The 144,179-nt window shown below is 41.6% G+C and overlaps 1 protein-coding gene across 1 annotated transcript; it reads right to left on the bottom strand.

The window, feature by feature from the left end:
* Nucleotides 1-48,080: 48,080 nt before the first annotated feature.
* Nucleotides 48,081-122,840, bottom strand: LOC126249325 (uncharacterized). The gene is made up of 4 exons (XM_049950980.1): nt 122,783-122,840; nt 59,210-59,303; nt 48,273-48,513; nt 48,081-48,182 (listed from the first exon to the last, which is right to left on the bottom strand). Exons 1-4 carry the CDS (start codon nt 122,838-122,840, stop codon nt 48,081-48,083), a joined length of 495 nt encoding a protein of 164 aa, XP_049806937.1.
* Nucleotides 122,841-144,179: the final 21,339 nt, after the last annotated feature.

Below are 144,179 nucleotides of genomic sequence, written 5' to 3'. Positions count from 1 at the left end.
CTGCTGTGAGCTCACTGTCTTCCTGCATGAGTCAGGAGCCCTGTTCTTGGTGCCTCCTTCAAGTTAGATCCTCCACCATCTCGTTGCAATGGTATGTGGTACGCCATACCGTCTGCCAGCTTCTCTGATGGAACATCGTCCTTCTTCAATGAGAGCGACGACTCTATCTCGAATAGACCTCTGTCACTGAGTCATTACGGCAGACAGCCTGATGTGTATTTCTGATTGCCGCTCATATACTGATGCTAGGAGAGGAGGTAAACATATTTACGTCAAATGGAGCGGCAGAGGCAGAGGCAAGCGGCGCAGCTGTGATGGCTCGTCCCGGGCTGATGGCCACCAACGCCACCGCCAGCTCGCTCACTTCGGTCTCGCCTCAGCCAGCCTGGCTGGCCTGTAGCTCGCGAGCCGGGGCTAGTATGGACCAGGGCCGCAAGACGAAGATCACCCCTTGAAGGATCAAAAGTTACACCTAACCTACACAAGTCTGTAGTATAAACTAACGCAGCTACAACTATTTTGCTATAACATGTGCAGGCACACCTACAGTTCATGATTCATTCAAATATATGACGAACAATACGTTCAAAAATACATTCATTTTAAACATAGCAACTACAAAATATTTCACCTACCTAGCAATAGCATGACGCAGGAAACGATTCTCTCATGTAAGCGCTCTGCATTAGATGTAGCCTTAATAAAACTTGTATTCAGCCACGACAACTAAGCGGAATGTAAAAGTAAACAGGTTTGGCGGCAGCTTATCCAAATAATAGTATATACGTATTATATAATACACGTTGTGTGCACTTATAACATGTACTTAGTGTCTCTGAAACAATAATTGCTGCACGACGGAAATTACTTTCTGCTGAGGCACTTCATTTACATCTCAATGATACACGACTACTAGAGAACAATGCTCTTTACGGCAGTCATTCTACTTGTAAATTAACACCGGGATGTCGCAGATATTAGGCAACACGTTATTACGGATGAGAAAGGCCTTAAGGTTTGAAAGTAAACATGCTACTCCTAGATACTACTGGATAAGCATTTGATTACTAACGTGTCTTCATAACCATGTGTGCGGCGTTGGACTCTCAGTCAGCATAAACGTTTTCGTCGCCTTATTTCTAGTTAAACGTGCGCACATCTCTCAAATGGTGGACCAACATTGGACATTTTTCGTCTGTTCCTGGTTAGACGACGGCGGTAAGCGTTGGGTTCATATCCCGGTCAGGCAATACAACTTCAGTCGTCATTTAAGGTTCCAACAGCACTACTGGTGACAAACTATGATATCTACGTTCTGATTTTACGTACTAATTCAACAACCTATTTAGGTACTGTGTTCGCATCCTTGTCACCGTCATTGCATGATGGCATTTCAAGTTTAAACATGTGCATCCTTTGTTCCTTGACAATGCAACAATATACAACGTCTTTCGATGTTAATTACCAAGAAGGTAATTGTCATATTAAGGTTCCTGGTTTCGTACAAACATTATCGTCATTTACGTTCAAGTTGAGAATTGATAACTGATACTGGTGCAAACGTCAATATTTGACGTCTATTTCTGCCTTGTGATCGAGTCTCGATAAGGCACAAAGCTTTGCTTGCTTAACAATGGCTTTACGTTCTGGGTTTGTATCCGTATCCTGAACGAAAAAGTTGGTCATGTGAAAATGGTTCAAATGGCTCTGAGCACTATGGGACTTAACATCTGATGTCATCAGTCCCAAGGAACTTAGAACTACTTAAACCTAACTAACCTAAAGACATCACAAACATCAATGCCCTAGGCAGGATTAGAACCTGCTTCCGTAGCGGTCACGCGGTTCGAGACTGAAAGGCCTAGAAACGCTCGACCACACCGGCCGGCTTGGTCATGTCATTTAAAGTACAACTTTGTGTACAAGTAACTGTTGATGAGTAATGTGAACAATGATATTGCTTGTGATTCGCTGTTAATGTTGGGATTTCCGTAGAGTGCTTGCCGCTGTTAATCACGTTTTCTTTTAACTGCTTAGTGTTACATAAGGTTGATGCGAAACCACACTCTGTTGAACGTTGAACGACGTTCAGCATGTGTTGACAGCAAATAACTTGTTTCCAATTGCGATACAACTTTACAAATCCATTTACTGTATCAAATATTTAATTGCGCCTAAGGATTACTGAACGATATATGTGAAAAAATTTGTTGTCCCATAAAGTTTGAAATGTCACTTATTGTAATTAAGTTTAGTTTAAAAACGATAAGGACAGTCTGATATCTTCTGTACTATCGTGGTGTTACTTACATCTGAACGGACTGTCATAAATACCGGTGTTCTCTAGTAGTCCCCAGCGATACCCATTGTGTATCTTACAACGACTCTGCTGTGGAGGGTTGCGACGATGTGCAACACAGATATGCTATGTTGGTTGCATACATTACGGTGCAGCCTGCACATTGGAATTCAGGCGTTACCCACTTTTGTTGTGTCGTCACACTGCTCCTTTTATGAAAGCTGAACAGATTTCGCGATCACCTTGCGTTATGTCAGTAACTTCCTTTCGAAAGAAAGATATCTCAGAATATGTTTAATAAGAGGTTTGTGGTTTTCAGTTTGTGTATGTGTGATGAAAGCTGTAGTTCCAATATTTTCCGGTCTTTCGAACGTTATCCTTGTTTTCGAATTTTGTGTGTTGTTGAACGTTTTGTGTTTATCGCCGACGTACGTTACTGTCACCCTTTCGTTTGGAAAATCTTTCTTCATTAGTTTGTGAAGCACACAATAGTTCTTAGTTATGGCGTTCAGTTCTTTGTGAGTATGTTATCACTCTTTAAGATGGAAAAGAAAGAAACTGAAAAATCCTAATAATTTTGTCCACCGGTAAAAATTGTTGCCTATTATGGACGGAAGACCCACGTGGCCCAGTCATCTCTTCGATCAACCCTCTACATTTCCTAGAAGGTCCCTTCGCTTTACTCAGACTGTTAACCAGAAACAAAGTTTTGCTTGAAGCAACATTCGTGAGTTTCCTTTTCTGTTGAGACGGATATTTGTTTTCTACTTAGAGACGTATATACTGTGCTACTTTGCATTTCATTTTGCTTATATCTCCTACCTTGTATGCTTCAGTTCGACACAGTTCCACTTATTTAATGACAAGAATTCTGAACAAATTTAATGGTATCACCATGGAAATACACTCTCTACAGTCGAACAAAGCTGTGGAAATGAGAATTTGTTTTCACTGGTCTACAACAAATTTCGAATACTGCTCGTAGCTTCACCAGTTTGTGACTGGTTCGTGAAGGAAGCAGGCAGAAGTATTACTCGCAGACAACCGGTTCTGGAGCGGCTAGGGTCTCCATCTCGTTTAGTAATGTAATTAATCACTGATCGGGACATTTTCGTATTGACCGCTTAAACTCTGATACTTCATTCTCTTAAAAAAATGTAATGTAGTGTATGCATTCCTGGTAACTGTGCTTTGTCGTTCACACATGACGACCCAAATACAGTACCTTGTTCAAAATCTGTATCGCGTATGTCCCTGTGACTTTCTCTGCTGAATCGGAAATTTAGTTCGATGAAACAAAAGAGATGAACTTTTCGGAGAGCGAGTATCTCTTAATATTCTTTACGGCATCACAGAAACTGCTATATGAAAACTAATTTACGTGCGTAATCAATGGAATACTTAATGTCAGCGTTTCTCATTTTTTGGAGCAATTATTCGGATCTCTGTAAGTATCACGTACCTCGTCCTGTAATTTGCACAGAATCAACTTGCTCAAATTTATGCAATAATGTTCCGTGTCCCGTCACGTTCTCTCTCTCTACAGTCGCTGTCTTCCCTCTTCAAATTATCAGAACATTTTATGACTTGCGTGCGAGAAGTTTTCTGCAACACCTTCCTGCTTGTACCGCGAGGTAACAGCACACACCTTTGCACTGGTCGCAGGGCGAAGGCAGTGCCCGCTACGGATGGTAATACTATTTTCTTAACTGATTAATAGAAAGTTGATATACTATCCTGTAAAATGATATTAATATGATATCTACAATAAGAATAGAAATGTGTGATAGCTTACGATTTGTATTGTAAAAGAAATAAGGAACTGGGGCTCTAGATATTGGCAGTATGTGTATTTTCAACTACAAATTTGAAGTACCTTATAAGTCACCTAATAAATTTAATAATATAGACGTTTTTCATTAACAGACGACGCTCTGAATAAGTAGCCACTGGGCTCAAAGTACATTGTGCGTAGGCTCTAAATAAAGAAGAGTTTATGACCGAATATTGCATACATTTATAACACACAGCCTGTAGGGAGCGTTTTGCATCCGACTGCACTTGTTCTCCATATTATGTGTGTTGCGCTATTCCAGTTTACTATGCTCGGCACCATCGATCGACGACTGACGGTTGCCATGACAGTGACGTCATCTGTCGACGACCAGTCCCGGGAATAGGACAGCAGCCGATGGCAGCAGGTAGCGGACACAGCTGTCTTGCCTCGTGCAGAGCTCTTCTTGTTTACGGGTTTCCTCGTTGCGAGACTCTTTGCTGTACGTATGGTAGGGTTAAGTAAATGTGTGTCTGTAGTAATTTATTCCTCGTTTTCACTTAGAGCGGCAGGCAAATTCCTTATAAACTGTGAAACTACTCAGCACAGTATACTTCTGTGTCACCATTTAATTATTTAAATAAGTATATTCAAGGATTATCTAAAAAACTGGAGGATTAATGTCGTAATGCAATCATTTTTCTCGTGTTTTCCTGGTTAATGTTCTAGTTTCTCCATCCTCTGTCAGCCTTTCCTTCCATATCTGAAAAACTGAATAGGCTGTGAATTAAATAAAAGGCTGTGTATAATGAAAGTTACGTAATGCTGGGGTAAAAGGAAAAGTTTTAAATGCAGTTTCGCGCTTGCAGTTGCCCCTATAACCTACCTTATCTCATAAAAATGACCTGGATGTTAATGTCATGACTTGAAGGACGTCAGCGGCGTACATTAATCTTTCTCCCAAGTCCTACATGTCTATGTTCCCTTGACTCTCATACAGGCAGCAACAGTTGTGTTTGTGGTTGCGAAAAGAGTTTCAACCCTTACCGTGTTTGTCTTTACAGGCGCTTGTTTCATTATAAGATGCAATATGTGAATCCCACTCACAGACATTTTAATATCCCACAAACAGCGTTATCATATGCAAGAACTTCTTGTTAAGACTGCATGGGACATTTTACATGCATTGCAGTTGGATTTCCTCTTCCGCGCCTACAAATAAATGAAAAACAATAATAGAAAGAACACGACATAGAACTTCTCTTAATTTTCTATGGGTGACAGATCACGTGATATTTTATATTGGAGACATTACGTTGCAGAATCTGACTCCGTTACTCACACAGACGGTAATACACATTCTGAGGAGGGTAGGACCTGCTTAGCGATGGCGGATGTCAAATTATAACCACAAAAATAGTTTCCCTCAAAAATTAAAAAAAATCTTTTCAGATGAGAAAATTGGCAGATATTTGCTCAGAAAGTTATAACACACTGAGCTGCGCTCTGTATGTGGCAGAGAGTATTACTGTGACGTATAACTTGATATTTAAATTGTTCATCTGAAGTTGGTGTTAAGAGGACGTGTGAGCTTATGGCAAAGGCGGACATTCCTTGACCATGGGTGAATGATGTACATCGAACGACAATGGAATAAAAAAAAAAATAATACTATACTTGTCGATATCGTCCACAATAGTGAAAATTATCTTCTACCATTACGGAAGTTGCAGAACGCGAGAGCCGTAACCATGTTTTTGATTTTTTGAGAGACAGCCATTTTTTATGTTTTATTTTACATCCAAAGGTAATCTAGTAGCTGAAGGGACTGGTGAAACTGGGAAACATCAAATGTTAAAATTAGATACTGCCTCAAATGTTAGATTTCGTCATCTAGCGGAAGCCAGTGTGCCTGAAGCTTATAGTTGAATAACATTAGTATGAAAGTTCTGGTCATACATTAAATTAGTGAAATGATTTAAACATTCCACTCGACCTCCCACAGATCCTTCTGTTGTCGGAAATGAAAACTGCAGACAGAAAGTACAAGTTTCAAATTCCTCATTTGAAAATGTATTCAGGAATGAGGAGACTACCGTACCATGGTTTGACTGCCGCAAAGACTCACTCATTAGTGATATCGACAACAGCACCCCTGGTATTGAAAAACGATGAAAAAGATCAGGGAGTCAGGCCAAGAGGGAATACAAGCTACATTTTCCATTGAATATGCCACCGGATTAGCTCCTTTCGCAGCTCAAACTAACAGATAATCGCTTTAGCAGTGAAAAGTGATATGTGACAGAAGAGCACAAGTCGTTCCTGTTCAAAAAAAAATGTTACAGATCGATGCATAGGATCATAGGTATGTATCGCAAACGTCAATCTTTTGCATGATCCAACAGCGTTTTGACAGCTTCAAAATCATTACTCTTCTGGAAGAAAGCAAGGTCCGTTCAAAGCATCAGCACGGAATCCGAAAACAAGAACAATCGTGTGAAACAAAGCATCCTTTATTCATTCACGACATCTTACGAACAATAGGTACAGCTGAAGAAGAAGACCGTATCTTTCTAGATTTTCTAAACTGTACCACTTTATCGACTACTATTGAAGATACATCCCGATGGAGTAATGTGATTGGTTGTAGGAAATGTAATAGGACTCCTAATTTTATCAGTATTGTCAATATGAGCCAAGATTTATAGGGTAGGATCTGTAGCACTGTAAGATTAGCCGCAGATAATGCTATTGTTTGCCGTCGTTGGACCATCGCAAAAAATTGCGGAAAGACTTGGGTAACATTTCCTCTTGGTGTAACGAACGGCAGTTCTTCTTAATGACTGTATATTTAAGGTAAAGCTTGTAACAAGGAGAGAGAGAGCCATGTAGTATTTCATTACAAGATCACTGGCTTACGTGTCAAGCGTGCCACATCGTGTACGTATGCGAAGGCGAAAGTCATGTAAAATCAGAATTAAAGAACGCAAATAAAAAACTTAGTATTAGACGGAAAGGTTATGGGGAAGGAAATTGGACTCTAGTTCGATCAACTGCAGAATATGATTTCAGTGTGTGGAGCCCCTGTGAAGTATGCGTGGCAACAGATATCTCGGAATTCAGAGATGCACTGCTAGTATCGTTGTAGCCCGTACCAAAGCGTAACATAAATGCTCAGAGAACTAAAAAGGGAATTGTTGGAAGAAAGACGACACAGTTCTCGAGATAACCTGTTGGGTACATTTAACGAACCTGTATTCTAAGAGTGTGCGACCATTATGGTACCAACAACATGTACGTCGGGTAGGGGTCATAAGAAGAGTGTAAGACATATTTCGGCGCGTGCAGAGGAATTTAGACTATTTTTCCCTCTCTCAATACGCGAATGCAATAGGAAAATATGAATATGGCACACCTTACGCCTTGCACTGTACAGCGGCTAGAGGAGTGTTTATGTACATGTAGCACGACAAGCATACTTCTTCTAACACTTCGTTTCCCAAAAGAGGGAACCACAACTTTCGCTTTTTTTTTTATCGTAACGTGAAACATAAGAAAGATGTTCTTCTGTAGGAAATAGAGTTTACCCTCTTCATTCATTTATCATTCCACTTTAATACTACGAATTTCCATTCCCCTGTCCTTAAACAGCTGTGGCACATCAGATGCCAGCCGCGGTGGCCGAGCGGTTCTAGGCGCTACAGTTTGGAACCGCGCGACAGCTACGGTCGCAGGTTCGAATCCTGCCTCGAGCATGGATGTGTGTGATGTCCTTACGTTAGTTAGGTTCAAGTAGTTCTAAGTTCTAGGGGACTGATGACCTCAGAAGTTAAGTCCCATAGTGCTCAGAGCCATTTGAACCATTTGAGCACATCAGTTAATATCAAGTTAACCTTTGTTGACCTTTGTTGTTCCCAGTCACTGTATACTTGAGACATCCTTCTAAGGGTGTCTCCCACTAAATTAGCCGTTTCGGAAACACTGACGACGACGAAATTAAATGCAAGTCTACACCCTGCCAGTCTTGCAATGCATTCACTTAGTCTTGCTCTGCCCAAGACCCAGATGAATGTCTGATTGTTTGTCTAAACGGAAATGAGTGTGTGTTAAGTAATATCGATTTTTTTCTAGTCGTACGAGGACTGTTAATGCTTCTACTTCATATACGAAATATTTCTTTTCAAGATCAATAAGGGCCCTCGACGCACAAGATGTAGGTCGACGTTTCTCATCAATAACTTGCAGAAGCACTGCTCCAATACCACCTACTGAGACATACGTTTGCTAAATAATTATTTTTAAATCAGGAAGCCTCATAATTAGTGCCGTACTCAGTGCTTCTTTGATGTCCTCGAATGGTGCGCTTTGCGCTTCCCTCCATTAAAATTTATGTCCTTTCTTTCGGATATCTTTCAGTGGTGCAACACTAATAGCACAATCCAAAACAAATTTTGTTAAAATGCGCTAGTCCCAAACGTGCTACTTCTTTGCAGTCTTAAGATATTTAAAGTTTTATATATTCTTTATTCTTTCAGGGTCTATGATTACCCCTTCGGGAGTGATTATCTGACCCAACAATTGTACTGTGGAACAGGTTACTTGCAGTTTATCGGGATCTACAGTTAGGCCAACTTGTAGTAAAAACGGAAATATTTCTTTCACATCTAACATACGTATCATAGTACCCATTCCGTAGATCGCCAAATCATCTAAAAGGTTATGTCCACAATTAAATTTTATATCATGGAATGTAAGATCCATCAACAGAGAAAGAACTGCACCTTCATTCGACAATCCAAACGGCACTCGATTAAATTCATAGACGTTCCATCCCGTAGCGAATGGAGCAAGAGGTTTGGATTTCTCATTTAGTGGAATTTGATTATACGTTGATTAAGGTCTAATGTTGTAAAATATTTGCCGGCAGAGTGGTTCTAGGCGCTTTAATCCAGAACGGCGCTGCTGCTGTGGTCGCAGGTTCTAATCCTGCCTCGGGCATGGATGTGTGTACTGTCCTTAGGTTAGTTACGTTTAAGTAGGTCTAAGTCTAGGGGACTGATGACCTCATATGTTAAATCCCATAGTGCTTAGAGCCACTTGAACCATGCCCGCATCTCGTGGTCGTGCGTTAGCGTTCTCGCTTCCCACGCCCGGGTTCCCGGGTTCGATTCCCGGCGGGGTCAGGGATTTTCTCTGCCTCGTGATGGCTGGGTGTTGTGTGCTGCCCTTAGGTTAGTTAGGTTTAAGTAGTTCTAAGTTCTAGGGGACTTATGACCACAGCAGTTGAGTCCCTTAGTGCTCAGAGCCATTTGAACCATTTTTTTGAACCATTTTTTGTAAAATATTTAGCGTCTTTGAAACAGTCGAAGGTAATGTAAATCTGGAAGTCGAACTGAGGGGGCAATATTTTTCTATTTAATGCTCTATAATTACTACTGGCCTGCATTCGCCATTAGGTTTCGATGCTTCGTAATGTGGCTTCAAAGATCTTAATTCCTCTTTTTCTAAGTTTCCAGATTAACTGTTTTAGTATTTTCATACGGGGCGGGGTCAAGCGATAAGGTGATTACCACTAAGGAATTTTGTCGGTGTCTTCAGTGGTGAATTTAAGCGAGTATGTAACACCTGGTTTCGTTGTGGGTACGTCAGGCAAATTTTGGCGTACGCATATTCGCATAACGTTACATTTGACATTCACCTGTAAGTGCTCGGATGGATCCGGTTTCTGTTGAGTTACACCGTCTACCTCTTTGTAAGGTTTCCTTCTGTTATTCCGTTCTCTAACTCCTTCTTCTTATTATATTAACAAAGGGTTAATTTTTAATGTGGCGTAAATCGAAACCAGGATCTTTTATTTGCCCAATTATGAATCAGACTGACTTTACCCATGAAATCAGATCCTGAAACACATGGAAGTGTAAGAGCTTTTATGAGTCTCACCTTACTGTTCCGCTTTCACTCCCCTATCTTACTTTTTCCCGGTATGTATTCAACTACTTCCATGCAAGTTTAATTAGCTCCGTATACTTTACAGTTTGCTTACTAACGGCAGGCCACTTTCACTGTCTTAAACCATTGTTTATCCACAGGTGTTATCGTACTTCCTGTATAAAGCAGTGCACAAATAAGTTCTTCATTAATATCGCATCATACAAACGGCACATTCCACGGTTCTCTGGTAGGAATTCCCCTGGGGGAAACATTACATAATCTTACGAGCGGCCCTTTTTAAATACCGTCAATCAGTTTTGCCTCTCATCTTACTGCGTCTGATGTTCGTTGCACATGTCCTCTTTAGCCTCACCCAACACTACACATTCTGTTTAAAGTCATTAGTATAATTACGTAATTCTGGTTGCTTAACACTATTACACCTCGGCGCTATATGGCCTTCTTGTCCACAATGAAAACGTATCGCGGTGTTAGGAATTCTATGTTACTTCTTGCTTTGTCGCTTCTCATCAAATTATGATGTGCGTTTGTCTTAGTAGGTCGTTAACTTATTGAAATGTCCTAGATGTTGTACAAAAAACCATTTTCCTATCTGGCGGTTTAGCCCCATCTGGTATGTGTTTTATTATATCTCTATGTTTCTATGTCGAATTACCCTCTTGAAAATATCCCTTCGCAGCTCTTCAGTACTTGGATTATGATCTAACACTTCTTACATCCATTTTCCCAAGGCTCCTCTCCGGTTAATGGCCAATATTTGTAACAGTTCCACATGAGATAAGCCCGTCACCATTCCCGGCTGTTGGACATCTAATAATTTTAAAATTCAGATATACAGGTTACCTAGTTGTGCCATAAGTCTATACACCGTATGATTTATTCTTGTGAAAGGTAAGGTAACCTTTCAAAAATAGTCAAAAGCACCCCTTGATATCTTGGTAACCTTGAGCTGTCTCATTCTCTGTTGCAATGGGCAGGTAACATCACCACTCCAATGAAATCAGCCAAACTGTCCTTGTAATGTTTGAAACGCACTAGCAATCGCCTAAGTCGACCAGCAGTAGTTCTCGATTCACGAAACAGCTCTTTCTGGATTTCAAACTGGCGAAGCCCCGCGTTCACAGATTCGATGCGCTGACGTACCTCACTGTGGGGAACTTTAATAACGATCGGCTTTTCCCATAATTAGTCTTAATTGCTGTACCAATTCATCGACTGTTTCTTGTGAATTCATGCCGCTTCTAATTTTGTACAAGAACTGATACCTCCGCACGCGTGTGGGGCCTCTCACTGTCGCCATAGTCAACTTGAAACAGAACAGTAAGCTGAGTAATAACTTGTTAGCCTGCTCTACCAGACCCAATCTTTTCGCACTGCTACCATTTGGTACCAAGTGGGCAGTGGAGCGAGCAATGGGTCTCAAAAGACAGACCACCATTTTCAACCATCTATTAAAACTAAACATTAATAGCACTTCTCTAGGTTTTTAAATCCAAGCGGACGAATTAAAGAAAATTCCCTTCAAAGTAAAATTACTTCCAATTAGTAGAATTCGTAACCAAAAATTAAAAAAGTTAGAAAAACAATTTTATCAAAAACTTCTTTTAAAAGTTCTAAATTCTTATCCCACTCTGGTAAAGCTACTATATCTTTTTTTTTTTTGAATCTGAGGCTCATCATACAAACAAACTCCATCAACAGTAAATAAATATTAAACAATAAATTTTAAGACACCATTTACGCACCTTGAAGCAAGCAAATATTCAAAACTTACGACAGGAGCAAATGCTATAACAGCAGTGTAAACTGTTATAAAATGCCAGACTTTGCCCTAGAAAGGTAATTTCCAGTGACCGAACCTCAGTCAGCACAATCAAGCGGTCCCAATCCGCTGGGGTCCTGGTATTGTTGACAGCCGTGGCTCCCCAGTCGATGCTAAACTAACATCGGATCTTCTCAAGCTAAACATTTACTGGACCTCCAATGTCCATCCAACACCTTATAAATCAGATATTCCTTTACACAATCTTAACGAACAATAATTAACACTGGGGAAACAAAAGTGTCACAACTGATAGTCACCACGAGCCCCGAGTTACACGGTAATTACAATGACAGTATTAACAAGAATTCACTTCTAATACACTAGTAACTTAAACCACCTAATGACTGACGTATATCAACACAGCAGAAGTATTAGATGTAGGAGTATTGAACTTGACCTTCCAAATCAATCCCATCCTGGCTGCGCGTATAGGAACGTATTACTCCTGTAAGGAAGCTTAATAATCTTCTAGTTTCTCCGTCTTCATTCTCAACTATAAGACATCTCCGCATGCAGAGTAAGCCATGAGTCCAGGTAAGCACTAGGTAGTCCAAAACCCAAAGCAGTGTTATTCGCCATATAATTACTTTAGAGAGCCAGAACTACTTGTATGCGCCACCCGGGACACCACTGTGTTGCAGCACCGGCCTCTGCCATCAGACTTAGCACTGGCTGCACGCACCTTCCCTCCTTTACGACTCCCGATGGCGCTACCAGGGCGGGTCAAGGAGGGGATAATTGGAGAAAGTGCCACTCATCGGCACAGCATGATACGCGTCTCTATGAATTATCTCCATGATCGAACAGTCCACAGGTGTACTGCCGGTCCATAGTGTCCAATAGGCACAATATTTTGGAGAACAGGTGTGCTGACAAACTGAGCTCCTGAGGGCAGGCGGCCGTCTTAAATCCCCTCTATTCGCGAGGTGTTCTCTCTGCGGTCCGTGCCCGCTCGTCAGCGGTCGGTGAGACGCTGGCGTCGACGTCGTGGTGGCTTCGGTGTAATCGCCTCGTCCGCCCTAGTCGCCCGTTCCTTTCCTTTGCTGAGCGTCTTTTTAATTAGACTCACTGTTGGTTCAATTGCCCTGCTGAGGTTGTAGCCGCAATCTCCGTTGATGAGTCCCTGCCTGGAACGAATTTAGATAGCCTCTCTAACGACACTGTCCCAGTAATTAAATGTCTGTGCCAAGACCCTGGTTTGTTGGTAGTCATTCCGTCATTTTCGGACAAACAGTGTTCTGCGACCGCCGACTTGTTTTGGTACCCAAGTCGAGTGTTCTAAAAATGTTTAAATGTGTGTGAAATCTTATGGGACTTAACTGCTGAAGTCATCAGTCCCTAAGCTTAGAAACTACTTAACCTAATTATCCTAAGGACAAACAAACACACCCATGCCCGAGGGAGGACTCGAACCTCCGCCGGGACCAGCCGCACAGTCCATGACTGCAGCGCCCTAGACCGCTCGGCTAATCCCACGCGGCAAGTCGAGTGTGCCTGTGATGTTCTCGACAATGGTCTTCGATGGTGCGCACTGTCTGTCCAATATAAGTCTTCACACATTGACACATAATCTAGTATATGCCGACCTTCCGCAAACCGAGATCGTCGTTGACACTTCCCTATAATGCTCGCATTTTATTTGGTGGGCAGAAGACAGTTTCCACTCGGTGTTACCTCAATATTCGCAGGCCGGGGTGGCCGAGGGGTTCTAGGCGCCACAGTCCGGAACCGCGCGACCGCTACGGTTGCAGCTTCGATCCTGCCTCGGGAATGGATGTGTGTGATATTCTTAGGTTAGTTACGTTTAAGTAGTTCTAAGTGCTAGGGGACTGATGACCCTGGACGTTAAGTCCCATAATGCTCAGAGCCATTTGAACTATTTTGAACCTCAATATTCGTCCTATTTTCCCTGACAGTGCGCCAGTATACGGTAAATAGGCAGTGCCTATCTCTTTCTTCGTGATTTCTTCGATCTCCACACTCTGTACTGTGGAGGTGGGGTGGAGAGCGAGTCTGATCTGCCGTTCCGAGTATCCGTTTTTCCAGTATACAGTTTTGAGGTATTACAGCTCTTCGGGTAGACACTCTGCGTCAGAAATACTGCACGCCCTGTGCACCAGTGTTTTTAGCACCCCATTGCTCTGCGCAAGGTGGAGGCAGCTATCCGCTTGCAAATACATGTCGGTGTGCGTTTTCTTCCTGTGTACCCCATGGCCCACGGTGCCATCTGTCTCACCGATCGCTGACGTACGGGCGCGGACCCTGAAGAGAACACCTCGAGAGGGGAGGGGATTTAAGATGGCCGCCCGCCCTCACAAGCTCAGTTCGTCAGCGCGACATGTCTGATCGCCGAAATATTGGCCTGTTAAACACTATGGACTGGCAGTTCACCAGTGGACTGTTTGAGCAAGAAATATACCTGGAGAAAGTGAAGAATCATATCTCCGTGATGTTCAGGTACTCACACGGCCAGAAAGTTACCCATGGGTCCCTGCTATAGAACGTGAGCTGGATCAGTTCTGACGTCAAAGTAGTCACAGTGCCAGCATGAAGGACAGCAAGTGCCAGCTACAACGGCTGTGGGCCAGTTTGTCTGAGGAAAGCTCTCTGCAAGACATGTACCTGGAGTAAATTAAGATATTTACAGTGATACTAGAAGGAAGGAATTCATTTTGCATGGACTCAATGAACTTTGTTATCAATGGAAAATATGTTCTTTCACATAATGTCATAAACATTGAGTTCCATTTAGAAATTTAAAACAGTTTTTATGATGACACTTTCAATGAAAAATCTTGCTTTTCAGTTGATTATAATCTACTGTAGACCTGTAGACTACGATGTATATTAGTCACATGTTCAAACTATGCCTGACAATATACAAGTTAATAAGGGAACTCACAGGTAAAATCTCGTAAGTTATTACAAAGATTTCAACATCAATTTAAAACTACAGCGGATTTTAAGTCTCATTTGACTCGAAGCAGAAAATTTCTCGTGTCCCACTAAAATCATATTTTTGCTTCAGTTTGAACATACTGTTAACATATTGATGAAATATGCAGGAGTTAGTTCTAAGATGAATGCTTCACTACGACTGGTGGGGAACATGTTCCTAGCACTACATGTGATGATCGCACAAACTTCTTTGAAATATGAAATGTAGTGGCGGTTCTCGTTTGAGGGTCGTTCTTAGACGCCAACACGAACTTAGAGGGCAGACAAGAGAAGGAGCTGTCTGAAAAGTCATCTGCACGTGAGTGATCTTTGTACAGCATAGGTTAGATGATAGCAGCAACCTTTATAACATTCCAGAGTCTTTCACTGGGTAGATATTTCTTTATTGCCTTTATGTTGTATTGTAAATTCACTCGTTCTTATTATAATGTAAAAGAAGGCAGCACTGTAATCTCAGTACCTTTCGTAAAGTTCAGTGATGCTGTTTTCTGTTATTTCTCCATTGAATATATGGTCATATTTATCGCGTCAATGAGGGACAGTCAGTCTTTTATTCCTACGGGCCTTTTTTCATCGCTGTAAGTAATAAAATTTTCTAGTCCCCTACAGGTTCCACAGTAATGGTGTTTTACAACATAGGGAAGTAATTTTACATTAGAAAATTTATGTATAACAGTTATGGAAAGTTCACGCACATAATAATAATTACTTACCAAATACTTTGTCAGAATTTTATGGAAAACTAATGAAAACGTATAAAGACAAGTCGTTATCTCAAGCTTTTACTAAGAAATTCGGAAATTATTTGGCTGATTTACGTGAAACTTTAACACAAACCCTAATGAACATCCAGACGGATATAAGCTATATAATTTTTCAGTCTGTGTAATACACAAACGTAAATATAACATAAATTATATAAAAATATATATATGAAATGTATGAAGGTGGAATGTAGATACAGAAAATCTCGACAAATTTTGTACCAGCTTAGTTCAAATTCGTAGACTACACTCTAATGAACATTTGGACAGACATAGGCTGTATCTTGTTTTAATGCAAGTAACATATAAAGTGGAAACGATGTTTCAAAAAATCTTCAAAAGTTCTTGAGAAATTTTCTTTAAATTTGGCACTAAAGTTTAATAAACCTTTAGACAGAAATAAATTACATAATTTAAAAACATATAATGTTTATGTATATATATAAGCAATGTATAATAGGACAATTTGTCAGCAAAGATCAAGGAAAATTTTTCTCCGTCTTGCATTACGTCATACTTTTACGTAGTACTCGAATAAAGGTTCTGATATATATATATATATATATATATATATATATATATATATATATATATATATAATATCAATGCACAAATTTTCTGGTGAAACCAAATGCTAAAATAAAATGCTGCTTCATGCTATGTTATGAAAATATGTGGTTCCGTTTTCTCTCTTGTAGTTAGTTTCAACTACGATAGCAGGGCATTCAAACTATTAGACAGACTGTTTCTCCAATACATATTGTTTCTCACTATACATATTTTAATCTAAAATTGTATACACAGCAACGTGCTGTTTTTTCCTCACAGTCGGTTTTCATAGAAAACTGGAAAGTTGTATTTATGGCTTATCGCCCTATGACTAGAAGCTATTATGGAACCTGTTTACGGTGTAAAGAGGAGATGGACAGAGATGGGGAGAGAGAATAGACATAAAGAGGGTGAAGGAGGAGACGGACAGAGTAACCAGTGGGGAGGAGATGGACTGAGCAAGAGGTGAGGCAGAGATGGACAGAGGGGAGGAGAAAAAGGAAAAAGAGACGTAGAGTAGGAGATGGACAGAGCCTTGGAGGAGGTGATTACTACGTATATTCAATTCCCATATATATTAGCAGTTGTGATGCATAATCAGTATCGCCAGTGTAAATTTAAACTGTTCTGGTAATTCACAGTGAATCTCACTGATGTACCAAATTCGATGATTACTCTCTAGTGTTTGTAATTATACAATTAGAGATACTAATAAAACAACATTCACTGTAATATTTTCAGCCCAATAATAGTTTGGCACACATGCACTATTGATGATTAAGTGATAATTATTAATTTTTGTTTTAAAAATAGAGCATCACGCTGTACATCATTGTGCTGTACCAGTACGTGGTGAGTTTTAATGTAATTGTAATTGATGTGGGAGCACAGGCGGATCTTAGTACATTCTGTGAATAGAATGTAGCAGCATTTCAGACAGTACGCAACAGACTTATTAACTACACATAGACGACAGACAGTAGAATCCGGTCGAGATCATCGATTTTGGTAAAGTAAATAATCAGCGTTTTCATTTTGAATGTGTGTTTTCTCCTGGAAGAGTAAGAGTTATCTGAAGGCAGGAAACCCGGATCGACCTTTTATGTTCATTGCCTGACTATCGCATGTTGTTAGGCGGCAGGTGACAGCACATTCATAACGGCATTACTCGGGATACAGAGTAGCCAAGGAGATGTGACTGGCAGTAGGAAACTAAGGCAAGAATTCTACTGTTAGTTGGATCTATCATGAGTCTCTGTGTCTCGAGAGCCTAAGACCAGCGTAACTTTTACAGCAATAGATTCTCAGCTGTATATCGCTGTCTTCATAAGTATGTAAAGAATCCTGCTTGCCTATCAGTGTAACAGACCTTGACGAGTTCACTACTTGGTGCAACCAGTGGTCGCTTCGTATCAACCCTTCCACAACCAAGGCAATCGTCATAGGCCTCAAAATGCTCTCCTTCCATCTCCATGATCTCTACGTAACCACTTATGGTCGTCCCATCCAGCTCACCCCCCCCCCCCCCCCAGAAATACCTTGGCCTCAACCTTGACCGTGACCTTACCTGGATCCCTCATCTTCTGACCATCCAGCATCCAGCAGGAAGTCGATTCCCCCCCTGGGCCTCTTGAAGCTCCTTTCTGGCAGGACATGAGAATTGCATCCTTCCACCATCCTCCACGCCTAGAAATCCCTCATCTGTCCTGTCCTCTGTCATTCGAGCGTTGCATCGATCTCCGCCCCCCCCCCCCCCCCCCCAATTTTACGAGGCCCTCCAAATCCTGGAATGCCACGTGCTCCATCTTGTCATCTGTATCCAACTTCTGTCCCCCACACGACTCGTATATGACCTCATCCCTTCCCCCACCTTCTACTTTTCCTCCAACATATCCACATCCTTTACACTGTCCACAGGCTTGATCCCCTACCACTCTCCCCCTGGTGTCCTCCTTCCTCTCGGACCCCAGCCCGTTTCTGCGCCTCTATAACTTTATGCCTCCCTCTCTCCACCTCCACACCCTCTACGTCCTTCATCATGGCAATTTCCAGAACCTCCCTCTCCCGGATGATGAACTTCACTGTGACCCCTATCCTTCCAACCAACTGTAGCCTGGCCTTTCCGACCGCCTTCCCAGGGCCCCTAATTTTCCTCTCCCCTCCTTCCCTCAGAGTGGGTTTTCCTCCCTCCCCCATCCCGAATCTCCGCACCCCCTCTTCGGCAGTCTCCCTCCCCTATCCCCAGTGCACTGCACTGGGTGTTGTGTTGTCCTCATCAACATTTCATTCTCATCAGCGGCACGGGAGTTGCCCATTCTGGCGTCGACTGTAATAATACTGGCACTCGGTGCCCGAACTTCCTCGAATGGAGCCTCCCGGCCGGCAATGACATACGATCGTTTTATTTAACTTCATTTTCATTAATACTGTCCGTATTTGTGAAGTATTTTGCAGTCAGGGATCACACATACCACTGAATGCACCAGAAAAATTACATCATTGTTCAGAGTATACGACTCCATGAACACTGAATGCGTTGAAAACTATCGCACTACCTTTAAGTGAATTACTTCGTTGATACAGCGCTATTCAGTCATACACTTGTCTCACCCCACTTTTTATTCAACCGTGAGCATTTTGAGCAAATTGATGGTGTTGACATGGGTAGTCCTCTCTCACCTCTGGTCTGAAACATTTTTATGGAAGGCTTTGAGGAGAGGGCGCTTAGTGCGGCAGAAATTTACCAAAATTCTTCGTGCGATATGTGGATGATATTCTGTAGTGTGTCCTCGCGCTGAAGATGAACTGTCAAGCATTTTGGAATATTTGGATGTTATCCACGAGAATATCAAATTTACGATGGGAGTGGAGTAGGGCGGCTGTTTGCGATTTCCGGACGTCTTGGTCAGTCGAAAAGTGGATGTATCATTGAGACATTCCGTTCACCGTAAGTCCATACTTTCAGACCTGTATTTTCAGGCGTCGAGCTGCCACCACCCATCACAAGCTATGGGCGTTCTTCGAAAGTTAGTGCACAGGGTACATGGTATGTATGAAGAACACAGTTTTGGAAAGGAGATGGGACCCCTAAAATCAGTGCTGAATGATAATGGATATTCTTCACATCAGTTTAGCACAGTTTTAAGCAAGAAGAAACGTGACCACCTGCAGGATCAAGAGGAGGAGTGATTCAAGTCCAGAGGGTTCCTCTCGTACTTCAGCAATGCTTCGTCGAAATTAGGCAGAATCTTAAGGAAACATCATGTCAAAGTAATCTCCCTCCCAATTATATAGACGTGTTCTCTTCCCACTTTGACAAAGTACGATTTGGGATTGCGGACGGGTGGAATGTTAAGAATATTTTGCCAATGTGCCAATGCCAACATTGGTCAGACAATGCTCACAGTGCGTGGTCGCCACACTAGCCCTACGCAGGCACGTAATTCAGCCATAGCCGAGCATTGTGATTCCACAGGACATTCCATGGATTAATCTGCAATGGAAACCTTGGCCTCGACGAAATCCGTCAAGGATTCATAAATTAAAGAATCAATGGAAATGCGTTTAGCACAAGCTCTTATTAATCGTGATGGCGGCTTTCACTTGGATAAGCAAGGGAACCGGTGATTTCTTTAACTTATCCAGATAAAAAATTATGACCAGTGATACGTCTGTCTGCAGTTAATATAATTAATTTTGACATCTGAATTTCAACATAGCGAGTGCGCATTCCGACAAAGAGCGTGCATGTAGCATCATCATTACGCATGCGCCTGCCCGCCAATTTCGGAAAGAGCGATAGGGGTCAGTCACGTAGCGGCTGCCTTGGCGCATGCGTCTCCGCATCAGTTTTTGGTATAAGGTTATTGAGGTGAACTAGCAATCTCCAGTGCAAAACACTCACCTGAAGAGCGTTGAATGGCTCTCAGCCGAAATACACTCCTGGAAATTGAAATAAGAACACCGTGAATTCATTGTCCCAGGAAGGGGAAACTTTAATGACACATTCCTGGGGTCAGATACATCACATGATCACACTGACAGAACCACAGGCACATAGACACAGGCAACAGAGCATGCACAATGTCGGCACTAGTACAGTGTATATCCACCTTTCGCAGCAATGCAGGCTGCTATTCTCCCATGGAGACGATCGTAGAGATGCTGGATGTAGTCCTGTGGAACGGCTTGCCATGCCAATTCCACCTGGCGCCTCAGTTGGACCAGCGTTCGTGCTGGACGTGCAGACCGCGTGAGACGACGCTTCATCCAGTCCCAAACATGCTCAATGGGGGACAGATCCGGAGATCTTGCTGGCCAGGGTAGTTGACTTACACCTTCTAGAGCACGTTGGGTGGCACGGGATACATGCGGACGTGCATTGTCCTGTTGGAACAGCAAGTTCCCTTGCCGGTCTAGGAATGGTAGAACGATGGGTTCGATGACGGTTTCGATGTACCGTGCACTATTCAGTGTCCCCTCGACGATCACCAGTGGTGTACGGCCAGTGTAGGAGATCGCTCACCACACCATGATGCCGGGTGTTGGCCCTGTGTGCCTCGGTCGTATGCAGTCCTGATTGTGGCGCTCACCTGCACGGCGCCAAACACGCATACGACCATCATTGGCACCAAGGCAGAAGCGACTCTCATCGCTGAAGACGACACGTCTCCATTCGTCCCTCCATTCACGCCTGTCGCGACACTACTGGAGGCGGGCTGCACGATGTTGGGGCGTGAGCGGAAGACGGCCTAACGGTGTGCGGGACCGTAGCCCAGCTTCATGGAGACGGTTGCGAATGGTCCTCGCCGATACCCCAGGAGCAACAGTGTCCCTACTGTGCTGGGAAGTGGCGGTGCGGTCCCCTACGGCACTGCGTAGGATCCTACGGTCTTGGCGTGCATCCGTGCGTCGCTGCGGTCCGGTCCCAGGTCGACTGGCACGTGCACCTTCCGCCGACCACTGGCGACAACATCGATGTACTGTGGAGACCTCACGCCCCACGTGTTGAGCAATTCGGCGGTACGTCCACCCGGCCTCCCGCATGCCCACTATACGCCCTCGCTCCAAGTCCGTCACCTGCACATACGGTTCACGTCCACGCTGTCGCGGCATGCTACCAGTGTTAAAGACTGCGATGGAGCTCCGTATGCCACGGCAAACTGGCTGACACTGACGGCGGCGGTGCACAAATGCTGCGCAGCTAGCGCCATTCGACGGCCAACACCGCGGGTCCTGGTGTGTCCGCTGTGCTGTGCGTGTGATCATTGCTTGTAGAGCCCTCTCGCAGTGTCCGGAGCAAGTATGGTGGTTCTGACACACCGGTGTCAATGTGTTCTTTTTTCCATTTCCAGGAGTGTATATCGCCGGCCGCGGTGGCCGTGCGATTCTGGCGCTGCAGTCCGGAACCGCGGGACTGCTACGGTCGCAGGTTCGAATCCTGCCTCGGGCATGGGTGTGTGTGATGTCCTTAGGTTAGTTAGGTTTAAGTAGTTCTAAGTTCTAGGGGACTTATGGCCTAAGATGTTGAGTCCCATAGTGCTCAGAGCCATTTGAACCATTTTGAACCGAAATATATCGTGGCACGAAGTTGACGTTATCCGGCTGCAGTCACGAATCATACTGAAATGCCTTACACGCCAGCAGTATTTCAAAAATCTCCGAGTACACTACAACTATTAAGTCAAATTGAAGCTTTATGAACCGTTACTCAATTATCAATACTCTTTTATAGTATAGTTACCGTTTACTCTTTTATTTCCTCCAGTGAAACCTTTCTTGGTTGCTAGATGTTTTTATCTCAAGCACATTTCTCAAAACCTTAACCACAACGCAGACAATTATTACGTTCCATTAAATATTTTCCTTTGCTGCTTACAATCGTAAATGAATACTCAGTTTTTAATTGTTCTTTTTAATGTGTAATACTGACTTTGAAACTTACAGCTTTAAGCATTTTCAATGCAAATACTTATAGAAATAGATCTTAGACTGTTCCACATATATAGAACATAGAATGTCGAAGAATATTCTTGTGAAATTCACCTAAACCGTGACGAGCTTCAAAGGAATGTAATGTTTTGTGGGAGTCTGAAAACCTCACGTCTACAAGGCTCACAAACAAGAAATAACTCTTATGGATAATCAGCGGAACGATTCTTTATTTGACACCACACTCTTTTTAAGTGTGTTCTATATTTGTGCGTTCATTTTTTACCTCTCGTCTATAAACGATACTGATCTTGCAGATGTTGTGTCTTGCTTGCGTAAGTTGTATTTGCCACTTGTCACCATCACAAGCTGTTGCAATTGGGAACGAATGCAGCTCACAATAATCACATACGAAGATCGTGCCGACAATAATCTTCAATGCGTAGTGTTCAGAAATGTGCTGAACGTTCATTGGATGTAAGAGAGTACGTCATCTCAAACGGCAACCTCCATATTTGACGATGAATTTGACTGTAATGAAGAAAACTAAAATTTTCTTGTGTTTCAGAAGAGAAGGAATCTTGTCCGGAAAAGAAACGCATGTAGACACATGAATATTGCTGATGCCGCCTTGTAGTGAAGTACAGAGATGTTATTCTCGTTGTGGTTTAACGCCCCATGTTGGGTAACACAGTGGTAATGTGTACACATTTGATTATTTAACTTTATGAGTAAAATTACGTATATTATTTACGCTGCTAACTTCACACTTCAACTAAGAGTTACTGTATGGTGAGCAGCTGCAATATCATACACATCTCTTTCCAGTCTCGTCGGGTTTGCTACCGGCCCCTAAGATCAAAACGTTGATGTTGGATTCCGGCAGCAAACCGAAGACACTACCAAGAACTATTAATCTGGGAAAATCTATAAGGACACTTGTGAATGTCTATAGTGATGTGAACTCTGCGTCCTACATAGTCCATCATCTGAGAGTGAAAACGTAACATGCACATAAAAGAACGCGTGGTGCGTCCATAATGTCAGGCTTATTATTCACCCAAGCGACTCAAAGACTAGACACCAAGCACAGATGTGAGGTTCGGGTAGTCAATAAGCTTTCTATGAGAAAACAGACACAAGTGACTGAGAAAAGCTACAGAAATTAACACAAAGTGGAAGGTAACTCGATTTCCGTAACTCAGTTCCCTGAATGCCAGAAGCAGAGGCTCAAAAAGAGCACAACGTTGTTACACATTGACTGTACTAGCTCAGAAAACCTCATATTCAAGTCAGTTTTCCTAGTTTTGTATTGTCTGCTGGAACGTGATGCTTTATGGAATTTTATGTGGCTTTAATTTCATTGTCGATGAATGCTTCTTTGTGGTAGCAATGTGCTTGCTCGACTATCTCTGCAATTAGAATTAGCTCGGCTCATGTGCGCACCTAATTAAACATTTCCTCTGCTTTGGCGAGAGCCAAACCTCCGATTTTCTGCTTAGTCTCAGAGTATGCAAGTGATGGTTGCGCAGTTGGATGACACGGATGGCAAAAAACAGAAACTATAATGAAGTGTTTGTAAACAGTTGTAGTTAGATTGGTAGCAATAGAAGCTGGTTAGCTGTTTGAAGTACTAAATTTAGAATTACGAATATTTTTGTGATGATATTTATTAGGTGTCATTCACCACAAAATCGGTCATCCTTTTTTAATATTCTCTTCATTAAATAAATCAGAACTCAAAATTATTTTACGCTTCTACATTTCTCTCCTACTTTTCTTCTTTTTCTTTTTAGCCCCTTATTGATTTCTTATTTTCTTTAGATACAGCTTACAGAAGTAAATAATATTGACCCAAGGTCGATATTATTTACACGTGGACTGCTAAAAGTATCTATACGTCTTTAAACGTTATGGACAAGATCATAAACCACTGAAAACGACTTCACTAAAATCAGTTATATTTAGGTCATATGTTTAACTCACCGCCTGCTGCACGTGTTCTGTAGCATCTTCTTTTGAACAAGCAAACAGGATGCTACCCACGGACAATAACATCAACATGGTTCATCCTGTGAGAGTGAATATGCAACTTGCAAATAAAAGAACACACGATGCGTCCATAATGTAAGGCTTATTATTCACCAAAACGACTCAAAGACTAGGCACCAAGTAATAATGTAGAACCCTTTATTTCACCATTAAATAACTTAAACAACAGCGCTGTCCATCCTTTATGATAATATGTGCATTTCTGATTGAAGCAGTCCGTCTCTTCTATGACTACCAGCTGCCCCTTCATTCTCTGCTCTTTTGGGTCACTCTGGCTACTTGCCAAGGAGAAGGCAACTTCAACGTCCGACGGTGGCGTCGCTTACTTACTGTACATCTACAACAATGGTTTGCTAACAAACAGCAATACGAAGTGGTCATACAACACAGAAACGCACTCTGTAAAAAATTAATCAAAATTATAATACGTATTAAGGAAAGAGGAACAGAGAAACCATGGTGCGCAAATAAAAAATATTTCAGCGCACTACAACCAACAGACACACTTCGTTTTGTCTGCGTCCTACGAAATCAACAAATTTTCACTAAACAGTTTCCTAGCCCATATTATTCTCGGTCAGCTACAGGAAAATTGGACTGCTGGCGTTTCCGAACACGACAAGCCAAAGTATTGCTTCCCAAATTCAGCATGTCAGCTTACATCCCAAAGATGTTCGGGCTCACATGCTGTGCCCCCTCATCTAAATGTCTTCCCTCAAACTTGCGTAGGGGTTGAACCGCTCGAGTCACATTACATGCAGTAAATTAGACACTTGTCACCCTTTGGTTAAATTGTCTGGCTGATGGCAAATTTACGGAATACAAAGATAATACAATATATAACAACCGTAATAATAATATCGGGAGCTAAATTAATGACCCATAAATGATGTAGGCCACTCAGTTGCGATTTGATTAGAATGGTGTTTATTCAGAAAGCAAACTAATAGCGAAAATCGTCGTATTTAGAGTTACTGTTACACTCGAGCCTATATCCATTTGACAGAATTTGATTATTCGCAATCTCATCGAGAAACATAAGTCCGATACTCAACCTCGTCACTTACAGTAAAAGTTAGAGTTCACACCGCTCAGAGACTAAGTCCCGCCATAACACACAACGCGAAATTTTCGAAGTCGTTTTACTACCTAGCTGCATGAAGACCGACTGTCCGCTCTCGCGTCTCAATCCGAAATGTCCCCTTGTTGTCTCCAGCATAACAGTCCTTTTTTTCGTCTGCACCAGCACTGTGCCTCCGCCCCCCCCCCCCCCCCCCCGAGCACCATCCGGTCGCATTTCCCGCGCGCCGCGAATATCCTCGCTCAACTGACCAGAGCAGTTCCTTTTCCTGAAGTTGTCCATCTGATTGGCTACAACTTATTCTACATTATTTTACATTTTAACATATTTCAATAATCAAACCTTGACCACTGTCACGTTCTAAATAAAGGAACAATAATATCCATTACATAATAAACGTCAAATTCTTTAACATAAAACCAATACAGTTTCCTTCTTAACTATGAATTTCACGGCCAGAAGCCTTGCACCAACGTGCTTTTTGATAAATAAGCAACAAAAGTAAGTATTATGCACTAAACATTACAACAAATATTCTGTAACCTAATGATTCAATAAGGTGTAATGCTGTCATCGTTCAGTGTGTTTTATGTGGACCAAATGATGATCTGATGCTTAACTGAAAATACTGATAATTTAAATTTATTGTATCTTTTAAGCAAATAAAGTTACAGAGTTGATGTTTAGAACATTTGTCTATTTAATTATTTGCTTCTACATGAAATGTCGATCGTTGAGATCGACTAAAGCGTTCAGATTTTAGCATTCAGGTCTTTGTTACAAAACTTGTGAATTTCACTTGAACAGTAAATCCTAAACTGTTATAGATATGATCAATATTCAAGTTTAATTAGGATCACCTTGAAAATTTATGGAGGATGGAACTTTAAATTACTGTGGCTTCATTCCCTGCACTACTACAGAATTACATAGTTTTCATAAATGTTTCCCTTTCTGGCCAATCTTATGTCCGCCATAATTAACACTGCTCATCTGTCCCACTTGAACACTACAGTGCTTAAGCCTCAATAGACAATAGACGCCTGTGAGTTTCCCCATCTCTTGGAGGACCTGGAGGACCTGCGCTCTTTGTGACACGCAGTTCTGGATGACAAGGTTCGTTTCACAAATCCTGAAGGCTGACTCTTTCGGCCATATACTTAAATGAGAGTGAAATGCTCGTTAACTCACAAGCATAAGCGGACTTGTGTTGCTGGACATAGGACGTTTGTCAAATATTAGTTTATGGAGAGAATGTCCATGCATTGTCTATGAAGTTTGGAGCTTGCTGTTTATTCTTTGAAGTTTATAGCGATACATTTGTGTTCCAGTCGTGGTAAGAGAGAAGCCTTAAGCAGCAGCTGTAGCTACTTTTAATGTAGGTATCAATTTAGTTGTTCTCTCATTTGCTTTTATGAGATAATAAACAGTACCCCTGTGTTGACTAGTGTTGATTAAGTTTTTGAACATTTGATACTTTGCGAGCGCTAGTGTTACGTGAGCTGACCAGTTTAGTGGTCTAGTCTCAGGTAAGCGCAGCACTAAGTTTGTGTACAGGGATGAATTTAGTCGTTTTATTAGGTCGAACAATGAAATGAATTTTAGATGCTTAATTTTTGTCTGTGAAATATTGCTTCCTTTTCTCTGCTTGTTTGCGTGTTTAGGATTGTTAGTGTAGCGTTATCAGACTTTGCAGTGAAATATCACGCTACCAAAAAATTTCGGAAGCGAGACATATTAATTATGTGTCAGTGCAAAATGTCACTATTGCACGAGTCCATGACGAGTGAGTGGGCAACAGTTCGTAGATTGTGTGGCGACTATTTCGATTAGAAGCGTATTTCTTCAGCAGTCTAACACAGTTACAGATGGATAAGGACTGCGTCTTTTGCCTGTGGATCCATGACGAATTTTCAGTCGTCTGGAGACTAGAGGAAGCTGCGTTTGCTACGGTCGACAGACTTCAGGATGTTATCATGGGCTGCCATGGCGCTGAGGCATCTTCGGTGAAAGCTGTTGCCACTTGTGCTAACTATAGCGTTGCTTGGGCCTTCGAAGTTGCAGAGTCTTCCGATAGGTCGGACAACGGAGATTCACACTCACCTGTTAGTGAATCGTGAAGGGTCGGGGTCGCGAATCTCTTAGAAGGAGGCGAAGGAGGGATAGAGGGTACTGGTTGCAGGACAGCCAATTTACATACAAAAACCTTATTATAGTTCTTGCCTGTTGTCTGGAAATGTGCGAAGTGTAGTTTGTCGGGCACTCTGAGCTCCAACGTTGGGGTGGGTGGGTGATGTAGTCCTGCCGGGGATAGGAACCAGATTGGAAGGAAGGTCACTGTCCTCTCCCCATGCTAGCCGAGAGGTCTCTGTCAAGATGTGGATCAGGCATTGCCAGTGTCAGTGGAGCGCAATGAGTGTAGTCGGCTACAAATAGAGGCTCATGCTGTCAGAAATGACCACTGTCACGCGATTCAGAGGCCATCCTCAGTTCCTACAGGTAAATGCCTGAAGTGGTGAAGACAGATAGCCTCACATGTGGTTTGGAAGCTTAGCTAGAGCTTTGTAGCACCTTTTTAAGAATACATCGTGATCCTCTGATATGAAGTCGAGAGGAGAGTTTAAATAAGAGGCTCAGACGACTATGTGACGACTTTCGATACGGAGCTTTCGACCTTGACTGTTTTGAGCGAAGAATCGCTGTACTCTCCTTAACTAGCCATGTGTGTACTGCAGACAGGAAGCAGCTAATAGGGTATCAGAGTGCACATATGTCTCATTTTACGAAGAGGAAACACTCCATAAGCCCGATAAAAGTAGCATAACGTTCCTCACAAAGGAGAGTGGCTTCCTCTTACATTACAGAGCGTAAAAATGGTCAATACAGACTGAAGACAGAAAATGGTGCAGTATTAGTTAAGTGCTGGAGCGTCCACTGGAAGCTACCTGAAAGAGTCTCATTTATAAATAACAATGACGCCCACTTAGCACTTAGAACATAAAGCTGACTAAAGCACGGAATGGCTAGAAAGAACATGTACAGTTACGATTGGACTATACATCGCAAAAACATGCAGAAATGCGGTGGTGGAGTCTTGTTTTCGGCTATAACTATGATAGCAATATGTTGTGAAGTTTTAACACATTCAAAAAATGTTCAACTGTGTGGGAATTCCTAAGGGACAAAACTGCTGAAGTCATCGGTCCCTAGACTTACACATTACTTAAACTAACTTATACTAAGAACAATACGCACACACATGCCGGAGGAAGGACACGAACCTCTGGTGGGAGGGGCTACGCTGTGCGTGACATGGGGCCTCAAACGGCGCACCCACTCCTCACGGCTTTATCAGATTCCAACTACTGAATAATCTGAATGAAGTTAAGCGTTAAAGTTGGATGAAACATGATAATCCATTATATCGAAACAGCCCTTGTCTTAGATGATATGGTGGTGGAACATTTGCAAAGAAAACTTAGAGAATGTTGCTTTTAAATTTCTTGATCATATTCTAGTATTAGAGAAGAGATTTCAAGCTATGGAGTGGGTGAAACAAGTAATTACGGTGGGTGACAGGTACTTGTATTCGTGTGACAGTGCTCTAAAAGGCGCCTCCGAGGAGTACCTTGAGCGGATACGGAGAGATCGACCTATAATAGTAAAGCCCTAATAATATATTTACAGAGGTACAAAATTTTCGATTCACTTAACGAAGACCAGGGAATCAGTGATTAAGAGGACATAGCATTACTAATTGCAAGTTAATTGTTAAGAGACGTAGAAAGATGTTTCTACTTTGTATGTGTGACAGAACCATTTGAGATTACCTTCTTATTGCGCCTTTAAACGTTGGGTGAAAGTGGACAACATTCAAGAATGCTGTACAGTACGACTTCGACTGATTCCATGTGTCGACGAAAAATGTAAGATACGAGAAAGCCCCAACGTGCTTAAATAACCGTGGCAAGTACTCCGACAGCAATTAACCTCACCATACACTTAAATTTAGCCAAAGACTTAAGCCGAATTATAACTGGACGAAGCCAAAATGAGCACTAGGAGAGCCATGCGTGGAACGTTCAACGAAATCGAAAGTATTATTCTATCTATCTATCTGAAAGAAAAAACAATTTACGTTCCCACTTTAAATCAAGAAAGAGATCAAAGGCATCTATAGCTTACCTCAGTGACAGTATTGCACAGAAAAGTACAATGAGAGAGTGCCGAATTCTGAAATACTTTTTCCGAAATCGTTTCACTGTGAAAGATTTCAATACATTTCCTCGCTCCAAACGCCATTCAAACAACGAGTGGTCATATCAAAATAAATGAGCCGTGCATAGAGAATCAAGTAAAAGAGCCTCAGACTGCTGGACATCTTGTCCGTCAGATTATTTATGAAACAGAAAATAACAGCGCTCGTATCACACTTCCCTGGCGCACTCCTGACGATACCCGCTCTCTGATGAACACTCGCCGTCGAGGACATCGTACTTGGTTCTGCTATTTAAGAATTCTTTGAACCCCTCACATACCAAGGAACCTATTCCGTATGCTGGTACCTTCGGTAACAGTCTGCAGTGAGACACTGTGCCAAATGTTTTTCGGAAATCTGCAAATAGGTAATTTGCCTGCTGTCCTTCATCCACAGTTCGCAGGGTGTCACGTGATAAAAGAGGAAGCTGAGATTGTCACGAGCGATGCATTCTAAAGCCGTGTTAATATGTCGTCAGATGTTTTTACGTCTCAAGGGAAATAACTACGCAGCTAACCGATGTTAACGATATTAGTGCGTAATTCTGCGAGTCCGTTCGTTTGCCCTTCTTATCTACAGGAATCAGCTGCACATTTTTTAAGTCACTTGTGACTTCTCGCTGGGCTACAGATTCGTGATAAATGCAAGCTAAGCAAGCGCCAGTATCGTAGAGTATTCTTTGTGTGTTGTCACCGCCAGACACCACACTTGCTAGGTGGTAGCTTAAATCGGCCGCGGTCCATTAGTACATGTCGGACCCGCGTGTCGCCACTGTGTGATCGCAGACCGAGCGCCACCACACGGCAGGTCTCGAGAGACGTACGAGAACTCGCCCCAGTTGTACGACGACGTTGCTAGCGACTATACTGACGAAGCCTTTGCTCTCATTTGCCGAGAGACAGTTAGAATAGCCTTCAGCTAAGTTAATGGCTACGACTTAGCAAGGCGCCAATTGTATCAGTGCATGTATCTTATGAGTCTCATTTGTATAGTCAAGAGAGATGTACCAAAGGAAGCATTAAAAGTTAAGTATATTCCAAAGCTACGTATTTTATATATAGCAGTCATAACGTATCCTGTTCCAGACTTGACGCCAGTCGGCGTGTGTGTACGCGTGCCTTTCGGCTTCCTCCTCAGTGTGGCGTGACGAGCTTGTTACGCCACAACACTTTGTAAAACGGAACTAGGGTTTCATCCGGTCCTGGCTTTTAACTCTTTCAGTTTTGTCTCTAAGTTAGTGTTGCCTATTACTATTACCTCCATACAGGAACCTGATGGATGCTCAAACCACGGTGTGTTTGTACGATTCTCCTGCGAGATCGATTTCTTAAACGTGAAGTTAGAAACTTGGGCTTTCATGTTGCTATCCTCCACTGACAGGCCAGATTGGTAAATGAGTAACTGAAGAGAAACTTAGCCCGGCTTACCGATTTTACGTAGAACCAGAATTTTCTGGGGTTCTCGGTAACACCTTTTGGTAAAGTATGATGGAGGAAGTCGTTGATACCCTTCTTTATAGAGACGTATGAAACTGTACTAAATTTTGCCAATTGCCATTTGCACGTTCTCTTTTGAACCGAGAGTGCAATAGTCTTTGCTTCCTCAGCATTTTCCGAATTTCGATGTCAAACCGCTGTGAGCATTTTTCGTCTGTATTCCACTTACTCTGCTCAAACTTCTCGAGAACACAATTTGCAACAAGTTCAAACTTTACCTATGATTCCTCTATGTCCGTCGTACTGGGATTAAATTATGTCCATTCATTGTCTAGGTGGGATGCTAATAAAGCTTTATCTGCTTTTCTACATCTACATGATTACTGTACAATTCACATTTAAGTGCTTGGCAAAGGGTTCATCGAACCACAATCATACTATCTCCCTACCATTCCACTCCCGAACAGCGCGCGGGAAAAACGAACACCTAAACCTTTCTGTTCGAGCTCTGATTTCTCTTATTTTATTTTGATGATCATTCCTACCTATGTAGGTTTGGCTCAAAAAAATATTTTCGCATTCGGAAGAGAAAGTTGGTGACTGAAATTTCGTAAATAGATCTCGCCGCGACGTTAAACGTCTTTGCTTTAATGACTTCCATCCCAAATCGCGTATCATATCTGCCACACTCTCTCCTCTATTACGTGATAATACAAAACGAGCTGCCCTTTTTTGCACCCTTTCGATGTCCTCCGTCAATCCCACCTGGTAAGGATCCCATACCGCGCAGCAATATGCTAACAGAGGACGAACGAGTGTAGTGTAAGCAGTCTCTTTAGTGGACTTGTTGAATCTTCTAAGTGTCCTGCCAATGAAACTCAACCTTTGGCTCGCCTTCCCCACAATATTATCTATGTGGTCTTTCCAACTGAAGTTGTTCGTAATTTTTACACCCAGGTACTTAGTTGAATTGACAGCCTTGAGAATTGTACTATTTATCGAGTAATCGAATTCCAACGGATTTCTTTTGGAACTCATGTGGATCACCTCACACTTTTCGTTATTTAGCGTCAACTGCCACGTGCCACACCATACAGCAATCTTTTCTAAATCGCTTTGCAACTGATGCTGGCCTTCAGATGACCTTACTAGACGGTAAATTACAGCATCATCTGCGAACAACCTAAGAGAACTGCTCAGATTGTCACCCAGGTCATTTATATAGATCAGGAACAGCAGAGGTCCCAGGACGCTTCCCTGGGGAACACCTGATATCACCTCAGATTTACTCGATTATTTTCCGTTTATTACTACGAACTGCGACCTTCCTGACAGGAAATCACGAATACAGTCGCACAACTGAAACGATACCCCATAGGTGTCAAAAGCTTTCCGGAAATCTAGAAATACGGAATCAACTTGAGATCCCCTCTCGATAGCGGCCATTACTTCGTGCGAATAAAGAGCTAGCTGCGTTGCACAAGAACGATGTTTTCTGAAACCATGCTGATTACGTATCAACAGATCGTTCCCTTGGAGGTGATTCATAATGTTTGAATACAGTATATGCTCCAAAACCCTGCTGCAAACCGACGTCAATGATATAGGTCTGTAGTTCGATGGATTACTCCTACTACCCTTCTTAAACACTGGCGCGACCTGCGCAATTTTCCAATCTGCAGGTACAGATCTATCGGTGAGCGAGCGCTTGTATATGATTGCTAAGTAGGGAGCTATTGTATCAGCGTAATCTGAAAAGAATCTACCATAAATACTCTCGTAGCCTTCTTAATTAGTTTATTAACCCTCGTAACCAATGTCCTGTGATGATATCATTGTCACTAATCCCTGTCTCTATTCTGACGCCGTCGAGAAGGTCACCACGTTTGTAACTACAAGGTCTAAAATATTTCCATTGCGTGTGGGCTGTCGAACTTGCTATTCAAGACAGTCCTTGGAAAATGTGTTCAAAAGTACTTAGCAAGACTCTGTATCTCCTGCAACGAATATCTCAACAGAGACAGATTTTTTTTTTTCAGCTGCAACTGACATTGCCTCTCCTATGCCGTCTAATCTGTCTTTTCGATGTATGTTCCATGAATCGCTGAATACTTCAGAGGTCGCAGGAAGTGTAGTTCGTTCAGGAAAGCGGTAGCTTATACAACTTCCGTCTGAGTAACATTGGGATGCTGCTCCGCAGTAGCGGACAACTGGCAAGAAGACGAGCACGAAGTGCTGTTGTTCGCTTTTTTATGGACTAGTACGATGTATAGTTGGTCCACTTAAGCGTGGCGCCGGCCATTGTGGCCGAGCGGTTCTAGGCGCTACAGTCTGAAACCGCGCGTCCGCTACGGACGCAGGTTCGAATCCTGCCTCGGGCATGGATGTGTGTGGTGTCCTTAGGTTAGTTACGTTTAAGTAGTTCTAAGTTCCAGGGGACTGATGACCTCAGATGTTAAGTCCCACAGTGCTCAGATCCATTTGAACCATTTTTTTCAGCGTGACTCTCCCTTATTATAGTACAATGGCATCTATGCTAATTGTTCTGACACCAGGACAGGCATGAAACCAGGTGCTGCTCAAACAATTTTCATGTGGACCAAAGCACTCAGCAAGGATCTGAACACCTGCAACATACACTGGTATTCAAAGAGGGACAAAGATTTGTTTTATTACTATAATTTGGAGACCCATGGTTACTAGAAGAATTACTCAACCTATTGCGTAACCCTAACAGATCTAGCGGAAAGGCCAATAACGAAAAATATGAGAGATTCTACTTCATTTGTAAGCGCAGATTACACATCCTTCACAAGTACCGTTAGCTATTGGAACAAGAACCGGAGAAGTGATGTGAAGTTCTCTCCATCACACACTGTAAGTGAGATTGCAGAAAAGAGGGGTAAAAGCTCTCAACTATTGCGGCCACTTTCTCACGCCATGTTCGGTGGGATTTGAGGAAAACGGTGATCATATTCCCTAGTATGGAAGTGAAAGCTATAGAGTTAAAATACATTTAACCTTAACGTAATTTTTTAAGTCTCACTGGGTCTTCATAAAGCTATTGTAATGTGTTAGTGTAATAGCAGTTAAAACAGAAATTTTAAGAGAAACAATGAAATAAATCGACTTTAACAGACTTTATAAACTCTGTTCATTGTGGTTTGAAATCTTATAAACTCCGTTATTACCATCCCCCAATAGATATGGTCCGGAACTCGGAGGGCTAAATCTGCTTCTGACCACAAACTCTGCACGTTGGTTTCATGCGATTGATGTCACATCAAGTGTCACTTATCAGCAATGATGTTCCGTGTTAACTGCTTTCTTCATAGAAATCCATAAACCTTTAAAAAATACAAAACTCTGCTTATGATTAGATTCTAATTTCACATGAAGAACACATATTACGATCAAAGAATGGTTTATATACAGAGTCTTAATCAATAAAAACAATTTTAGCTATGATGTTACTGTTTTTTTTGTATTAAGGTACCAAAACTATTAAATAAATATCGTGCAAAAACCTTAGTTGCTACTGATGAAGGCGTTAAAAAAATGTTATCAGTCTACATACCTTTTTATTAGTATAGTTGACTGTTAATCAGTATTTTAAACTAAAAGACTTGTAACAGTAAGTTACGACACCGTCTAGATGCTTCCAAAGGTGATGAATCGTTGGGCCGGTACGTTTCAACATTAATTATTGACACGGAAACTTCAGTCCATGTTATTGGTGATCCGCTTGAGTCCAGTTTCACTATCGCAAACGGACTTGTAATGTACAGTGTGGTACTGTAGCGTGGCGAGGAACGTTGGCATCTTTGACAGAAGGCGGCTGCATACCCACGTATGTTGGAAACACAAAACAAAGCGTTCCCCTGTGGGTAACTGTACCACCGGTGACTATAAGCATGCACAGTGCGCGGTTTCCCTATTTTCGCTACACTTTTTTGACTATCACTGCTACTGGAATTTTTATCTGCATTATGTCGTACTTTCGCTTGAACTGATCATAGAGGGGCAGTTACTATCTACATTCCTAATCGGTGTACACTCCTGGAAATTGAAATAAGAACACCGTGATTCATTGTCCCAGGAAGGGGAAACTTTATTGACACACTCCTGGGGTCAGGTACATCACATGATCACACTGACAGAACCACAGGCACATAGACACAGGCAACAGCGCATGCACAATGTCGGCACTAGTACAGTGTATATCCACCTTTCGCAGCAATGCAGGCTGCTATTCTCCCATGGAGACGATCGTAGAGATGCTGGATGTAGTCCTGTGGAACGGCTTGCCATGCCATTTCCACCTGGCGCCTCAGTTGGACCAGCGTTCGTGCTGGACGTGCAGACCGCGTGAGACGACGCTTCATCCAGTCCCAAACATGCTCAATGGGGGACAGATCCGGAGATCTTGCTGGCCAGGGTAATTGACTTACACCTTCTAGAGCACGTTGGGTGGCACGGGATACATGCGGACGTGCATTGTCCTGTTGGAACAGCAAGTTCCCTTGCCGGTCTAGGAATGGTAGAACGATGGGTTCGATGACGGTTTCGATGTACCGTGCACTATTCAGTGTCCCCTCGACGATCACCAGTGGTGTACGGCCAGTGTAGGAGATCGCTCCCCACACCATGATGCCGGGTGTTGGCCCTGTGTGCCTCGGTCGTATGCAGTCCTGATTGTGGCGCTCACCTGCACGGCGCCAAACACGCATACGACCATCATTGGCACCGAGGCAGAAGCGACTCTCATCGCTGAAGACGACACGTCTCCATTCGTCCCTCCATTCACGCCTGATGACACCACTGGAGGCGTGCTGCACGATGTTGGGGCGTGAGCGGAAGACGGCCTAACGGTGTGCGGGGCCGTAGCCCAGCTTCATGGAGACGGTTGCGAATGGTCCTCGCCGATACCCCAGGAGCAACAGTGTCCCTAATTTGCTGGGAAGTGGCGGTGCGGTCCCCTACGGCACTGCGTAGGATCCTACGGTCTTGGCGTGCATCCGTGCGTCGCTGCGGTCCGGTCCCAGGTCGACGGGCACGTGCACCTTCCGCCGACCACTGGCGACAACATCGATGTACTGTGGAGACCTCACGCCCCACGTGTTGAGCAATTCGGCGGTACGTCCACCCGGCCTCCCGCATGCCCACTATACGCCCTCGCTCAAAGTCCGTCAACTGCACATACGGTTCACGTCCACGCTGTCGCGGCATGCTACCAGTGTTAAAGACTGCGATGGAGCTCCGTATGCCACGGCAAACTGGCTGACACTGACGGCGGCGGTGCACAAATGCTGCGCAGCTAGCGCCATTCGACGTCCAACACCGCGGTTCCTGGTGTGTCCGCTGTGCCGTGCGTGTGATCATTGCTTGTACAGCCCTCTCGCAGTGTCCGGAGCAAGTATGGTGGGTCTGACACACCGGTGTCAATGTGTTCGTTTTTCCATTTCCAGGAGTGTATTTCACTTTGTGTGATGGTGCCACGGAATTTCCAGATGATGGATTACTTTGCCCTGAAGTTGCCTAAGGCCCACTTTTTCCACTCGTAAAGAAATGGTGGAATCACATCGTACCATCGAAAAAATTACAAGTGATTTATTTAAGTGAAGAACCTCTCTTAACCCTGCTGTTCTGTTTGGATCTGTGTGATCCGATATGGCTATAAATTTCGTTTCTCATACTTTAAATTTCAAAATATGAAATTTGGTGACGTTGTGTAAAAGTGTAAGGGCATGATGTGGTTAAGAAAAGTTTTAAAATATTTCAATTCATCTGATCATAATCATATTGTAAAGTTACATTCTTTCTCGTTGTCTCATATTTTACAGTACTAATGACTTTCATTGCTCTTACTTACTCTCAACATTCAACAAGTCAACATAGGTGCTTCGTTTACAACAGGGGACTAGTCATTACGAGTTCTCAACTGTTCGAATTATCCATTGTTTCTGCTCAGTTTGTGTTCTTTATCATTTGTGATTAGTCTGAACTGAGACATCACGTCGATTACGTAATTGACAGACGCTGAGTTGGAAGAATTAGTAAACAGCTCAACAGACGAAGGATCGCTTTCCGAGTTCTAAGATTATATCAGTAATTCAACTGAAATACAGTGTTTTGATAACATTGGCGACAGTATACAGTCTGTTCAAGGTAGGGTTGGGACTTCTATCTCTAAAAACGAGAACAGAAAATGGCAATTGTAGCCACCAGCACCACACGGCCGCCTACTTACTTCGAACGTCATCAGGAGTACTCCGGCAGTTACCAGATACGTAAGCAGCAAAATGAGTTACGTAAAAATTTCATTTGCAGTATTATCTTCTACAGAACTTCAGAATGAAATAATAGACATGTGAAATGTTGAGGGTCAATGAGCTTATGGTAAACAATGGACAGACATTGATGATTCTCTTTTCCACGCATACTTAGGACTCCTGTTCCTTGCGGGTGTATGTCGATCACATGGGAAATCTACAAAAAGTTTGTGGGACCGGGCGGAACTTATTTAGAGTCAGTATGTCGCTAGAAACATTCTATAAAACATCGCGAGTCTTGCGATTTGATAAGAAATCCACAAGAGGGGAAAGACGACGTACTGATTAACCCGTCGGAATTCGCAGTACCTGGGGGGAGTGGTTAGAAGTCCTCCCTAAACTGTATAATCCAGGAGAAAATGTTACCGTCGATGAGCAGCTGGTAGCATTTAGAGGCCGCTGTCCACTCAAGCAGTACATCACAAGCAAACCGGCAAAATAAGGGATCAAGATATGGACTCCGTGTGACAGCAAAACTTCGTATATACTGAAAGACTAAATTAATACAGGAACGGAGAGTGGGGCTTCACTAGAAAAAAATTGTGGAATGAGAGTAGTTGCTGACCTGACATCTTATTTGCGAAGTAAGAATGTAACATGTGACGATATTTCTACGACATACAATTTGGGACAGCTGGGCCAGAAAAATAAACTAACAATATTAAGAAACATACGGAAAAATAAACCGGAGCTTGCACAAAATAACATCAGGAAGGAGGTTCATAGAATTTCATTTTACTACACAAATGACACTACAGTGGTTAATTATATTTCTCGAAGAAATAAGAATGTTGTACTAATGAGTACTCTCCGCCATGGTGGGGAAATAAGAAGCCAAAAATGAATTTAGATTATAATTCCACCAAAGGGGCTGTAGACACACTCAGTCGGCTAACAGGTACATATACATGCAAACGAAAAACCAATAGATGGCCCATGACAATTTTCTACAATTCTCTTGAGGTAGCTGCTTATAATGCATATATCTTGTGAACTTCGATTGACGCTAACGGGAATGCAAGAAAATGGATGCAAAGAAAATATTTTTGGAGAAGCTTGGGAAGTCACAGGTTGCATAGCACAATGCATCACGGGAGCGTTTTCCAAGACCAGAAGATTCTTCGAGAATGGGCAGGATCACCCAAGACCCTGGAGGAGTGGCAGTTGTAGCTATACCAGTAGTAACAAGAAATTCTGCTAAACTTTAACATTGTAAGTTCTGTTGGTTAGTTTGGGGTTGGAGACCAAACAGCGAGGTCATCGGTCGCAATTAGTTCTGTCGTTCAAGCAATGACAATAAAAGACACTTGTTTTTTGTAATAAACATGTATGAAAAACACTCGTCGCCTACTTGTGTCCAAACTGCAGTCAGTAAGAAGGAAAGAATGTGACATGGGAAGAGGACAGATGGTCGTAGACAATGACATTTTGGTGGATATGTCTGTTGTTCCTTACATACGTTGCATGAATATGAAAATAATAAATTTTCCTTATTGAAATTCCGTGTATGATTATTATACATTGCTTATTATTACTACTATTATTATCTCTATGATCATTAACAACATAACAACATCCTGAAGTATAACATCAATCTCGAAGGCTTGCAACTGTACGAAAAATACGTGTGAGTAGAAGTTTTTATAAGCATTTTATTTTGTCGGGTAGTACTAACCCGAATAGTGCATTTTTATAGTAAAAGCGAACACAACAGGACGACACACCTGTTTATACGTATCGCTGACTGTCAGCATTTCAAACTAAGAATGTCATTACAGTACGTTACCGGACGTCGTCTGCATGGCTCCAAAGGCGCTGGATCGATAGGCCGGTATGTTTCACCATTAATTATTGATACGCAAACTCCAGCCCATGTTGCTGGTGATGCATATGAGTCCAGTTTTCTTATCGACAGGGGACTAATGATGTACGGTGTGGTACTGTAGCGTGGCGAGGGACATGGGCATCTTTGACAGATGGCTGTTGCATGTCCACATATATTGGAAACACAAACCATAACGTTGCACTGTGGGTATCTGTGTCAGCTGTGATAACATGAATGCGCAGTGCAAGAGTTCCCTGTTTTCGCTACACTTTTTCAACTATCACTGCTGCTGGAACTTTTAGCTGCACGACGTCGTACTTTCGATTGAACTGACCATAGAGGGGCAATAACTATCTACGTTGCTAACCGGTGTATTTGTACTTTGTTTCAGTACCCGAAGCATCTGCGTAATATTTTCGCATTCTTCGAACCAACCATAAACAAATTTAGCAGCTCAACTCTGCTTCACGTCTTCATTTAACCCGACTCAGTGCAGATGCCACACACTCCCACCAGCACTAATAATGGGTCGCACTAGTGTTCTATATACGGTCTGCTTAACAAACGAACCACCTTCCCTAAGAAAAAATGGTTCAAATGGCTCTGAGCACTATGGGACTCAACTGCTGAGGTCATTAGTCCCCTAGAACTTAGAACTAGTTAAACCTAACTAACCTAAGGACATCACAAACATCCATGCCCGATGCAGGATTCGAACCTGCGACCGGAGCGGTCTTGCGGTTCCAGACTGCAGCGCCTTTAACCGCACGGCCACTTCGACCGGCTTTCCCTAAGACTTCCCAAGAAGCCGAAGTCGACATTCGCCTTTTCCATTATAATCCTTAAACGCTACTTCAACTTCACACTGGTTTGCCAATTTATTCCTAGACACTAAATCGACCTAACTGTGTCAAGCAACACACTACTAATGCTGTATTCAAACATAATTGAACTAATTTTCCCACTCATCTGCATTAACTCACGTTTTTATCAACGTTTAGAGCTACCTGGTATTCATCACACCAGTTATAAATTCTGTCTAAGTCATCATGCATCCTCCTACAGTCAGTCAACGACGTCACCTTACCGTACGGAACATCATCATCATCATCATCATCAAACAGTAGCAGATTGCTACCACCCTGTCCTTCAGATCATTTATGTATATAGGAAACAGTAGATGACTACTCTCACTTCCCTGGGGAACTCTTGACGCTATCTTTCTCTCTGATGGACACTGGTTGTCGAGGACAGCAGACTGGGACCTGTTATTTAAGAAGTCGTGTAGACGATCACATATCTGGAAACCTACTACGTAAGCTCCTATCTTCGTTAGCAGTTTGCAATGGAGCACCATTCCAATGCTTAGATACCATTGCTGTCCATGCTGTTGACGGAACAGTGTCCCACTCTGCTACGCATTTCAGAAAATTTCTCTATTTCTGCAGTATCTCCAACTTACTGAATTTTCCATTGTTGTTTCAGTTGTTGCTGTTGTACAATTAACTGCTGTTGCTTTAACAAACTTTGCGTCTATGAGCCACTAACAAGACACCGTGATCTGAACTTTTCTTCGCCACTTCCGTATCGTAGCCTTATACAAACTAGGCACTTCTCTGATATGTACCACGTAGCGTATGAAAACCAGTATCGACGCTAAGCTGATAGCCGAATACACATCATAGAGTGAATGGTACGACTAAAAGTAAATACAGTTCAAATCAGTAGCGATGACAAAGCCAGATCCGTAATTTAAGAATTACAACACGGGATAAAATTTAATTCAAAATCCATGTCCATAAAAGTGGAGTAACACTGGTACTTCTGAATCTCCTTAAAGTAGGCTACAAACATGTGACATGAACTACCGATCAGTTCCACTGGGTCGGGTACTGGCTTCATATAACGAACTAACGGTCATCCCTGTGTGACGTATATACCGCTACCACGGCAGTGACGGCAGTCACAACAGAGCATGTCAGCCACACAAATAATATCACTGCCAGAGAGGTGCATTAGAGATAAGAAACGGTGGGAGTACCAGTCGAAGGTTGTGGATTGCATACTTTGCAGATCAAAGCGCTGTTCGTACATCAGAAGTAACGGGCTTGCTCCGCTCCCACTGTAACTCCGTAAGTATGACGAGTCTGAGAACTGTGGTGCTGCTGTTACTTCATACTCGTTGACACGTTCTCTCTTACTGAGGTATGCAGAAGTGTAAGACTGGTGACGACTTAATGCTAGAGCAGAAGATCAGTGTATGATCTAGTTGCTGTGCAGTAGCACTTAGAAAAAGAATTGAACTGACAGGTTGTCGGGATCAGATGGCCATTAACGAAGTTGAGTTTTGGGAGACTGTGGAGGGTGTACGGCGAAAATTAACTACTGCCATGTACACCATTGCAAATGTGTTCCATTGGGGAAGGAAGGGCGGCTTCTACCATTAGGCAGTACAAGTTGGCTGCCTAGGGGGCAAAATTTTTGTGGAGGAAAACAGCGGAAAAATTTAATTTCAAATGAAACAGCGAAAAACCTGAGCAATTGAGGAGCAAAATGAAAAAAAGAAGAGATATTAAAACATCGAATTTTTTTTCAAAAGTAATCGGAAACAGTTATTTAACAAGTCTTTAGGTACACTGACGGAAGCAGATGCTCAAAAAAATAAATTTTTTCCTCAGTCTAAAAATATTTCATTTGAAAAAGAAACGAAATAGCGCACGATTATTCAGATGGTCTAGTCTAATGCCTTGGCGTGTGTCCCATCAGTACAGCTTAAGTTCTAAATTCAAGGAAAAATTCATTCACACTAAAAAATAATTCCATATCTTTACTAGTCCATTTTCTTGCAACTGAATAAAATAAGTAATTTATACCAGATTTGGTCGTATTGTTATTATCAGCTGAGTTCTAGTCCAAAATGTTGAGAACATTGTTCCCATTTCAGTTATTTTGGGAAATTTCCAAAATAGACAACAAAAATAAAAAAATTAGGACGTTTGTTGTCCTTAATCAGTTTTAAAGTATTTGAGGAGAAATCATGAAAATTGACGACTGTACCCAGAAAAGAGGACGTCTAGTCACCTTAGTTTAATGATTGAAGGTGTAATAGGAGATTTTCATGATTGTGCACTGGATATTGGGGAGAGAGGAGGGGGGTATAATGGGGAGTCTGATGGCATTAAAAAGCAGGGGGCATTATTTTTCAGTTGTCCCTAGAGCAACAAGACACCTGGCAACGGCCCTGGTTGAAGGAGTGATGTCCGGACTTAGTTTAATGCTACAGTCCAAGATTCATAAGAAAAACACATAAATTTCGTCTAATGCAAACAAAATAGTGGTATTCCTGTTTACTCCATATCCATCACGACAAACATGTATAATCCTTCAAACGATAACTTAGCACAGACCGATGTCCCTGTTATATACCTGCAATCAAAAGCCATGTTGCAGGTCCTGTACGGGCCTTTCTGGATACAGAAAATGTTCGACTGCTGCCCTGGCCAGCACATTCCCCATATCTCTCACCAATTGAAAACGTCTGGTCAATGGTGGCCGAGCATCTGGTTCATCACAATACGCCAGTCACTACTCTTGATGAACTGTGGTATCGTGTTGAAGCTGCATGGACAGCTGTACCTGTACACGCCATCCAAGCTCTGTTTGACTCAATGCCCAGGCGAATCAAGGCCGTTATTACGGCCAGAGGTGGTTGTTCTGGGTACTGATTTCTCAGGATCTATCCACCCAAATTGGGTGAAATTGTAATCACATGTCAGTTCTAGTATAATATATTTGTCCAATGAATACCCGTTTATCATCTGCATTTCTTCTTGGTGTAGCGATTTTAATGGTCAGTGGCGTAGTATATGGAGCTCATTTCTGATCTCTACCGTGCATCCCGCCACATATGCCATGTTGAGCCCGCCTACTGTCAACCCTTCGTTCTGTTTCCGCATCGCGCGTAGTCGCTCGCAGCTGTAGGCGTACCGGGAACAGAGTGCGAGAGCCGCGATGCGCCGTCGAGAAACGCAGCTCTCTCGGGTACCCGGCTGTCCCTGAGAGCCATCAGGCTAGGTGAGAGGGGGAAAACAGAAAACGCTTGGAGGACTGGAATGATTGGTCACAGGCTGACTTGGCTTTGTGAATTTTCGGCACTCGTTTGAGAATCTTTAAGGATTGATACACTAGGGAGAATGCGTTTTAGAACCTTTGCTAAGAAAACTTACTCGTAAAATAAAATAACCGCTACAACAGTAATAATAATGGAAATACTACAGGAAATCTTATATTGGTTCATAAAATTAATCCTATCCTTTTTACACTTCTTTCTAAAGCCTCCATCTTTCTGAGCTTCTTTCTGAAACTTGATGCCAAATTTCGTAGCTAAGTTTTTATTACACTCAGGTCCACAGTTGATATATCGGGTAGAAGTGTTAGAATCACGTCTCATTACAACCTGATTTTTTTCATATTCTTGTCCAAGTGGTTTTCCTGGGTCATTCTGCACAAAAAGGCTTTTTTGTGGAACAACTTTATAAGATTTTCAGTAAGGTTAGTCGTTCACTCTGTAGGGAAGCAGCCTACTCACGCTGTAGTAAATTCACATCATTGTATGCCAGCCAGTCTGCTGTAACTAGCTCTGACGTCATAAATGTTGCGCAATACCTTAAACATCAAGCAAATGAACTAAAACTTTTCTAGCATGTTAGGAATAATGCTAAATTAATGTGTGTTAAATATCAGTTCGATAACTTCAGCCATTTCCGAAATTTGGACGTTTTTCTATAAAAATAATTGGCGCAACAACAAAGAGCTAGAGACTTCAAAATTTATATTTAGATTCAACTTTCATAATGATTTAATAAAAACTGTACTTTGGATTTCACAAATTAAGATTTTAGTGGAGATTCACGAATTTCTGGTTTTCGTCTCAAAACTGAAGGAAGCAAGATAGATTAAGTAGGTTAGTAATTAAGGCTAGGATGTTTAGATTTAAATAGGTTGGAGGTCCGCTATGATTATGAAGATGTGTGAAGTTTCTTTTGGATACCTATAAAATTCTAGCAATAGCGGATCTCAAAAGGGACAGTTCAGAGCTCATATTCTGCGTGCAGTGCAATTAAATAAATTCTCTCGCCCAAGTTATTTAACTTAGCCACGTCAAAATTTTATTATCAATACTTATATACGTGATGAATGCATATATAAATTAGGAGCTTCATCGGCCTTCAGCAAGAGAAGCTACAATTTATTATGTAACTTGAAGTGGTGCGTTACTAGCCCAGCGGCTAGTCGAGGCAGCCGACTTGATCAAGCGTTCCCTCCGCCGTCCGCACCGCGGCTTTATATATACGAGCACTGTGCGAGGAAGCAAGGCCCCAGTTCTCTCCAGACGCTGAATGACACGCCATCTGTGTCGGGAATCGCGTCGCGCCAGTATCAGTGCTACTAACAGCCTCGGGTGCCGTATTATGTTACTCGAGATGCGCGTAACCAGGAAAGCGTTTCAAGTCAAGTGTTAATTCTGGGATGATTTTCATTATCTAGCCTCAGTGTGCGTATTGTCGTATTTTTCACGTGCCGTCGCGGGACAGACATTCTACTACTTATTTAGCGTGGCGTTTGATGAGATATTTCATCAAATTATGGCGAGCATTCATTTCGATATTTAATTCGGACATTTATAGTTGCATCAGCGCAATAGACTCTGAACTGTTCTGTTAGTTAGGTTGTAGGGATACTTGTGTGTGTATTTGTGATTTGGAGAATATACTCAAATATTTTGGAATATCGTTTTTGATTAGAAATCCCGGACAATCTCCTAGTTCCTCAGAGCTATAAGCTGCAGCTATAATAATATTTCTCAAAAACCAAGTGGGCACTAGGAACTCTATTTACAGGCTTCAGGTTTTGTCAAATCGCTTTCTGGGAGTCAAGAACGTTAAATAGAGAGCCAGTGTTGAGAACGGCGAAAGACAGCATTAACAGCATTAGAAAAGCCAGATACTGATTCAACATTTAAACATTAGTACAACAATCTCTCTCTCACTCGCCGCCCCACAACTCCTTCACCATATCAGAAGCCACCTGAACTTAGTATTACGTGAAGCCAGAGGAAAACTCACGGCCTTTCTTCATATCGCCTGGCTCGGTGGTGCAGAAATTTGCATGTGTGCCGGTTTTCTTTTAAAACCGACTATGAGAAAGAGAATGTTGTGGTGTACTGTGAAAAATCTGCGCTTTCAGTTTCTTTCCCAGAGTCAGTTTTAACTCTGGTAGCATATAAATCATTGTCTAATCGTTTTCCCACAAATTATATTCTTTTTCCTTATGTGTAGTTTGAACCATAAGGTGTACGCACAACGCTGAATCATTTTGTTTTCTTTTTCGCCTACGGTTTTAAGTAAATAGAGGAGAAAAGGGGAGTAGGACAGAGAAAGGGGGTGGGGGCTGAAGGAAATGAATATCGAGAGGGGGTTAGTAAGAGACAGAGGGAGGAGGAGACGTAGACAGTGAGGGTGAATGAGGAAGGTGGAAAGAGGGAGGATGGAGCAGGTGATGCAGAGAGGGGAGGATTTGGAGGAGTTGACAAGGAGAGGACACATCAAGTTTAGCAGTTGAGAAGCATTGCAGAGTTCGCTAGTAAATGTATACATACAAGCGTCATCCCATACAGAACGCCCAACGTTTAACCTGCCCACAACATTTTTATGCACGGAAATACTTCAGCTGCTCAGTGAAACTACTGCGTCCCTTTTTAATGAGCGTCGCCGTCCTTTTTAATGTCCTTGAATGTCTGCTTGCCTGTCGGAATTTCTACTTCGTTTTTTAAACTTTAAACAAAGAAAACAAGATTTTATTTTTGTAAAGAGGATCATACAGCCACCTTTCATTACATTTTAGAAAGTTTTTAAATTTTGAATACATAAATCTTATTTTGTATGTCCTCATTCATATCTTATAAAGGATCTGGGCTGAAGAGTGGCACATTGTACCGCTGTCAGCCCATATGATGCGAGGGGGATGAAATAATAATAAACAAAAACATGCTCTCTGGCACCTACAGTATTTGAAAGTAATTTGTAAGACTGAAAGTGGCAAATCGTGTGAATTCAATTTAGTAAATTCATGTAAACAGCTATTGAGGTGGAACCTTCATAATCTCCTTCAACAAATTTACGCCTATGGTCCTCACACGAAAAAGAAACGATATTTTCATCAACACGTTCTCTGCAGTTTGCTATCAAAATATGTGTTGTTGTATTCTTGAGTACGACTGAATGAATTTAACTTATACCTCCAAGTTACTTTAACTTGTTTATAAAATTCTTGCAAAAGAATATTATTCCATAGATAAATTCCATGATTGTGGAACATTGTTATGAAGTAAATCACATACACAACCAAAACAGTGAGAGTGTCTGATACTAAGTTGTAATTGTCTTTTTTGTGCAGTAAATACACCAAGAAACTTCCGTTAATATGTTTGCAAGTAATCAGTAAACTTTAGGATCAGTATTGACAACTAGGTTTTGCATGTCTATATCTTTATTAGTTCTATTAAACATACAGTTGCTTTGGAAGTTTTATTCAGACCAGAAGATCAACGGTATTGCCTTTTCAGATGAAAGTCTTCCTCACGGAGTTGCTGTCTGCTTACAGTGTTCTTTGGCCAATGTTGTTATTCGGCATCTTTAATGTCAATTGGCAAAAGATATCAGTTTTGCTCGTCAGAAAACCGAAAAATTGTCTGACAGAATCACAGCCAGGAACGTGGGCGGTAAGTTTTCTGTACATAATAGGATGACCTAGGTATTGAAATACACAAACACAGGAATCGCATAATTTGTATCTGAGAATATATTTCACAAAATATCTCTGAAGTATGAAACCACACTTTCACATCTGTTTTACAATAATCGGTACTCTCACCGTTTCATCATCCCAACCAACATGACTATTTTTGTATTTTAGCTCAGCACCGATTTACAATACAAAGAATACACTACTTATTATCTCTCTTATTGGTCTCTTGAATAAACAACAACGTCGTTCAGTTCCTACTACTCTATTATTACAAACTTCTCTACAAAAAAAAGAAAGACATAAATGTGACTACTGCTTCTTGTTCAACTTATGTCTCACTTAACATTCTGATATCAGCTATCTCTATTTCCCTTTCGGATATGTCTCGGGCAATACAGTTAAGTTTTCAATTTCCTATGGACGTGGCTGATTAATATCTTCACAAATGCGCTTTACTTTTCGTAAAGCACGCGAACTTATAAATACGAATGTGATTCACACAATTATTAAGTTATATTCTCTGTGTACTGTAGAATTATGACTGGTTACAAGTGCAGTACACTTTCGTGGGTTTTGTGCAATGCAAAAATGTTCTTTAAAAACAAACACAAAATTAATAAAACGGCGGTAAGAACCTTGCTATATCATGACAGTGATGTCTGGAAATAATTAAGACTCACAAAACACACGCTCGTGTTACAATAGGCTGAAGGTGTAACACTGAAAGACTAAGCGCGCAATGAATTCAGAAGAGGTAGTTTGCAAGTCACCTCCACACACGAACAACCCTCAAAATCAAGGCTGAGTTGCTACAGATCTGATGAGCATGCCATGGAAAAGTGCGTTTCCGTGACTATGTAGAGGAGACGGAGGGGAAAACCTCAAACTCGCAGATGGACGAACTGACAACGCGATGTGGAGAAACGAAGGTGTAGTGAAGATGATGCGTGCCAGCGGGATGGATGGCGTTTTACGATTTGGAAAGTCTACAACAAGTAAGAGGGAAAGGCGACGCGAAGAAAGAAGATTTTATATCTAATCTTTGCGAATCATTTGAGACCTAACTTTCTATTGTGAAAATAAAATTAGTTTTGATAATGTGTAACCGAATATGTTCGGGACTAGCATATCCTTAAGGTAGAAATTTTTATTAATTCATTGTTATGAGAATTCATTGTGATACTCGAAACTGAAAGAACTGCAAGACAGTGAAAAGAGTATTTCACTGTCATCTGAATTCATGGTTCTATAGAGTACGGATGCTGGGTGTCTCTTGCAATCAGGTCCTGAAGTCTCAGTGGAAACCGTTGTAGTTCGGAAAAAAGCCTGGTGCGATAGCGCTGTATACAGCGCAGCAAGTATTTCACCCATTTTACCAACAGGAATAATAGAAAGACGCTCAGGCCACATGCGAGAATGACGGAAATTACTTGATGGATATATAGGTGTATAGAAAAATGTGCATGGTTATCATGAACAGGTGGTTTTGCTGTTGTTATGGCTGGCAATGACGTGATTACGGTGCTTCTTCTGGTGGTGACGTCGACCCGACCAGGCAGTAGCAGTGATGTGGCGTCATGCTGCTTCATTGATTGTAAGACGCCGGTGAATTGCACCAGTGCCTCTGCTGCCGTTGTCGAGGTGTCATCTGGGTTCCGTGGTGGTACATCCCTACAGAAAAACGAAAAAACAATGTGACAATCACTTTTAGAGTTAAAACTTGATGTGCTTTTATCCATTGGTTTGGGAATGTGGTAGATGCATCATGGGATACCTTGACATTTTACTGCTCATGTAAGATGTGGTCTGCCATGACTGGGCAGAGCAGGTAATGTACCTTAGCCTCTGAGATAACATGACTTCAATACTCAGGATATTTCTGTGTTGTGTCATCTCAAATATGAAGTATACTCCACTCTAGTTAATTAGGTAGAACAACTAGGGCAAAATTGTACTGCAGGGATGAGTGCTGAGTTGCATCAAAATGCGAGAAGAGCCTTGTAACACTTTCTTTAACACTTTAGCCCGAACAGTAAATCGTAGAATGTAGATGCTGAAGTATAACTGTGTTTTTCGTTAAGGTGGGCAATGGGTGGTGCATAAGACAGATTGCATTGGAACTTAATCGGAAAGCTTACATTTCAAATAAATTCGTGCTAACTAGATTTGCTGGAGTTCACCCTCATATAATTAGCAACTGCGAATATTAACCACAGCTTCATAGCAAATTTATTTATTTATGTAATTTGTTATCAACAGTCCATACCAATTTTACAACACTAGAAGGAAACTAATGATCTGCAATATCCTTTACTCAGTCTAACTTTGGCAGAGGAGTGGGTGAAATACTGAGCTATAAAACTCTTTGTCAATCTACCGATGAACGTAAGATGTTTCATAGACATAAAATATATTTCCAGACTGTGAGCGTACAAGCTGTGGGGTGAGATTAGAGCAGCAGTTTCCCGTCACAGAGCACGTGGCTGGCGGTTGCTATGGGCTAATGGCGAGCGGCTAGCGTTACGCGGCCTTGGAAAAACCCGAGCGGACGCTAGGCAGCGGCACATATGGCCGTGTATGTGTGCTTGGAGAAATTTATATGCCAGAGAAGAGCTGAAAAAAACTTAGCTAAGAGTGACACGAAGGTGCGGGTTGGCACTCATGGACAGAAACATATGTAAAGCTAAATTATCTAGACGCACCACAAAAATATCTAATAGTTTAAAAGTTACTGTAGTCCAAAAAATTGTTAAATTATGAAAGATCAAAAGCTAATATATTGGCAATGCTTTGGCCGATTAATATGATCAAAGTGTCTACAGATGCGGATAGTAGGGATGCATCGAGCAATCATTGCCTGTTTAGCATAGTGTGTACCATTTTGAATGAGGGTTCGGAATATGGAATTAGACTGAGAGAAACTGTGTTTTGGTAATAAATAAATTTAAAGAGATAAAACTAGCGACGGAATTTTAAAATTTTAAGGGGTGTGAGCCGGCACCCTATGACAAAAAATGTAGCCGAACATTGAGACTAACCACATCTCTGGGCCACTCAGTTAAGCTCGGTGTAACAAAATATATATTTTCGTGCCGTAGCACGTGGGGGCTCGAGCCAAACTATTGAAACTTCAATGTGTAGTGCCCAATACTGTCGGAATATGGGGGCTCGTCTGGGATTGTCTTAACTGAACAGGCTCGGTACTGAATGTAGTATTGCGTTTAAAAGTGGAGAAGATTGGGAGAAACGTGTTACCCTTTGCCGAGTAGTACGCTGAATCCGACGTTTGACCACCAAAGCGGGAGGTGAAGCGCCGCTGGCCGCCAAACGTCCTCGCGCCGACTTTGCCGTCGCACTCCGGAGCTGTGCGCGCTTCTGCCTCCAACGTGGGAGACGTTCCACGCCACACCGCACCACACCTCACTTCACCGCATGGCGGCCGATAGAATCAGGTATCAGTCGTCACGCAGCAGCAGTCTCAACGCAGCTAAGTGTTGGTAGCAGGAGCGTTACTTTCTCAATTCTTTATCTCACAGGCAGTTTAGCTATGGAGTCCAAGTTTAGCGAGATTATGATGAAGAAGTCAGCTAGTGATGTTGAGTCTACAGGAAGTGGGAGTCAGCCTCATAGCCCACACGGACAGGGAGAAGAAGCAGAAGCTAGTGTAGTGGCAATGCTTAGACCATTAACGATCCGAATGGGGGAATTCAGATCTGAATTAAAACTGAAATGGGGGATTGCAAGACTGAATTAAAAACGGATATGGGGGATATGTAAAAGTTCTTTGGGGGCAAAAATCAGAGAATTAAATGATCAATGGAGAATTTATCAGAAAAAAATTGAGGAGATAGAAGGCAATTCGAACGCTAAAATTGATGCAGTCGCTGTTGTATTAAGGGGTAGAAAGGATTCTGGGAGGCAGTTCTGTGACACAAGGAATGATGAGACAAAGCTAGGTCTCATTGGTGTGGATCAGAAGACTGTTGTGAGTTGTGATAAAACCAGAACTCTATTATTAGGTCAGCTGGCAGTGACAGCTGGCGACCTAGGAAAGGAAGTTGAAAATTAGGCTGCTGCTACTGTAAGGAGTAATACAGAAACTGAACAAGTTAACAGTAGATTAAGTAATATAGAATTATGTGGGGCTAATGGAAGTATGGGGTGGCCTATGGTACAAGTACTCAGTGGTAAGACTTTTCAGAGGGAAAGCAAGTAGCATGCAGTAGATTTTCTGGCAGCATTCAGAGATTGTTTTATTGATTGTATGATTTAAAACAGCAAAATCAAAATGGTAAAAAGATTGTTTGGGTGTTCTGCTCAGACTGGGGCAAATAAATGTGAACAATTTAAATCATATAGTAATTTCAACAGAGGTTTCTAAATAGGTATTGGAGCCAAGCAAAACAATGCGGATTATAGAATGACTTCTTGAATGGGCCAGTTTACAGAGGAGGTAGGCTAACTATGAGAGAATTTTGTCAGGAGGAATTAAGAAAGTTCGTATATATGAATAGGCCGTTTGTATTTTTGACTGAGAATTCTAGTCTAAGGAGAAGGTTACCCGAAATGTACAGTGGGACCTGATACATTATTCAACAGACTATGTAGAAAATTTCCGGGATTTTATTGAGAGGATGGGCCAGATAGTGTTCTACAAGCCAAACGTAGGAGGTAATAATTCAGGGAATAGTCCCTCTCCATTAGAGCGAAGAAGTAGTGTAAGTTGGGGTAATAACCACCATAATTCAAGGAGGAGTGAAAGCAGATATAGAATTCAAAATGAAACTTGGAGGGATAATAGGGAAAGATTTAATGATGTGTGGTACCAGAGAGGTGCATGGGGAAAAGGAAACTTGAATGATCAAAGGCCAATGCAAGAACAGAGAGATGAGAGAGGACAAATTAATGCAAGGAGACCCCAGCGGGAAAATTCATTAAACTGAGACTAGTTCCAAACAGGGTCCAATTTGGGACAACAAACCATGCAGGAAATAGGAGCATGTGATGGAAAAAGAATTGTGGGAGAAATAATGGTAGATCTTCTAATAGTCATGGAATGGAGGCAATTATGGGTAATGATAAAATGTTTCGAGGCTGGTTTAATCAGCATGATAAGAGGAAGGCGTTTAGAAGTAAAAATAATAGCGAATGTAGGAATCACAAGGGAGAAATAAATGTTGGCAGTTTGTTAAATAAAAGGTACCAAAATGTGGGGATAATGATTCAAATAGTACTGGCTTGGCACTTATGTTAAGCAATGAGAATGTATCAGCTGTGCAACCTGTGGGAGAAAATATGTAGTGTGATGCTGAGAGTGTTTATGTGAATTAGAGCAGAGATAGCAATGTGCTGAATGCAATGGAACTTTTACCAGTGGTAAGAGGTATAAATTATGTGGAGGCCACAGTGCCTGATTCGAATGTTGTTGTACATGGAGATATACAACAAGCTATGTGTTTCATCAGTGTGAATGTATTAAATACTGAGGAGGCAGTACATCGTGTATCAGATGTTGTCATGGGTAATTGTGTTGATATACCGTACAAGGCTGCAGAATATGTTGTTAATTTATGTGGATAGGGAATTTACCAATGAGTAGGCACTAGTTCCTGTAACCAATCAACGAGCAGTAGTTGTGGGTGAAGTTTTTAATCAGCAGAATGGTGCTGCAGGTGTTGATATTGTGATTGAAACTGTGTGGGATTTTGTTGAGTCAGGTAAGTATATGTCTGTTGCTAATACTATGAGTGAAGAAACTGGGCAGACACATTTTTTCAAGGGAGCATGGGAGAATAAAGCTGAGAGTGATGTTGATTTTGATTGTTGGATAGCCAAGGCAAAATATTTCCAGAAGTGGGCACCTGAGGACTGGGAGATTAGCAAGCATTATTACGCCAGGCAAATGAGGGATTTATGTAAACAAGTGAGGTGTTCAAACATGCTTACAATGAGATAGTTAATGAGAATAAATATGTTAAATAATTGGATGAAGAATGTTTATTAATGATGGGAAAAGGTGGTATAGGTGATAATAATACTGTGAATAATGATACAATTAGTGATGAAATCCAAAATTTCATAGTGTATAATGACTAACAACAGAGAGCCTAGCATGAGGAGCTATATACCGAATGGATTTTGAAAGATGGGTGTGATTATGATGCTGATGACTGGGTTAATTTTTCAAAGTTGCACCAGCAGTTGATACCAGAGACCTGGGAGGAAGAAAAATGTAGAGTTGCTAGAAAGCTAGGGGGATTGACTGTAGGAATCTCTGGTATTAAAGAGGCCTTGCATTTAACATTTTCTGGGGGTAAGGATATTTAATTATTTAGTGAAGAGCAAGTGTGCACCATGACTAAATATTGCATACACGAGATAGAAGAGGACTTGTTGGCTTAAAAAGATTTGAAGCATAATTTTATTGAAAAGGAGCAGCCGATAATGTTGGTGGGGCAAGGGTGTGTGAAACTATTTTGGTGGATACTGGAGGTTCTGTGACTGGGGTGGCAGAGAGCCTTTATGATCATATTAAGAACAGGAAAACAGTGGAATTTGTGGTCGCAGGGGTGAGAGTTAAAAATGCTACAGGAACTTTCAGTAAACCAGTGAGAAAGGAGGTAATTCTAGATGTAAACATTGGAGGTGAAGTATTCAGTCACTCATTTTTGGTGGTCCCAAATTGAAGTAAGACTATGGTGTTGAGGATCGATTTCCTAAGTAAATTTGAGACATATGCAGATTGTAAGGACCAGATAGTGAAACTTAATACTGTTGAGGGAACGGAAAGGATTAAATTCAAAAATACACTCAATGATGAAGAATTGTTGGCTAGTTTGCATGTATCACAGTGCTTAATGGATGAGATACAGGTTAAGAAAGAGTCAAGGGACATTCTAAGTGGCACATAGGGGATATCTGAGGATGAAAAGGCAGAATTATACCAATTACTGATTAAAAACAAACATGTGTTTTCTGAAAAACCTGGGAAGGTGAGTTCTTTTGAGTATTCACTCAGGATAAATCCACATGAATCCATTAAGGTCATGTCATACCCTATAGCACTGGCAGAGTGGGAAGCAGTTACAGGATAATTTATCAGGTGTATAATAGCAAAGTTTTTCTTTCCAAGGTACTGCTTGCTTTATACTATTTACAATTGTGTTTACTTTTAAGGATTTTCGGAATGGCCTAGTGGTTTTCATGTTTGCCTTGGTAAAAATATAGTGGTACTTGAAGCTGTGAGACAGCTAATTTACACAGGTAATACTCTCATAATGATTTGTATGTGCATGATAGGATGTGAATGTGAGAGAGGGAAATTGAGTGGCATTTTTCATTGTTTATAATGATTGTGATTAGGGCACACACCAAATTCTTTTGGTGCGTTGGGGGTCGATATAGTTCACCATGAGATTGACTGGTGAGAATATGAAATTTAATGGTATACATATAATACGTTCTTGTACTCATAGAAGAAATGTTTAGATTTGGGGTGATGTATAATTTGTTTTTATTTTGTTTATATGTTTAGGATTATTTAGTTTCAGGGGAATTTAGGCTGATTTGTGGATTATGTTGTGTCATGGGCTATTTTATATATTTGATTTTATTCAGTTTATTGTGCTGTCAATTTCTTTGGTCATTGAGCGACAGCTAGAATATAGTTTGGGTGAAATTTATAAACAGGGTTGTTGGTGGAACCTACCATGAAACCCATCATATAATAAATATTTGAGTACTACTCTGGTCACATATTTTCTTGGCTGCACTTTGGTTAGAGTAACCTTGTCTCAATATTGTAGACTTGGAACGATTTGGGCCATATTTGTTCTTGAATGGAACAAATTGTTGCGATCAAAGAAAAGTCTGTAACCAGTATGTATTTCTTAGTAACACTACCATCTGTATGTTTGTATCAGTTCACAACAGGTGTGAGCTGGCACCCTATGACGAAAAATGAAGCCAAAGAATGAGACTAGCCACAGCTGTGGGCCACTCAATTAATCTGAGTGTAACAAAATATATATTTTCGTGCCATAGCACGTGGGGGCTCGAGCCAGACTATTCTAAGTGTATAATGCCCAGTACAGTCGTAAAATGTACATTAATAACGTTTCTCAATATCGATTGCTCTTATATCATGGAGAAATACTCGGAAATAGATAATTAGTTATTTATATGCGAAATACCTGTAAATGTCCTGCATACAGCCATGTAACTTTCTTTATTGCGTTCCTTGTTTGTTCAGTTGACACGGTCCACATCATGATGTTTATCATTTACTTGTATCTACGCGTCTATGTATTCTAGATATCTGTGAAGACCGCATATGCTTATATTTCCATGTAGGATTTGTGGAAACCTATATAGAATGTTTCTGGAACGAACACTAATCAATAAATCTAGAAAACGACTACAGTCTCTTATGTATTGATACAGTAGGGCTCGTGAAGACAGGATTAGATAATCTGCAGCATGCACAGAGGAATGTAAACTGATACAGCAAACAAAGTATGATTTTAGATAAAAATTCGGTCTAATTTTCAAGTTTCGATGACACATTTCGCCTGTGGTAGGCATCTTTAGATTTCAGAAACTGGTCACGTTGCGCACCGTCCATTAAAATGATTACACGATGCAAATACATCGGCAAAATACGATTAGGATGACAAAAAGCTGAAAATCTCTAACGGCTGTCAAGTAGGTTCTTTATTCGTTACCATGCGTATAGGACGCCGCACACATTAGGAACAGGTGCATTGCAGAACATCATGCAGGGGGTCACAACATCTATGAGCCTCCCGCTAACAAATATAGACTGCGAAAGTATGGTATTCGGGCCCAGAGAGCAAGTAGTAGAGTGTTGGCATTCATAGTCTATATCTTATCCATAATGAGGGCCGAATTCACACACAGAAGATCAAATAGCCTTATAAATGAAAATGTATGTAATATCTAATATGACATACCAAAACCTAAGTTTAAAGTTGACTGATATCTATCCGATGAGGTAATTACACCTTGTAAAAAAGCCGTCATCATTATAGAAAAACAAGAATTAAAAAATGCCTTAAAGATAAGGGTATGAAATATAAAATAAAAGAGACACCAGCATACTTCGCCGCAGCGAGATTATATTTCTTTGAAAATGACCATCATTACACCCAACAACGATCGATTTTTGCTGATTAGCTGGGCGGTGCGTAGGCCATCAACACCAAAAAAATGGGTATAACGATCTCAAATTCTTCATTTAAATATAGTTTGCGTCCCTTATGGGAGAAATGCAAAATTCGTATTCTGAAATAATGCGAAACTGTTTGCTGTACCACCCTGCTACAACAGAAGAGTACACAACAGAATAATTTCAGCAACACTTGCACATTATTGATAGTAGGCGGGCAATGGTAAGACGCCAACAGATGTTTTGCAATTGGAAAGTACTGCTTTATCTGCCTTTGTTTATAGGCAGGTGTTCCTGAAGCCTGGTTTCAAAATTCATCGCTGCTTTGTGTTACTGTAACCTGTAAACTCCTCACTTATTATACACTGTAGAGTCAAGGCACTGGTACACCTTCGTAACGTCATGAAGGGCCCCGCAAGGACGCAGAATTTCCCCTACACGACGTGGCATGGACTCGATTAACGTCTGAAGTAGTCCTAAACGACACTGACACTATGAATCCTGCAGGGCTGTCGATAAATCCTTAAGAGTACGACGGGATGGAGATTTCTTCTGAACAGCACGTTGCAAGGCACCCAAGATAAACTCCGTAATGTTCATGTCTGGGGAATTTAGTGGCCGGTGGAAGTCTTCAGACTCATAAGAGTGTTCCTGGAGCTACTCTGCAGCAATTATGGTCGTGTGAAGTGTCGCATTCTTCTGCTGGAATTGCGGAAGTCCGTTGGATTGCACAGTGGACATGAACGGTGCAGGTGATCACGCAGAATGCTTACGCACGTGTCACCTGTCAGAATTGTATCTAGACGTATCAGGGATTCCAGATCATTCCAGCTGCACACGCCCCACAGCTGTCGTGAGGACCAAATCGAGGACTGCAACCCGTGTCGAGAAACGTCATCCGATGGCGCTACAGATCCTCGAAGATCACAGTCGTCAGAGACTGCGACTAGGCCACACATTCGGCAGCAAATGTGGCTGAAGGGCTGTTGACGGAACGTCTCACTGTATTGTTTGTTATTCAGTGATCGCGACGGCTTGCCACGATCGCCAGTGGAGAAGATGGAGCTATCTGCAGCGTAGAAAGCCCTTCACCTTGTCTCCTATGAATTGGATGCTCTGTTGCGCTGATGACGTTGCCGGACGCGGATTCTTATCCTCGACTGGTTCCTCACAGCAAATTTTAAAGTCCTTGAAATTTGTCGCAACATATCTGGAATACCTTGTAGATGTAGGTCCACATTACGATCACTTGCGCCTGTCGTCAGGGCCAAAGGGTGTGCGATACGATGCTACAGTTGTGTACGTAATTCAGTTCATCATTGGCATACATGGCTAAGGTATTAGAAGACATCAGATATTGTCCTTAATCTTTGGACAAACTCCTTGAGTTCCAAATATTGGCACTATATACACTCCTGGAAATTGAAATAAGAACACCGTGAATTCATTGTCCCAGGAAGGGGAAACTTTATTGACACATTCCTGGGGTCAGATACATCACATGATCACACTGACAGAACCACAGGCACATAGACACAGGCAACAGAGCATGCACAATGTCGGCACTAGTACAGTGTATATCCACCTTTCGCAGCAATGCAGGCTGCTATTCCCCCATGGAGACGATCGTAGAGATGCTGGATGTAGTCCTGTGGAACGGATTGCCATGCCATTTCCACCTGGCGCCTCAGTTGGACCAGCGTTCGTGCTGGACGTGCAGACCGCGTGAGACGACGCTTCATCCAGTCCCAAACATGCTCAATGGGGGACAGATCCGGAGATCTTGCTGGCCAGGGTAGTTGACTTACACCTTCTAGAGCACGTTGGGTGGCACGGGATACATGCGGACGTGCATTGTCCTGTTGGAACAGCAAGTTCCCTTGCCGGTCTAGGAATGGTAGAACGATGGGTTCGATGACGGTTTTGATGTACCGTGCACTATTCAGTGTCCCCTCGACGATCACCAGTGGTGTACGGCCAGTGTAGGAGATCGCTCCCCACACCATGATGCCGGGTGTTAGCCCTGTGTGCCTCGGTCGTATGCAGTCCTGATTGTGGCGCTCACCTGCACGGCGCCAAACACGCATACGACCATCATTGGCACCAAGGCAGAAGCGACTCTCATCGCTGAAGACGACACGTCTCCATTCGTCCCTCCATTCACGCGTGTCGCGACACCACTGGAGGCGGGCTGCACGATGTTGGGGCGTGAGCGGAAGACGGCCTAACGGTGTGCGGGACCGTAGCCCAGCTTCATGGAGACGGTTGCGAATGGTCCTCGCCGATACCCCAGGAGCAACAGTGTCCCTAATTTGCTGGGAAGTGGCGGTGCGGTCCCCTACGGCACTGCGTAGGATCCTACGGTCTTGGCGTGCATCCGTGCGTCGCTGCGGTCCGGTCCCAGGTCGACGGGCACGTGCACCTTCCGCCGACCACTGGCGACAACATCGATGTACTGTGGAGACCTCACGCCCCACGTGTTGAGCAATTCGGCGGTACGTCCACCCGGCCTCCCGCATGCCCACTATACGCCCTCGCTCAAAGTCCGTCAACTGCACATACGGTTCACGTCCACGCTGTCGCGGCATGCTACCAGTGTTAAAGACTGCGATGGAGCTCCGTATGCCAGGGCTAACTGGCTGACACTGACGGCGGCGGTGCACAAATGCTGCGCAGCTAGCGCCATTCGACGGCCAACACCGCGGTTCCTGGTGTGTCGGCTGTGCCGTGCGTGTGATCATTGCTTGTACAGCCCTCTCGCAGTGTCCGGAGCAAGTATGGTGGGTCTGACACACCGGTGTCAATGTGTTCTTTTTTCCATTTCCAGGAGTGTAGAAACTGGGAAGAATATCTCAAAAATGGCTCTAAGCACCATGGGACTTAACATCTGAGGTCATCAGTCCCCTAGACTTTGACTACTTAAACCTAACTATCCTAAGGGCATCACACACATCCCTGCCCTAGGCAGGATTCGAACCGGCGACCGTAGCAGCAGCGCGGTTCCGGACTGAAGCGCCTAGAACCACTCGGCCACAGCGGCCCGCAAGAATATCTCAGCATCTTCTCTGTGCTCATGGGTAAACTTACTCACAGTACATGTGACGGCACTTTTTATACATGGCTTCCTTGAATGAAAGTAAGTACCGGGTCATCGATTGGTGTCATCATGAGGATACTCACTTTGAAATGTCATCTGTGGACCGGTAACCTGGGAAGTCATCAAAAAATGGAGCGTTATCATCAACGATAGGGCGCTGTTGTGTTCCTTGGGATGCTGGAACAAAATAAAAAATACCTTTCAGGCATTTTTAGCACTATTATATTTTGCAAATTAATAGAGCTATCTTTGTAGAAGGAAATTTGCCTTTACCTGATATGTTGGCCGAAGTAGTACATACACAGTGAACAGAAATCGTGCTCGATAAGTGCAAAATTATTTAATGTGGAAGAAATCACCCGCATCTCTGCGCAAATAATTGGCATCATGTTAACAATGTGAGAAAAATGAGCTAAAACGAATATTTGTGGAGGATGGCATGTACTTTCATAGTGTCAGTTGACATATGGTTGAATTCCTTACCCATAAATTACACTCTGGAGAAAACTACATTGAACATAAACTACAAATACTGCTCTTTACTTAATATTACTCGGACATCTAACTTTCTGTCAACGTACTCAGTACAACGGATGACAATATCAGCTTAGTTCTTTGTGCGACCTCAGCCTTTTCTGTATGTGGAGTGACTGAGAGGCCTTATTGTATGCGAGTATCATGAGAATAAACTTCAGGAAAACATTGTGGATAGCAAGTTCGTAACTTATATGTCAGTTTCATGTTCGAAATACATGGATGCACCGTAACATTTGGGGGACTTTTCGAACAGTCGTTGTGATTCACCTCTACTACTGAATTCATCTACTCTGCTTGTCACATTACTGTATGAAGAAATTAAAATCTGTACTAGTGTTTTTTCGTACCGTTTATATATCTGGCTAGTAAAGCAAAGTACCCACTACTGAAATCAGTGACTTCATATGACAACGGATTAACAAATAGAAAAAGAACTTCAGAGAAATATTAAGTCTGCCATGAAAAACTGAACGAAGCGTTTCCATATAGTTTTCAGGTAAGTTAAGTGACCTCAGAGCAGTAAATGAAAAAAAAATTGTTCCGTTTTTACTTCATTAAAATCTATATAGTCTCCCGAAACTTCTGATGTACAAGGGGCAACCCAAAAAAAAAAAAAAAGAAACAAGAAAAAAGAAAAAGAAAAGAGAGAGAGAGATATCAGGGCCTTCGAGTTGCTTCAGAAGACGAGGTGCACGCCTTGGGTACAGTGATGGTTCCATATGCAGCCGCATACGTTTTTCCATGAGGGCATTGACCGTTCTGTCTCACACAGGATAAACGTATTAGCAACTTTCGAAAAAATAAATAGTTACTTGCTTTTTTCCATCTGTATCTTTTCCATTTTCATTTATATTAACTATTAGAGTGAACAGTTTATAACTGGTCTTACCGTCTTTGTCTTACGCAATTAATTTGTCACTTTGCCTTGTCATGAATGACACTAACCCGTGTGGCTAGTCTTATTTTGTTAACTATCTGCTCTAGAAAGCCGTGTGGTTTTCGCTGCTTTGCAGCGAACAGTCTACACATTGCGTCTTTTTGCTCTTAAAGCTACACTGCCGTAAAATTCAAATACTCAGTCTACGGAAGTGGCAAACCAAACTTATACGCAGAGGGAGGTAACGTTTCATACATGTAGGGGCCTTGGAAAGCGGTTTGGCCGACTTGGTACCACGAGCGCAATGTTATGCACCTACATTATCTAGTAAAAACTATCCAAACAAGGAACATTAATATGGGTAGTGTCCACCCTTCGCCTTTATGGTGGCTTCAACTCTGCCTGGGACACTTTCAGTGAGGTGATTAAATGAGTGTGGAGGAATGGTAGCTCATTCTTCCTCGAGAACCGAGGGAACGTAGTGATATGAGACACTGGCCTCTGTAGGGAAGTAGACGGTATAACTCTTCCCAAAGATGTTCTACTGGGTTCAGGATGGGACTATGAGTAGGTCAGTCCATGTCAGGAGTAGTGTTGTAGAGAAACCATTTCGTCACAGATGTTGCTTTATGACAAAAGATGGTTCAAATGGCTCTGAGCACTATGAGACTTAACATCTGAGGTCATCAATCGACTGGTGCCTGGAAATAAATGTAGTGGAAGCATAAGCAATAGTAAATCAACTGAAATTAATACCGCTGCACGCTGTGCTCCTCTTTTACCATGATAGATCGAGAAACCATTCAGAGAAATACGTACACGGTTACTTCAAAATCTCATGGTGCTTCAGAGTTCTTCCATGTACCTAGCGCAATTCATAAGTAGACTAGGTGCTAGAAATGACCACTTGAAATGTCTCTAGGAAATAAACCTAAATTCCGGGTAACTTCCATCGGCTAGAATCGTACAGTATCCAGATTTGTTGGGCAATCGTATGTGACTGTGGTTCTATGCTAGACTACACGAAAACGTAAGGGCAAGCATACTGACCGCAAAGGTTCTTGTTAACGACGTCTGATCGCTACAGGAGAGGAACGTCGCACTGCGCACCAAGCACATCGTAGCCCATACACATCTGTTTCTGTTATCCGGGAACAAGTAATGGATTCACTGCAGCATTCTGTTTCATCCTACGACATTAGCCGGGAATTATGTGCAGTCGAAGAGGGAACTACTGTCTACTACGTGAGCTGTCGTAAACACTACAAAAACAGGCTCTCTTGCTGTAATATACACTTTTTGGAGTGGTGCCGGCGGTAGGATGCATGGACAACCGATGAATGGCACTGAATTATCTTCAGCGATGAACCATGTTCTGCACTGCTCCGGTTGGCGATCCCACATATGGCAGCGACTTGAGAAGATTTCTCATTCTTACATTGCTTTGGAGCGGCTCAGAGGTGTTACTCCTGGCGTCATGGTGTGAGGAGCGTTCAGGTATTACCACAGCTCACAGATGGAAGGCTGCAAATGATTGAGGAAATTCTGATGGCTCAACGGTACATTATTTATATCCGGCGTCCTCATTTGTTACATCACATGTGAGAGCATCGTGGCGTCATTTTGCAATTTGCATCCACACATGGCATCTATCTCCATGAACAGTCTGCGTGATGGTGAGGTACCCTAGCGGCCTACAAGACCCCTACACCTGTATCCAACAAAACATGTGTGAGAGTAGTTCAGACGTTAACTCCGTCCCAGTACCAGTATCCAGAATATTAAGGACCACCGGCAACAGTCGTGGATCACTTTCCCCCAGGAGGTGATAGAACGGCTTTACGAAGTACTTCCAAAACTAACCATGGCGTGCATCCAGGGCAGAGATGGTGCAGCGTCATACCGATATGTGGCTTCATATTACCAAGTGTTATCTGAACCTGAGTCTGTGTTTTAATTGCTGAAATCACAACACGTACCCTTTCAACATTTGAAGTATCATTTCATTTGCTCCCCCGCATCTGCGCGCTTAACCTTTTTTTTTTTTTTTTTGTTAGGCAGTGATTTCCACTGCTCTCTAGTGCAAGGCATGACTAATTCGCGTGTGCGTGTCAGGCAGCTATGGTGTCCTATATGAAAGATGAATTCAAACGACCGGTAGTTTACTCACACCCAGGATAAGGTGAACTTACATTCCCGTCCGCTCATGTACATTTAAGCTTTCCATGGTGTCTGCGTCCGCAGCTCGTGGTCGTGCGGTAGCGTTCTCACTTCCCACGCCCGGGTTCCCGGGTTCGATTCCCGGCGGGGTCAGGGATTTTCTCTGCCTCGTGATGACTGGATGTTGTGCGCTGTCCTTAGGTTAGTTAGGTTTAAGTAGTTCGACGTTCTAGGGGACTAATGACCATAGATGTTAAGTCCCATAGTGCTCAGAGCCATTTGAACCTTTTGAACCATGGTGTCTGCATATCGTAGACGAATAGAAGGCTGGGTTCTTTGAAAAGGCCACACAATGCTTCTTGTCCCAGCCATCTTCAATCCGACCTTATGCCTCTGATTTCATTATCCCGTCGTAGATAGGATGGTGAATCATGTGGTTCCTTTCTCAAAACGATCGCATTGCAGAATGATGGGGTTATGTGTCTGTTGATTATATCGATTATACGACGCCAGTGAAATGAAAAGTGGATTATAGCTGCACAGTGTTACTGAACAGTTATTCTCGGAAATTTAATATCTGTAACCGTAGAGAGGTTCATTGCAGTGCAGATATGACCAACAGTATCTTTATTCTACAAGGATGGTAAGGATGTAATAAACTAATTATCTTGTGGCCGATACCTTCCCAATTTAAAATAATAGTCTCCAATGTATTTCAGACGAGGCGCCAGAAAGGAGAGAGTACAGAAAGAGGCGATTGGTACGCAACCAGTTGTTCAAGTCCTAACACTCAGGAATCTAGTTACAATGTATCGTATTTTCTTACAATACTAATCTGGTAAGGGATGTGCTTTGGTAAAGTGGTTGAAATTAAATTCAACATCCTCACTATTTCTGGAAAGTATGAAATATATGAGAGAATTTAACTTATCTTCGACATCAAAATCATTTGTGTTGGAGAAAAGCTGCTGTAAATAATAATGTGGAAGGAAATACGTAGTGGTGTTGTTGAAACAACAATATCAGCTTTGTCCGGGAGAGATTTAGAGTCGTGACAAGGATCCAAATCAAATTCAGATGGCTTACAATATATCCTATAAACCAGGACTTCAAATAAAACGGTGAAAATTAAATATTAAAACGGCGAAAGAGTTTAGTCATGTTTCAAAGATACTTACCGGTGAAAAGAAGAAATGCGACGACCCAATGGGAGGCGTCCATTTCAGCTGGCAATTCCTTCGCTGCGTTGACGTATGCACTGCAGGGCAACTGACAACCGACTAACCTTTATTCTCTGTATTCACTGGCTAATGGAGAGCAGCTGACTCACTGTCGATTTGCCGTAACTTCCGTAGTGGAGGGCAGCAGTCCTCACTCCAGAGTTTATCACGTCCTTCCCCGCTGATGTGACCGTGACTCATGAAGTGAAGTCCACAGAACTGTTAATCAAGTGCCTAAGGACTCGGCTGAATGTGTTACAGGTTATATTTTTCTTTGAATTTTAATGAATCTAAGAAACATCAGAGAGCATAGGTAACGTGTACATTTCGGTTGGTTCTATTTTTCAATGATTCGTTCAACAATTTTTTTTCTATAGTTAGGACTCGCATTCGGGAGGACGACGCTTCAAACTCGCGTCGCGCCATCCAGATTTAGCTTCTTCGTAATACCCTAAATCGGTATAGGCAAGTGCCGGGGCTGGTTCCCCTGAAAGTACACGCCTGATTTCCTTCCCCATCCTGGACACTATACGAGCTAGTGCTCCATGTCTAATGACTACTGTGTCGACGGGACGTTATAGCCAACTATCATTCCTTCAGTAATATTACCAGTTAGGAGTTTTAGAAAACACATGAAACAAAGCTAACGACCTGTGAGATATAAGGTCATGGTAATTTGTAGCTCTTAGATTTAAACTCTGCAGAGTTCTAAGATTGTCTCTGTCGTCGGACTCATTTCCACATGAAATTCACACTGTAGAACAGTGAACCATGCAATAATGGTTGCAAACATAAAAATTTTAATAGGATAGCAACTGACTCTTCTAGTAAGACAGATCGGGGGTGGTGTTAAAACTGAAGAGGGAGATTTCCAAAATCTAACAGATATCAGGTACCATATTATATCATTTATTAAGCAAATTTTATTCAAGATAGCGAAAAAACATGAGCGGCATGGAGATCGAAAGTTTCTTCTGAACTAGAAATTATGTATGAGAAACACTACCAAATACAGTTAACAAATAAAATAAATAGCAGAAACCAGATGTCTACAAAAGACGGTACAAAATAAAAATGGCAAAGCACTAGACTGCAAAAAACTACAATAGCCCAATCGTTGCAGTCCCGGAAACACAGAGGTTTTCAGAACTTTTAATAATGGTACAATTAACTCATTTCCACGCGGTCGGTTAAAAATGAAAAAATCTTTACTGGGAACATCAGAAATTGCTATGGGTGATTTTTATACTCGCCTGTTCGTAAGTTCTTTATTTTAACCACCAACAGATACTTTTCCATATTCGACTGTGTTCTATCAAAGTGATTTCAGATTCCAGATAAATCGCACAATTAAAATGAACGTTTCTTGCAGTCAGAGAACTGTATTTACTCACATCTTGATAACAGTTTCCCTCACTCGGGCTTCTCTGAAAGTAAATGCGTTTATAATTTCTTGAATATAAGAACATAACGAGCTTCACATTAATGCCGAAGGATACGTGTCACAATCTTAGTGATACTTATTCAGTACAAGAAGTAAACAGCTGACTTTTGTAGAAGTCTGATGTTTTCAATCGAATTTTTAAAATTTACGTCCCACAGACTGCAGTAAATTGGTGTTCCTTTCCTACTGATAACAGTATAAAACAAAGCGACCATAAACACACTCTAGAAATCGGCGCAAGACTCACGCTCACGCCATGCCCTCAGGCCCACAGACTTTTATGTCTTCAGAGTGTTGGAATTAAAAAGAAATATCCCCCTTTCACAATACGCCATTGACCGTGAATCATACAATTATTACTTCATTTATATAACCGCTCTCTTGATGTTGTACATAAACATTTTTATTTTTTATTTATTAAGGTGGCAGAGGTCTTTCTTGTACTGATAATGCACTATTAGTATAGATGTACCGATATAAATACGGGGGCAAGGTGGACAGGCAACTTGTTTACAATGCGAGAAACTCAGATAACAGTACAGCTAAGCCACTACGGGTGTTGTCTACATTGTTACCAGATTTCAAATGACATCACCATGCAACGAAGTCAGATTTCTCCGCTCTCAGATAACAGTACAGCTAAACCACTACGGGTGCTGTCTACATTGTTACCAGATTTCAAATGACATCACATTGCAACGAAGTCAGATTTCTCCACTCCCCCTGCTATCGTCTAACATCATACGCCAATTGCACTATGTATAATCTGGCGGATAGTTAAAATGTTGATTGGAAATTCATTATCATCATGTTGAAAGCAATATACGGATGACACCATTTCTCGCTTCCCATTTTCCAGGTCCTTTGATCGTGCCAGTCTTCTTCTTCCGGTCATCTGGCATCCATTGCGTCCCAGACATCTCGCCTACAGCTTATCAACGCTTTCTTCTTTCCCCTGAGGGTCCACTGCCACACTTTCTGCGACCACTGGCTCTCATCCAACATGTCTAGATGTTGTAGCCTCTCATTTGTTATTTCATACATGGTGCAGAGATGCCACAATTTCGTCTCCAAAACTTCATACCTAGTGCAAGCAACTTATTTCTCTGGCGCTTGGTTATTGCCCATAGTTCTTCTCTGTTCGTAGCAATGTTTTCAACAGTCGAACGATATATCACCAGTTTTAGTTATTCCATAGGACCGACTTAAGCTGTCCTACGACGCTTTTGCCCTGCACTATTTTATTATTTACGTTATGTTCATTCTTTTCCACTAGATGATGTCATAACACACAGGTGCTTAAAAGACTTACATTACCATGATTTTCCTGACTTTAACACTCAGATACTATGTAGGACTGTCACCAGTCATCAGATATTCGGTTTCTGTCATGCTTGTTGTGAGACCCCATCTTTCATTCTCCCCTCTTAACTTCCGAAGAATGTATTCAGCATCATTCTGATCTCCTGCTTCGATGACCTCGTCACCAGCGAAGAGAAGCGTGTACAAGATTTCATCAGCCTCAGGGAATATTATGAGTCCACATTTCCTCCTCCAGGCTTTAAGTGCTTCCTGCACATAGATTTTAAAGAGTGTCGGTGTTATAACATACCCTTGGCCTCTCGGCACAGGTTTTTTGTAACAGGAAATACCGATGACAGTGAATTTCCTACTTTGACGGCGCGCACATAGTTTGTATAGAACTGCTTAACTGCTTTGATGTAAATTGTTTAGACGCCACAGTTGTTCATACTTGCCCACAGATTGTTGAGTGATACTTTATCGTAGGCCATGTGCTAATCCACGAAGACTCTATTACTCTGGCAACCTTCTTCTCTATTGTATACCACAATGCGAATTCAGTACATGAGCACCTGGCCTAGAACATCTCCGTTCTTCATATATTATCGTCCTCAACCACAGATTCCCCAGTATAATCGCACTACTGATGGCATCGTACTTATGCCGCAGTAATTTCCACAGTCCTCTCTATTCCACCTATTACAGACTGAAGTAATAGTAATTTTTTTTCCATCCCTTACGTACGTGGTCCACTTTCAAACACTTGTTGCATAAAGGGACCAATATCGAAGCAGTTAAACACTTCTATACAAACTGTGTGAGACCCATCAAAAAGAAATTCAGTGTCATCGGAGTTTCCTGTTACAAAATGGCTATTCCAAGAGGCCAAGGGCGTGCTATAGCACCGGCACTGCTTAAAATCTATGAGCAGGAAGCACTTAAAGCCTGGACCAAAAAAATGTGGACTCACGAGATTGGCTGTGGATGCGGAAATCTACGCTGGTGACGACATCATCGTAGCAGGGGACCAGGATGGTACTGAGAACATGCTTCAGAAGTTAAGAGAGGAGTATGAAAGATGGGGCCTCGCAGTAAACACGACAAAAGTTGAATATCTCAGGGTTAGCGGCAGTACCATGCACAACGATAGGAGTTGCCTTTATTGATTCTGTGTTTATGCCACCCGGATCCGGTGACCTTCCACTGTTGACATACTTCACGGGTTCACAAATTTCTTACGAGATAATCTATTGTGGGTGTTCGAATTTTTCCGTCATATTTACCATATTTCGTTTCTCTTCTCCGTGAGCACGGTTTAGTAATACTTCCCCCATTCCTCGAAACTTATTAGAGTAATCCTAAAACAATCTTGTTTTCAATACTTATTGTCTTCAGTTCTTTCCAAGCTCTGAGTGTTCTAGTACCACCTAAGATTTCTTCTAGGTCCTCTACGACTTTCTGCCACGCCTCCGTTTTGGGCATTAGTAAAGGTCCTTTTGTGTTTATTCCCGTTTAGCTCCAAATACTATAGGTCTTTATCAAGGCAAGTGCACTGCCATTTATTAAAGGCGTTCTTTTCATCTTCACCAAATTATCTACTTCGTTGTTCCATCATAGCTCAAACTCTTCTTTTCCCAACTTTCTTTTCCGGCTCAGAGCTTCACGGTCTGCCTTCTGTGCCATTTCTTTAACAGATGGGTACATATTGCCTACAGTATCATGCCAATAAGTGATGCCTTGACTGCCAGTCTTGGTTGACAGAAGAACGTTTTGAGTTCTCCTTCAGATTTAACAGATTATACCGGACCTCCGAGAACTTTACAGTTACCAGTTCTTCACCTGTTTCTTATTTCCGTCTAAAGGAAAAATAGATTCTTGATACCAGTAAGTAATAGTCTGATCAACTATCGGGGCCGTGGGAAACTCTCATGTCCTTAATTAACAGGCTTGCTTTCTGCCGTGTTATCACATAGTCAGTTACTGATCTTAGCTTCCGTGTCGGTTGTTGTTATGTATATTGATGTATTGCGTATGCCTAAACCTCCCATTAAATATCTTCATAGCATTTTGCTAGTATAAGTCTATCAGCCTATCATATTTGTGTTTTAACATAATTTCTACATGCTGGCCAACAATGGGATTGTTAGTTCCTTACCCGGTACGTGCGTTCCAGTCTCTACAAAATTAAAATTTATTTCAGTCACGTATCTTCTCCAGCGATTCCGTCACCTCCCGTCTTTGAGAGAGAGAGCAGAAGGTTGGAAGATAAGCAACGACAGTGTAAGCACTATTTTTCACAAACATTCTCAGACGTTAAGTATATCCAACAATACGTGATCACGGTGCTTAGAGCGGTTCCACAACAAACGTTTGCTGATAGTTTCCAACAGCTTTCCACAAATGTCAGAAGTGTGTTAAAACTAATGTTAATTACTCTGAAGATCAGTAAAGGTATTTTGTTTATAACCCTTGTTTCCTTTATTTTTAAGACCATTCAACAAACTTTTCCAATGCTCACTGTATTTTAGTTTGAGAGAAGATGAGAGAGGCTATGGTACAACGTAATCTGGCTTCTAGTTTAACAGACTAAAAGACGAACGAGGAATTACTCTTAGGGTTGCGATAAAAGTTTGAAAGAGATTTACGAGAGAACTTGTAAAGGGAAGCTAAAGCATAATTATACCACGCCGAAGAACTTTCATAAAATGTTACTTTAAAGTAACATAGACACATTACACTATTTCTTTCAACATAAACATCAAGTCACTGTAAACAAATATCGGAACGTTAAATCAATTACTCGATTCCTCGATGATAGAAGTCCGTCGTGCGAACTTCCTCATCTTCAGAGAATCACCTTTCATCCAGAGGTTCTTTCAGCTTTCCGACAGTAAGGAAATCACATGGTGCAAGATTAGGATTCCGATTAACACCACCAACGTCTGTGCAGCCACTGTCAAGTTGTTGACACTGTTTCTCTACGTGCAGTAGCGACGTGAACTTGGCTCAAATAGCGCCTAACATCCCGGTGAATCCAAAAAATTTAGACGTTTTCCAGGAAATGAACTGTCTAACGTACTTTAACTTCGTTGTAATTTACAGCTGCCCGCCATTTAATCACCACATTTTGTTGCACATGTTATCCATAGCGTAGCAAAACTCTAAAAATGCTTCAAATGACCCGGAGTAAAATGGGACTTAACATCGGAGGTCATCAGTCCCCTAGAGCTTAGAACTACATAAACCTAACTAACCTAACGACTGCACACACATCCATGTCCGAGGCAGGATTCGAACCTGCGACCGTATCAGTCGCAAGCTTCCGAACTGAAGCGCCTAGCCGCGCGGGATTAGCCGAGCGGTCTCAGGCGCTGCAGTCATGGACTGCTCCCGGCGGAGGTTCGAGTCCTCCCTATGACATCGGTGTGTGAGTTTGTCCTTAGGATAATTTAGGTTAAGTAGTGTGTAAGCTAAGGGACTGATGACCTTAGCAGTTAAGTCACATAAGATTTCACACACATTTGACATTTTTTTGAAGCGCCTAGGAACACTCGTCCACGAGGCCGGCAGCAAAACTCTCTATGCAAGAAGCCCGGAAAATGTTCTCACCTCTAGTTTCGTATAATGCTTCGTGTGGGAAGACATGCGTAACTTAATATGTATCCGGGTAACGCGGTCTCTCAACTTTTTTTGTGGGTGATTAATCAGTAAATCGTCGGTGACTATCTATTTTACGCTTCACTCTATGAATCCAACCGGTTTTTAATAGACTTCAGAATAATGATCACGTTATTTGTTTCACAGTAGCATGGGTGTGTCAGTGCGAGTGAAAATGAAATATGCCTACCGGAATTTAAACTATTATTATGTGTTATGTGTTTTTAAGGTTGCACAATTTAATCACATTCTTGTCTGGCAGATTGAGGAAATGAGCTGACTATATTACCCATTGAGCGCCTTAAACACGTGAGCAGAAACACCAACTTAGAATCAGTCCAAAATGCGCTAAGTAATTTGTAAGTAGGCTGTTTAGGTTTTTTTATTGGTAACGCCACCTCAGTATGAAAATCACCGGCTGTGCCGTGTGCAGTCTGTGGCTGCTTTGCATTGTTGTAATACTCAACCATTGTAGTGTTAGGCAGCTGGCTGTGAACAGCGCATAGCGCTGGGCAGTTGAAGGTGAGCCGCCAGCAGTGGTGGATGTGGGGAGAGAGATGGCGGAGTTTTGTAATTTGTCATGATATCAGGGTAAATACATTGTTTGTTCTCTATTAATATCTTTCATTTGCTAACTATCCCTATCAGTAGTTAGTGCCTTCCATAGTTTGAATCTTTTATTTAGCTGGCAGTAGTGGCGCTCGCTGTATTGCAGTAGCTTGAGCAGCGAAGATTTTTGGTGAGGTAAGTGATTTGTGAGACGTATAGTTTAATGTTAGTCAGGGCCATTCTTTTATAGGGAATTTTGAAAGTCAGATTGCGTTGCGCTAACAAAATATTGTGTGTTGAAAGTCAGATTGCGTTGCGCTAACAAAATATTGTGTGTTGAAAGTCAGATTGCGTTGCGCTAAAAAAAATATTGTGTGTCCGGTTAAGCACAGTTGTAAAAAATTGTTAAAAGGGGACGTTTCATATGTCGACCCTTAGCCGAGGATACCTCACTGGAATCTTCTGATTTTTTCTTATAGTTTGTGTAATTAGTGTAGCTTTTGTTTATTGCTAGCGCGTAATTGTAGAGAGAATTTCCATTGTAGTTGTAGTTTTTCATTGTTGTACAGTAAAACAGTTGTGGTATGCATGTAGATTTGCACCAAGTATTTCGCAGCTGCAATTAACTAGATATTATTTTCAGTGTTATGTTAATGTGTTCTCTTATTTTTGCTCTTCAAATTGAGTTTTTCTGAGTTGTCGTGTGAAATACTGTGACAATAATGGCGTGTGAAAAACGTAACACTAGGCTCCAAAGTAAATTGAGAAATGACAGTGAAGACGAAAGCAATATGTTAGCGCCGCAGAATAATGAATTAACTAATGTTAATAGTAGTAATTTGGTAATTGCGCATAGGGAAATGGAGCGGGTTTCAAACAATGGCGTGGACAGTGAAACAATTAGTGAAGAGGGAAGCATTATCGATCGATCGGTCGGCAATAGCTCGGCTCAGGAATCCGAAATGACGCGACACGATCTCGCAAATACTGTAGATTCAGGTTTTGGATCCTCACCGTTTTCTCAAATAAGTCAAGACACATTTTCTGCTTGTCAAAATGTGAATGTTTCCGGTGCAAATTCACTGCCGAAAAGCACTGAGGAACATGTTCCAGACACCAGTGCATTGTTATTACAATTAATACAACAAATGGGACAAACACAACAAAAGCTTCAAAAGTTAGACACAATGGAACAAAATCTTCGAAAGTTAGACACAGTGGAACAAAATCTCAAAAAGTTAGACACCACACTTGAACAAACACGTGAGGATTTAACTAATGAGTTACATCACATTGAATCGAAATGTCAAAAAGTCTGTAATGACGTAAAATCACAAATTTGTGAGCATTTCCAACCTATTTTTTCGCGTCATGAAAATGCACTACAGAATCACGAACCAGCCATAAAAGAACTGCAAACTACTGTTCATGAAAATCATGAGACCTTGCAAGCTAAATTTGACTCAGTTGCATCTACCGATTCGGTTATGCAACTTGTAAAAACTCAGGAAAACTTGAAGGACACAGTAGATTCGATTTCAACACAAATGGACACTCTGAAACTTGGTTCAGAAAAACACACTGAGGAAATGTGTTCACTATCGGAGAAAGTAGGCGAACTTTCGGATCAGGTCACTAACTTATCTACAAAGGTAGATGATGATCTGAATGGCACAAGACCTGTAGCCTTCACTGACAGAGAAGAGTATGAACAAATTAGAAAATTCAAACAAAATCAAAATCAAATCAATACACAGTACAAAAGAGAAATCCGCGAAGTACAAGATCAGCTGACACAGGTAATACAAGAATTACGTATTTCAGAGGACACTCGCGCCCCAACACGGGAAGAGGGACTTAGAAATACGGAACAGCCACAAAATAATAACACAGGGCATTTCGGAAGTTATGAAAGAAACTGGCAATGCGCACCGAATTTTGAGATGGAACGGCCAACACGACCTAACAATGAGCGATATGCGACTCGCCGACATGATGACTTTGACTATAAGCTGTTCATTACTACACGTAAATTCAAAACGTTTAAGAATTCTGCCAACGACATTCATCCACAAGCGTGGCTCGATCAATTCTCTCATTGTTTTCCCCCCAACTGGTCATTAGAACACAGATTAGAATTTATGTGTGGCTATTTAGAGAATGAACCAGCTGTAAGAATGCGTTCGGTCATTCACGATTGTCATAGTGAAGGAGAATTTTACCATGCCTTCCTCTCAGCATATTGGTCTCAAACCACACAAGACCGAGTAAAACATGGCATCATAATGATGAAACATTTCGAACAATCTGAATTCTCCAGTCTTGTGAAATATTTTGAAGACATGTTGCACAAGAATCAGTACCTGTCAAACCCATACAGCCCCTCAGAACTCATCCGCATTTGCTTAATCAAACTGCCTGAACATTTGCGACACATTATTTTGGCAGGACGTTGCAAAGACGACATTGAAGCTTTTCAGGGACTGTTACAAGAACTAGAAATTGACACTGACAATCGCGGAACGCGAAACCAGGAACACAACAATTACAGGTCACATCCGTCGCAATTCCGCGATGAAAGAAGTAATAACAGGATACGACAAGGCTATTCTTATAACGTAAATCGTGACCAAAACAGACACCACCCGTATGACAACCGTTGGCAGAGTAGTAATAATTACAGGGAAAGATCACCTCTCCGCGGTAATGACTATTACAGAGACAATCAGAGAAACAGACAATATGGGAACCAAAATAATTATTATTACGGGAGACAGAATAACTTTAGATGCAACGGTCCAGCGCGCAGTTACGATTCAGGGAGAAATTCTCCACCACTTAACCGACAAGAAAGAAACTACAGGAACTACCGACATGACGACAGACGATGTGATCGTAACGACAGACCTGAATTGCATCAGAACTGGCGGGATTTAAACAGGGCAGGGCCCTCTCGTCACGGCGAATTTGCAGAAGTTAGGTCTCCTAATCCCAATAACGACGCACGCCAACAAAGAGAAAGACAATGACTCGCACAGCAGGCAGCCGCGTGCGCCCGCTGGCTCCGAGAAAAATAACATACGCGCTAACCTTGAGAAAAACTCCAGTATTCTTTACTGATGTATACCACATGATAATTGCTTTAAAGTTGAAACTCTGCGTACTAGGAAGAGTAAAGGTTTACACCACATTTCACACGTAAAACCGTTTATTGAAAGATAATCTGCTTTTTTTTTTTAATGCAACATTTTGGTTTACTTGAAAATACATTCTGGGTTTAAAGTACTTTCTGTGAGATACCAGATGACACAGTGGTTAGTTTATGTGACAGCTACACGATTTTATCACGACGCTACTAATGTGTGACACAATTCATCTTGTTGCTTTTGCGGTGTATCTGTTTTGTATCTGCACAGTTTTCTGAATTCTTCAGGAAAGAAAAACATGTTTTAGTAGTAACTTTTGTGGTATGGCAACAATGAGACAGCCTTTTTCGTGGCACAACAATACGTTACAGTACAGTACTTTCTTCATCACAACAATAAGCGTAATAACTAAGATATCTATACGCAAAGCATTTCACTTTTGTTTAGCATGAGGTAAGTACATTGACTTCTGCAGAACTTAGCTTTCGGAGGACGATAACTACGACACTTCCACAGAGATTATGTTGCGACAAGACGCACAGTTTAGCGCTACAGTACACGCATTTGAGTGATTAATCTTATACTTAAAACACTTACTTTTAAAGATTTTTTAATTACAAAGAAGGTTTTCCGTGATACATTTCATTCCATTGCTGTAATCTGTAACACCTGAGGGTATAATTACATTAATCCTCAGGGGGGTACACGCTTACTTTGTGTATCATGTGTTTAGCACGCACAAGGAGCCCTAGCTAATATGGTATTTGCTTATACAACTTTACACATCGGTACCATATTTCTCTAACACAGAATTACACAGCTATCTGATTATTTACCTGAGAGAGACAAACATTTATTTTACAACATTAGTGACAGATGTTTACGCAATTACGCAGTTGAATAACTTCACACGTATGAAATTGCATTTTGTCTGTACTTTGTGAAATGTTCATATTTTTTTGGAACCATTGTGATACTATGAGAGCTTTGAATGATGTATTTGGTAAGGGAGCATGATTTTAAAGTACGTTTGAGGCAGATGACACTTTTGACATGAGCAGAGAATTTTTTTTAGGTTTTGAAATTAGAAAGCTACGACGATTTTGAGAGTTGACTGAGGTGTTATGATGTTATTATTACGATGACTATGTGTATTATGCTGTTGCAGTATATTTATGATCAATAAGCTGATGCTATATGAGGAATTTGATTATGTGTCGACGATATGTATATGTATAATAAGGTAAGGAGTAATGAATAGGGATTAGGGCACTCTGATTTGTGGAAAACGTTGTTGGAAACCAAGATCGTACTTTAAAAGTTATGAAATGTGTGTAAATGCGTGAATGTATCACAATGCCGACGAAAATTTTTTTGGACACTGTTATATCAATAAGATTTTGTTTCTACAGATTTGCAACGCTAATTCTTGACCTGTGAAACATTTTTATATAAGACTGCCATTGTAGCAAACTGCTGTCGTAAATATTTCCGTACGAAAGTTAAGTGACCACCTGCACGTAATACGTCGTGGGCACACAGCTGTGTCAGACACCTGGGCGACCGCCGCCCGGAAAAAAAAAAAAAAAAAAAAAGCCATTAGCCTTCCAGCAGCACAGAACGACACGGACGAACTTGAAAACGATGAGAAACATTTCACGGCTATTGTCGTGCTAATTGAGAGAAATGTCATATGGCTAGTGAATGACGTTTCGCGCCTTGCTTTGCCCATTTTGTTTAATATCTAGTTTCTAGATGCACTGCAGCACTGGTTAAAATAAAATTTTATAGATGTACTAATATAAATATTTTCTGTCTGCAGATCTATTAAATAATAATTTTGTAATCCACATTCTTCGAAAAAGGAGCTCTTGGAATGGAAAGAACAATAAGAAGGGACTAATACCAGGAACTGCATACATAATTTTCTTTTCAACTACTAATTTTTTGTAGAATTAGTTTTTGTGGTGCACCACTTTAATTACTTAGACATTAAGATGTGATTATACATTTCCCTTATCTGCATTGTTATCTTTAGTCTACTATTTTTTCTCCTTGAGCTATGTCATGTTTAGGTATAAGTTGCTGCTGTTTGCCAGGCATAGTGTTATTGAATTTGACTTTGTATTATTCTGTTAAGCCAGTTTTACTAATGATTTCTTGTTATTATTTGTTGCACATTGCCTTAGATTAGTTGTAATATTACAATTGCTTTGCTAATTTCTTAATACTGCTTGCTTCGCAAATCTGCGTTTTTTTTCATTGCTGTTTATATTATTTGTTTTATGTGATGCTGCATTGCCTCGTCCCTTGGTATATATATCTGAGCTCAGTAGATTTAAGTTAGCTTAAGAGGGGGTAGACTATATAAGAAACTAACTATGATGAATTGGAAGAAATGCATTGAGAAGCCGCAAGAAACAGATAGGGCCAAAATGAGTATTGTACAATGAGCCATATTTATTTTGAAAGAATTATGGTTGGAATACAGAAAAGAGGTACAGATAGGACTTTTGGAAATAATGAGGAACGAAGGGAGATCTCCAAGAACAAAAAAAGTTTTGTTCACAAGATACTGCAGTAAAAGAAACCCTGTCCTTTCCTTGTGTTATCCCACTATGTGTTTGTGTTCCCTTGTGTATTTGTGTACTTCCTGTCTTTAGTTGTTTATCTGATAAGACCTATGTTGTAGAATTTTTCTAATACCATGTTATTTACTTTGTAAACATGTTTAAACAGTATTTGTTCTGTTTTGTTTTAATGCTCATGTGTGAAGTTGATGTTTCAAAATTTATTCTGATCTTTATGTATGTACTTATGTCATTATTTTTGTAACACTTATGTATATGTTTATTTCTATTCTATTGTAAAACCTGTACTACAAATGTTATCTGTATTGTTATGTTCTTTAATGATGTATTTTGTACCTTTGTAATTGTATTCTTCTGTTATAAAATTGTAATTGACACCAGGTCATCAAATTAAGTAACTTGTAAGTTCCATTTCACTGCACACGTTTCTGTTGGTTATAGTATATGGACAATATGTGAGAAATAGGGACTGTTAGTGTTTGCACGTGTGTTAATAATTCAGCAAGGGACTGGATAACAGCATTGCTGGTTCTGAGGACAATTCCAAAAACTTTGTGAGTGCACAAGTGGTGGTTATGGACTTGCTACATTATCCGCAAGACTCTTCGATGGTGATTGTGCACCTGCACAGTCGCAACAGATGGCTGCTGGCCGTCTCTACAAGGACTACAGTGGGTCTGCGTCTTTGCTGACTCACCAGTACCATTATTTCTACAAGGACTGCAGTGGGTCTGCACCTCTGGTGGCCCACCAATACCGTAATCTCTACCAGGACTACAGTGGGTCTGCTCTGTGATGACCTACCCACCAATACTCTTCAAAACTTCGACTGACTCCGCTGTGGGTTTGCTCTCTTGTGGCCCATTACCTGTCAGCATGTCGAGAGTCAGCACTGTCTTTCCGTTGGAAGGACAACGATACTTCTTCAAGACTGCATGGAAATCCACTACTTCCGTGTGCATTTTCTTTTACTGCTCAGACTTTGAGAAAAACACTGCAATGTGATGAATGATCAGGACTGTCTTTATGGACTGTGAGAAAATTTTAGCTTTTGACCAACATTGTATCAATAAGTGTGTGCATTTGATTTCTTTGTTATTGTAATTGTGAAAAAAATTTTTAACAAATATGTATTGGCCAGTGCCCAACAAAATTTGTAAAATTTTTTGTGGGGAGCATGGGGGCTATGTAAGTAGGCTGTTTAGGTTTTTTTATTGGTAACGCCACCTCAGTATGAAAATCACCGGCTGTGCCGTGTGCAGTCTGTGGCTGCTTTGCATTGTTGTAATACTCAACCATTGTAGTGTTAGGCAGCTGGCTGTGAACAGCGCATAGCGCTGGGCAGTTGAAGGTGAGCCGCCAGCAGTGGTGGATGTGGGGAGAGAGATGGCGGAGTTTTGTAATTTGTCATGATATCAAGGTAAATACATTGTTTGTTCTCTATTAATATCTTTCATTTGCTAACTATCCCTATCAGTAGTTAGTGCCTTCCATAGTTTGAATCTTTTATTTAGCTGGCAGTAGTGGCGCTCGCTGTATTGCAGTAGCTTGAGCAGCGAAGATTTTTGGTGAGGTAAGTGATTTGTGAGACGTATAGTTTAATGTTAGTCAGGGCCATTCATTTATAGGGAATTTTGAAAGTCAGATTGCGTTGCGCTAACAAAATATTGTGTGTTGAAAGTCAGATTGCGTTGCGCTAACAAAATATTGTGTGTTGAAAGTCAGATTGCGTTGCGCTAAAAAAAATATTGTGTGTCAGGTTAAGCACAGTCGTGTATAAATTGTTAAAAGGGGACGTTTCAAATTGTAAGCTAGACACTGCTAAATGAACAAAATTATATAAATGTGGCTACTATCCATGTTCGGAATTTCAGGGCAACACAGTAGGTGGTTTTAAAAACCCTTACTCCTAGGCAGGAGCTACGCTCAAGCGCTAGCGCTTCACCCTCTTAAATTACTTCTTTTCTAATTTTTTTCTTTTCATTTGTCTTCCTCAGTCACTTTAGCTCCTATTATAGGATGTAACAGACAGGCACTACCAGATTTTTAGAATACATCCTCACCCAAAGAGGCAGAAAAATTTGGTAAAAAATTACGTAGGTTTTCAGTTGGAGACATATTTCCTGTTGGCTTCTGTCTCACGTTTTTTGGCAGATATTTGTTTGACAATTCTTCTGACGTTTCGCCAGCACGAATGGCTGTCGTTGTCAGAGCTTCACCCTCCGTTGCTGGTGGCGGCCAGAGATTTTCATGTACCCGTTCCGCTAAACGTCTGAGCGCTGTTTCCTGGTCAATAATTACATTGTTCTTCCCCTGCCTCCTGAAAGTCGTTCACAACCAGTTTGGAAGCAAGCATCCCTTTATCTTGAGGCTTTCCGTTCTCTTGATGCAGGTGTTGTCATGTTTGTTGCATTCTACTCCATGGTCAATATCTCCAGCTGTTGCAGCCTGCAATACCGCGTACTTTCAGTGATCCTGGTGTTGATGGATAGTCCAATTATTCCCACATAGGATTACCCACATATATTGGTTTGCAGTATGTTCCAGACATTTCGAGTGGGTCCTTTGAGACGTGGTACCGACATGTACAATCACTGTCCTCGCTCACTGCCGATGTACTGATTTCTGTAAGCAGAATAACTGAGTAACGGAAGTAACAAGCTGCCACAGAATGTCTGTTGGTGAGTTGTTTATTTAAGAGCGTTTGTTGGAAACCGCATGCCGATCAAAAATACGAATCACTAGATTCTTCAGATTTAATTCACTTCCATAATCAGAAATCGAGGTACCGCACAGGTGTGGAGGCACGCATTGCCACATTTTGGGATAACAGAGCGCCCAGGTAAGCCGAATCATCGGGGATAGAGCATGGCGTTGGAAATTTTCGAAAAGATGGTGAAGGAATACGAAGGGCACAAACTAAAAGTGAGATGCAGTTTGAAAAGGCAGGGACCCGTTGTCAACCAGCAGGTGGGCTAATACAAGGTCAAGACGGCCGAGGAAAGAAAAATCGACACTCTGAATATCACATTTTATAGAAGTAAGGATGTAGGGGTTATTATTTCACATAGCGTTCCGGAAGATTTTCCACTGGAGAAACCGATGTAGGACATAACGATTTTAATATAAAAATTACTAGGAGAGTGGTTTTCCTAATGTCAATAATGTCCCTGAAGTTATAACCAGGAATGACAGACCATTCTGCAGAGAAGAACGCATCAGGGATTGGGGAAGGATCTATGTTAGATGGAAGTCCACCATAGATGCGTAATAAGCTTTGTACTTCTTTTTTTGATGTTGATTAAGTCTCAATAGATACAGTCGCGTAGGCACTCATTTTAATTCGTACTTAACAGTATATTTTTGATGTTGATAATATCTACAGATTTAGATGGAGACAGGTTACTTCTACAAAGCTTATGGCATGTCATACATCGTCACTCACGCAAATGTTGGTAACTGGACGATGCTGATTACCTAACTGTGTACTGGCGATTACGAATAAATTTCATAGTTGTGTACAGGTTCATTGTTGTGAAACATTGTTTCCGATTGTGTCTAGTCGCGATTGTGGCGTTAATCTACGTTGTGGCATGGAGAAATCGTGTGACCTATTGCCGACAGATCCAAAGCTATTCTAGCGGTTCTTGTGTAAGTCCCACGTGTCACAGCTGCAAATCTGATTGTGATAGAACGTGTGATGAGCTATTACGTAGTTTAGAATTTCTAGGCAATCGGAATTAGTCAGTCATGCAAGTTCTCTAAATTCCAAAAATGTTTAAGGAAGATACACCATCTTCATTCGAGGACAAAGGACCTCAGTAACAATTTGATCTTGCCAGGCTGGTTTTTTATTTCTTTAATGGTGAACTGAGCACTTCCGGTGTTCGTTGTTGTATTCATACAAGTTGAATCGGGTTTTATGTATGGGAGCGCAGCGTAAAAGCGATAGTATCACAGGTAAGGGCGTGTTGGTTAATAGGTCAAGTATGTGTAGTTGGACTCCAAGTATGCAGCATCAGAAGGTAGGTCTGTGTTGTAACTTAGGTGCGCACCCATGTAATTCCTCCGCTTATCGTGGAAGAAGGTTGATACATATTAAGTTGCAGATGTGAGTTTTGGCTGGTAGTTTTTCTTGGTGTGTAGTAACTTATATGTCCCATATTGCATATGGCATGTTTTATTCCAGTTAACCTCAAACTTCCAATCCACTTTAAATGTTTAACTCATGGGAATTCAATAGAGCTGCAATCTTTTGTCCTTTGCCAGTCTGAGAAACTTTCATCTGATATAATTCTCCATATGGGTATGGATCAGGAAACACTTTATTACATGCTAGAACTCGTTTTTTAACACTCTTCATAGTTACAGCTGGTTGTGTCGTAATTTATGTCTTCCTCGATGGTGTTTGTATTCTGTTTCACTGAAGCTGATATTGCCTCATGTTATTACTTGTGTTGAGATGTGACTCACTCCATTTCCTTACTCATGCGTACCACCAATTGTTTTGGTGGCCGTTGCGAAACTGCCTAGTACATAACTATTTGCTAGTGTTTATTATGGACTTTATATCCAGTGAAGTGTACACAAATGCGAAGACAAGTCATGTGAACATTAGATGTCTGGATTAGCATACGGTAATGGGCTTGCCACTCGGTGTTTTTATGGGAAGCTATTTTCACAGTGAAGGTATCCCTTCAGGGGACATTCAAAGCAATTGGTGGTCGACTTATGGAGCATTAGACATTGAAGCCTACTGCTTGCGACTTGGTGTGAATGGTGAGGACACTGAAGGCAGAAGAAAGAATTCTTCCTGCCGTGGAAGATGTCCCAAGTGCTACCGTAAGCCAAGTACAAGTAACGTTGAACTCATTACAGGCTAGTTGAACATCATAACGTACAGTGTCTATAATATCTGCAGCGTGTGTAGGAACACCTAGGCCACACGAATAAACTTACAATTTCTTATAGTCTGGTAGAAGACGTGCCTTTATCATGGCGAAGAAACATAGGACAGGAAGGGGTGAACTATTATCCTCAGTTTAATATTCTCTTAGCCTAAATAAATCATAACTGTATTTTTTGTGAATTTTTAAGCTTCCTTATATTGAACTTCGGTACACACTTGTGCCCTTGTTCTTGAGTGCATTGAAACCACATGTAATACTATAGGGAGATATCTTCACCCACCGAACTCAATGCGACGGTAATTAGATACATATATAAATATTAACTGAAGGCATTTTGAATATTTCTTGAGTTCTGGCATGGAAATAATGGGTTCCCACACCAATATTATCATAAAATTTTCCTTTTCTGTGTGTGATGGATGCATCCTGAATTTTGGCATTACATAAAGGCTTGTCAGAGACAGGTAACATTATGACTAATCCTGAGGTATTTAAAGAAGATGGCCAGTTTAAAGAAGAGACTGCAACAAAGAAGTAATCAAAAAGGACAGGAAAACATGTTAGTTGCGTTTCTTGTTTTTCTTGTTTCCTCTTGTAATTTTTTTTAGTTCAATAGCGTTTTCCATTGGTTTACGCTTACATTTGGTCTTATATCAACTAATGACCTGAGAATTTGTTTCTGTAGATGTCTTTTATAAATAGATGATTTCTTTGGATGTCTTGATAGTGGATAAAATGTAATACAGTACCATCATAAGGTTCTTGATTGTATTTGTAATGTAATGAGAATCATGCCACTTTTGCTTGTGAATACAATTAGCATCTGCAGATGGAATAATTTATGTTGTAAGGCAATCGTATTTTTTGGACCTTACATGAGCTTCATAATTACGATACAGAATAAAATCTCCAGAAAATAACTCGGTATTGTTAATAGGTAGCAACTGCAATAATCACATGTACCGAATAACAATACATATCTGCCCATATAAAGAAAGGGGCATGCATAAATCAGATAAAGTGAATGCAGTTTGAAGGCAGACTGTGCACGTGGCTAATGACATTGGGAAACCCAAGTTAACATTAACAAAAGAAGGCCCAGGTGGAGCACATAAAGAAATAAGTCAAGAACAATATAATACCTTTTAAATAAACACAGCCGAGACCATGGGTAAGTGGATAGAATGCATTAACAAGGCTAGCGGCGACTCGGCAAGAAAAAAAAATTCACCTGTAACGAGGAAGCGGTTGACTGAAGCCATACTGTGTGGCATAGAAGAAACACAGTGGTGAGAGTCACGTTATGTAAAAGCATTTTTCAGAACTAATTTAACAGAGCTCTCTCGTCTCACAGCAGGCCATACCTATGTGTTGAAAAATAGCAAAGACACTGAGACCTTTAAATCTGCGAACTGAGCATGATACGCTTCACGTATTGTGGCGTCAGATGCAGTGTGGTAGTTCTATTCCTGGGGGAATTTTTGCTATCAGAGCATTGTGCACATCACTCCATCCCTTAGCGAGTGTGCAATAACCATTATTTCGATTAGGCAAAATTTAACATTCCACAGACTGCAGGAAAGTTGAGACTGAGTGATTCAGTCAAGCCCAGAATAGTGAATTAGCGGTTGAAAACTAGCACGGAGACAACGCCGCTGCAGTTCCAGTAATTAGTTTAAGAGATAAAATTTCATTCTCCACCAACTTAGTCCATTGAACAGCTACAACAACAATGATGGAAATTTCACTGATGAAGGTTTAATTGTTTTGCTAGTTATAACATTCTCATATATAGAGATAAGGAATCAATAATCACATATTCAATGCCTAAATGTTAATTGTTTATTGAGAGTTAAAAGTAAATGAACTTGCCCGTTATGTATCACTTGAACCCTGAAAGCAGTGATAAATTAAATGTAGAATGACAAAGGGAGAGATCGTGTTGTCACTCTAGAAAAAATCCCTAAGTCTCATTTATATCAATTTGTGCAATCGTGTTATGTCACAGCAGAATTTCTGATTAATTTGAGACACTCTGCACCTAACATTAGCGGTATTACAGGGTCAAATTTAATAGCTATGTAGAATGTATGTTTGCCATCACGGGCTTGAGAAGACAGTAAGATACCTGTGCTTGAGAAGACAGTATGATATGTTATTCACTTGCATGAGATCACAAAATAGCTTTACCCACCACCACAAAATACCTGCATATTACAAATGCCTTACTGTGCCAGGATTCTTAATTAACATCCTTTCGATAGTCTGACAGGATAGAAATCTGATAGATTGAGGGTAAAAAAATGCCGACGCAAATTGGAGAAAAATATTTTTTTTTAAATGTAAATGTGACTCAACTGTGTAGTAGTCAAGTAAGAAAGTATAGATAGGAGTTTACACTTTGTACATTTAATTGCTGGCGCAATATATTGTTGAACTGGGTTGTGTTCAGGTCTGTCTCGCCTCCTGTAATTAAAAAGACTAAATGAAAGACGAGGAAACGGTTTGAATATAGGACTGTGTGAGTGAGTTGCTAAATTTTATGAACACCAACACACAGAGGAATGCTCAAAAGTGACAGAAAACAGTAGGTCAAGGCAGAGAGAAGCAATGGCAGATCTTGATTGGATCGAGATTTATACGCAACAGCTAGTTCAGCGTGAAGAACACGAAACAGAAGATGTAGAAATACCGAATGAGACCGAAAATGCAAAAAGTGGTGTTCAATATGGTCAAAAGAAACGGCATGAGAACAGCATTGCAAATGATTCAGACGTAGAACCCATTGCCAGTAATATACAGTATGTAGAACAGAACGTGATCATATTGAATAAGACAGGTTGGCAGTCACATGAAAGAATGAGCGTTAGTGCTCCTACACTATATTCGGAAGAGAAGGAAACGGTTTGCGAAAAATGAGTTAGGGAACGGTTACATCAGATGGCTACTGGCGATAATGGTGTAGGTGAAGAAAACGCCAACATATTAGGAATGTTGGAGCAGTTATTACAATAATGTCACGAATCAGAAAAGCATTTAGAACGACAATCTCAGGAAGCAGAAATGGGTTTAGAAGGGCGCATAACACAATGGCAAAAGGAATTAATATTTGGGCTGAGAGAAACTAATAAGGAAATACAAAAAACCGCGTGATAATATACAAGGTCAATTAGATCAGATCCGAACTGAAGCTCAAGAAGAACTAATTACGCTTCAAACGCTTGTTACAGGACACACACAAATGAGAACAGACATTGACACTGTCCAAGCAGACATGACTATTTTACGCAAAGTTACGGAACAAAGTGTCAAAAAAGTTAAACAGCTGGTCAAAGCTTTTGCCATTAGAGCCTCGTCGAAAGCGAGACATGTAATTGCTGATATGATGTCTCACAAAAGAAGAACCAAAGCTGCATTAAAGAAATTTGATACTTGTATTTCAAAAATGCAAGAGAAAAACTAACATAAATTTAAATGGCTCATATCGGTATTTTGTGTTCAATAGAAAGTCGAGGGGACGCAGAAAGAATTAGTGAGGAATCGCAAACAATGACGGAATCCACGTTAATGTCAGTAGATAATACTGTGAACATGGCAAAAATCAACAGTCGCCGATGGGTTCAAATGGTTCTAATGGCTCTGAGCACTATGGGACTTAACTTCTGAGGTCATCAGTCCCCAAGAACGTAGAACTACTTAAACCTAACTAACCTAAGGACATCACACACATTCATTCCCGAAGCAGGATTCGAACCAGCGACCGTAGTGGTCCTTCGGTTCCAGACTGTAGCACCTAGAACCAGTCGGCCAGCCCGACCGGCAGTCGCCGATATCACCACAGAAAGAGAACGCTGAGGTACGTGTGACGCAAGACAGAAGGGCATATGTGAATGTCATTCCGAAAACGCAAACAGAGAGCAGGTAATTAGTCCAAAACAGCATATCTCAGAACAGTACAGTAACAGTAGGGAACAGAGTGGATTGCGACCACTTGTACACGAAAGAATAATGGGTCAGCTGGGAATATGCGTGTGTGATTTGCTGCAAGATTCTGCACGTCAAGCACAAAGCGTCACATACGCAAATCAAGCTATAGCGACATGTTACACTACATCACAACATATAGGTGGAATGCTATTGGGTTACAAAACTTTATCTAACGAGCCAGAGTTGCTTACATGACAAGATACAGAGCCGGTAGCGTGTTATGAACGCATACTGCGCAATGAAACCTGCAAGTGATCAGTAGCTGAACAATGATCAAAAAATAATAAAGCTTATAATTTTGCACTGCAGTAAAAAATGCTTCAACCATTGATCACAGCAGCACAAAATCAAGTCGGATAGGGCAGTATGTGTAAGGCATCAGCATTTTTCGGACTTTACACGAGCTTCATAATTATGATACAGAATAAAATCGCCAGAAAAAACTCTACATTGTAATAATCTCATGTACCGAATAATAAAACAATTTCAACCCTTATAACGACAGGGGCATGGGTAGATGAGATAAAGTGAGTGTAGTTTGGATGCAGACTGTGCATGTCGCTAAAGGCAATGGGAAACCCCAGTTAACATTAACAAAAGTAGGCCCAGGTGCAGCACAGAAAGAAATAAGACGAGAACAATTTAATACCTTTTAAATGAACACAGCTGAGACCATGGGTAAGTGGATAGAATGCATTAACAAGGCTAGCGGCGACCCGGCAAGAAAACAAAAATTCACCTGTAACGAGGAAGCGGTTCGCTGAAGCCATACTGTGTGGCATAGAAGAGACACAGTGGGGAGACTCACGTTATGTAAGAGCATTTTTGAAAACTAAATTAACAGAGCTCTCTCGTCTCACAGCAGGCCACACCTATGTGTTGAAAAATAGCAAAGATATTGAGACCTTTAAATCTGTGAAGTGAGGGCGATACGCTTCACGCATCGTGGCGTCAGATGTAGTGTGGTAGTTCTATTCCTCCTGGAATTTTTGCGGACAGAGCATTGTGCACGTCACTCCATCCCTTAGCGAGTGTGCAATAACCATTATATCGACAAGTGAAAATTTAACGTTCTACAGAATGCAGGAAAGTTGAGACAGAGTGATTCAGTCAATGCCAGAGTAGGGAACTACCGGTTGAGATCCAGCATGGAGACCACAACGCCCCAGTTCCCGATTGGTAATGCGCCAACACGCATTAGGCGTCATTAAATGTTGAGACAAGTGTTTGTCCACTCCAACCTGCGTACGCTTTGAATATAGAATTTCAAGAGTTGAATATTAACATACCATCCATTGAATACATAAGAGTTTGATTAGTTTAAAATATAAAATATCATTCTCCACCAACTTAGTCCACTGAAAAGCTATAACAACGTAGATGTAAATTTCACTGACGAAGATTTAATTGTTTTGCTAGTTATAACAATCTCATAAATAGAGATAAGGAATTAATAATCACATATTCAATGTCCAAATGTTAAATATTTTGTTGAGAGTTTAAAGTAATTGAACTTGCTGATTATGTATCGCTTGAACTCTGAAAGCAGTGATAAATTAAATGTAGAATGAAAAAGGGAGAGTTTGTGTTTTCATTTTTGGAAAATCCCGAAGTCTTATTTATATCTATTTGTGCAATCTTCTTATGTCACAGCCGAATTTCTAATTAATTTGAGATGATCCACACCTAATATTAGCGGTATTACAGGGCCACATTTAATAGCCATGTAGAATGTTTATCACACTGGGCTTGAGAACACAGTAACATACCTGGGCTTGAGAAGACAGTAAGATAAGTTATTCACTTGCGCACGATCACAAAATAGCTTTACCCCTCCATCACTTTACACAAACTGACAACATGCATTACAATGTAATCGAAATACGTTGGCGTAACATATTTGTGGGAGCGATGTGCAAATTGTGTGAGTGAAAACAGATGTACTGCAAACTCTCATCTAGGAAGATCGCTAAGGGGGACATTTAACATCTCACAACAGCTGATTTTCGCAGTAGAATTTTCGAATATTCTACGGTCACCTGGGTACTGCGATCATGCAGATAATGAATAAGTCAGACTAACTTCTCCCGGGATCCGTCCTTGAGTGGAATGGGAAGGCAAATCGTACATGGAGTAATAAAAGTAGTTCACGTCATTCATTTAACTGTGTTAAGAATATTATTGTTGGAGACAGATAGAACCATTTTATGAGAGCATTTTTGTTAACCCAGAATACTGCAAACATTACCATGTATAGAAATATTTTCTTTCTTTGTCTGAGTGAGGATAAAGTCCTAATCTACCATCGGAGCTCTGTTAGTATTTATGTATTATTCCAATTACTGTTCCATTGAGTCCAAGAGAGGCCAAAATTTCCCTGTAGTATTACTTGTTATTTCACGGCACTCCAGAAGAAGAACATGAGGATTGCACCTTAGTTCAATAAACGGAATAGTAATACTACCCTAGAAGATATAAACATCAGATTAAGCCTCCTGCATGAGAAATGTTAGACGTGGAAGGAAGTGTGGTCTTTTCCTGTAGTTCCGGAAGGGAATCGAGAGCCCAGAGTAATGTATGAAAATTAATGCGAGAAAATTGTACCGAATTGGATAAAGGCCTGCCGAGTGTCGAGGCTTAGTGCAAGGACTGGCAGTTGACCTTCTGTATAAGCAAATGTAACTCATTACGCTTAAATAGACAGAAATACACATTTTTGTGTGATTGCAAGATTGTCAGACAGTCACTAGAGGCAATCACATGCGTGAAATTTTCTTGGAGAAGGAGGTGGAGGAGGAGTAGAAGGAGGAGAAGGAGATTAGTGTTTCACGCCCCGTCGCCAAGGAGGTCATTAGAGACGGAGCGCAAGCTCGGAGTGGGGAAGGGTGGAGAAGACATTCAGGAGTGCCCCTTCAAATGAGCGATCCCGGCATTTGGCTTAAGCGATTTAGGGAAATCACGGAAAACCTAAATTAGGATAGCCGGACGCGGATTTAAACCGTCGTCCTCCCGAATGCAAATACAGTGTGCTAACCAATGCCCTACCTCGCTCAGTAAAATTTCTTGGAATATGCGTACTGAATGATTAAAAGTGGAACGAAAACAAAGTGACCGCCGGTAATGCATATACAGGACTGAGATTCATTTCAGAAATTCTCGTGAAGAAATAGCCTGTCCACAAGTGAAGCACTGTAGTTTACACAAACTTCTTTCCATCATTATTTGAGTATTACTCGTCAGTCTGGGACTATTACCAAACAGGATTTGTAGAGGGAATAGAAATGATCCAAAGGAGTTCACCGTGTATCTTTAGTGATTCATCTGGTAAGATCGATAGCTTCTAGGATAAGCTCACCCAGTTCCAGTGACAGATGCAACAAGGGAGTCGTGGTGCCTCACTGTGTGGTTAACTGTTCAAATTCCGAGAGCGTATGATCCTAGAAGGCTCAAAATGTATGTTGATTCGTCCCACATATATATCGCGAAAACGCCATGAAGCTAACTTCAGAGATTCGAGGAGTACCAACAATCAGCCTCCCGAGCACGGATCACGAATATAAAAGGATGAGGGGGGTGGGGGTGGGAGGAGTGGGGGGAGGACTCGACAAGTACACACTAGAAGGTGGAGCGCAGAGTGTAGATGTAGACGTAGACGTAATCTACCTGGCAAATTAAATCCACTTCGCATTTCCTGATGCAAGGTCACCTGCTTCCATTCACTACTTCGACTGCTGCTTCAAAAATCGCGTGAAATACCGGACTTATCCACAATAACACAAAACTTAGTGCAAAACTTCCTCTGCATAACAGTGAGCTCTACAACCACAACCCACTTTGGAGTGTTATGGTAGCGACAGAACTGCTGAATGAGATACTGGTGTGAACAGCTTACTGCCTATTACAGGTACTATGACTTCCTTGGGGTGAATGCTACATAAGCCCTTTTAATTTTCATCATTATCCTGGAATTATGACTGACATCCAATTGTACAACAGGAAGCACTTGACCTACAATATCAGCATTAACAGCATTAAAGATGAGACGAAATAGTTGCAAAACGGGGCTCCCGTAAGATTGCAAGTTTTTTTACTTGTAATTGTCAAATGCTGATTTTCAACGTCAAAGATTTGTATTGTTTCCAGACCATTGTTTTAACGAGAATAAATATCTCGGTGTTGTTCTAGAAAATAATAATTCGTCCATAGCGACAGTTCCGTAGAAATTAAATATTCCTTCATCATATCTGGCACACGGATTTGCCGTGTGGTCGTGAGTTTGGTGATACGGAAAAGCAGTTCGACACGCTAGTATTTCTTGTAAAAAATACTAAGCTTTATTCATTGAATAATGTCGAAAGGGACATCCACATTAAGTAATATATTTCGCGCTAGATTTCGAGAAAGAATTCGGTGATAAGAAGAAAATGAATACAAAATCACTACTGAGAGGGTGTATGACTACTGTAAGTTTAAACATGATTCTCCATCCATATTAATTTCGACGTAGATGATGTCAAAGTGAAATAGAAAATCTGGAAGTAAATGGGGAGTACTCATACCCTTCAGAAGCTCCGTCTTAGGAAGGAACCCGTAAGCTCACTATATGGTATATGGTTCACCTATCCTTGTGTCACCTGTGAAACAGAAATGTATGCAGTCTCTTCTACTTACTCCCAATGGAGCTCATTCTTGACAAACATCTTAGAGAATTAGGCATCTACGTTTCGCGCTATAGGCACGAATAATTTAAATGATCATGATGACACACACCTGACTTACGAACGAACGTTGTCTTGGCAATAGTTTTTGTTTATGTATTACTCACTGAAACTTATGTAAATAAGCAGTAAAATCATACACAGCTTCTAATGTAGGTTTTGTTGAGATCTCCATGCGGTGAATTCACAAATACGCAATTTATTCTTAACATGCAGTTTTTAAGTTCCCTCTTGTGGCTTTCAGTGCCTCATATTCAGAGTGAGATTTATTTTAAAAATCCTCATGAAGGAAGTACTGCAGCTTATGACATTCCGTCATAACCAAATTCGAATTAATATCGTTTAGGATCTATAATGGAATAAAGACTTGCAATAATATTATTTCCTAGGACAAGGCTCACCAAGAAGGTACAGCAGAACCAGGAAGCAGCGCGCAAGCCCCATGACGACGTGTCGAGTGGGTGTGCTGTAAGCGAACTTCCTGACAGCAACCAGTGGACTCAGTCACTGAGCGACGATTGGTGTTTCATCCGCGATGCAGCGGAGAAGTGCACGCCCACGCAGCCCCAGCCCGAAGCAGTAATTACCACGACCATTGCACCGTTCGTCAGTGTCAAAGCAAGTTTGTTTCTTACGTACCCGGATCTGGGTGTAAAGGAAAATTTTGGAACGAAATGTTTACGCAGCAAAGATTAAAATATGAAAGTACGCATTTTTGTACTTTTCCGGCAGAGAAACTGCCAGTATCGTTTTAGATACACTGAATACCGACAACACACTGCCCAGCAAGAGACTAAAAGTCGCCTGGTGACGTCGTTAGGAAGGTATACAAACGGAGCACAGGAAAATGGTGAACGATTTTAAATACAACATAGGCCACAAATGAGGAAATTCATTTTATAAAGGACTTTGACAAAGTAAAGATTGTTACTGCCTGGTGCCTGGGTATGAGCATGTAAAAAAACAATGAGAGTAGTCTGTTGTTCGCATACAACTGTCTTGAACATCTATATCAAGTGGTTGAAGGACGGTGAAACGACGAGCAGGCGATTATATGCTGGACGTCCACGTCTCCCCGTAGAAGGTGGAGATCAGAGCACTCACTGCCTGCTCTGTAAAGCAAGAACGGTGATGATGTGTGGCAGATCTGATAATAGAGTACGGTGTACAGTGAAGAACAAGTGATCAAAGCACATCGTTACGCGCACCTTGTTGAACATAGAGCTCTGCAGCAGACAATGTCTACCAGTTCCCATCTTGGTCCTGTAGTCGAACACGATTGCTGTAAGCACCTGATCATCGAGACGTGACCGTGTAAGAAAGTAAACATATCGCCTGGTCTGATAAAATCACTTCTTGTAGACGATGTTCTCCAACAAACATGATATTACTTAAAAATAGTCAAATTTTGTAAAGTTCCTCTTGTTGAGTGGCACTTAAGATAGGTAAATAAATTAGTGAGATCAATGTGAAGTAGAAATTAGAAAATAAATGAAAAACTTGGTTTAGTTTAGAAGAATTACACACTGGCAAACAGCGGGCAGAGCAACAGTGACGGAAGAGCCAATGACCGTGAAGTCAGCAAGTTCAGGAGAAGCCATCACCCTCCCCACATAAGCGGAAACTGTCGATTCAGCCGTCAGGGCATCGCCCGACCGGCTCACGTGTTTCTCAATTGTCACATGTGATCAATGGCCCTCGCCTAAATATCAAGAGCCAATGACCGACGTTAAGAAGATTCTTCAAGAAGCTATTCAACGTGACAGAAGAGGCAATGACTGGCTCAAGTGTTTCTCAGTTGTCACATGTGATCAAAGGCCCTCTCCTACATTCCAAGAGCCAATGACTGACGTTAAGAAGATTCTTCGAGAAGCTTTTCAACGTGATAGAAGAGGCAATAACCGTGAAGTCGTTCATCTCCAGTGAACTGAAGTGAATAAATACGCGATACACAGTGGGCCCGAGAGGAGGAGTAGTTTTTAGTACAGTTTCGGAGCTGAAGACCGTCATGCAGGAAGAGACTACATCGTACACAGAAGCACGAAGTCCGCCGCTGTAATGAAATAGCAAGCAGCAGCCTCGCCGCCAGAAGTCAGAAGTTAGAAGGTATTTGAAGACTGATTTTTACGTACCCGGGTGTCTCGTGAGGATGGGAAGGAGGTGGCCTCACATCAGCAGTCACCTGTGAGCTGGGATGAAGATCTGACAGCCGAAGACTGGCAAGTGGGAGACCGTTGTTCCAGTTCGGAACACTGGCCTTTCCCCGCCGCGCCGCTCCGCTGGCCGACGCACAACACTGACACATGCGGCCGCTTAGAGAAGAGAAACACTGGGACTCCACATCCAAGGAATCACCATCCGATTCACGACTTCGCTCTCAATAATTAAACGGGCCACAGCACGATGCGCGTCTCCAGTCAATTGGGCGAGAGGGCGACACGAGATACACACCACCACGCGTAATCAGACGCCTCCGCTGCCGCAGCAGAAGGCTTCGGAAACGACACAGCTGCTGCTCTCCGAATCACAACATCCAGTAAGGAAACAGTTGTACAAAACTTTCAATAAAAGTTATCTTATGTAAAAATGTTGTTTCATTCAACCTCATACCCGAGCCAAGGAAGAACCCACCCTGCCCACATGTTGTTAAGAGAGAAAAATTAATTTACTTAGTATTTTCACCCTGACATAATGCTTTGGAATCAAATGCCCATTGCAGTAATGCTCATCCTGACAATTGGCTAGCATAAAAAGAAAAAAACCCAGTTACATTTAGTGACAGAAGTGTTACACCCCAAACGTGTTTATTATAGGCATACACAATGCTATCAAGAGAACTACTAATGACTGCACTGGCCATTCTTATATCATTTCAGTTACATTAGACGCTTTACGAGACTTACGACTACCATACACTAGTGACCAAATAAGCTGCAACACGGTTAAGGCGGAATGCAACAGCCGCAAAAGTGGCGTGAAGTGTACTACACCCTTGGATACGCAAATTATAAAAATGTGAATGTTATTTGTTAGTGATAAGATTGTGTTATGCCTCGTATAAGAAGGAGAAACGTCTGCCACCACGTGTCAGAATTTCACAGTGACAGGTCGTGGCCTACCGAGACTACGGTTTATCGTTTCGCGATATTATTTCTCTCAACCCGTTGTTTGTCTCGTCATCAAACAACAGAAATAGGGCACCACACAACACAGAGAGACATTATGTCATCAGTATACATACATGATTATTGTGGAGTTCACACCTCATTTAGTAATTACATGCCATGGGCTAGGTTTACCTTTGGTGTAGTATCTCTTTATGGCAGAACTGAATATGTTGTAACTTTTTGAAAAGAAGATTTAGGCTATTGGCAGAAAAACCACTCAATGACACCTATAACAACATTGTTTACCACTTCCTCTGTTGCTGTATGTATGCTTGCATTGATTAAAATACTATTTCTTATGCAAAAAGAACTAATTCTGCCTGTTAATCACACAACTGAAGATCGTTTACATATAAAAGGAACAATGACAGTCCTAAGTCTGAGCTTAGGGGAAACCACTTACGTGATTTCTGAATTCTTTTGGTTAAATGTGACGTTATCCATTGGTGGCTGTACCATCATTTTCATAAAAACTCAGTTTATGTGGGAGAATATTGCGATTTTTAGTGTCAAAGTTACTTAATTTGTTAGTTCGTTATCTGTTCTAGTGACCAATCTCAAGGTAATTATTATGAAGTGGAACTTGTCAAGTGAATAACAAGTGCACACATGAATCAAGGCAAACTTTTTTTTGATGCTGAAAATTTTTATTACCTACCCCGTTCTCTTAATGGCACAAAATGAATATATTATACCTACAGATTTATTTATTCCTATTCATGAATTCATCTATGGTATAGAAGGAGTAGTAAAGCAGATATGATGTCAGTTTATTATTGAAACTATTACTGGTTCAGTCAGACATTTTATTTCATCTGGTAGTTTATCTAAAGGTTTCACAGCAGCCTATTTTACTCCTTTCAGTGTCGAAGATAGGTTAAGTAGAGGATAGTGTAAGTTTTTCTTTGATCTGGTATTATAAGAATGAATGTCACGCTTGTTTTTAAACAGGTCCATGTAGTTGATAACAAATTTCATTACAGGGTAAATGTACTGTGAGGCTGTTGCAAGAATTCCTAATCTTTTAAACAGATGCCTACAAGATATACGACTATGATCCCCACACATCATTCTAACCAGTTTCTTTTGAGCAGTGAAAATTGGCACTTATTCTGATTGCAAAAATGACTGTACCTAGCCGCTTTAGGAGATCCAAAACATGTATTTTCCAATTAAGATTCTCATCTATATGTACACCCAAAAATTTAATATGTTTTAACCTGGCTACTGACTTCTGTTAATGTGTTGTACTTATTGGAGGAACTGTACCCCTTCCAGCAGAAAATTGGATGCACTTGTTATTTTAAAATTTTCAGAGAACCACTTAATAACTTTTCCAAAGACATTATTCCTATTATTTTCTATCGGAGTTTATTTCACTGGATTAATAATGATTCTTGTATCATCAGCAAACAGTCTCAGTTTAGCATCTTGTTTCAGAGAAGACGTGAGGTCTTTCATATATATCAAAAATGGAAGGGGATCCATGATCGAATTCTGTGGAACACCTAATATAATTTCACTCTAGTTAGATGAAGTGGCAAAATTCCTTCAATCGCTAAAACAATATAAAGAAACTTTGTACATCCTGTTCGGTAGATGTACCTTAAACCGCGCATATGCTATCCTATTTATACCATAGAATTGTAATATCTATAACACAGTGTCATGGTTCACACATCGAAATGCTTAAGATAAGATTAGATTAGAGTAGACCTTGTTCCATAGTTCATGAATAAGACACTTAGTAATGATGTGTAACGTGTCAGGTTAATAAAAGGTGTCTATAAAAGATATAACATTACACAAAATATTACATGACCCTTAATAGTTTTAATTATTTTTTGTTGTTGTCTTTGTTTTTTTTTGTGGGCGGTGGGGAAATTACCAATTTACTATATCCAAAATTCATCTAATTAGTAGAAGGAGTTGCATTCTAGAAATTCTTTTAATTTCCTCTTAAGTGCTATATGGCAATCTGTCAGACTTTTGATGTCATTAGGAAAGTGACCAAAGACTTTTGTGGCATCATAATTTACCCCCTTCTGAGCCAAAGGTTGATTTAACCTTGAGTAGTGAAGATCATCCTTTCTCCTAGTGTTGTAGCCATTTGCACTGCTATTAGTTTTTAATTCGTTCGGGCTGTTAATAACAGATTTCATAAGTGAATATATATACTCTGAGTATACGGTGAAGATCTCTAGCTCTTTAAATAACTGTCTGCAGGATGATCTTCGATGAGCTCCAGCAATTATTCTGATTACACGCTTTAGTGCAATGAACACTGTTTACCCAATGATGAGTTACCCCTGAATATGATGCCATACGAAATCAGAGAATGAAAATAGGCGTGGTAAGCTAATTTACTGAGATGTATATCGCCAAAATTTACAATGGCCCTAATAGCATAAGTAGCTGAATTCAAACGTTTCAGCATATCTACAGGGTGTTTTTCCAGTTCAACCCCTCATCAATGCATACACCTAGAAATTTTGAATATTCTACCTTAAGTACCGATTTCTGATCGAATTCTATATTTATTAATGGTGTCATTCCATTTACTGTGTGAAACTTCACGTACTGTGTATTGTCAAAGTTTAATGAGGACCACTTGATGATTTTCTGAAAAACATCGTTTACAGTTTCATCAGTTAATTCTTGCCTGTTGGGTGTAATAGCTATTTGTATCATTGGCAAAGAGTACCAGCTTTGTACCTTCGTGAATCTAGAATGGCAAGTCATTAATATACATTAATAACAGCAGAGGACCCAAGACCGAACCTTGCAACAACTCATTCTTCATTGTTCCCCTGTTTGAGGAATCACCAGTTTTTTGCATATTATGTGAACTGCTTATTTCAACTTTCTGCACTCATCCAGTTAGGTATGATTTAAACCATTTTAGCGCTGTCCCATTCATACCACAGTACTTGAGTGTATCTAGAAGTATTCCATTATTTACACAATCAAAAGCCTTTGAGAGATCATAAGAAATTCCAACGGTTGACTTCCGGTTATTCAGAGCGTTTAATATTTCATTAGTGAAAGTATATACATAATTTTTCGTTGAAAAACCATTCTGGAAACCAAACTGACATTTTGTGAAGACTTTATCTTTACAAAGATGTGAAGCTACTGCACAATACATTGCTTTTTCAAGAATTGTGGATAAGACAGTCAACAGAGAGATTGGGCGGTAGCTGTTGACATTAGACTTATCCCTTTCTTTATGCAGTGGTTCAACATTGGCATACTTCAGGCTATCTGGGAAAATACCCTGCTTCAGAGAGCTATTACATATAGGGCTAAGAATCCCACTTATCTCATGGGAACAAGCTTTTATTACCCTGCAGAAAATGCCATCAATTCCATGTGACCTTTTATTCTTGAGAGATTTTATTATCTTCTTAATTTCAGAAGAAGAGGTCGGTGGAATTTCAATTGTATAAAATTTTGTGGGTAAGGCCTCTTCCATTAACTGCCTTGCTTCGTCTAATGAAATTTTAGATCCTATTTTCTTTAAAACATTTAAAAAATGATTATTCAAAATGTTTTCGAGTTCCGGCTTGTTGTTTTTCAAGCTTCCATTCACTTAGATGGTAATGCGGTCATCCTCTACTCTTGGTTGCCCTGTCTCCCTTGCAATAATATTCTAGATTGTTTGGATTTTGTTATCAGAGGTATTAATCTCAGACATGATGCCCATGCTTTTGGACTTTTAAATAAACTTTCTTAATTTAGCACAGTAGTTTTTAAATTATTTGGCAGAGTCTGGGTCATTACAGTTTCTTGTTGTTAGAACAGTTCCCTTTTGTGGTTACAAGATATTTTTATTCCTTTAGTAAGACAAGAGGCAACGGTCTTGCCGCAGGGGGTACACCGGTTCGCGTTAGATCACCGATGTTAAGCGCTGCCGGTCGTGGTGGGCACTTGAATGGGTGACCATCCAGGCCACCATGCACTGTTTGCCATTTTTCGGGGTGTACTTAGCCTCGTGACGCCAATTAGGAGCTACTCGACCGAATAGTAGCGGCTTCAGTCAAGAACACCACCATAATGACCGAGCGAGCGGTGTGCTGACTCTACGCCCTTCCTATCCACATCCTCCAGTGAGGATGACACGGCGGTCGGATGGTCCCGGTAGGCCACTCGTGGCCTGACGACGGAGTGCTTAGTAAGACAAGTTTTTTGCCTGGTTTCTTATAACTAGATTTAACTACTTTCTTGGGGAAACTGTTTTCAAATTCTCTTACAAGTATCATGAAATAAGTTATATTTTAATTTGGCATTGGGTTCCTTGTACGCCTCATTCCAGTCTAACTGCTGAAGGTTTTCCGTGAAATTTCTAATTGTTGAGTCATTAACTCAACCCACAACTTTGGAGGGTAGTTTTGAATTGCTGAATGGAGCTATGTCATATACTGTAACTAGCTGAGCAACATGATCAGAAGGGAATTCTCAACAGGACAAGAATTTATGTTTTTAAACTTATCTTGGTCTATAAAAGTGTTATCTATCAATGTGCTGCTGTCCTTTACTACCTGAGTAGGAAAATCAATGACAGATGTCAAATTGCAAGAACCAAGCAAGGCTTCCAGGTCATTCTTCCTATAACACTCTTCCAGTGAATCAACATTGAAGTCCGCACAAATAATAATTTGCTTTCCCCTGTCTGACAGATAGCACAACAAGACAACCAAGTTTTCCAGGAATGGTTGAAAGTTTCCTGAAATGGACCTTCACACCGTTACATTTACAAAAGAGCTCTTCTTCAGTTTAAATTAACAGGCACATGGTTCTATATGTTCCTCTAGAAATAACTTTTTTGTATCCAACCTTTTTACACAGTGATAACTTTTGACATATATGGCTACTCCTCCTCTCACCTTATTCTGTCTACTAGTTTATAACCACTGTTATTTACCTTTTCCATATCAGACACAATGTGATGCTGCGAGAGGCATAGTATATCTATTACATTAACAGATTCAATGTCATCCAAATAAACCAGGAGCTCATCTACTTTCATCTTCCATCCCGGAATATTTTGGTGAAAAATGGTAACATCATTTTTTACTTTACTTTTGTGAGAATCTACTTTTTTCTTTAATCCACAAATATTTTGGTTAAATATGGTAACGTTATTATTTACTTTACTGTTGTGAGAATCTTGTGAGTTTTGGACCTCTTTAGCACCTGCCTGCCTGAACTTCTCATTGGACGCTGATATTCGTCTAGAAGAGTTACATCCATGAGTACTAGTGCTCCTTATGGATTTCGCTAACAACCATGCCTGTTTACCCTTCCCTTTCCTACTGAGGTGTAGGCCATGCCTTGCAAAATCCTCCCTCTCAATAGCCTCGACAGGAACCAATCCCATATCTAGGAGAGTGGCCGCCCTACGCAACTGGTTCAACTCCTTAGTTACCCTCCTGACAGAGCGGTTCAACTGGGGCTGATCAATCATGCTGCACGAAAGCAGGCACCAGACCAACATTGGTATCGGTCGTTGCAGAGACTATTATCACCAGGTCACACTCAATACTGTAGCCCTGATCCCTAGAAATAATGTTTCCCACTTAAGTCACAGAAAATTCCTATTGTTGACATTTTACTATTAAAGACTATTATGTGGGCAGTTAAATTGTATATTGCTGTCTGAATGGAACCGCATTTTCCAAATTCGGACTGTGATTTACCAAGTATCCCATTACTTTTGAGATGGCTAACCACTGCTGGGTACATTACTTTTTCGGTAATTTTTGAAAATGCAGTGTGCGAGGATACCAGCAGGTAACTATTGACATCCGTGCTGTCTCCTTTTTTGTAGAGAGGCATGACAATGGCATATTTTAGCCTGTCTAATAAAATACCTTGTGTTAGTGATGCATTACAATTGTGACTCTCAACCTCAGGTTACAACTGCTCCACAGTGTCATAATATCTTGTGAGGTAGGTCACTGAATATACTAAACGGTGCTACTGTGTTATTGAATGCTTCTAGGATTTGGTGAGTGAAAGTGTAAACGGAATGAACAGTAGAGCAACTCTTCTCAAATCCAAGCTGTGATATCCTGAGATTATTATTGTTGCTCAGGTGGGATACTAGTCTAGAATACACCACAGTCTCATAATTTTCGAAAATTACGTCAGCAGGGAAATGGATTGGTAGTTATTGACAGCTATACCTCCTTTCTTATAGAGGTTTTCAACGCAAGTATATTTCAATCCCTCTGGGCAAATACTTTGAGGTATTGATGCCTTACATATTACAGATAAGTCACGGCTCATAATATGGGATCAGTTTAGATTAGATTAGATTAGATTTACTATCATTCCAATTGATCCGTAGTGAGGAGGTCCTCCAGGATGTGGAACATGTCAGAAAAACAACAATACATGACAAATATTGACAACTAAAACAAATAAGCTAATGTACCATTCCACAGGTCCCAAGTGGAATGATCGTCATTTTTTAATGAACACTAAGAGTCATTTTACAAATACTAATGCACTGAATTTAAAATAAAAAAGTTTTTTATTTATTCATATGGTAATACAACTACTGTAATACTTATTTACAATGAACACATTACTGCACTCAAATGGTGCAGAAGTTATATTATACTAAAACACACACACACACACACACACACACACAGATACAGACACACAGACACACAAATTTTCAATGAACACATTACTGCACTGAAATTGTGCAGAAGTTATGTTGTACTTATATACAAATCAGTTGGTTTTACTAAGAAATTCATCAATGGAGTAGAAGGAGTTGGCCACCAATAAATCCTTTAGGCTTCTCTTAAACTGAATTTCATTGGTTGTCAAGCTTTTTATGACTGCTAGCAAGTTATTGAAAATGTGTGTTCCTGAATAATGCACACCTTTTTGTACAAGACTAAGTGACTTTAAATCCTTGTGAAGATTATTCTTATTTCTAGTATTGATTCCATGAATTGAGCTGTTGGTTTGAAAGAGTGATATATTTTTAATGACAAATTTCATTAAGGAATAAATATATTGGGAAGCAGTAGTTAGTTTCCCTAGTTCCCTAAACAGGGTTCTGCAGGATGTTCTTGAGTTCACACCACATATAACTCTCACTGCACGTTTTTGTGCCCGGAAAACTTTAGCTTGGCTTGATGAATTACCCCAAAAAATAATCCCATATGACATTATGGAATGAAAGTAAGCATAGTATGCCAGCTTTTTCATTTTTATATCCCCTATGTCTGACAAAATTCGCATTGCAAACAGAGATCTGTTAAGACGCTTCAGCAGTTCTGTGGTGTGCTCCTCCCAGTTGAATTTATTATCAAGCTGTAATCCCAAGAATTTAACACTGTCCACTTCTTCTATCTTCTTGTCATCGTATGTTAGACATATACTCTTGGGACACCCCTTACAAGTTCTGAACTGCATGTAGTGTGTTTTTTCAAAGTTTAGTGACAAAGAATTGGCTAGTAACCAGTGATTAATGTCCACAAATATTTTATTGGCTGATCTTTCTAAGACTACACTTGATTTGCTATTTATTGCAATGCTTGTATCATCGGCAAACAAAACAAACTTGGCATCTGGTAATGTTACTGATGAAAGGTCATTGATATACACAAGAAAAGGTAAGGGCATCAAAATGGAACCTTGTGGAACCCCACATGTAACTAGTTCCCAGTTGGATGATGCCTGATAGCTTGATACATGTCTCTTTCCTAATAACACCCTTTGTTTCCTGCCAGAGACATAAGATTTGAACCATTTTGCAGCATTTCCTGTTATACTATAATATTCTAGTTTACTTAAAAGGATATTGTGATTAACACAGTCAAATGCCTTTGACAGATCACAAAATATACCAGTTGCCTGCAATTTTTTGTCTAATGAATTTTCACTGTAAGTGTAGATAGCCTTCGCAATCTCAGAACCTTTTAGAAATCCAAATTGTGACTTTGACAGTATGTTATTTGAGATAAGATGGTTATAAAGACGACTGTACATTACTTTTTCAAAAATTTTTGAGAATGCTGGTAACAGTGAAATTGGACGGAAATTTGATGCTATTTCTTTATCTCCCTTCTTAAACAGTGGCTTAACTTCAGCATATTTCAGCCATTCAGGAAATATTCCACTAATAAACGACTAGTTACACATATAGCTTAATATGTTACTTAGCTCAGAATCACATTCTTTAATTAACTTTGTTGATATTTCATCATACACACTAGATGTTTTTGATTTTAAAGATTTTATGAAGGACATTATTTCTGTTGGGGTAGTTAGGGTCAAATTCATATTATGGAAGTTAGTTGAAATGTCTGGTCTAAGGTAATCCATAGCAGCATCTACCGAACCAGACAACCCCATCTTTTCAGTAACAGTTATAAAATGTTTGTTAAAAAGTTCTGCAACACTATGCACATCTGTCACCAATGTATCATTTACTCTTAATGCTATTTGTTCCTCTTCATGTCTGGTTCTATCGGTCTCCTCCTTCAGTATATCCCATATTGTCTTTATTTTGTTATCTGATATGACTATCTTTTCCTTGTAATATATTTGCTTTGACATCCGTATTACAGTCTTTAATATTTTGCAGTATTTCTTATAATGTGCTATAGCATCAACATTAGAAATGTTTCGGATAGACAGATACAGGTTTCTTTTTGTTTTACAAGATACCCCTATTCCTCGAGTAATCCATGGCTTCTTTGTAGACTTTGCTCTAAGCTTGGTAAGTTTTGGGGGAAAGCAGTGTTCGAATAAGGTAAGCACTTTATTAGCAAAAATGTTATATTTTTCATTCATGCCATGAGCACTGTAAACATCAGTCTAGTGAATGTCTCTGAGGAGTGTCCTAAAATAATCAAATTTTGGCTTACTGGTTACCGTCTTGAGCTCAGATTTTATATCCTGTTCAGTATTAACATTTAACAGAAGGAACTGCATGCCATGGTCTGAGAGGCCATTGACTATTGGTTTTGGAACATAATTTTGTTCATTGGACTTTTCTATAAAGATATTATCAATCGCTGTTTGTGAGCAAGTGGCTATCCTAGTGGGGAACTTTACAGTGGGAATTAAGTTCAATGATAGTGTTACTAACTCAAATAAGTTCTTATTGGGAGAGTCTTTAAGGAAATCTAGATTGAAATCACCAGCAACCACTATTTCTTTGTTTTTGGTTGTTAAATGCGCCAGTACAGCTTCAAGGTGGTTGACAAACAGATTAAAGTTACCTGCAGGTGCTCGATATACACTTAATATTATGAAGGATTATTTATGAAATTTTAATTCTGTTGCACATGCTTCCATATGCTGTTCTAGACGAAATTTATGAATGTCTATGTTCTTAAATTTAGGACAGTTCCTGATGAATGTGGCAACTCCTCCTTTCTCCATTTCTGATCTACAAAAGTGAGATGCTAACCTAAACCCTGTGGCGGCCAAAGTGGCCGTGCGGTTAAAGGCGCTGCAGTCTGGAACCGCAAGACCGCTACGGTCGCAGGTTCGAATCCTGCCTCGGGCATGGATGTTTGTGATGTCCTTAGGTTAGTTAGGTTTAACTAGTTCTAAGTTCTAGGGGACTAATGACCTCAGCAGTTGAGTCCCATAGTGCTCAGAGCCATTTGAACCATTTTTGAACCTAAACCCTGTAACACTTAAAAGTTCTATACCAGTGGTCACATGATGTTCAGAGAGGCAGATTATGTCAGCTGGGTTTGAAGACTCTAACTCATCTATGCAGATAGTTAATTCATTAATTTTATTTCTCAGTCCTCGAATATTTTGATGCAATAAAGATAGCTGACATTTTCATTGACTGAGTTAAAATTGGGTGGAGTTAAAATATCTGCTGACAGTTGAAAATTCTTAACCAATGGCTGTTTATGCTGATGTAATAAGCTGGAATTATGTTTTTTGATTTCTTTCTCAAACTGAAGGTTTGTCTCAGTTCTAACCTATCTTAAAATTTGCTTTCTTTCTGTCCTTCCTACCCTAAAAAAGGGTCTTTTCTGAGTCCTATAACCACTGGTATTTTACCACTCATGACAGTGCCTCCCCCCTTTAACTTTCCTGCTATTTCCCCAGCCAATTTACCCTTCCCCTTCCTGTTGAGGTGAATGCCATGCCTAGTATACTCCCACCTACTGAGAGAATCAACATGAACCACACCAATGTGTGACCCCGCACCCGACATGAGCAGCCGTTCCAACTCCAAATTAACTCTCTTGACAGAAGAGTTCAAATGAGGTCGGTCATGGCGCCCAAGAACAGATACAAACTCAACACTAGTATGCTTCGATGCTGATGCAATCTTCACCAGGTCACACTCTATACTGTACCCAGGATCTCTGTCAATACTGTTACCTGCCCCACCCACTATAACCACGGTGTCTTCCTTAGTGAAATCTTTGCAAAGTGATCCTAAATCCTCTGTCACCTGCTCCAGACCAGCACTAGGTTTAAAAAAATTGGTGACCTGGTATTCTGATCCTAGTTCATCCTGCAAAAGTTGGCCAACACCTCTTCCATGGGAACTACCTAACAACAACACTTTCTTTCTCTTTACTGATTTCCCTACATTCTTAATTTTCAATTTGCTGCTGAAAGTTTGTTGTGCCCTGTCTCCACCAGCAACTGCTTGAGGCTCACCAGCTTCTAACTGAAGCAACAGGTCAAATCTATTTTCCACATTCACCATAAAGCTGTCAGACAAAGCTCTAGGCCTGTTCCTCCTGTTGCCTGTTGCCACTTCCCACCTCTCTTTACCCTTCTCCCTCCTTAACCTGTCAAGATCTCCCCTGGCCTTGTCTAACTCAGCCTGAAGGGCGGCAATTTTCCCCTCCTGTTCTAGTATCTTCCTATCTCTACTACAAATCCTACAAAACCACTGATGAGTCTTATTTACTTCCCCTATTCCCACGCCACTACAGTCACCCACATCGAAAAACCTACAGCACCCATCACGCCAAAGCCCCGACCTAACAATTCTACGGCAAGTCAAGCACTTTTCACTCATGATAAACGTAATAGTTTATTAAGAATAAGCCAGTTAAATTACAGATAAACACGAAAATATGGTTACACAAATTTGGCCTATACGCAACTGTTTACGCAACTGTGTGTAAACAAAAACAAAAGTGCAAAGTTTCTGAAACAACAACTTAAACTTCACGCTACTTTCCGGAAATACTAGTTAAATAATGAAGAGGTACCCTAAGTTAAATTGCTGGAGAGAGCAAGGAACAACTAAACGAAATTCTATAGATTTGCTTCCACAGAACGTAAACAGAAAATACGACTGTACGGTCTTTTCGCGTTTTCTGCTATATTACGCAAAGAAAAATGAAACCTTTAATGGTAGACTTAAACGGCACATTAATACACTTATTTACCACGTAATCAGTACTAATATATATGTTTTATAACCTAAAACGACTTATCTTTACGAGAACACCAAAACTCGCGCTAGTTGCCTGGCTGCAGGGCTGCCAACAGTTCTTTTGTACTCTGTTAGAAACACCATCAAATCCAGACAACTTTAATTATGAGAGAATATAGTTTTCTTAATTTCAGAGGGAGAACTTGGTGCGACAGTCGTACGATTGAATGTTATGTGAGTTCCTTTTTTAACAAACTGCTGTAGCTTGTCTCTTGAACTGTTTGCTCCAATTTTTCTACAGTATTTCACAAGTAATTATCAATCACACTTGCTACCTTTGGCTCATTTAAAGCCTTTCCATTTAATTTGGTAGTTATGTCACTCTGTCCTTTGGTCAGTTGTACTATCTCTCGTTTCTCTAAATTAATTTTGCCTTACGTCTGTTGCCAGAATTACCGATTAGTAACAATCGTGCATGTTCCTTGACATTTAAATGACTTTTCTTAGCAATGTTGAGGAGTTTTTGTAGTGTGCTTCTACTGCTGGATCTTTACCTGTTCTTGCCAACAGATACATTTCTTCATTCCTTTCACAAGTTACTTAATCCCTCCAGTCATCTACAGCTTTTTACATGGTTGTTCAATGTCCTTTCTGATTAGCGTATGCCGAAAGCTGATTTCAAATAATGATATGAATTTATCTTCTATTATTAAAGTTTATGTCAGTATTTGGTTCATTGCAAATTTCATCCCAAGTTATCTCTTCTAAGCTATTCTTAAAAACATTTCTTCTACAGTCCTTAAATATACAAACTAATTTTCACTGAGAAGTGTAAATACTTGAAGGCACTAAATTATTTACGCGACATGCCTGTGCACCGTTATCAGACACAGCATTTGTTACTGGGGGACGGTTATTTCATTACTTTGAGCTTCATCAAAGATAATATTATAATTTGGGGTCCGACTGTCATTTTCCATACATAGAGCAAACTTAATAACTGATATTAAATTTTACGATATTGTCACGTGGAATAAGGTTTAATTAGATTAATGACGATCACTAGCTTCACTTAAAGAAGGTTTATTCAGCACTTGCACATACAAGAGAGCGGAGCGAACTGCCTCAGGCAAGAACACATACAGTATATATAGAGCTACAGAACATTCCAGTACAATGATGCTTGACATATGTGGATACTTCTAGAATGTACTCGAACCAAAAATAAAAATTAAAACTTTACAGTCGAGGTGAGTTGTGAACTCACGACCCCTCCATGTAACAATTTAATATTATTACCACTACACCACGGTGCCACTCAACTTCGTCTGCGACATTACTCCATCCTTCAAGGAACAGCGTCTCGATATTACGTCGTCCTAGTCCGGGAACGAATCATCTGTCCCTCATAGTCCGACTTCTGACGACTGATTCTCGTCCTGGCGGAGATCTTCTTAGAACTTCTTTTGCCGCTACGCTCTTCGTCGCCTTTCCGCTTGTTGCCTGTCGCTGGAGCTTCGAATTTACCCTTGGTGGCAGGATCCTTATAGGGTTTCATTCGAAGGACATGGACCGTATCTCTGATCTTTCTTCGTCTTGCGTCGGGGTCGAAATCTTGAACTTCATTAGTAACATCAGAAGACAACTGTCTTACAACCTTATAAGGTCCAAAGTACCACCTGAGAAACTTCTCAGAGAGACCAACCTTCCGAAGAAGAGTGAAGATCCAGACGAGGTCACCAGGCTGGTAGATAACAGGGCGGTGGCTCGCCTCATACCTTCGGCGATCGTTTTCTTGAGCCTGCAGCGTGTGGAGATGAGCTAACTGACGAACTTCCTCAGCTCTCGTTAACACCTCGTCGATGTAATCATCGTCCACGTCATCAGGATGTAACGGAAACACATTGTCCATCGTCATAGTCGCATCACGCTCATGCACCAGGAAAAAGGTCGTAAATTCTGTGGTGTCTTGTTTGGCGGTGTTGTAGGCAAACGTCCCGAAAGGTAGCATCTCATCCCAGTTGCTCCGCTCAACATTGACGAACATTGATAGCATGTAGGCCAAAGTCTTATTAAAGCTTTCAGTAAGCCCGTTAGTCTACAGATTGTAGGCAGACGTCATGTGATAAGTAATGTTGCACCGATAGTTTATCTCTGTCACAAGATTCGATTGAAAAACTTTCCCTCGATCCGTAATTAACGACACTGGGCGCCGTGTTTTAATACAATGTCTTCCGCCACGAATTTGGCTACATCAGATGCTTCGGCTGTTCCCACGGTTTTTGTAATGGTATAGCGTGTCAGATAATCAGTGCAAACAATAATCCAAATATTGCTAATAGCAGACGTTGGAGATCGTTCGAGGAGGTCAATCCCAACACACTGCAAATGCGTTTCGGCTGGTGGAATTCGTATGAATCGGCCAGGTATTTTCTGAGGAACTGCCTTTCTTCTCTGGCAATCTCGACAGTCCGACACATAGTGACGGACACTCCTAAATAAACCTGGCCCGAACAATATCTTGCAGACTCTATCGTATGTCTTAATAAATCCTAGAGGTCCGGCCTGAGGTGTGACATGGAATTTCTGTAAAACATCTAAGCGCATGTGTTTAGGAATCACGGGTAGCCACTTCTTTTCTAATGGATCAAAGCTTTTCTTGCAAAGTAATCCTTTAACTACCTTAAATTGTCGTTTCACATCCTCTGACCGATTTAAGGCAAGCATAATTTAAGATATCTCGGCGTCCTTCTTCTGCCGAGCAGAGAGATCCTGGAGTGCAGAGAAACAGTCACTATCTAAATCAAAGTCTTGATATTCTTGCACAGGGTTTCTTGAGAGGCAGTCGCTAGCTTGGTGTTTTCTTCCACTTTTGTACACTATGATAATGTCGTACTCTTGAAGACGTAGTGCCCACCTGGAAAGTCGTCCTGTTGGATCCTTAAGACCTGTCAACGAACGAAGTGAATATGGACTGTAACAACTGTGAATGGCCTTCCATAGAGATACTGTCGAAATTTGCACATGGCCCCTGATCGCAGCAAGACATTCTCTTTCTGTAGTTGAGTAGCTTCTCTCGGGTTTTGTAAGTGTCCATCCGAAATTTGCACCAGAACACTACCGATCTCATACCCGCTAGCATCTGTATGTAGTTAAATGTGCGCTCTCATCATACAGACCAAGTACAGGGTCAGTCATCAGAGCTTTTGGCAGCCCATCGAAAGAATCTTGTTCAGCACCACCCCTGATAAATTTTGCATCAGCTTTTAACAACTCTTGGAGTGGCTTGGCTTTGATAAAATGTCTTCGATAACACGACGGTAATAAGAACATAATCCGAGGAAGATTCTCACATCTGTAATACTTTTAGGAATAGGAAATTCCGTCATAGATCTCACCTTTTCTGGGTCTGGACTTCCACTATTGTTTGACAAAAGGTGTCCAAGTTTTTTGATTTCTTTTGCTCCAAAGGGACACTTTCTTGGATAAAGTTTCAGTCCGCCTTGTTGGAGACGCTTAAGAACTGACCTTAGTCTTTTTATATGTTCATCAAATGTCTCTGAGAACACAATAATGTCATCTAAGTGACAAAGACACATCGTCCACTTCAGGTGCGTTAGAACGTTATCCATCGTACGTTCAAAAGTTTCTGGTTACACAAACCAAACGGCATTACCTTAAACTCATACAGGCCCTCAGAGGTGATGAACCTAGTTATCTCACGGTCAGCCTCATCTACTTCGATTTGCCAGTATCCCGAGTATATGTCCGCGGTTGAGAAAAACTTATCCCCTTCAGACAATCTAGTGTATCGTTAAGTCGTGAAAGAGGGTAAACTTCCTTTTTAGTTATCTTATTAAGCTTCATGTAATCACTACAAAAGCACCAACTGCCATCCTTCTTCTTGAAGAGGACCATTGATGACGACCATGGGCTCCGCGAAGGCTGAATGATGTCATTCTTCATCATTTTCCCTATCTCGTCAGAATTATTCAAAGTTCCGTTGCTGACACACGATGTGCTCTGTCCCTTATTTGTTCATGGTCTCCAGGGCTAATCCGGTGCTTCGCCGTCGATTTGTCTAATTTGCTCTTCACCTGTGGATTGAAGCATTCAGAGGAATCTTAAAGAAAGGCAAGTAGCTTCTTCTGTTGTTCCTTAGTGAGATTTGGTGATAGTCGAGCTAGAAGATCTTTTCTTGTAGTGATAGCACTATTTTCGCCCACAGATTCGGCATGGCAGGTTTCTATGACGCTCAGCTGTTCTTCAATTAAGGGCTCAGCGTTTGCTACGCACATGCGTCTTGGAAGGATCTGCCGTTCTCGGCGACAGTGAACTATCCACAGTTCACCGAATCCTTTCTTAAACGAGACGACAGAGACTGGGAAGACCCAGTGATTGTTCAATGGTATGCTTTCTTACAATCCACTACAAGATCCATGGGTTGAGGCATTTCATGACAATTGACAGTTACCTTTCTAGCGCTGACTGCAGGAATTATCACTTCATCCTGTACATATAGTCTCTACACATTCGGATGCGCATCTTTCTGTCCACAGTATCTCATCTCGTCTAGCATAATCTTCGTGCGACCACAATCTCAAATTGCTTGAGAAGCTTTCAAAAAGTACCATCCGAGAAAGACGTCATGACTACACTATTGAAAGACGATGATTTCTAAGGGCTGTGTATGGCCACTTATACCCTCACGGATGGTACATCTTCCTGTAGGTTTTACATATTTCCCACTAGTCACCTTCGGCAGAAATCTTTTCTTGTCAACGAGCACGGTTTCCAGCAACTGGCGATGGTACTTCTCCGAAATGACTGAATATGATGATCTAGAGTCCTTAAGAGCTTGGGCTGGTCGGCCATCGTTTAGAATATCGACGTATTTTCCTATCCTTTTTGTAGTGATCGTCGGAGGTGGATTTTCCTCTTCGGCAGCATTACCTCCAAGGAAGGTCGCACCCTTTAGTTTTCCAGGTTGCGGCCGCTAGCTGACAGGCTGTAGCTTCTAAACGGCGATGGAGACGTTGATCGGTGTGTTGGGTAGCGTCCTTTCTAGCGGCTAGCTTGCGGCGATGGTGACGTAGGTCGTCCTGCACCCACATCTTCTTGTTCATTTTCGTTGTCCCGGAGTTGGCGTCGGCTAAATTCGGTCTTCTGTCTTCTGGAGCGGGTGTCATCAAATACCCGCTGCCTTTCTCGACAATAGCGCACCAGATGTCCCGTTCGTCCACAGTGGAAACATACTGGTTGTTTATCCTGGATCCTTCAGACGTCAGTCTTCCTTGGTGCCCAAACAGGTTCCTCATGCGGCATTGTAGGAATATAACTCCGTCTGGGTTTCGACTTTTTCACCGTTTTAAAGGGAAATGAAGAACGAGAGATTGGGTTCAATGTTTGTTTCACTTCCCCCATTATGACCTCTTGAAGCGTCTCGGTTTCTTGCTCGCCGGACAATCCAAGTGTCTTCTGAACTTCCTCTGTCACTATCTGACGAAGAACACTTGTGAAATCACTTGCTTCCTCCATCACACACATCGATACGACGTTTGGAAGCCGTTCAAGCTTCTTAAGTGTAGTTCTTATTTGATGCGTTGTCTCGATATACTGGCATCATTTTATGAAGTCATCTGCTGTCGAAACCCCCTTCAAGAGTAGGGCTTGGCCGGCCGGAATGGTCGTGTGGTTCTAGACGCTACAAAAAATGGCTCTGAGCACTATGGGACTCAACTGCTGAGGTGATTAGTCCCCTAGAACTTAGAACTAGTTAAACCTAACTAACCTAAGGACATCACAAACATCCATGCCCGAGGCAGGATTCGAACCTGCGACCGTAGCGGTCTTGCGGTTCCAGACTGCAGCGCCTTTAACCGCACGGCCACTTCGGCCGGCTCTAGACGCTACAGTCTGGAGCAGAGCGACCGCTACGGTCGCAGGTTCGAATCCTGCTTCGGGCATGGATGTGTGTGATTTCCTTAGGTTAGTTAGGTTTAAGTAGTTCTAAGTTCTAGGCGACTGATGACCTCAGAAGTTAAGTCGCATAGTGCTCAGAGCCATTTGAACCAAGCCAGTAGGGCTTGATACATGTCCTCAGCAACACCCTTCATTCTAGGATCCACTATTTTACACAGCTCCAAGTCGTCTTGAATGTAGGATGCTGTAGTTTGTCCTGGACACTGGGTCCTGAACTTTAATTTATTTTCAGCCTTGCACTTCTGTCGTTATGTCGCCGAAATCCTTGCGCAGTTCCGCCTGAAATACTTTCCAGCTTGTGAACGTCTCCTCGTAGTTCTCATATCATTGCTTGGCAGTGCCCTCCAAGTAGAAAAATACGTCAGCCAAATACACGGTGTCATCCCATTTGTAAAATTTGTCTATACGCTCATATACCTTCAGCCACATGTTCGGATCTTGGCCATCGTCACCAGAGAACGCGGAAGAATGTCTCATGTGGTGGCACACAGTTGCTGTCATTGTCACGTCCTCTTCTTCTTCTGTCTCCGATAGATTGCGATCTGCTGAATATGGCTCTAGCTCCGGTTTCTCGCCGCGTAAACGGCTCCTCTGTCGTGGTCTGATGGGAACCACTGTGTCGTCGATAATAAGCGCTATCACAGGTTCCAATGTCCAGCGTCTCCACCAGAATAACTTCACGTAGAAGAAGGTGTAATTAGATGAATGTCGAACACTAACTTCACTTAACGAAGGTTTATTCAGCACTTGCACATAGAAGAGCGCGGAGCGAACTGCTTCCGGCCAGAACACATGCAGTATTAATACAGTTATGGGATATTCCACTACAATGAACCTTGACAGTTGTGGATACTTCTAGAATGTAATAGAACCGAATATAGAAATTAAAATTCTATAGTCCAGGTCCGCTTTGAACTCATAACTGTACATGGAATACTTTAGTATCATAACCACTACACCACGGAGCTACTCGGCTTCTTCTCGGACAATATTAAAAGGTTTCCAAATAATTTTTCTTATCAGAATGCTTTAGGAAAACTACATTGAAATCACCACAGAGCATTAACTCCTAGCTCCTGTCTGACAGATAGTATGGCAAGGATTCCAAATTCCCAATGAACAATTTCGGATGTGCCGATGCATATAAATATACTGTTTAATTAAAAGTGAACTATTTCTTTAACATTAATTCACGCACATGCGCTTCTGTGTGCTGAACAGTTCCTCATCTAATAGTCACAGTGTTTTTTTTTTTAACTTGTGTTCTGTCTTAATACATGTAACAACTCTTCCTTATCCTATATCAGTTCTACATGAGTAAGATACTAATGTGTTATCTCTTATGTTAAACTTCTCTAACCTTGTGGATACGTGGTGCTCATATAGGTGCCGGATTTCTAGCTTTTCAGAGCTCTCTAAATTTTCTAAACAGAAAAGAAGCTCTTCTACTTTATTACTCAGTCCACGAATATTGTGCTGAAATAAGCTAGCCTCACATTACTGTACATTCTTAAGCATTACGTGGGGCTATTCTACTAACTTAACTTCTTTCATAACAAGTTGCCTGAATCCTTATTCTAACCTAACAAACATATCCATCTGACACCAATAACCACAGGAATCTTGCTTTGTATGATAGTGGCCCCTATATATTTTCTACATGAATCTCAGCCAACGTATCTCTCCCTCTCTTATTGAGATGTAGATTGAGTTTAGTTTCTCACAATCCCCCAATTGTAGCAACATGTAGTGCACCCATGTGCGATTTAATTTCTGTCAGCAGCAGCCTTTTTAACTCTGGCACTGGCCATGTCGTTGTAGGACCTCCACAACCTCACACTTGTTTCTTTAGTTCATACTCCTGTTACATCCAAATCACCCCTAACGGTGTAATTCGTGTCCATAACCAGCATGTTCGCTACTCTACCTGCTATGATAATCTGATGCTCTTCGTCAAAATTCTTATACTAATTCCCCATGTCCTCTGTCACCTGTCTAACGCAAGCACGCGATTTCATAATACTAGTGGGGTGAAACCGTCATCACAGTTTGTCCTGTACCATACTGCCTACACCCCGTACATACGGCTACTACACAGCTGGAGGACTCGTTGTCTCCTACTCTCTTTTGGTACTGACCCACACTTTGCTAGATGTCTACATCACCCTGCTGTGACCTACAGCGGAATGACGCTCTTCCCCTCCTACTTCAGGTAACAATTCAAACTTGTAAGATCCTGTAAGGCTAAAAGCAGATAAAGTTCCAGAGTTACATCCCGCCGGTCGAAGTGGCCGTGCGGTTAAAGGCGCTGCAGTCTGGAACCGCAAGACCGCTACGGTCGCTGGTTCGAATCCTGCCTCGGGCATGGATGTTTGTGATGTCCTTAGGTTAGTTAGGTTTAACTAGTTCTAAGTTCTAGGGGACTAATGACCTCAGCAGTTGAGTCCCATAGTGCTCAGAGCCATTTGAACCATTTGAGTTACATCCCTTTCACCCATTACTTGTTACCTTCATCCAGTTCCCACGATCTTTTCCCCATCACTGTTCGGAATGCGAACTGCTTCCACCAGACACGTAGGTATTTGAAGGTGAGGTACAAGGAGCATAGGGACAATTTTTTGCATAATAATTTGGAAAATGTCAGCCGTAGCCCCGCGTATTTATGAATCGGGCCACCCAATATTGGGAACTAATGAGGATCTGGTGATTTTGCACATACAAGATAATGGAAGGCAACTGGATCTACTAGAACAATGCGAGATTACTTTAAATAGGGTTAAAAATCAAAATACGTCAAATAAAGATCTCCCAGCGGACACATATGTAACGTTTTCAACAACTTTGTAGATATTTTTTAATATCCATCGTTGTATAGCGACTTTAATTGCAGTTGTACCGTTGGCGCTCTCCTCCAGACGATATTCAAACGTCCGAGCTTCTTGTCAAAGTTAAACATCATCTTTTTTCTTTGAAATCTTTTATTATCGTTTTAAAAACATGAGATGCACACTCAAGTTTCTTCCGTGATTGTCTTCCATGTGTAACTTTCATGAAGATAAACGGGCTCCGCCCACGAATGGCTTTCGGTATAAAGCTGCCAATACTCAGAATAACATTTACATTTCATTTTAGTGTATTTTATCAGTCGACTGGGGTGTGGATGCATATCGTAAGATGACACGGTTGTGTGGGAAGTGACATTTAATTTTACTGTTCTTATTTATATTATACCTTATCACTTTTAGAAGTTCTTGAAAAACAACTGTGATTATGAATGCCTGAAACATCAAGATTATAGTACTCACATGCGTATTTAAACACACATTCTCTCTGAGCTCCAAACGTGAGTGTAACGACAAGAAACCCTATCATGTGGCATAATGCTACATACCCGCTGCCATGACTCACAATGTATTTAGATGTAGATGCGGAACATTTTCTATTTGATGACCAAAATTTTAGTTGTACGTAATTCAGTCCCTAGTAAGTTTAACCTATAGATGAAAAATTTGTTTGATTTGTATTGTAATTGAAACTGAACGTAACTTTTTTATAACCCATGCAGAGGAGCTCACACTTCGTATTCTTCAGGGTTAATTGCTACTTTTCGTCTAAATAATCTGGTAATTCGTCTTGATCTTCTGGTGAATTTATTACACGTAAGTGACTGCGTCATCAGAAAAACGATTTAAGAAGGCTGCTCACATTTTCTTCTGAATCGTTCATAGCCATTGAGAACTGCTGAGAATATAAAACGCTTGCTTGGGAAACCCCAGATATACCTTCGATTCCACTACATGACTTAACGTCAACCATTCTGAGAGGAAATTATAATTCTGTTGTACAGTTCAGATGATTCTCCATAGGCATGGAATTTTATTGGAAGCTGTTTGTGAGGAACTGTTTCAAAAGCCTTATGGAGATCTAGATATATCGAATCAACGTAACATACCAGTCGATCGAACTCAATACTTCGTGCAAATAAATGAGCCAGTTGTGTTTCATAAGAAAGATATTTTCGGAATCCACGATGATTATGTGTCAATAGATTGTTTTCTTCGAGGTATTTCGAAATGCTGGGTAGCGTACTACTACAGATCATGTTTCCAGTCATCAACAGTCCAGTGTCGGTGTTGACGGCGCCAGGCGTGGCGTAAAGAATTGTGTCGTGCAGTCATAAAGGGTATACTAGTGGTCCTTCGGCTCCGAAAGCCCTTACTAATGATGTTTCAGTGAATGGTTCATACGCTGACACTTGTTGAAGGCCCAGCATTGAAATCTGTGGCAATTTGAGAAATGGTTGCACAACTCTCACGTTGAAGTATTCTCTTCAGTCGTCGTTGGTCCCGTTCTTGCAGGATCTTTTTCAGGAGGCAGCGATGTAGGATATGTGATGTTTTGCCGGATTCCTGATAATCACGGTACACCCGTGAAGTGGTTGTACGGGAAAATCCCCACTTCCTCACTCCCTCGGAGTTGCTGTGTCCTGTCACTCGCGCGCCGACTGTATTACCACGTTCAGACTCATTTAAATCTTGATAAATTGTCATTTTAACAGCAGTAACCGATCTAAAACTGTGCGAGACACTTGTTTTCTTATACAGGCGTTACCGATCGCCTCTACCTATCCTGCCAGTTTACATATATCTGTATTTGAATACGCATGCCTACACCATCTTCTTTGTTGCTTCAGTGTGTATTTGGAATGCAGGGAAAGAGCTTTCCATGTATCGTGAAGTTTTCATTTCCCGCATTACTGCGGCTTTCGTATTAGCCACAGATGCCACTTTATCTGTGATTCAGTAACACAAGTGAACGTCGAACAGAGCTGGATCTGTGACCAATTGCAAGTGGTTTATCTAAGGTACTCTGGTTAGCCCCTCGTACTCTTGCGGATTTCTGGACAGCGCTGCAGGCTCCAAGGTGTTAACTCCCTCCAGCACTACTTGAGACATCTGTCGAGCACATGCCACGTCGGATTGCAGCGATTCTGTGCGCTCGCGGAGGCCCTGCATGACATTAGGCAGGTGTTCGAGTTTCTTTGGCTCTCCAGTGTATACAAGCAAAATGGTCTCAAATGCTTAGCCTAATGCAAACAAACAACTTACCTGTGCCATTAGTTTTGTTTACATAAGATTCTCTTAGCCTCCCCCCCCCCCCCCGCACCACTCATCCACCCACTACCACTTTGCTTGGTTCGCAGCCTCATGCTTTGTTCATCAGTCGATTAACAACAGCAGTATCAATTAAATTCAATTGATACTCGAAACTGCTAGCACGGCATCGTGCCCAGTGTCATTTTCTGCAAGTGCGCCAGTGTATGACACTACTTTCTATTTGGGCTATTTGTTACAATTCTGTTGGTTATGTCCCTGTTCTCAAGAAGTCACACATACACACAGGACTGTAAATATTTAATACCTACCGTCACAGTGCATTTTCAGCAAGCGCATGTACAGGGTGTTACAAAAAGGTACGGTCAAACTTTCAGGAAACATTCCCCACCCACAAAGAAAGAAAATATGTTATGTGAACATGTGTCCGGAAACGCTTACTTTCCATGTTAGAGCTTATTTTATTACTTATCTTCAAATCACATTAATCATGGAATGAAAACACACAGCAACAGAACGTACCAGCGTGACTTCAAACACTTTGTTACAGGAAATGTTAAAAATGTCCTCCGTTAGCGAGGTTACATGCATCCACCCTCCGTCGCACGGAATCCCTGATGCGCTGATGCAGTCCTGGAGAATGGCGTATTCTATCACAGCCGTCCACAATACGAGGACGAACAGTCTCTACAATTGGTACCGGGGTTGCGTAGACAAGAGCTTTCCAATGCCCCCATAAATGAAAGTCAAGAGAGTTGAGGTCAGGAGAGCGTGGAGGCCATGGAATTGGTCCGCCTCTACCAATCCATCGGTCACCTAATCTGTTGTTCAGAAGCGTACGAACACTTCGACTGAAATGTGCAGGAGCTCCATCGTGAATGAATCAAATGTTGTGTCGTACTTGTAAAGGCACATGTTCTAGCAGCACATGTAGAGTATCCCGTATGAAATCATGATAACGTGCTCCACTGAGCGTAGGTGGAAGAACATGGGGCCCAATCAAGACATCACCAACAATGCCTGCCCAAACGTTCACAGAAAATCTGTGTTGATGGCATGATTGAACAATTGCTTGCGGATTCTCGTCAGCCCACACATGTTGATTGTGAAAATTTACAATTTGATCACGTTGGATTGAAGCCTCATCCGTAAAGAGAACATTTGCACTGAAATGAGGATTGACACATTGTTGGATGAACCATTCGCAGAAGTGTACCCGTGGAGGCCAATCAGCTGCTGATAGTGCCTGCACATGCTGTACATGGTACGGAAACAACTGGTTCTCCCGTAGCACTCTCCATACAGTGACGTGGTCAATGTTACCTTGTACAGCAGCAACTTCTCTGACTCTGACATTAGTGTTATAGTCAACTGCATGAAGAATTGCCTCGTCCATTGCAGGTGTCCTCGTCGTTCTAGGTATTCCCCAGTCGCGAGTCATAGGCTGGAATATTCCGTGCTGCCTAAGACGCCGATCAATTGCTTCGAACGTCTTCCTGTCGGGACACCTTCGTTCTGGAAATCTGTCTCGATACAAACGTACCGCGCCACGGCTATTGCCCCGTGCTAATCCATACATCAAATGGGCATCTGCCAACTCCGCATTTGTGAACATTGCACTGACTGCAAAACCACGTTCGTGATGAACACTAACCTGTTGATGCTACGTACTGATGTGCTTGATGCTAGTACTGTAGAGTCGCATGTCAACACAAGCACCGAAGTCAACATTACCTTCCTTCAGTTGGGCCAACTGGTGGTGAATCGAGGAAGCACAGTACATACTGACGAAAGTAAAATGAGCTCTAACATGGAAATTAAGCGTTTCCGGACACATGTCCACATAACATCTTTTCTTTATTTGTGTGTGAGGAATGTTTCCTAAAAGTTTGGCCGCACATTTTTGTAACACCCTGTATATTTGATACTATTTACGGGTTTTCGGAAATACCTTTAATTTGTCGATTTTTCCCCAGTGTCCAACAAGTATCCAGTTTTCAAGGGAACACACGTAAATACTGAACTGTAACTGCCTGCGTGGAACAATGGTCTTCCATGCTGCAGGGCCACATTGCAGTGGCTCTGGCTCTGAGCACTATGGGACTCAACTGCTGAGGTCATAAGTCCCCTAGAACTTACAACTACTTAAACCTAACTAACCTAAGGACATCACACACATCCATGCCCGAGGCAGGATTCCAACCTGCGACCGTAGCAGTCGCGCGGCTCCGGACTGAGCGCCTAGAACCGCTAGACCAAAGCAGTGGCGATATTTCCTGAAATTATACTTTTTCTCCTTAGTAAGACATATGTAGTAGCTATTTCTATGTCTCCTTTAATATATTTAAACCAGAAATAATGGCTATCCAATGTCAATTCTGTAGTGTATTTCAGGTTGTCATGTACCTCCTATAGAGAGTCTAAGGGGCTTTCCCTCGTTGATTAAACGTATATTTTATTTTACCCACCCTCAAATACAGTTATTTCTGCTACTGCTATCTGGCCCTGTTCCATTCAGAAATGGTGCGTGAAGAGAATGTCTGTCAGTAAACCTACACAATTTCTTGGTGCAGTTATTTCGCGATACATTCATGGGAGGAGGCCATATATATTGTCCTCAACACTCAGAAGCAACGGAAATGAGACCGTATACACTACCCCATTACCGCATTTATATTACACCATCTGGTTTCAATTTGGGGACGTTAATTCGGCAACAAATTGGAAACAGTGTGAAACAACACCCATCAGACCAAATGACTTCATTTCATTGCCCTATAGTGTAGCTTTAATGGTTTTGGCTATACGTTTCCCTGTTAAAGGCATTTGCATTACTGATGAGTAATTTTTGAATTGCAGGTTGAACTGTATTTCCCCTTTTATGCAGCGCCCTCCTTGTTGTTTTGGAGCTAACTGGGTTCACGAGTACAACACCCTATTCTGCAATGATCTGCTGCTATCATCCTATTATTTTACGTCACAACCCTCTTGAATAACGGTCATACAGGATCACACAACAAGCACTTTCATCCGTGTTGTGACTTATCAGATCATGACTTTCTTCTGTCCCCGTGTAAGGTATAAACCTTCGATATGGCGCCGCTAGAAACACCAGACATTTGACCTACATTATACGAGCACCAGCAGTTTACTCAAGTTCGAATTCACTTAGCTTCGACATAATACACTCACAACTACACAGAACATTGTTCTGATCACAACTGACACGTGCAATGTATTGAGGACACTGCACGGGTTATGTTCGTGGTCAAATACAAGAGTGTAACCTGCAAGCTTGACGAGCATTTGCATTTATCGTGATGTTTGCATAATTTTCTTCAATTCCTTTATCTCATCCATCTGCAGCACCAACCTAGAAATAATTCCTTTCATAGGGATCTGGAGAAGTCTATTAGATACAAAATTAGGTACGTACATCACTTCATTTTCTTTAGAGATGTGGCATGAGGGTACAGTGTTTGCATAAATGTTTTTTTTTTTAAAAACCTGTGGAATAATCCTACATATTCTGACAATATGTAGCCACATGTTTTAAGCAAATAGGTTTACGGTAATAATTCCGACGACAAATCTATACTAAAAACAGACCATCTAAATAATCCATGTCAGCCTCATTTTAGAGTATTGCTGCATAGTGCCACTTTTCCTCACGTTCCGCTCAAACTACAGTCTTTGATATTTTCCTACATCATTACAAATTCTGTTTCACCCAAAAATGTACTAATCTATTGTTGTTCCGTCCAAAGTGGTGAACTTCTTCAACAACAATGAAACCTGTTGTTCCAATGATTTTTGCAAGGCAGGAAGAACAGTAATATACTGTAGAAGTGCATTCGCACTCGACAGTAGCTCCCTTGGTTGGGGCCTGCAGAAACAGATTCAAGGTACGTCGGTTATATTATGTACATCTGCATCTGCCACATACGTTGTGCACATGTGCATAGTAGTGGTTGCTTTAGAAACAAAACATAAGCGACTTATAGTTTACAGCGTTTAGATGGCGTATTGATGGGATTTATCCGTGCCATACAGGTCAAACATTTACATATCGAATTTATAATCTCAGCCTTACTTGAATGCAGTTTCTTTGGATTTACTCAGCACCATTTCGTGGGAATATGCCACCTTTTCTGCCAACATATGTTCTTAGTACTGTTACAATGTAATACAACTATACACTGTAACGTTTATATAGATGCGATTGCTTAGCAGGTCAGCCACGACCAATCACATTACGTAATTTCATCAGGAGTGCTCCGTTGGAACTTCTTCTTTCGGGGGTGGATTATATTCCCTTAAGAATTCTGAACATGAACCTGAACCCGACATATGCATTTGCTTTATGCGTCCTATATTAGTTCGCTCGAGGTGCCTATGTATTTCACGGTAGTTAACGATTCCAGCAATATTGTAAAAGATTATGTGCAACGTGCGAACATACTACATATAACAAATACCCCACAAGCCGTGGAGGGTACATCCCTGCTCAAGCACTCCTCGAGTAAAAATTAACTGTCTGTATACCTTCATGCATGGCCTAATCTCCTTATGTCTCACGAGAGACACAAAAAATTTTCTGTTGCATATTCACAGGGAGTATACCAACATAATGCAGGCGTCGCAGTCACTTGATGCAACTGCTTCGCCGGGAAGCCGCAGACAATTAAAATACACGATTTTGTCAGCAGTAGTGATTTGCGAATCACATCTTTCGTGGATGCTTTACTTTTCTCTCAGCCTGACATCTGCTTCCAGTTTAGGGGTTTGGTTACTCCTAGGTATTTTATGGTAGCTGCTGTTTCCCATGACAGTGTGGCAGAACAGTACTGGACTTCTGCCTCGTATTTATGTACAATATGTTGCATCCAATATCAGTAACAGTTCTCCCTGTACGATCACTGCCATCTTTCTCTTATATGTAGCTGCCTTATCTGTGGCCAGACTGGCGCACTAAATGGTTCAAATGGCTCTGAGCACGATGGGACTTAACTTCTGAGGTCATCAGTCCCCTAGAACTTAGAACTACTTAAACCTAACTAACCTAAGGACATGACACACATCTATGTCCGAGGGAGGATTCGAACCTGCGACCGTAGCGGTGGCGCGGTTCCAGACTGTAGTTCCTAGAACCGTTCGGCCACTCCGTCTGGCTTTGGCGCACTGTTGTAAAGAATGTCTAACGCAGAATCAAAGTAAACCACATGCAACTTACGTAGTATTACCGCGCTCCTACTGTGTCTCTTTCTTATAAAAGTGCCGGCCGCGATGGTCTAGCGGTTCTGGTGCTGCAGTCCGGAACCGCGGGACTGCTACGGTCGCAGGTTCGAATCCTGCCTCGGGCATGGGTGTGTGTGATGTCCTTAGGTTAGTTAGGTTTAAGTAGTTCTAAGTTCTAGGGGACTTATGACCTAAGATGTTGAGTCCCAAAGTGCTCAGAGCCATCTTATAAAAGTCAATTCATGACCTAGTTTCTAATTGAACCCACCTTTTTCAGATTATTGCTACTTATATTCTGTTAACAGGCCCTAATATTATTTTTCCATGCAACAGACATAGATACAGCTGCGTGTGGCATGCTGTTCATAACATGGAAGAGCGCCAGTGTTATCCAATAATCCTCAATAATTAGCACATGTCGGTTTTTTCGAAGAAGGTGTCAACATCATGGTGTGATCATAGTAATAACTCACGTATCTAGGTACAGAATGCTGATGTATCACTTTAACATTAAAAGCAGTTACTTTCTATGAATGTATACAACTATACAGCATTTTCCTCTAACTGTTCCATAGTATTGCGTCCGTGTGCCTCTAACACAGAATATCCAAAATATATCCTTGCCTCCCACGTCAGAAGTACAACATAGAATAGTGTGAGTTTGCATTGCCACACATCACAGTAGAAATATTACTGTGTTTTATTACCAGTACTAATAAAATGCGTTGCCATTGTATACATGCTGTCACTTGCTACCTCAGTGAGGCATATGTAATTTTTCTGCTGTTTCACAGCAACCACGTTACAACTTAAGTACTACATATGTGTCTCTATATTCGAAATCTTGAACACATAGTGTTTTAGGTCAGTTCTACAAACTGGTCCTTTTTCTTAAGACCAATGGAATAACATTCCTTGTACGAATCAATCAGAGTTCGATAATATCTATATTTGAGGATGTAGCAAAACATCTGTTTCTCCTTCTTTAATATATGATTTCGGTATCCCTATCGTTTAAACATTTTGACAGCCCTCCACGGAATCAAAAAAAAACTGTGCGTTCCATAGTTATAAATCAGAACTTAAAACTACGTTCTTTAGTAGAGAAAGATGTGAACGCTTCTACTAAATGCACATCAGAACGCATTATAACATAACGCATCTGTATTACTAGTATTTCATATATTTAGTTACCCATTCACAGGGTCAAACTCGAACAGACCATTTCATAATTATTAATAATAGCTGAAAATTCTGTTCCTTAGTGGAGGAAGATGTAAATGATTCTGTAAGACATGTATCCTGGCTCATTAAAGAATGCCTGCCGTTAGCTTCATATGCTCTTTGGCATGTGAGGTGAAATATAAAATTTGCTATAATTCCTTGCAACTGAAGCACACCCATTTTAAATGGTCTTATCGTTGTTCACAGTAACATCACTATACTGCTAGTCGTCTCCTTGCACACGCAGAAGACTTGGTCTGATGTTAGGTAATCACACATACCCATTCCGTTAAAAATCTTGCGCTATATCGAAATATACATGAAGCCATTGCAACAGCCCATGTTAATGTGAGCCCGTTCTGCTATATATGGGTATTTTATACATTCTTAAAATTATTTCCACTGCTTCCATACCAGTTTCCCCTAATTTACCTCTTGTTGCTGCGGCATTGCACTTCTGGATCAGGAAGGGTAGTCCCTCCGAGGTCATGCTGAAAAGAAAAGCCTCCGAAATATTTATGTGAAAACTGTTAAGTCCTTTAAATATAACGAACGCTATAAACGTTCCACATGTTTATTCTTCATATGTACGTATTAATTTCTCAACATAGACACCCAGACGATGAATACATTTCTCACAACAACAGACCAGTTTGTTGACACTTCACAGTGGAATGATTGACGTTGTTGATGGAGCCAGAACGGCAATTCTGCTTCCACCACCAGAACACTCCCAAAGTGAAGTCCTCGAGGGTTTTCTTTAAATTTTGCTAAGTGATAAAAATCGGACTGGGCCCAGTTTCGACTGTATGGAGTGATAAACGACCGACAACCCAAAGCGTCAGATTCTTGCAGATGGCGCAGCACTTGTATGTGTTGTCATGTTGAGGGAGAGATTTGGCATGTGTGGAAAATCTCTTTGAAGTCGTAATTCAAGTGTAGTTTCCTGCTTATCATGCACCGACATAATTACGTTACACACCGCCATGTCACACGATACCTTTTGGAGCCCTGTAGCAGCAAAGGGCTGCAAATATGTAGACGTGAAGAATAAAGATGTAGAATGTTTATAGCATTTATTTTATTTAAATAGCTTTAACAATTTTCACACACAAAAATTCTGAGACATTACTTTTCTGCACCCTCTCATACATCTAAAGCTTACATTAAAAACCTACAACTTCTACAGCTAATTGTTGTTTCTCTCACTGCATAATGCATTTTGCTAAGGTAATATGACAGATTTCTGTTGGTTGGGCTTGTAACTGATATTGTTATGTATTGCTTGTGCGGTGAATGAATTAGATATGCTTCTTCCATACAGTAGATCCCAATACTTTATCGAGTCACTACTAGCATAGTGGGCTGTACATATCGCCTCTGGAGTGCTACCCCCACATCGCAAAGCGCTTGTTGCCAGATCATACGGAACAGTGTAGTGAAAGTCTTAGCAGAAGCACTCCACTGGGAATGGTTTTAATCTTCTGGAAGTCTACGTATGTAAACATACGGTGGTACTATATGTATTACGTTTTGACACTAAAATAACAAGTCTTTAATGCAGGTCAGTGTTTTCCCAAAGACGTTTTAAGATCATGGTGTAATCAATGACGCCCCTTTGGGTGTGTGTATATAAAGCACTTATCCGCTAACTGTACACAGGATTCGAATGATTTATTATAACATCACAAGCAATCTGTTAACGGATGATACTAAACTGCATAGTGCTGATTCTAATGTCGTATTAACAGAACTGTGTAAGGTGTAAAATAGCGTTTTTTTTAACATCATGGATGACCGTCTACATTGACTAATGGTGGTAATGTCTCGTACTTCTACGTTTTGACACTAAAATCCTGATATTTTAATGCTACGCTGTTCCTTTTTCACAGAACATGTTAAGATCATGGTTTAATCACGCCTATCATAGTAAGAGCAGACTAAGATGTGGTTGATGTAGATGTATGATAAAAATAATAATGACCATATTTTACGACAATGTTTTATTTTCTGCAATACATATTAGCAAAGTTTTACAAATGTATAATAAAATAATAAGATCTTCCTACATAATACTTGTGTTCATGAAAAATGCTCTTACTCTAGCCGAAACAGGGCTCCAGTAGTCAGCATGTGTGAAAATGGAAGGTCCAAATTTAAATCAAACAGCAACACGTGTCCATTCCCATTTCTTCTGAGATGGATATTTCACACAGGTGAGCATTGTCGAAAGTTTCCACAGTCACATGGCATTCTTGTACAGCATTTGGGATAACAGCTTTGCCAACTTTCTGAAGATTTGGTGGCGCTTTAGTATTAGCTACATCATTTACTGTTACTGTGATGAAGCTGTCTTTTTTCTTACGAACATTATCGACAACTTCGTTACCCTTTGTAAAAGCCACAAACAAACACGCAGAAAACAACTCAGCGTGTTGATGCCAGGGACTGTCTGTTTCTCTGCAACCTTCACTCCTATATCACATGATTTGATCTGCGTTACTGGTTCAAAACAATCCAGCTTGACTTAGTTTGTCAGGACGTTGCTTGATAGCTAATGAGCAGGCATTAAAGGATGCCAGCCCCGCTTCACATATTCTACATCGAGGGTGAGCTCACCTAATGTCTTGCGCATCCTGCGTTGATCTGCACAACAATGCTCATTCCGGAGATGAATACAGACACATTTCCATTGTGTACATGCTACAAAAATCGCACGAAAAACAGTCTGAGGCACAACATTTGACCCATCAAACATTCATAATCACAGATATACCTCCCCAACATCCCAGACAGAGAGAGATTTGCTTTAAAATACTCATATATATTCTAAGGCTCAAAAGTGACAACACTTCCAGTCACATTATCAGAAAATCACTTTTGGTCATGGATAATACATTAGCTGGTAGTTGAAATCCAGTTGTAAGTATATAACCCAACTGCGCTATTTCCTGAAAGTGTTGTGTCACCGGGCCAACGGCTTTGCCACAGTGGTAGCATCGGTTCCCGTCAGATCACTGAAGTTAGGCGCAGTCGGGCTGGCCTAGCAATTGGATGGGTGACCATCCGGTCTATCGAGCGCTGTTGGCAAGCGGGGTGCACACAGCCCTTGTGAGGCAAACTGAGGAGGTACTTGAGTCAGAGGTAGCGGCTCCTGTCTCGTAAACTGACATATGGCTAGGAGAGCGGTGTGGTGACGACATGCCCCTCCATACCCGCATCCAGTGACGCCTGTGGACTGAGGATGACACGGCGACCGGTCGATACCGTAGAGCCCCCCCCCCCCCCCCATGGCTAAGAGCAGGTTCGGGATAGTATTCGAAGGTCTATCGGTCTCCGCTATTTCCATCGTTTGGTTCGGAGATGGATCTACTCGCACTGCATCCAGGGCTGGGCCCATCCGAAATACGCACAGAATAGAGTTTAGAGGAGGATCCACCAGCACTGCATCTTAGGTGGTGTCTAGAGGTGGATCCACATGCGATATGTACAGAATAGTATTCGAAAGTGGATCCAACCGCACTACATCTGGGGTAGTGTTCCGAGATGAATCTACCAATGTAACAGTGGGAATACTGTTTGGAGGTTCATGGTAGCAGCTGTGTGTGCCCTGCCCCTCCGTGACAAACCGACACATACAGAAAACAGTGAACTGGGCTAGGTGTCTGCTATTGTATTGCACCTACAAACAAATGTAGAATATGTGACCAGAACTGAAGTCATGATAACGTGGGCTGAACTGTCAGCATCTTGAACCACAAGAATATACAAGAAGCTTTGAAAGCAAGTCTCTGTGTAAAAGAGATGATATATGGGGTGTTGGGGAGTTCGTGGTGTCATCCACTGTTACACACATCATGCCAGGTAATCCGTACTGATGTTTAACAGTTGGCACTAGCAAGTGCGTCTACAAATCACCAGAGGCCAGCAGACAGGTCAGCACAAGCTTCCAATGAAAAACCAAGGAGTGGTAATGCTTCTGTACATGTATTCAGTGGTGAGCCCACGTTGCTATTTATATACAGAGGCATAAGGCTGACTTTAGTACTGTGGTTGCTCTTGTACGTTCTTTATCGAGTTCATGTACTAGTTACTGACTGTGTTTTAGTATACACCGTCTGCTTCCCAGTGCTATGGATTAGATTTGATTGTGGCCTGTGACGTATCACAATAATTAGTTCAGTTCCTACCTCTTCTAGCTATCTTGCCATTGTGTTAAATAGCTAGCAGAAATAAAATGTACTGTATAATCCCATAAGTGTTGCCTTGCTAGCTTAACGGTTCCATTCCTACTACTGCCAAATTTCCGGGTACAATAGTTTGGCGACAAGGTATTTCTCAATCACAAGGCGTTTCAGTGGGTCTCACCTCACAATCTGACGACGAACAACTGCTGCTGTTGGTTTTCACCTAGGCTAGTTCGGCGTGATGTATGTAACTTTACTTCTTTGTAAAAGATTGTTGCTAATAGTTGAGGCCGGCTGCTGTGGCCGAGCGGCACTACGCTCTTCAGTCTGGATCCGTGTGAACGCTACGGTTGAAGGTTAGAATCCTGCCTCGGGCATGGATGTGTGATGTCCTTAGGTTAGTTAGGTTTAAGTAGTTCTAAGTTCTAGGGGACTGATGACCTCAGATGTTAAGTCTCATAGTGCTCAGAGCCATTTTTAATTAGTTGAGTCACTAACTGTCAACTTCTGGCTTGAGAAGTCACAGGTTAAATGTTAATGAGTTCCAAACATTTTCCGAATTCTCGTTCGGGGGACAGTGACTCGACGATTATTCTGAAGTGCAAATAGATGTGGCAGCTCCTAGGTTCAAATTTTTCCATATGCGGAAAAAAACAGCACCTATTGCATAGACACTGGAAAGAAGAACTTAGGGGCCAGATGAGGTACCGTAAATTCTAGTGTACTTCAGGAAAATCTTGACTATGTTACGAGATTCCATTAGGCCAAATGTTTTGGAAGTAGGCATTCAAACATACATCTGAATGTTGCTGGATCCCAGCTTAGAAAGTGATTAAAATCATAGAGCCGCATAACACACACTAAAGTGCAGAGGTCGATTCGAAGGCTCCGGCTATTTCTGATGTTGAATGTGGTGGTACCCGTCGATTTGTGAGCCAACCGAACGTAGTGCGGTTAACCAGGTGCGGTTCCAGTATATGTCAGCCACAGGTCTCGCCGTTAAATCGTGTTCTTTGTGGTTCAGTACTCATGAACGTAATGAGTGTCCTTCCGGAGAAACTGGTTTTCTGTGGAAAGCAAGGCCATCTACAGCCTGTGCTTTTGCATAAACTTGAGACTAATCAGAAAAGTGGGTCAAATTGTACGTGTTTCACTCTTGATGTCAATGTCTTCACCAAGTCCTCCAGCAGAAAGCACCATATTCTCTGGACGATGTCCGCTACAGAGCTGTCAGAGGCTATTCACAGACAGTGGAATAAGCCTTTTGTACATGTCTAGGGTGCTAATCACACTATTCGACGGCAGTTGGATACTGGCGCTTCAGTTATGCTCCTGCGCTTTACGTTCTTGGCTACTCCTAAACTTAATAAGTAGCAGACCACACTTTAGGTGCATAATACTAAGGGCATTTCAGTACTAGGTGCTTGGAACCTCCGGAAGACATTTCCTAATAAAACAGAAACAGTGTCCTTCACAGTGTTGTGTTCACGGGACAGTCCGATTATTTCTGGCGGTATACAAAACATCGTGCTGCAGGTTACCTTACTTATTTCCCATGTCGGTGTCACGACGTTATGTGAGAAATAACCCTGTTTGTTTCAGGAAGGACTACGAAAAGTAAATAATTTCGAGGAACGCATTGCATTGAAAAACATTGCTCAATTTAGATTTTGACGGATTCAGCCTGTTTATAGGTGTACAAGATAGAGGCTTTCTGGTGTAGCGAATTATGATGAAAGCCAATTTAGGGAGGATGCACCAGCTAAGAGAAGAGGAAGACCAGATTGGAACGAAGGATGTACAAGTATAGCGAATGGGTAAAATAACAGTTATAAACCTTATTGTTGCTTTAATAGGTATGTCATTAACTGTCTTCTGAGAGTTCTCTAATATAATGCAGGGGGTTATTCCAGACTCGGGTTCCTGCTACTGAGATGCACTTCAAGAAAGTGGCTGAACTGTGGAGTGGGACTGAAAGAACTTTATTCTGATAGGAACTGATGTTTCTGCGATGTCGTTCAGACAAGACAGTCGAGGACAGATATGAGGACAGTGTTCGATGGTAATATAGTGGAGAAAATAGGGGATAAGGAATACTATGCTGTTTTCTGTACGCAGTGAGGATAGCGGTGCATATGATGGTGAATAGTGATCAAAGAGTCGAACGTAAACAACGTAACCAGTTCATGGAGCTGTGAGGTTTCCTGAGAAAGCCCTTGCAGATTAACATCATTGTTATCAATAATTGGACGTTTGAGTGCTTGTATAAATTTCTCTTTCAGGTCATGAGGAAATGGCTTTAAAAATTTTTGTGGGCATGGAGAGATGCCGATGCCTTCTTGCACAGTGCAGTTACGTGCTCAGTCCATTTTAGATTTTCATCGGCATTTACCTTAGACTCTTTGCTGAAGGGGTGAAGTTGATGTTTGTCCAACTTAGGGTATATATGATAGACCTTCCCGATTTTTCGGGCTAATTAGCCGAGAATGACCGGCCATTACCGTTTCGGTTTGGGATAGGATGAGTGTTAACCCTATATCCTGCGCACATTATTACAGTGCTCAAAGGTCGGTATTGAGATTCTCAACAGCTGACTTCAGGTTTATTGGTTTTGCATTCAGATATAACAGAAGGACATCAGCGTACATGTAGTTTTTGCAGTACGATAAAACTGATGACACATCATTTATGTACAACGAAAGGAGTATAAGACATAATGCCAAACTCTGAGTGAGAACTGATACTACCTGCCTCCACTTCGACTTTATGATGCCAGATATGAGGCATTGCTGGCGAAATGTCAGGTATGAGAGCGACCACTACGCTAGGCGAGATATTAAGGCTACCAGGTTTGGCAACAAAATGTCGAAGTGAACAGTGTCAAACGCTTTGATGAAGTCTTCAAAGCAGATGATAGTTGCCTCTCATGCATCCTCAGCAAGCTTAATGTCATCTCTTACCTTTATTGTGGCAGATATTTAACTGCAATGTTTACGGAAACCGGACTGGTGTTCGAATAGTGTGTTGTTGGTAGTTAGATGGTTTGTTAATGGTGACCTGCAACAATGGCACCGAGCGCCGTGGGTTTTGAATCCGCGCCAGACAGCATGGACCTCGATTACCACTAGAGCTCTCTGCAGCCGTCGCGCCATATGCCGTAGCTCGCGTATAACGTGAGGGCGCCACGGTGGAGCACGTGGTCACAGCAGCCAATAGCAGCGCACCCTGTCCTGTATATAAGCGCCTGCCTCTCGCTGAGCTAATCCAGCCCGCCCCCTTCGGGGGGAATTGAAATTCAATAAAGAAAAAAAAAAAAAAAAAAAAAGCTGAGCTAAGCCCCTCTCCAGTACACCTCTTGCAGTATGCCGATGACACCGCATTCCTTACCCTGGCCCCTACCCTCCAACGGTCCCAACGCTTTCTCCAGAATCACCTTGACCTTTTTGCCACATGGTGTAGCCAGTGGATCCTGAAAATCAATCCTTCCTAAACCCAGGCAATCATCGTAAGTCGTACCACTCGCTTCTTCTGGCTCCTGGATTTCTCCCTTACCGTCTGCACCCATCCTGTCCGCCTCTCCCCCACCCTCAACTACCTTGGCCTCACCATTGATCGTCACCTCACCTGGATCACTCTTCTCTGCTCCATCCAATCCAAAGCCCACAACCGCCTGTGACTCTTCAAACTCCTCTCTGGCTGGACATGGTGGTTGCACCCCTCTACCATCATCCACACCTACAAATCCTTAATCCGTCCCATTCTGTGTTATGCCAGTCCCGCCTGGGTATCTGCCCCCCCCCCCAAAATTCTATAAGTCCCTCCAGACCCTTGAGCGTCATGCACTCTGCCTCGCCTTCCGTATATGCCTCCGTCCCCCACGCGGATCCTCTATGACCTAATTCATCCCCACCCACTGCCACGTCTTCACTGTTGCGTCCCCCCTACCCTCCATCTCTACATCCTTGATCACCTCTCCCAAGGTGGCTTCCATCAACTCCCCCTCCTGGATGATGCCCTCTCTCCCTCTATTTATCCCTCCTATCAACTCTGATCCTAACACTCCCTCCTTTCCTCCGTCATTTTCCTGGGCTCCCTCTCGCCCCCTTCCATCCTCTTTTTCTTCCCCAGCTACCCTCTCTCTGCCTCCCTTCTCTCCCCCGAGTCCTTTTGCATTTCCCTCCTCTGCCTTTTCCCATTCCCTCTCGCATCTGCCCTGCCCCTTCCCCCTTACGAGTCCTCTCCCTCCTCTGGTTCTCCCCCCTTTCGTTTTTCCTCTCCTCCCTCCTTGTTTCCCCCCCCCCCCATATGCTCAGGTCCCCTCCCCCCCATCGGCCCTCGACTATGGTGTGTTATCTTTGTGCCGACATTTTAGAACAGTGTTTACAGTGAGTGTTCAGTGATGTGTGTCTTCTCCGAAGTGTTGCGAACGGACATCATACTGTCGCTGGGTGTGATTTTTATATTTCTTGTGAACAGAAACCAGGCTGTCACCATGTTGTTTAATTGTCTGTCTACTATGTTCCCTGTCTTCTTTCTGTGTATTTTATTAGCTTTGCCACCCCTTTCCTTCATGTTTTAACTTTCCACAATTTTCTGCCGTTTTACAATTTCCGTCGCCGTTTTATCGCCTGCTTTTATTGTTTCTTATCTTCTTTCTTACGTTTTAAAAACTCTGTAGGCTGCAGAGCAGCGTAATAAGCTGCTACCAGCCGCCCCCTTCGGCGGGGATCGTAATACAATAAAGGAAAAAAAAAAGCTGAGCTAGGCAGTCTAAAATTCGAGGAGTCTATCGAGATCGTTTACAGTACTTTGTTTTCGTTAGCAGCAGACGTTGTGGATTCGTTTGGTTGTCTCTTGTCACCCCGTTGCTTCTTGCGTATTGTCGTCGTAAGGTCTCGCTCGGTGGTCCGTCGTCGTTCATGTCCGTCCTTTCCCGTTTGTTTGTTGTTCGCGGACGGCTCCCGTTTGGCCCCGCCGCGCTTTGTTCTCGGCAACCCGCGACCGTTCCCGTCGCGGTTGCAACAGACAGAGGGTGATTACTCCTGTTTGAGCAAATCAGTGGATCTCATACATTCCTACTATAATAAAGTCGTGAGGCAAGTTGCACCTTTTTGCAGATTTCAGGTACACTGTTTATCCACAGCTGGTGGAAGACCACTTTCCACTCTCAAGACCCCATTAACTCATGGATAAATTAGGTGCCGATCGATTCATTGCAACGACTGACGTACGAAATGCTTGCCTGCAATCCTCATTATATGACACGCCATTAGTACTTCAATGTCCTAATCACCCACGTGGGGTTGTTTCAGTTTAAGAGATTGCCTTTCCGCTTCACGTTGCCTCCAGTGATATTCCAACGCTTGCTGGAACATCTGAAAGCTTAATAGAGGTAAGTGTCGCTTTTTTCAGACGGAAATAGAATATCAGACATGTTATCAACGCTCAAGGCATTCACCTGTTTATCTGCTATTATGCATCTCTCCTATCCCCTCAGTGTTAGAGAACTACAGCAGCAATGTGTAAGCTGGCTAATTACATTATGTTCATAATTTACACAGCGCCAACTGTAGCACCAATGCATCAGCAACGCCGAAAACATATGCCGTTTATTTGATCTCAGGATTGTGAAAAGGCTTTTCATCACTTGAAAGATGCCTTGTTTAGTGATAGATGCTCCCAGTTGATGCATCTTCATACAGATAAGAGCCCTGCTCTCTCACACAAGAAGATCCGCAGAGAGAAATACTGGTTTTCCCTCAAAGCTTCTTAACAAGGTTAAATGTAGCTATTATCCACCGGAAGAAAGGCGCTCCCTGTTGTCAATGGTGTGATAAATTTTCATCAGTACCTATACAGACTAATGTCCTTCCATGATAGCTGGGGAGACAGATATCGACTCTGATCTCAGGGTGTTATTACAGTAACGGTATATTAGTGATGGAATGCCTCAAAGTAAAAAGGGTGTTCGCAATCCTCTAATTTGTCATATTTGATGCAGAGGCATTCTCTCTCTCTCTTTCCACCATGGTGTTATCGGGGTCCATGCGGATAACGACGAATCACGGATTATTATTCCTCAGTCCCTCCAGCAGGAAGTGTTCCACCATGGTCATTGGAGTACCATATACACAAAACAGTTAGCTAGGTGCCAATACACGTGACCTGACATGGAGGCATAGATCGAACGGTTGACTGCCCACTGCACAGCATGTGGGGTACATCAATCCTCTCGTCCACAGTGTTTCTTTGTGTAGCCATGGCCAAGTGGCTCATTGCGAAGAATCATGCTATTTACTCTGGAACCCACTGGAACTGTCATCGGCTAGTCAGTGTTGATGTATTCACCAAACTGCGTTTCGTAATTCCCATACAGTCCACATGATGCGTGAGAGATAAATACCTCATTATATCACCACATGAACCATCCATAACATATCAAAGTGCTGCCTACAGCCATACGTCATATTACATTAGTAAATTATTTCTAATACGTGGCGAAAATACTGTAACGTCCGGAGGCGTATTAGGAGAAATATGTATAGCACCAGCAGAAAATATTTCGAGTATAAATAAGCAATCCATGTATAGCGGAACAGGCTGGTTTTAAAATGGGCTATTACAGTCGCTTCCTGCAGATGACTATTAGATTATGCATAAGGATATACTGCAAGTTTTTAACAAAATGGATATGTGTCAGTACTAATTACCAAACCTATACTCCAGTGTGTGGAAAAAGAAGACTGCTTGGGGTAGAGTAATATTAATGCAGACAATGATGAGACCATTTAACATGAGTGAGCTCCTATTGTAAAGATAAATAACAACATCTTTCATATGTCGATGATGACGTTTGATTTGTGGGGCGCTCAGCCGCCTTGTCAGCAGCGCCCGTACAAAGTCCCAAAGTTTTCACAATCCACTTTTCGTTTTTTTTTTCACAGTCCAATTTAGCCACTGTCATGAATTATGAGAATGACAATGAAATCATGAGGACAACACGAGCACCCAATGCCTGGCAGATAAAATGCCCAACCCAGCCGGGAATCGAACCCGGGACCCCATGATCCAGAGGTAGCAACGCTAGGCACTAGACCACGAGCTGCGAACTTTACATCTAGATTACCAGGCATAGGTGTGAACAAATTTATCGGTAGCCATTCTATAACTAACTAACATACACATCTAGTTGAAGCAATTTCATCTTCCTGCCCTTACATGGATGGCTTGTGGCTGTGATGTGTATCTACGAAATGCATTGTTCGAGTTTGACGCTGTGGAGGGCTGTTTACATGTATTTATGGCTAGCGATATGCAAGTGTATTATTACAGCAAGGGAAACACTTAAGTGAAATAGAGATATTAATAACTTATGATTAACACCTCCAAGCAATATTGTTCCGTATGTCTTAAGCAAACGCTGCAGTCGCAGTTTCGAATTCTGCCTCGGGCATGGATGTGTGTGATGTCCTTAGGTTAGTTAGGTTTAAGTTGTTCTAAGTTCTAGGCGACTGATGACCTCAGAAGATATGTCCCATAGTGCTCAGAGCCATTTGAACCATTCTTCTTAAGGAAAGAACCAATGTGTAGAACAGACTTAAACCACTCGTTATTAAGTATTTAGAATACACAAATGCATATATAGCACTACAGTTGTATCTTGATTGTTCAGTAGCAGTAAATATATATACTAATCAGCCAGAACACTATCACCACCTACCTAATGGCCGGTATGTCCAACTTTGGTAAGGATAAGAGCGGCGACACTTCGTGGCATAGAAGTAATGGTCAGTTACTGGAGGGAGCGGCCACCACATCTGTTCACACTCGGAACCTAATTCAGGTATGTTACGCTCCTGGCCTTGTCACATGTCGCATAAGTATCTTGTTGAAAAATGTCACTGCCGTCGGGAAACACGATCGTCAGGAACGGGTGTAAGTGGTCTGCAATCAGTGGGCGGAACTCGTTGGCCATCATGGTACTCTGTACGAGCTCCACTGGACCCATCGATGCCCGGGTGAAAGTTTCCCAGAGAATAATGGAGCCGACGCCAGCTTGTGCCCGCCCCGTAGTACAGTTGTCAAGGAAATGTTCCCAAGGAAGGCGACGGATATGCTCCCTCCCACCAACCTGTGAAAAAGTGGTGGGATTCTTCAGGCCACGCAACGCTCTGTCACTGCACCAACGTCCAGTGCCGATGGTCACCTGCCCAATTCAATCGTAGAGGCCGATGTCGTGGTGTTAACATTGACACATGTGTGGGTTGTTGGCTGTGTTTAGGTCTATCGTTAGAAGTGTTCGGTGCACTGTGTGTTCAGACACAATTGCACACTGTCCATCATTAAAGTGAGATGTTAGTTCCGCCACAGTTCGCCATATGTCTTGTATTACCTATCTGCCCAACCTAAGACATCCGATATCTGTAACCAGGGGTGGACGCCCAACTCCACGACGTCTGGACGTCGTTTCATCTTGGTTTCGCCACGTGGTGGAGACACTACAGCACTCCTCCAAACTCCGAAAAGCCTTGCAGTTTCCGAAATGCTCTTGCGGGGCCTTCGGGCCCTCATAATCTTCCGTCAGTCAAACTAAGATAGATCTCGCGCCTTCCCCCTTCTGCACACTGCAGCACGCTCACTGATGCTAAGTGCACCGTGCGTGTTTCTGACGTGGTCATTCCCCTTCAGGTGACGCTGCTATCGCTTGGACGGCTTGACATGGATAGTAGATCGATGGTCATAGTGCTCGATCAATGTGGATGGACCTCTGAGGTAGCGAGTGACAGTATGCACGTAATGGCAGGCGCAATGTATGCGGATTCTCTTCAATAAATCTGCCATTTGTTCTAAGTGTCCTGGTAGTAACACACGGTACCGCTGCTACGGAAATATACAGAAATACACAAACACACATTCACTCTCTCTCTCTCTCTCTCTCTCTCTCTCTCTCTCTCACACACACACACACACACACACACACACACAGCCGGCCGTAGTAGCCGTGAGGTTCTAGGCGCTACAGTCTGGAACCGGGGGACCGCTACGGTCGCAGGTTCGAATCCTGCCTCGGGCATGGATGTGTGTGATGTCCTTAGGTTAGTTAGGTTTAATTAGTTCTAAGTTCTAGGCGACTGAGGACCTCAGAAGTTAAGTCGCATAGTGCTCAGAGCCATTTGAACACACACACACACACACACACACACACACACACACACTCACAGACAGACACACACATACACACTCACACACACACACACACACACACACACACACACACACACACACACACATGCACACACGTGGGAGATAATTAGACGATTTGGATATTCTGCATTGCATTATAATTTTATACGTATCAAAGATGTAGGAGTTTTTCGGTTCAGGTAATAGATCATCATTCCACATTGTGACAAGTTATATCTACACTTTGATACACAATTAAAGGGTCACTTCTCTGAAACCGAGTAGCTGTCTCCCATTACGACGCAGAAGTTTGAAAGGTTTGTACAACCTTCCTCTGTAATGTTGCAAAAGCGTGGTGCCGTGTGACGTCAACCTCGGGCACGGTGACCGTTCAGACAGCAATTTGTTAACAAACGTGAAAAATGCCAGAGCACAGAGGCTCATGTGAGCTCTAAGGTAGGTTAATAGCTTCACATTGGCACCAAATTTTACCACAGTTCACCCGAACACCACATACGACGTTTCATGCGATGGGTGGGTAATCACACGTCGTCTTACCCACGCCTCTATGATGGAGGTCAGATATTCGATTCGTAGCAGTGATATAATGTTTTTTTATTATTTGTACCCGAGGAAAACATTTCAGACACACCACCACGTACAATCGACACGAAAATGCGTCAGAGGGCGGAATAATAGGTGTCACTGAGAGTACCCCTTTCCTTAGGACACTTATTCCCGCCCATTTTGTGGTCTAAATCGACAGTTTATAGCTCGATAAGCAACAGGGTGGCGTTGTTATCAATATTCTACACTGCGGACACACTCAGGACAATTGAATCCTTCCCTAAGGACATCGTGTAGCTGCAACCTCATTGAACGTGATCTGACCACTTAGGAGTGTAGCGTGACCACAGTTTCTGTGGTGTCACCGCCAGACACCACACTTGCTAGGTGGTAGCCTTAAAATCGGCCGCGGTCGGTTAGTATACGTCGGACCCGCGTGTCGCCACTAACAGTGTTTGCAGACCGAGCGCCGCCACACGGCAGGTCTTGTCTAGAGAGACTCACTAGCACTTGCCCAGTTGTACAGCCGACTTTGTTGGCGATGGTTCGCTGTCTACATACGCTCTCATTTGCAGAGACGACAGTTTAGCATAGCTTTCAGCTACGTCGTTTGCTACGACCTATCAAGGCGCCATATTTACTTACTATAATTACTATCTTCAAGAATGTATTCCGAACAGATAATCTTGTACCGTCAAGAGCGAAGTTCATCATTGATGGATTAAAGTTAAGTATCAAAGTAATTACGTCCGCTTTCTGAATTCTCATTCCTTGTCATGTTCCAGACCTCACGTCAGTATAGTTCTTCCCTCCTCACGCCAGCCTGCGTGAGCTAAAGCGCGTGCATTTCAGCCTCCACTCGTAACACAGTGTTGCTTCTTCTGCTAACACAAAAGTTTCTGCTCCGATGTAGGAGATGGAACAACTAGGGTCAGTTCAAAACCATTGGACGAAATTTGAACGTGATCCAAATCAGCAAAGGATATTAACATTTTTTCACCCCTCCTTTCTTGCGTTATACTGTGGAATTATCACGGGGTGAGGGGTGAATCGTTTACATGAGAACGGTTGAAAAGACAAAGGATCCCTCTGAGACTCCACCCGGTTCATAAACACTCTTCATGATACCCAGTCACTTTTATTTAGCGCTTTAAAAATATAGCTGTACAGACATATCGATACCCATTGAGTGGCGCTCCGCTGCTGCTCTAGCACCTGACAGCAGGCATTCCCTTTGACACACCTTAGATTCTGCGTGCCCACATGCAGACGCTAGAGCAACAGTGAAGTGCCACACAGCTGAATGGGTGTTCCGGTTCAGGTACATTATCACAGGGCTCAACAAAATGTTATGGGTGCTACTGTGGGTGTTTCGCACTAAGATGGCTAGAGTAACAGCGTTTTCCGTTTTATTCAAGCATGTCTAAATTTTGCATCCCCCGTGATCACCCCACACGAGGATACTAAACAGAAGCGTCGAAAGAGCAGCAACAGCCTTTCGTGCTTTGGGTCAAGTTCAAAGCGGCCAAATGGTTTTGAATGTTGCCAAGTAGGTCCATCATATATGAAACAGCACATATTTTGGTCGTGCTTCAGCCCAAATTGATTTGACCATGTTCTTTGGGGTTGCAGCCCCACAGTGTCCTTAGAGAAAGATTGAATCGTCCTGGGTATGTCAGCAAGTGCGTTCGCTGAGGGAGGGATGGGGGGTGGGGGCAAATGGGTGCAGTTTCCCATAGTGAGAATTCATTTACTTTACGAGCATGAAAAAGGATCAGTAGCGGCGCTGCCCGGATTTTTATGTTTAAAATACTTGGAAAATTATCACTAAAATGGCCTGAAGATATCAATAAAATAACGTTAAAACTGATGTACAAAACTTCTGAAGTGAAATACTAAATGAGGTAGTATAATGAAAAGCCTTATATGAGGTTGGCACTGAAACTGGAAATAATAAAATTACATAAAATTTACTACGTTTTGTATGTAAGAAACTTAATTCTTTGGAAATGTACAAATATTGTTGTGCAGTCATTTTAGAGTATTGTGCGTTATGACAGTCAGCATGCGGAGTTTCTAGAAAGTGAAGGAACGTCCATTGGTGGACAACTGTTGCTTTAATTTGAAAATCCTTCAACATTTCCTGAAACTAAAGGAGCCTGAAGTTTGATAATTTTCTTTACTTTTAAAAGCTATTATAAAATGCAGATGAACGCAAAGCATAGTTCACAAGTGAACATCACGTATGGTACAACATCGATACAAAATTATAAAGCTGCATACCCATGGTTCAAGTTAAGAACAGTAACTGAGTTGAAAAAGTCAGCATGCAGATCAACCATCAATTAATTTTCAGCATGTATGGATATACTCTTGAGCATCGTTTCTGTATCCAGAAAGAAACTGGATTGTAGCTCTTGTGAACATGAGTATCTCATAAGGAAAGAAAAAATTGTCTGTCAACAAACTGCTTTTAAGCTACATTAAAATATTATGAAGCTGCGGATTGACAGAGTGACGAAAGTACACGGCCTAGTCGCATTATTGTGACCACGGCCTATGTTCAGCGTCAGCGCACGATAATATGTCAACGAGAGCAGGTGGCAGTACTAACAGTGGAGGGTAAATAAAGCTCGTTGGGGGCATGTAGAAAAGAATGCAGTCGTTGTCACACTGCAGAATCTGAATTATTTATCAGGCGTCCAATTAAGTATGGTCACTGCCTTTGCGGCATACGGTGCAGCCATTTCCAAAACAGTTAAGTTCATGAACTGTTCGAGTGCCGCCGTGGTTAAAGCATACCATGCTACGCAAAATGGCATTATTCAAAACCACCGCAGAGGAAAGTGTGGTGCACCACATGCCACAGATGACAGGGGTGAACGATGGCGGCGAAGATGTTGTTGTTGATGTGGTCTTCAGTCCAGAGAGTGGTTTGATGCAGCTCTCCATGCTACTCCATCCAGTGCGAGCTTTTTCATTTCCCAGTAACTACTGCACCATACATCGTTCACAATCTGCTTAGTGCATTCATCTCTTGGTCTCCCTCTACGATTTTTACCCTCCACACTGCCTTCCAACACTAAATTGGTGATCCCTTGATGCCTCAAAACAAGTCCTACCAACCGATCCCTTCTTCTCGTCAAGTTGAGCCGCAAATTCCTCTTTTCCCCAGATATATTTAGTACCTCCCCATTGGTTACATGACCTACCCATCCAATCTTCAGCATTCTTCTGTAGCACCACATTTTGAAAGCTTCTATTCTTTTCTTGTCTAAACTATTTGTCGTCTCTGTTTCACATCCATACATGGCTACACTCCATACTAATACTTCGAGAAAAGTCTTCCTGACACTTAAATCTATCTATACAAGATGTTAACAAATTTCTCATCTTCAGAAATGATTCTCTTGTCATTGCCCGTCTACATTATACATCCTCCCTACTTCGACCATCATCAGTTATTTTGCTCCCCAAATAGCAAAACTCATATACTACTTTACGTGTCTCATTTCCTAATCTAATAGCCTTAGCATCACCTGATTTAGTTAGACTACACTCCATTATCCTCATTATCCATATGTTGGTGTTCATCTTGTAGCCTCCTTTCAAGACACTGTCCATTCCCTTCATCTGCTCTTCCAGGTCCTCTGCTGTCGCTGACAGGAATACAATGTCATCGGCAAACCTCAAAGTTTATATTTCTTCTCCATAGGTTTTAATTCCTAGTCCAAATTTTTTCTTTCATTTCTTTTACTGCTTGCTCAATGTATTGATAGAAAAACATCGGGGATAGGCTGCAACCCTGTCTCACTCCCTTCCCAACCACAGCTTCCCTTTGATGCCCCTCGACTCTCATAACTGCCATCTGGTTTCTGTACAAATTGTAAAAAGCCTTTCGCTCCCAGTATTTGACCCCTGCCACCTACACAATTTGAAAGAGAGTATTCCAGTCAGCATTGTCAAAAGCTCTGTTTAAGTCTACAAATGTTAAAACGTAGGTTTGCCTTTCCTTAATCTGCCTTCCAAGATCAGTCGTATTGTCAGTATAGCCTCACGCATTCCAACATTTGTACGGAATCCAAACTGATCTACCCCGAGGTCTGCTCCTACCAGTTTCTCCATTCGTCTGGTTTGAGTTCATACAGTATTTTACTTCCATGACTTATTAAAATGATAGTTCGGTAATTTTCACAACTATCAACACCTCCTTTCTTTCGAATTGGAATATTCTTCATGAAATCGGAGGGTATTTCGCCTTTCTCATACATCTTGCTCGACAGACGGTAGAGTATAAGGGTAAATCAGCAGTAGCCTATCATGTACAAGGACCAAGGAACCACGAAATTCGCTTCTCTTGTACTGCGGTTTTATTAAGATCTAATCAGTTCTATGCTATGATATACAGAGAGGATATAGAAGCTCAGAGAATAAAACACTTTAACAAGAAGGATTGAAAATAGACAAGTACTGAGCCTTAATGCTAAATAAAACAACCAGCACAATCTCTTCCCCACTAAAAGGTACATAACATACTCTCTAACACCAAAGAATCATGCGAAAGGGGTCTTAAGGGAATGAAATCCACCTACGCAAGAATTTTATAAAATACTGCAGCCAATAAAACCGGATTATCTGAGTAGTTGTGGCTGATCTGCTAAGCGGTCGCATCAGTATAAATGGTTTAGTGGGTAGCTCTATTACACTCTAACATTACTAGGAGTTCAAATGGCTCTGAGCACTATGGGACTTAACAACTGCGGTCATCAGTCCCCTAGAACTTAGAACTACTTAAACCTAACTAACCTAAGGACATCACACACATGCATGCCCGAGGCAGGATTCGAACCTGCGACCGTAGCGGTCACGCGGTTCCAAACTGAAGCGCTTAGAACCGCACGGCCACACCGGCCGGCTATTACTAGGAGTGTATTGCGTTGGTAGAAACGGTGCTTTCAACCGAGACTTAAAACGAAGCAAGTTGAGTAATCAATGTCACCTACTATCTTTTTCGGCTTCCCAAGATTTTTTAAACTTTTCCCTAACTACGATAAGGACAAGATAGTAGTCTACCTAGCATCCACATAGTGTAGAGTAAGTTTAGTCCCATTGAATTTCATTGCTTAATAAGAACTTACGTAGTTGTACTGATATAATTACGTATCTCAGATACTTCGATAATTATGAAATACTCTTAACTGAATAGGTTCATGCAGTACATACAGTACGGTCTTACAAATTTAGTGAGCAATACGGAAAGTATTTCGGCATATTAACGCCTGTCATTTGAAACTACATATCTCCAACTTTTTCGTAAAGTGTCTCAAATTGTCTGACGCTAATTATCGTCCGAATGATTAATACTCTATGAACTAGAGTAGTAGGCAGCAATTTACTTTCCTTTAATTGGAACTATATGTGAGATCCGAAACTGGCCATATCAGTGAATACTTTACCCTAAGTGTGCAATTAAAGAGTTTTAAATCTAGCTCGGGTGTCGACCATAGTATTGCTATAGACCATTCAACCAGTTTTGCAGCTAGAGTAGCTACCGAAGAGAACAGAAGAGGCTTATGCAGAAGGAAGCACGTTTGTTCCACAATCTAACTGGGAATTCCATATGTACATGTTCGACCTGTGTTTATACCAGATAATCCTAGCCACATGCCGCGTAGATGTTCTAAATTACAATTCGCTTCCGTCTTCAGATAGAACTATTACGTTTCTTAAATTACGCGCATGAGCACCGCCGATATGGATGAGAAGGGTGGGGGGGGGGGGGGAGGCTTATACACAAGTGTGTGTATCCTTAATCTGGCTTCGGAGGTCCCTGACCTTGGCAGCTACCATCAAGTGCAAATGAACTCTAATGAGATATAGCGCTTCTTCGCTGTCATGCGGAAATCACATGAACAGCCAGTTTAGTAGTTATGGAATGAGTTTACCGCTATATAATTAATAACGATATATTAGTACAGTGTCGGATGATTGCTAAACTATGAGGATATAGGAATCTATCGAAAACTATAGCGTTAACGAAACATTTGTTAATGGCACGTATATGCCGAATATTGACACCTTGCGGCGAAACTCTAGAATGGGGCTGATAGGTTTTAATGCAGACAGTTTGCTTTAGTGTAGAGTTGTCGTCAAACATACTGTAAAACAAATATATCCTTTAAAAGCGATAGCTACATATTACCGACATGTGGTGGTCTAGACATTCTAACTTTCGTTATTCCATAGGTTTTTTAGAAAAATGCACCATACACCGTTCCCACAGTAATGTAGAGTTACTCGGCATATGTTCAGAAAATAAGGTGTGTATTCACAACAATACTCTGTTTATTTGTGAGTCGGAGCTAAATGAAAAAGAACACGGGCAAACTGCAGGTTCTCGTATGACACATGTCTCCGAAACGAAGGTAGCTGGAATGAAAGCTGTTTCATAAGCATCCTACCGAAGATTTATACGACATTCAGAGAAAGCAGAAAGACGTAATCTGTTTAGTCACACCACGGACGAAAGTGTGTGGTTAGTTATCGTAACTGACGATGATTGAAGAGGATTGTGTCGAAAAAATAGGAGGACAGCAGCATAAAAGATCAATGCAGAACTGAATGTCTCACTCGAGAACTCTTCCAGCAACAGAACAACACCAAGGGAACTCCATCAACAGGGTACAGTGCGGACTCGAATTCGAAAACCACTCATCAGTGATGCAAATGTCCGTTACGCGGAAACACGGTTTCGAAGCCATAAAACCTGTGCTATGGAACTATGGAAGAATTTCATTTGCTCTGATGAACCTTGTTTTACGCTGTTTGAAACTTCTGGCCAAGTTAACGATCCTACAGTGAAACTTTGCAGAGGTTCGACGATGATTTGGGCACCCATCGCCTCTTTGTAACTTTGCTAAGTCGCAATATTTGAAAGGCTTATGTAACTGTTTTGGCTGGTCAGGTTCATGTCACGGCACAATACTGTACAATATTAGTTCCCCAATGGTGATTCTGTGTTCCACTACTACAGGGTACCGATTCACACAGCTCGCATCTCCTAGGATTGGTGTTGTGAGCATGAGGATGTATTTGGCATCTCCATTGGCCGCCTTGTTGCCGGATGACAATATTATTGAGCCTTTGGAGAGAAAGGTGTGATATCACTACCTACCTTCACCATCGCTACCTGTTCTTGCATCTATTTTGGAGGAAGAATTACATAAAATTCACTTACTAACCACAAAGAACGAATATTTATCCATTCCGAGAGGACTGAAAGCGGCTTTGAATGAGAACGTGTTTCCAATATCGAATTAAGCATGATAACGTGTTGTGTTGTTGGTGTTATATTTTTCCACAACCCCTGGAGGATGCGCTGGAGATAGAACATTCTACATTGTGATAATCTTGTTTACTTGCTGCGAAGATGTACAGACCCCACTAAGTGTCTGTGGCCATTGTAGTTACCAAACCTTTAGCAGCGGTATGGCCTGGCGACAGTATAGGGAAACAGCATGTAACTCGAACTGTGGAAGGAAAGACAGAAACCAGATATAATTATTGTGACAAGCTCTATGATTAAGCGCTGACGTAGCGACTGCGTCAGCATGTTAATAAAGGTCAGACAGGTTCACTGTATATTAACCGCATGTTTTTGTGACAACCTATGACAAGATTCGTTATTAGACCTACTCCTGCATTACCCAAATTTGATCCTGTATTTCCCATAGTGCTCAGAGCCATTTTTTTATCCTGTATTTATAACCATATGCTCACCTGACCAGAACTGCTGTTCATCCTTCCATCAAACTTCGCCAATCCTCCATATATTTAACTTAGACCTATCCATTTCCTTTTTAAGTTTCCTAACCTACATTTTCGATGAAGGG

Source organism: Schistocerca nitens, chromosome 3, assembly GCF_023898315.1.
Source record: "Schistocerca nitens isolate TAMUIC-IGC-003100 chromosome 3, iqSchNite1.1, whole genome shotgun sequence".
Taxonomy (NCBI): Eukaryota; Metazoa; Arthropoda; class Insecta; order Orthoptera; family Acrididae; genus Schistocerca; species Schistocerca nitens.
Note: the sequence above shows the minus strand (reverse complement) of the source record. Positions and strands in the feature narration are given on the sequence as shown.

Bases quoted from the DNA above. Each gene is read 5' to 3' on its own strand.
- LOC126249325 (XM_049950980.1), bottom strand. From the start codon at position 122,840: ATGACCTCGGAGGGACTACCCTTCCTGATCCAGAAGTGCAATGCCGCA. The intron at 59,304-122,782 runs GTAAATTAGGGG...ATTTTGTTCCAG, and splicing joins CAATGCCGCAGCAACAAGAG to CATCCCAAGGAACACAACAG. The intron at 48,183-48,272 runs GTAATTTCCGTC...CGCTGTATACAG, and splicing joins TACACCTATATATCCATCAA to CGCTATCGCACCAGGCTTTT.